General features: G+C 42.5%; 1 protein-coding gene and 2 long non-coding RNA genes across 13 annotated transcripts; 2 read left to right on the top strand and 1 right to left on the bottom strand.

Moving 5' to 3' along the window:
• Nucleotides 1–3,698: 3,698 nt before the first annotated feature.
• LEF1 (lymphoid enhancer binding factor 1) lies at nucleotides 3,699–101,915 on the bottom strand. 11 transcript variants are annotated; one of them, XM_083456812.1, is made up of 13 exons: nucleotides 101,312–101,915; nucleotides 100,296–100,530; nucleotides 96,882–96,945; nucleotides 94,969–95,102; nucleotides 43,258–43,390; nucleotides 36,779–36,869; nucleotides 32,836–32,919; nucleotides 30,487–30,609; nucleotides 28,910–29,072; nucleotides 22,204–22,311; nucleotides 20,233–20,281; nucleotides 19,150–19,190; nucleotides 3,699–4,923 (listed from the first exon to the last, which is right to left on the bottom strand). In XM_083456812.1, exons 2-12 carry the CDS (start codon nucleotides 100,509–100,511, stop codon nucleotides 19,156–19,158), a joined length of 1,200 nt encoding a protein of 399 aa, XP_083312938.1. In that variant the 5' UTR covers nucleotides 100,512–100,530; nucleotides 101,312–101,915; the 3' UTR covers nucleotides 3,699–4,923; nucleotides 19,150–19,155. The 11 variants fall into 11 exon arrangements, with proteins under 11 accessions (XP_083312938.1, XP_083312937.1, XP_083312941.1 ...); XM_083456811.1 differs by having other exon boundaries at nucleotides 101,261–101,910; XM_083456815.1 differs by lacking the exon at nucleotides 32,836–32,919 and having other exon boundaries at nucleotides 101,261–101,910.
• LOC310685194 lies at nucleotides 4,805–5,604 on the top strand. Its single transcript, XR_014515104.1, has 2 exons — nucleotides 4,805–4,940; nucleotides 5,435–5,604. It is a non-coding gene; the product is annotated as an uncharacterized lncRNA (long non-coding RNA).
• LOC310685204 lies at nucleotides 22,325–28,379 on the top strand. The gene is made up of 3 exons (XR_014515117.1): nucleotides 22,325–24,430; nucleotides 24,557–27,566; nucleotides 28,049–28,379. It is a non-coding gene; the product is annotated as an uncharacterized lncRNA (long non-coding RNA).
• Nucleotides 101,916–144,179: the final 42,264 nt, after the last annotated feature.

Consider the following 144,179-nt stretch of genomic DNA (forward strand, 5'->3'; position numbering starts at 1 on the left):
GATTCCACTAAATCCACGGCACAGGTTTCCACCTCTGCTTTAGAGTATCAGGTAGGAAAAATACTAGAGAAATTATGCATGAAGTTTGAGACAACTGCTTTTGGCTATTGGGGGGCGGGGCGGTAGCTAAGAACTGGATACAAAGCCATGACAGCAAGTATAGCTGTTTGGGATTTACTACTTTTCCCATATACCTGGCTAAAATTACATTCAGAGTCTGGGAAGGATGCAAAGCCAACAGGAGTGAAAGTGCTTTGCATGAGTGATAAATGGATATTTTTGTTCAGGTTAAGCTCTATAGAGTTTAAATTCTCCATATAGATGCAATCCCCCGAAAGAGAACCTCATATTGCCTTATACCTTCTCAGTATTATTTTTATTAATTACTACAACTACTATTTTAATAGGTTGTCCTCCGTTCACCCTAAGATCCCAAGGTAGGTTACAACAGTTAAAATACAATGTTAAAAACAGCTTAAATGATCTACGCCTGCAAAAAAAGGGTGGCAGGTGTCTAAGAGTTGGGTCTTCTGCATTTGCTGAAAGCTGTATTTTCACGACTAAGGGGCTGCCACAGTGGATGTCCTCTCCCAGCCCACCACCTCCCTGAGATTCTGAGGGTGGTGGAACTACCAAGAGGGACCTCTCTGCTGAACTTCGACACCCAAGGGGGTCTGTAGGGACCTCCCTTGCCCTTGCCCTTGCCCTTACCCTTCCCTTTTCTTTTGGAGAATACTGGATTGGCAAAGGAAAGGAAGACGATTAGTGTTTGGATCTGCATTATTTTATGGCTATAGATAGGAAGGAACTGGAGCGAACAGAAATGCAGGAAAATAAGTGGGAGTCAGAGGCTTGTTAGAAAGTTGTACTGTGACAAGTGTTTCTGTCAGCAGCATAGCTGTAAACCAGGCATAGGCAAACTCAGCCCCCCAGATGCTTTGGGACTACAACTCCCATCATCCTTAGCTAACAGGACCAGTGGTCAGGGATGATGGGAGTTGTAGTCCTAAAACATCTGGAGGCTGAGCTTGCCTATGCCTGCTGTAAACCAAGATGATAAATGGATACCTGTCAGAGCCCTAAATTGTCAAGATTTAATTGTGAATTAAGCATTCACTGAAGTGAATATGTAGATCACTGTGAAGCTTGCTGTTCATAGTTATCCTCTCCGTACAACATTTAGGAAAAGCCATGGCTTCCTGCCAGCAACAGCCAGTCACGTGGAACAGAGGTAAGGGAGTGGTTTAACAGTTAATCCCTCTTCCCAGGGAACTCTGGGAATTGTAGCTCTGTGAGGGGAATAGGGAAGTTTCCTAACAACTCTCAGCACCCTTAATGAACTACAGCTCCCAGAATACTTTGGCAGAAGACACGGCTGTTTAAAGTCATAGTGCTTTTATACGTATGATGTGAATGTGGCCTCAATATTATCTATATAACTCTTGAGGGTTTCAGGTAGGGGACATTCCCAGAAGATGTTGGGGATTCCACTTCTCTCAAGGGCCTAAAGCACTCTTAAAACAATAGAAAAGTCATGCTAAAACTAGTGAATCATTACATTTTATGTGTAAAGAACTGAACTTTGGGTGGGAAAGTGCAAGTATTCAGCCTGAATTTTGGACACCGTTAAGGGGTGGTCTTGCAGGTTATCCTTGAAGTGCTAATTGAAAAATTGAGTCGGCCTGTGCATCGGAGTGCCATTTTTGTCCTCATAGGTTGTACCAAGTTTCTGTAAAGCATGTGCTCTGCAAGCGTAATTGAATGCACACAGCAGATCCCCAAGGGCCCATATGTGAAGTTGGTGCATAGGAAAAGTGGCTGCTATCTCTCAAAACACTGTTCAAAGTCAACAGCCTTTCTGTTCCAGAACTCAAGACCCTTAACTTGCTCAGCTGTCTGCGATATCAACAACATATCAAACAAGGAGGCCTAAGCTAAGACAGTAGAAACTTCTCAAGTGAGGCAGTCACAGCAGCAGGTTGCAGTACTATGTCAGACTTCAGAAGATGAAGCAGCACAAAACGGTAGGATACACATAAGTACTTAAAGGGGGGAAAGGGGAATGCTTAAGATAAGAGCAGCTGTTTTCAGGCCTTGTGAAGGCATCCTTTTCCAACTGTTCCAATTTGTGGTATAAACTTCAAAATGAACGTGCAGACTCTGCTGCACATTATTCAAATTTCGTGGGCTCACATAGACACATAAAAGCTGCAATGAGGTCAGAGGCTGAGAAGTGGCATTGAAAAGGTCTACAGGCTTACAAGAGTTGCTCTCAGACCTTAAGAACCACCAGTGCCGGATCCTGTGTGGCAGTGAACAAGGTTCAGGTGGCAGAAGGCAAGGCGGCTGATGGCCTTGCATGAGTTGGGGTGCTTGGAAACAGGCCGTGCGTGCCATGGCAGCAGCAATACTAAGCACATCTTCCCCAAGAAACACTGAGACATACCCTGAAAGTCAAATTCCAGCCCACCACTAGAAGGCAGCTTGTAGGGGGATGGGGCTGGGGAAAAAACAGAGGCCACCACAGACTGCTCAAACAAGGCAGTGCCTTGTGTAGCCTGCTTTAGAACCCAGCTTAATTTTTAGAATTATCGCACATTTCGTAATGTATTTGAATCTGTTTAACTGTCTTTATATTGAATTTACTTCCCAGGGGCACACGCACAAAATGAACCATTTCTAATGTATTCTGCTAGGTTAGATGACCTGCAAAGCAGTGTGCCTTTTCCTTCTGTTCTCCTGCATAAGTCTTGGGAGAACAAAAGGCCTATTGATAATGCTCTGTGTTATGCAAAAGCAGCATAGCTGTTGCATCCTAAAACTGAATTTCTAAGCATACTTAATAGGAAGTATCGCTGAACACCATGATATTACTTTCACATATATGTACATAGAATTGGGGAGCTTGAGCCACATAGCACCATCCCATACGGTACAAATGAGTGCTGTTAATAAGCAATGGCAGATGAGCCTCATTCAATGTGTAAAGGTAAAGGGACCCCTGACCGTTAGGTCCAGTCGTGGACAACTCTGTGGTTGTGGCATTCATCTCGCTTTATTGGCCATGGGAGCTGGCATACAGTTTCCAGGTCATGTGGCCAGCATGACTAAGCCGCTTCTGGTGAACCAGAGCAGCGCACGGAAATGCCGTTTACCTTCCCGCCGGAGCGGTACCTATTTATCTACTTGAACTTTGATGCTAGGTTGGCAGGAGCAGGGACAGAGCAACGGGAGCTCACCCTATTGCGGGGATTCGAACTGCCGACCTTCCTATCGGCAAGCCCTAGGCTCAGTGGTTTAGACCTGCGTCCCTCATTCAAGGTGTATAGGACTGCAAACTTGGCCATGACTTAGGCCCCCTGATTTCAGTGAAACCTTGCAGCAAATAAGCACCCAAGCCACACAGAACAGCTGATTATTTTTTCCCAGCGGGTCCTCTTGCACTTGTTTTGGAGAGCATTGTATAAATATTGGAAGTGGCCTTACACTGAGTCTGGGCATATTAGTCCTTTTAGCTCAGGTATTATCTGCACTGACTTTCAGTGGCTCGCCAGGGTTACAAGGCAGGGAATCTCTCCTATCCAGCCCTCTCTGCAGATGTTGCAAATTGAACCGGGGAACTTTTTGCATGCAAAGCAAATGTTCTTCCTGCTGAGTTATGGCCCCTTCCCCTGACTCATTTAAGCAGCCATAAAGTATTTTGTAGTTTTATTACAAAGCTTTTATTTTTTAAAAAAACAAAAACAAAAAAAATGCTCAGCACATTAACTCATACTGGAATGACAAAATATATATTGGTTGACGGGTATTTTTGGCAAAAAGGTTTTTTTTTAAACAATTTTTTTTTAAAAAAATGGGTACATCGATGCTCATTTCAACAACTGGCATAAAATCCCACTAAACAGGCTAACAAAAACAGATACAAATACAGAACAATTGAAGTAATAATAATTCAAGTGCTGGGCTTTTTTTTTTTCTTTACAAGGAAATTCAGGGTAGGTGGAGGAAGAGGAGAGCTCGCTGTAGTCAGACCTGATGAAATATCTTGCCTTTACACATACTGAGTAAATGAAATAGATGAACATGGCTGGTGACCAGCTGATGGGTTATGTTTAGTATTAACTCCATAGTACACATATACAATGAGGATGGTTATGCTACAAAGTGTTAACAGAACAAAAAGCCACAGTCCTCCAAACATTTTGGTTCCTCTCCTGCAGGGTGGGGTAGCGGGGGGGGGGGCGAGAGGCTAGGAATTTCCTTTTCTTAAAAAATAAGGGTGGGTGGGCGTTTGGATGCTTCTTTAAAAGCTCAAAAAAAATGTACACCAAGGAAATAACTAAAACATAAAAAGCATTCAAGTTTTCTTTTTTTAAAAGCTAAAAATCCAAGATCGATCCTTTTGCAGCATTTAAATAAACTGGGTTGTGCCTTCCTTGACGAATTTAAAGTGTGTTCATTTCGGTGTGAAGGGCCAGGATGGGAGCTGCTGCTGGCTTTTTACATCATTCTGCTGGCTGAAGCAAAACAAAAACACAGCCGAACTATATTTGCTGCTGACTCAGCATTGACAACGCATGAGAGATACAAACAGGAGTGTAAGGCGGAGCGAAGACCGAAAAGGAAAGAAGCTACTCTGCTGACTGGGGAAGTTCTGACACGTTCTCCTTGCTCTCTTTTATCGTGTTAAGATTTGGGACTCCATGATAGCAAAGGGGCCTGGCAGTGATTGTCTTTATGGTTCAGTGTCTTTTTAAGCAGTGACATCGGGGCAAGTGTTGTCGGCATCCTAGACATACTCCTTGATGGTGGTCTGTGCAGATGAAGGACATGCCTGGAGATTTTAACAAGCTTCCATTTCGAGAAGGGGCCCTGATGTCGCTGCCTTTGCTTTGCACGTTGAGAAAGCGTTTCTCTTTCCACCTGCAGGGAACAGAAAGGTGAAAAGTTTTAGGGTATATATTTAAGTATCAAGACACTTTGTTATTTGTTTGTTTGATTATACTACTTTTTAGCATTTAGAGTAGGGGCATGGAACCTCAGGGTCCCTACCTGACTTCCACATGCATAGCTGTCAACGTTTCACTTTTTTAAAAGGAAATTCCCTTATTCCGAATAGGATTCCTCGCAAGAAAAGGGAAAAGTTGGTAGCTATGTCGACATGTCCAGCATAAGAACACAGCTATGCCCATGTTGCTCATATATATGTGTGACTGGGATCCCACAGTGATTGGTACTTGTGTGTGCATATAAAATACACAATGGTACAGGTAACACACACATGGATAGTTCCTTTCACAAATGACCAGGGATGGGGGCCAACAGGTGTGATTCTGCTTTTCCTCCACATACTCTGCGAATATAGTTTGAAGGTCGGACTAGGGTTTTATAAGCACACTAACTGAAATTATCCTGTTTTTCCCATTGTTCACAGTGGTTACAAAACAAGGTCATTGCTAACAATAGCCAACGATTAAGACTAAGCACCCACAGAAGGACTGCAGTCAAAAGATAGCTTGAAACAACAGGTCCCGCAGACTTTGTGTAACGACAGAAACACAATAATGTCCTAACTGCTATGGGGAAGAGAGGATTCCTTAGCGTCATAGTAAAAAGCCTACACTCTGCACTGTTGCTCTTTGTACAGTGCTTCTCGCTTACAGAGCCTCAGGCTATTGTTGTTGTTGTTGCTTTAAAAAACAATACAGCCCAAGGGAAAACCTGGAGCACTTAAGGCAAATGTATCAAGCCAGGTTTATGGATGGCTGGCAATTTTTCATATTGACCTCCAATAATGGGTTGATACAGGATATTCCCTTATTACAGGAATCCCCAAACTCGGCCCTCTAGATGTTTTGGGACTACAGTTCCCATCATCCCTGACCACTGGTCCTGTTAGCTAGGGATGATAGAGTTGTGGTTCCAAAACACCTGGAGGGCTGAGTTTGGGGATGCCTGCCTTACTACTTAGGCATGAGGCATGGTGATGTTGCTACATGGTTTATCCAGCTGTTGACTAATGCTACGGTTGCATTTTGAGAGGCTGACTCCATTTTTTTTAAAAAAAATCTAGTGTTTTCAAATCTGTGTGCTTGGCTGATTAAATTTAACATGAAACGTCACAATTCTAGCACCCCTTTATCAGAACTTAAGCATGGACACTCAACAAGCAGTACATAGATTCACTGAACACATTTGTTCTCCAGGTTATTTAAGTGCACAGAAGATTGCACTGACTGTCTTTCCACAGCGCTAATCATATATTTTTTATTTTGCCCATCAACAATTATGGCACCTGCCTGGCGGGGAGGAATGAACCAAAAATGCTTCATGCATAAAACTGCTACAGAAACATAAGGACTGTTGCACAGCGTTTAAGATTACAGTGTATAGTTTCTTTTTTCTGTACTTGCTCATATGACGTGCACCTGCTAGGACCCTGATTTTACGTTACTGTTTGTTGCAGTTAAATCTTCCTGGTGTTTTTAAACAGCATATAGTCAAGTGCTTTCTGGGAAAGTGCTGCTTTCAGTGGAGGTGGTCTGTACCTGACTAACCTACTTCCCATTTCCTCATAAAACTCTTACTCCCCAAATTAAAAACCAAAGCCAAAAAACTGCCTCAGCTTCCTGTCTCAGAAAACTTCTCCAGAAAACGTGGGGATCAAAAGAGCCATGTGACAAGGGCTTTGGTTTTCCAGGGAGCACAAAGGAGAGAGGCAAAGCAAACAGCAGAGGAACCCTGGCAAGAGAGGGAGAGAGCAAGAGAGCGCCACCCTGCTGATTTATTTACTTTGGGCCTTTTCATCCCAGATTTTCAAAGGTTTGGTCCAGGTTGCTCTTCCTGGGAAGGTTTTCCTCTCAGTCTTACATTAAAACATTGTGTTTCCTGTTGAGGAGCGGCCTTGAGGCGCCAGGCCAGCAGTTCACAGAGCCCGATACAAACACTGCAATTCAGAGTTATTCCCCGTTACCAGCCAGGAATGCACTCCTTGCTGAAGGAAATGAAATGCCCTTCTGTTGAGATGGTTCCCGCTTTTCCTCCTCTTACCAGCAGCCCTCCTTTGAAGTGAGGAGGTTAAAATAATGTGCGTGGCCTTGCTCTGGCCGCCTCCTTCGTGATAGCGGACCTTTTTAATTGTCATTATTTTCCTTCAAACTGCCACAGTTGCACTTTCTTAACAACCTTCTACCTCTTTCCTACACCGGACCACCCCCTCCCCCAAAGTGGGTCTGCAAATACAATAGTTAAAATTTCCCTGGAGGCTACCCAGAGTTCAAGATTTTCTGCCTCTGATTTTGGTTCGTGTGTGTCCGTGCTTACACATTTGCCAAGAAATCATACAGTGAATCAATTCAGTAGCTCTGCTAAAGTCCATGAACTAAAAGTCCTTCGCCTGCTCTAAATACCTATAGCAATAAATATTAATAAACATCCAAACTCCTGCAAGCATGAGCTACAAAGGGGAAGCGGCTTCCATTCCCTGCCAATACGTTGATTGGAGCCTTAAAGGAACAGCTATGGTGTTGCCTTACAGATATAAAACAGGTCAAGCCAGGATTCTTTTCAAGAAACCACAGGTATGTGCTACAGAGACTGAAGACTTCCCACATCTAAGGCTTCACTGGAGGGCTGCAGCTGAAGTCTCGCCAAGCCAGGCATGCCCAAGCAAAGTCCAAGCCGCAAGTGAAGTCGGCGCAATCAAAGACGGCAATTACAGCTCCCTGGCTGTGGTTAGGCTTCAAAGCAAAGCGCTGCGAGTCACATTTTAGCATATGTGAAGCCTTGAGCCCGAGCCACGACGAGATCCCAGTATGCTGGGTTATGGTGTAGTGCAGAGACTGCAGAGAAATTAAGGAAGCCGTTCCTCAGAAATAAAAGTTGGGCAGAAAGGGGGAAGAAAACGGTCCACTGTTAAAAGATAACACTGACATTTTGGCAGCCAGAAAGGGTGCATAATTTGAGACCTGCGACATGCAGAGATCAGAGGCTGAAATTTAATTCTCTCCCCCCACAAAAAGTACCCAACAAGGTCTTGCCTTTTTTGCACTGCATTTTTAAAAGGGGTGTGTGAGCGAGCGGAGAGACATTTACATAGGAGTACGTTTTTTCGTTATTTCAGTTGGATTTGCTCATGAATAAATGTGTTTTCAGGCTAACGTTTATGGGTGAGTCGGAGCTTAAAAGGGACAGGAAAGTGAATCAAACCCAAGTTCTGCCATGACAGCAACCTCATGATTAAAACCACAGAGAAATGACAGCCCTTTTACTCCAGAGCTTCTTAGGGGGTGCCCTTCCATTCCCCCAGGCATTTTGTTCCTTTCTACAACACTTTATAGTTAAGCTCTATAGTGTACTTGGTTGCATCCTAAACAAACTTCCCATTGGCATTTCCTTAACTGGTCCAGTGATCAGTGCCCACGCTTTAAAATATATGAGAAAAGCTACATTCCATAATCTCCCCCCCCCCCAATCTAAGCAACATCTGACCATCGCCTTCCAACATTTCCTCATTTGTCATGCATTCCTAAGTCATAATCATTTTTATTGCACCCCTCTGAGTTCAGTGATCAGTTCCATCCCACAGTTCTTAAACCCTGATGATCTAAACCCAAGCTCACTAATTTAATAGGGTGCAATGTCAAGGAATCACTAACTCCCTTGTGTCATTCTGTCAGGGCTGCAAGTTTTATAAATCAGTAGATGAACCAACTAAACTTCTGGCTATTTGATATTAATCAGTCTGGGGTGCAATTTAAGGACACACTGGTCGTATCAAATCAAGGCTTGAGGATGAGGGAAGACTATAAATCTAAGGCAGGCAGATGCCATTTCCTGCTGATTGTAATCTAGGGCACCCAGCCAATTAAATTTGATTATTAATTAATTAAACTGTATATTAATATAACCTCAATACAGGTGCTAATCTTCTAATATTTTCTTTGTAATAGTGTACCAGAATTATTATTTTAATTAGATAAATATATATTCATATGCAGTTTACTTAGTTAATTTAAAAGGCAAAGGATTCATCCATTGTTGGCAATCCTAGGTTATCATCAGCAGGAAATGGCATTTACCTTCCTTGCCCCATCTGATTTCATACAATCCAGTTGGCATTATGATCAGTGATTTGTGCATCAGGATTCTTTTACCAATCATGATCAGTAATTGGTGGAGAGGCAATAGTGACACTTGCAATGTTTTAACTTCTCATGGCAGATTTTAGAGAGAAGCAATATCTCAAGCAGTGGAACCCCGTCGCCCGTGAGAAACATGGGCTTCAATCAATTTCAACAAATGACTGCAAATAAACCGGTTCAAAAATTAATTAGACTTTGAAAAATGAAAAAGTTTCACTTTAAGGTTTTGCCTTATGCATGACTCTCCTTCAAATACCACTTTCCACTATATTTCTAGAGTACCCAGGGCAGCTCACATCTAAAAACTATCATATGAAAAATGTTAAACCAGCTAAACTATAGTCATTGTACCATATAAAGAGCAATCTAATAAGGGAAATAACACAAAATCAGCCTGATTAAGTTAAGGTGATTATAAATGGTGCCTGAACACCATTACCAAGAGGGTAGGCAGTGGATATCTTGGGGCAGGGAGTTCGACATCCTAATCAGCTGCAACTCTGATGGCAGCAGGATGTAATGGCGAGTTTCCATTGATGAGCTTAGAAAGCAAGGCCACATTGGAGGAGGCAGCCTTTCAGGTAACCTGGATCCAAGCAGTTTAGGGTTTAAAGGTAATTGCCAATATTTTGAATTTAGCTGAAAACAGACTAGAATCTGGCACAACAATGGAGTCTTATGCTCTAAAGAAAGGACTCTGGTCACACAACTGGCTGCACCATTTTGCACCAGCTGTAGTTTCCAAATACTTTTTAAAGGCAACCTTACACAGCCCTACAGTAGTCTAAACTGGATGTAATCAAATCATGCACAACTGTGGCCTGGTCTGCCTTATCCAGGAACAGGTGTAGGTAGTACACCAGCCAAAGCTGTACGAAAGCACCCCGGGTCAAAGTAAGCGCCTGAAAAACCAGGAGCAAAATGGGAACTAGAAGCACTCTGAAACTGAACAATTGGTTCTTTTAAGGGTAGTGCAACGTCGTCAAATCGGGTTGAACCTCTGTCGCTACACCATGTATTTCTCGTCTAGGTTGAGTTTCAGTTTCTTAGCCCACATCCAATCCTTCACTGACTTCAAATACCCAATCATGACCTTCGCAGACATGATGGAGAGTATTGGTGTCAGCATACCGATGGCACCATATCCCAAATTGCCAGATGAACATGTCCAGTGGCTTTGTGCATATTTTAAATGGTTTGGAGGGGCAGAGGAGAGAGAGAGAGAGAACCTTGCAGGACACACAAGCTAAAGTCCTGTTTCTCAAAAGCATAATTCCACCAGCACAAGCTTCTAATACCTAGAAGCTGAAAGAGGAGGAGGCCAGGACAGAGAATAAAGAAAGAGCTGTGAGTGGGGGGGGGGGGGCTTTCCCCATCCTTTGGGCCCCTTGGAAAACTAGTAAACCTGCTGCACCTGGCACTGGGTGTGGAGAGGGCAGCTGAATGGGACACAGCCATGGGCAGCCTGAGGAAGTACCAGCCACCTAAAAGCAAGTCTAGAGTGAGACACTAGGGTGATGCCTGCTGTTTCCAGGAATAATTCTTGTTGTGTGACTTTTGTGGGTGAGCTGGGTGTATGTTTGGACCCTGGGTGTGAACATGGAGAGAGAGAGGGAGGGAGGGAGGGTGTGTCAGAATGAAAATGAATTGGGGTGTGTGTGTGTGTGTGTGTGTTAGTAACTTTGTTTTAGTGTAACATTTTTATATGTAACTCAAATATATTAATTGGTAAAGATTTTTTTTTAAAAAAAATCTGATAATCAAATCTACCCTCTAGGAAGGATTAGAACCACACTGTAAAACACTACTTCCCCAAATTCCACCCCCACCTCTATTCATATGAAGCCATTGTAAATGGAGTTTTAGATTTATGCAATTACTTTAAAAGTGTACATATTTGGCCCTAAATCTGCAAGGCAGTCAGAGACCGGGGAGAGGTGGAAAGATACTGCCTAAGATCTGGAAATTTAGGTTAAATGTAATTTCCAACAGACAGTCTTTGAAGGGGCGGTGAAACATGATATTCCCATGGAAGTCAGTTTGAACGGGTCTATTTACATGGGCTCTGACCACAGTTATTTCCGGGTCGGAGATAAAAGTAATGTGATCATGATGACATTATAGGCAGCTGAACCAGAAATAGCCTAGAGTTCATCTGTCCTGTTAAACTGAGGTCTGGACAACTGGAAAGCAACTGGGTTCATACAGCTCTCGTAGTAATAGCAGGTGCTGCAAAAGCCATGTTTTATCTGAGACCCATCAATTCTTCATCAATCTGCACTCTCAAAGAGGAAAATCCAGATTCAGCACTAACCATGGATACTACAATTCCCTTGTCTTTTCTGGACATTTGCGCCACAAGATGGGTTAGACAAAACCACAGTCAACTATAAGCCATAACAGCAAACGTGAGCTTTCATGTCCCTAGTACTGCATTTCCCAATCTGGTGTCCTTCAAATGTTTTCCATTCCAGTTCCCATTCCTAGCCAGCCCCTTTCTTAGCCAGCATGGCCTGTGGTTCAGAGGTATAGTGGGAGGGGAGTTGTAGTCTTAACAATTTCTGCTGGCCCCCCAGACTGGGAAAAGCTAACACAACAGTTTTTGCTACCAGGTACCAGACTCAAGAGTTCAACAACAATGGAGGGTTGTTGCCTTATGCAAGGGATCAGGAAATTGTCTTCCAGATGTTGTTGGATTACAGCTCCCAAAATCCCTCACTGTTAGCTATGCTGTCTGAGGTTGATAAGGGCTGGAGAACAATTGGAGAGCCACAGGTTCTTCATTCACCGCTGCCTTATGGCATCCTTGTGAGTCTCTCAGATGCATTCGATTGGGCACACACGACTGACTAGATTAGCCTTTTACTTGGCCAAGTGACGCTGTTCTAGGATGACAGCATGAAATACACGTGTTTGCAGCAGCAACACTTAACTGGGAAAGAAGCAAGTCCAATTAAGCCTTTCATTCTCCCTCTCTCCCACCAGGTGTCACCCTGTTATACACAAAACAAGAAGACTGAAGTTGTTACCTCTCTGCAGTCTTAACAATTTGATAGTGAAGGCTGGACTGTACGTCTGGTGTGCCTTTGCTCTACCCAATGGGAGTTTCATAGAATGCATTTGCTGCTACATCTTACTGAGTTGGCGATGTCATCATATTATACACTAAACAGTTATCAACAAATAGACTTGCACTCTCATTCATGCCCAACAGTTGAGATAACAGCTGCAGAATTTTAATTTACTAGCTTTAGGTGTCACCAAACCTCAATCAATCAATCTTACCACGATTGGAGATCAGCTACAAGTCTAAACCTGGATTTCATACAATTAACTGAAAATCACAAATATTTTTTTCCTTCCAACAGTTAGAGACGTAATCTTCCCCATCACTTCCCCTGTCACATCATGGCTGATTTTCAAGGCTTGTTCTGTAGATATACAACTAGTCTGGGGCAGCCAATTTCTTAGAAGACTCAGAGCAAGATCCTCTTCTGACTCTTCACATGTTAGCACTTTAAAGAAGTTTGCCATGCAGTGAAATGTTGATGTATTGGTTTTGCACAACTGTTCCCTCATTTAAATGCATCCTCAAATTTATCATAATGGGGCTGATGATTCCAGCTTCTTGCCACTAGAGAGTGCTTTTCAATCAAATGTATTTGCCATAGAAGGACAGCCACAATGTGCTTAAATTTCACTTTGTGTGAGCAAAAGTAATATGCAATCTGGGCCTAAATCAAAGTACAACATGGTGTTATCTTCAAAATGGTATTGATGGGAAGCTTTGCTCAGTACTGTACTCTTAGCTGGCTGGCTGTCTTGTTCTCTCTGGCAGACTAATTTTCCCTAATTAGACAAATGGGCTTGGTCTCCTCTTTGAAACGGCTTAGGAAAAATCACAGCCGCACAGCAGGGGCAGGGAGACACTTTCAGCCAATAAAGACAGCGGTTTCTGCTAAGAGCAGCTAGCAAGTAGGGGGTCAAAGAGGAAGAGGGGTGTGTGGCCACTGGGAAAACATAAAGGAAATAGAGCAGAGTGCTTGCCTTTCTTTGTTAAGAGAGTATTATATGAACCTGCCTTATAGGTCTTTACATAGATAAAGATTACTGCACTATTTTGGCTTGAATTTTTTTCAGTTTGCCTTACTTTACCAGAACAGTAATAATAGCCATTGTCACTGAGGGCATTGTACATGGGGATGAGAACATACTACTACTACTACTACTACTACTACTAATAATAATAATAATAATAATAATAATTTATTATTTGTACCCCACCCATCTGGCTGGGTTTCCCCAGCCACTCTGGGCGGCTTCCATAGAAACAAAAAATACAGTAAAATATCACAGATTAAAAACTTCCCTGAACCGGGCTGCCTTAAGATGTCTTCTAAATGTCAGGTAGTTATTTATCGCTTTGACATCTGCTGGGAGGGCGTTCCACAGGGCGGGCGCCACTACCGAGAAGGCCCTCTGCCTGGTTCCCTGTAGCTTTGCTTCTCGCAATGAGGGAACCGCCAGAAGGCCCTCGGAGCTGGACCTCAGTTGGACAGGGCATTAATAATCATTAATGAAGTTACAGGTAGGTAGCCATGCTGGTCTGCTGTAGTCAAAACAAAATAAAAAAAATCCTTCCAGTAGCACCTTAGAGACCAACTAAGTTTGTTATTGGTATGAGCTTTCAGATGTGTGCACACTTCTTCAAGTGTAGCTGAAGTGTTAATTCTGCTGTGACTTCACATGTGGAAAGAGACAGGAAAGGGAGGAGACATCACAGACAACAGCCAATAGGTGGCCATCAAGGCACCTGCACAAGTACGAAGTGGAATTAGGATATATACTAGCTGGTAAGGAAGAGCCATGTTTTCTAGGTAAGGATACAGCACACCCAGTTCTGAAAAATACAATAGCTTTCTAGAGACCTTGTCAGGACTGATCCCGCCCCCTACACATAGTTGAAATCCATGCTTACAATGAGAGCTACTGCTGATAAGTATTAGGAAATGCAAACAGGACAAAAAAGGCATACTCTAAAAGGGGAATGCAAGATGAATATAATCATCCAATTTTTACCTATTGGGCTACTTAATTCTGTTTATTTCAATACAGGGGTACCTCCGGTTACAGACGCTTCAGTTTACAGACTCCGCTAACCCAGAAATAGTACCTCGGATTAAGAACTTTGCTTCAGGATGAGAACAGAAATTGCGTAGTGGTGGCGTGGCAGCAGCAGGAGGCCCCATTAGCTAAAGTGCACCCCAGGTTAAGAACACTTTCAGGTTAAGAACAGACCTCCAGAATGAATTAAGTTCTTAACCCGAGGTACCATTTTAAAAGCAACACACACACACACACACACACACACACACACACACATTTCAATGTTTAGGGAAGCTGTTTGTTGCGGCAAGACATTATGAGATGCACAACTGAAGGTATGGCTAGCCAGACATGTTTAAATATTCCCACCATTCAGCACATTGGCTTTTTCATTTTCTATTATATATCCTTAGACATTTCAAAGCAATAGTTATTAGCAGGCAAATAAATAAACCACATAATTTCTCTACTACTTCTGGATAACTTAGTATATAGTCTCATATCAGCTAGAGAAATTTTGCTTAGCAGTTAAGTTTTTCCACTAAAGAACTAGGGATATGGAATAAATTTGGTTCATTCCACAGTTTGAAGCAAACCTCCTTGCTTCACAACTCCTGTGCCAGTGTTCAAATCAGAACATGGAAATGCAGATTGGATTCCATTTCTTTAAAAAATAATAATCCATGGCATAGTTCAATCATGGCATACTACTACAACATCTGATGGGAGGGCATATTTTTACAAAGTGGCCAAGGGCTGTCTAAAATGTGCTGTCATTTTCAAGATGCTTAAAGCAGCCAGAGGGCACCATAATTACTGCACTCATTGAAAATATTGTCTAAAAATCCAGGTGTTTTATGATATCAGCCTCTATCATGCCCTCCTCAGCAGGCTGCAATCCTATACATACTTGGTGCAAATAAGCCCTATAGGACATGGTGAGATTTACTTCTGAGTAAAGATGCATAGGATTGTGCTGCTAGTCTCAGTTGAAGTCATCAGTTTAAGAGGTGCCAAATACTTTTGGTTGACTTTTTCTTCACCATTCCCAACTCTACAATAGGGATTTCCTCAGTCACTAAGATCATTAGGTAAGCCCTGCCCCCTCCCCGTGGTGTCACATGTCTACTTAGCAGCCAATCAGAGTAGCGCCTTTACTAGCACCTATCATGTTAAACAGCCTCCAGAAATTAAGGTATGCAGAAACTATTTTGTGTTTTTGGCACATGCTGTAAACCTTTTTGTTTACCCAAGTGTTCCTGGGTGGTTTACACCAACTGACTACTCGTACTAGATTCTCTTGGATTCTGTGGGCACTGCATTTCTCTTGTTTTCACAATGCAAATATTTTAAAATAAATGAAAATAAAATACTGGCAGTTCCTCCTAATAGTTATTTATATTTGTAACTAATAATTTAAAGACATATTAGTAACTAAAGGTCATAAAACAGTAAGCAAGCAAGCAAGCAAACAAACAAACAAACACACACCACAAACAGTTTAATAAAACTCCAATGACTAAACTCCAATGACATTATGCAACAGCTGGACTTGGGGGGCAAGTGTGAAACCACCCTGAGAGATTATTAAGTAATGGCCATGTTAGAGGCTTTCCCCTATAATAGGGGACATTCAGCCGTGTGTGTTGGATGCTTTTATCATCTGCATTTGTTTTGCTGGAAGCCCATTTCCTATGATGGGTACTTCTTGGTCCTGCTCTCTGCTTAGGGCAAGCTATAGTAGCAGATGTGTGTACACAGTGCCAACCCCCCCCCCCCCCAATTCTATCAACAGGATTATGAAAATTAAGCCAATTTGCATATATCTACTTTTTTGCACAAGAGATTTGGGGATTTAGAGGAGTGTGGATTAAGAAGAGGGACAGCACTAGGAAATGAAGGAAAGGGTAAGGAGAGTTGTGTTGGCAGCCCAATGAGGTCAGGAAGACAAGTGAAAAGAGCTCATAGGAGCTATCCAGGATATTTAATGCCTTTCTTCCTGAGCGCTGGATGCTTTCGGCTAGAGTCTCATTTGTTTCCTAAACTCACAAGGCTTCTTAGATGATCAATTTATAGCACACAAAAAATGAGCAGTGGTTCGGTCATCTGTTGTATTGAATCCTCAGAGAAACCTGTCTATTTAAGGATATCTAATTTTCCCAAAAGCAATAGCTTGGTGGGGAAATGTGATGTTCCCAGTATTCAAGATAACTGATCCAGACGACATGCCTTTAACTTGAAAGAGACACAAGATTTTTATTCATTCGTTCATTCCGTCACTCACTCCAACCTCATGTTTTGCGATTTCTATGCATGGAATTGATGTGACTATGTTCTATATCAGGCTTCCTCAAACTCGGTCCTCCAATTCCCATGATCCCTAGCTAGCAGGACCAGTGGTCAGGGATGATGGGAATTGTACTCTCAAAACATCTGGAGGGCTGAGTTTGAGGAAGCCTGTTCTATAGTATCCAAACTTTCAGTGAAAAATGTGAGACGAACTGCTGTAGGATCATTAAGTTCCAAATCCACCACAGAAAAAAAGTAGAGAAAGGATCACTTGGATTAAAAAAAATGGATGGCGGCAAACAGATTGAGATTGAATCCTGACAAGACAGAAGTACTGTTTCTGGGGGACAGGAGGCGGGCAGGTGTGGAGGATTCCCTGGTCCTGAATGGGGTAACTGTGCCCCTGAAGGACCAGGTGCGCAGCCTGGGAGTCATTTTGGACTCACAGCTGTCCATGGAGGCACAGGTTAAATCCGTGTCCAGGGCAGCTGTGTACCAGCTCCATCTGGTACGTAGGCTGAGACCCTATCTGCCCACGGACTGCCTTGCCAGAGTGGTGCATGCTCTGGTTATCTCCCGCTTGGACTACTGCAATGCGCTCTACGTGGGGCTACCTTTGAAGGTGACCCGGAAACTACAACTAATCCAGAATGCAGCGGCCAGACTGGTGACTGGGAGCAGCCGCCGAGACCATATAACACCGGTCTTGAAAGACCTACATTGGCTCCCAGTACGTTTCCGAGCACAATTCAAAGTGTTGGTGCTGACCTTTAAAGCCCTAAACGGCCTCGGTCCAGTATACCTGAAGGAGCGTCTCCACCCCCATCGCTCTACCCGGACACTGAGGTCCAGCACCGAGGGCCTTCTGGCGGTTCCCTCACTGCGAGAAGCCAAGTTACAGGGAACCAGGCAGAGGGCCTTCTCGGTAGTGGCGCCCTCCCTGTGGAACGCCCTCCCACCAGATGTCAAAGAGAACAACAACTACCAGACATTTAGAAGACATCTGAAGGCAGCCCTGTTTAGGGAAGCTTTTAATGTTTGATGTAACACAGTATTTTAATATTCTTTTGGAAGCCGCCCAGAGTGGCTGGGGAAACCCAGCCAGATGGGCGGGGTATAAATAATAAATTATTATTATTATTATTATTATTATTATGAAACAAAACAAAACCTCCAAAACTGCTTAAGGATAGGCTGCAGTTTCTGTCATCATTACATTTCCTTTCATAAAATCAGTCTGAGCAGCAGATATAAAGCATCCATTTGCAAATGAGCCAGCAGAGGGCTTTCTAGAGGTAGGAAAAGAAATGAAATCTGTGTGATGTTATTGAACCCTTAACACCATATCCCAAATTCAATAGCATCAAAGCTAATTTATATCTAGATTTCTGCAAACACACCATGCAACACATTAGCTCATTTGATAGTAAACTAAGCAGTAGAAAAGCCTATCATTCAGGTTTAAAATCATGGCAATGTGAAACTTAACCTTTGCACTTTTAGCAGACATTTAGTTACATAACCATTGCTTGTTTGTTTAGTCGTTTAGTCATGTCCGACTCTTTGTGACCCCATGGACCAGAGCACGCCAGGCACTCCTATCTTCACATAGCCATTACTGGCATTTATTTCAATATCTACCTTAACCTCCACAACTTTAATCCCTTTGTAAGTACTGTGGTCTCCTGCCAATCTAGCAGTTCGAAAGCACGTCAAAGTGCAAGTAGATAAATAGGGACCGCTCCAGCGGGAAGGTGAATGGTGTTTCCGTGTGCTGCTCTGGTTCGCCAGAAGCAGCTTAGTCATGCTGGCCACATGACCCGGAAGCTGTACGCCGGCTCCCTCGGCCAGTAAAGCGAGATGAGCACCGCAACCCCAGAGTCGGTCACAATTGGACCTAATGGTCCAGGGTCCCTTTACCTTTAAGTACTGTGGTATTTGCCACACCCAACATTTAACACATGCATTTATAGGAGATAGGAGTCAAAAGAGATTAAATAAAGATCCACTTCCTTATAGCATTCATAACTATGACATTCAAACAAAACAGAACATCAGAATGTCAAACCAGTGCTCGCTTCTGCTGCCCAGCCTACAATATACTTCTAACAGATTATGGAGAATTAATTTGGGTGCTTAGAAACCATTCTAACTCGCTTCTAATGAGGATTTGTGCAGTACACTACCAGCCAAAATGGTTCAACTACTTAATGCAGGGATAGGGAATCTGTGGGTCCCCAGAAGATGCTAGACTCCAACTCCCATGACCCCACTAGTTGGGGCTGATGGGAGTCAGAGTCCAACAACATCCAGAGGGCCAGAAGCTCCCCATCCCTGACTTTGTGAAATCATTTTTGTGCCCTACAGGCAGACTTGCAGCTAGTCAGTGAGGTATGATCAGTTTGGTTCATGCAAGTTAAATAACAAAAAGAGTTGGGGCTAAAATACACAGCCGGTATAAAAACCATCAATTGTGAGAGCATTCATTTGAGGAGAAAGCACTTTAAAAAGCCATGTGCTATATAGTTCAAGAGTCAAAGTGAGAGAGACAATTTTTTAAATAATAATAATAATAATAAATTTAGCAGAAAGGCTTTAGAAATATTCTTACCATGCTTCAGATGTAGGCAGCTGTCATTCGTGGGGCTGCACCTGTAGAAGATTGTTGCTTTTAACAAATTTCCATTGAAGAATTTATTTATTTTTTGCACACTCCAAATAAAAGGTATTTTACTAGAATATTGATTGCCGATTGATTTCCTCTGCCTTTCATGGTTCTTATACCAGCCATTTTGTTTTATTTAATATACAAAAAAGTGAAAGGACCTCACTGATGCTTTGAGCCAACCTACCAGGCAGCTGTAAAGACCAGCTCCTCCTGTCTTTTTTAAAAAAAATTACATTTGAGAACTATAGGAGAATATATGAAACAGTGCAGCATCCCCATACCAAATCAGTCAACCAGTTATCTTCACAGTGAGGGAATGTGTAGACCCGAGATACCTGTTTACCTGTTCCCTCCCCACCCCCCTACTTCTGGAGGTCAGTAGAGTCAGTAGGGACTATGATTCAACCAGTAGTGGCTCCCAGCTACTACTTGTTGAAGCTAGACCAGGATGCAGAGTGGAATCAAAGGAAACAGCCGTCCACTGCTTCCTTTTTAAAGCATCCATGCCTGTATGCGGAGGTGTAGTGGTGGCAATTCTGCAGCTACTGCAAACAATCTTCAGCTGCCATTGTCATTAGAGCATGAGCTTGTACAAAGAAGCAGCAAAGGTTGGGTGTCCTACAAGTGGTGCTTCTTCTGTCTGTGCAGACCTCTGGCGAAGAGCACTTGGAAAGTATTGTAAACTGCGCTTGCAGGTGTTATCAGTGATCTCCAGGCTTTCTGCCTGTACTGACCTCCAAGAAAAGGGAAGGCCACACTTCCCTTCCAAATGTCGAAACACAGTACAGAGCTGGATTCCATGCATTCCCTCAAAATGAGAGCAAGTCTACAGTTTGACACCCCACTGAGTGTAGAAGGAAAAGGCAATAAAGACAGCAGTAGTATCCATTAGAATATGTACTATTCGATACAGAAGTGTTTGTGCAAAGAATTCTATATATAGAACCAGAAATAAGCATTAAAGGAAGTACTGAATTTTTAAAATAGCACACATATTTAACATGAAGCTCTACTCATAAAGCATACCTGCAGTAGACTCTTGTAGCTTTTCTCTCTTCCTCTTCTTTTTCTTTCCCTGTATTAGGCAAGAAAAGTGGGGAGAGGGCAGACACTTTTTACAATCATATAATCACCTTCCTACTTAACATTTCTGAAAGGGTGATAGCACATCAAAAGCCATTTCTGATTATCTCCATGTTATTTTTAACTATTATATTCATTTGGGGTTTTTCAGCCAAAGCAAATTCAATATCTCCATATTTATGTGATCCCACAAAAGGATTCTTCTTCTGACAATTTTGCCTATATTCAGGTACAAAAAACTTAGGAGTTTCAGTGTAGTGTAAAAAGATGCTCCTCAAAACTGAGCTCTAGGCTCTGCAAAGTGCCTTAAACCTTACTCAGTGTGAAGAGTACTTCTTTTAGTAGAAATCATTTCAAGGAAGAAAATATCCTAGATGACTATACTTGCAGGAAGCAGACACATTGAAACTTGTTTCAGAAAAATGCTACCGGACCCCAGTTACATATATTATAATGAGTAATAGACTAAAACAACATTTGAAGCCATGATTCAAGTTGTAGACCTGTATTTGTAAACCAAAAGCTCTATATAACTGTAACAAGAAGTGGTAACTTGAAATGCTGCGAAAGGATGCATTTCTGCAACAAACAGTAATATATAAATCTGTCCTCTTGCAAATACTCATAACTGCCTCAAAACATTTTGGTCTGGGTGTTTGACAGAAAGCAAAGCATTTTCCAACTGGAAAGCGATCACAATTTTAAACGTTGGACTGGCTATCACATGTTTGCAGCATAAACTCTCAATATAACCAATCTATACTCTGCAGGACATGTTCTTAGCTCCTAGTAGCTGCATGGTTACAGTACTACCCTCCTCTCTCCCATTTTAACACAATTCATTAAGATAGAACAAGTCTTTCAGAAGAGATTTAAATTAAGAACAGACAAAAGGTTTTATTAAGTGAATGTAGGTTCTGGGGGAAAGAGATTCTCTTTGCTCTGAAGCTCAGTGGCTCTTTTATGGAGTTTTACTCAGGGGCAAGTCTATTTACCTATCATTAACTAGGCATACTGGATTATGGCTGTAGCAAACAAAGGATTGAGGGTTTTTTATGAATGTGTGACACACTGCATTTTCAAAGTAAGAACTAGGTCTGGGATTAGGCTTCACTTTGAATTCTTTATTTAGGAGTGATCAAGGCGCAATCTTAGCTAATTCCCAGACAAATAGTTTCTAGGCTATCGTGGGTATGGATTTTTTTTTTAATACAGACAGATAAGTTTTAATGTGTAAATGGCAAAATGTTCAACATTAACAGTATCATCACTGGGTTTTGGTATGAGCGGTCTAGCTTGTTAATTTTTTTCATAATTAAATATGTATAATTTTTTTTAAAGCAGCACTGACTAAACAGTTTTTTTATAATTAATTTATAATACGTCTGCAGCTGAAGATGACTGTTCTTTTCAAATCAAGGTGTGAAATTTAGTTTACATCCATTCTACCTACTTAATAAAATAAAATAAAAGCCATACACAAACAAGCCTTAAACACAAAGCACAAACATACAGCTCAGATTAGTTCCAGGAAAATCCAACAAGCCACCTTCAGAAGAGATTCATTGTCTGTGCTTTTATTAACCATGTGATAAGCATGCGTCAAAAGAGTTATCAGGTGGGGGGCATATGTGAATCAGTGCTCCAGATGTTTGCAAAGCTATCTATCCCTTAATTGCCGTTTTGATGTTATTTGTCACATGGCATAAAGCTGGACCAGGAACACACCCATGGCCAATTCCAGATTAGTTTGGGATATGCAGAAGCAATCTAAAGAAAGGCAAGAGATTAAATGGCACTTAATTCAAAGTGAGCACAAGGCCGACGGTGCATCTCATGGCCCAGCTGCTACCCTCACCTAGACTTTTAACTACTGCAAATGCTAGCTGAAGAAAGTGTAAATAATCGGCTTACGTAGTTGTCCCTTGCAGACCAGCCTGGGTAGAGCTGCATGTGTAGCTGCCTTTCTTTCCGAGCTAATTCATAATATTTAGCTTGTTCTTCACGGGACAATGCGTGCCACTGCAAATAAGGAGAGAAAGAACGAATGTTACGTTTTTGTACAAGAACATGCTAAAAATAAAGGACAGCATTAGTTCTAATTTCTCTGGTTCATGGGAAAACACAGAGTGCTCAATGATAAGGTAAGAGAAGCTCCATATTATACACAGAGGATTATTTAAGTAGTAAGATCCATATGAAATCTAACCCACTTTGTTGGCATACCCACGGTGATAGTGTTTCAAGATAGACTCAACCTCCATGGAAGACTATCAACCACAATTCCTATGCTCTGCCTCCAAAGTCAGAGGCAGTATACCTCTCAATACTAGATGCTGAGAATCACATGGGGGGAGAGAGTGCTGTTGTACGTTTCTCCTGTCTGAGAGCTTCCCATAGAGATCTGGTTGGCCACTAACAGAAGAGGACGCTTTGACTGGATGGCCCTTCAGCCAGCAGGGCTCTTCTAATGTTCTTAGGCAGGGGTCGGCAAACTAAAGCCCGGGGGCCGGATATGGCCCACCGGGCTCGTTAATCCAGCCTGTGGACCTTGCGAACCCTGCCACCCATTCGGTCAATCCCTGCTGTAAACCGGCATGGTGTGGAGGCCTCACCACTCAGGGACTGACTTCCATGATGCTGGCGTGGCAATTCAACTTGGAAAATTCTCTTTTCATCATACTGCTAAAGATGTTGAACTGATACTTGGAAAGAAAAAGAAATCTGGACAACAGGATCTGAAGTCACTATTAGAACAAAAAATGGCCTGAAACCTAGAATATATTTAGTTTTGGTACGTAAGAGACTCAAAAGCCATTGCAAAGTTTTGAGACCATGAAGTGGGTACCATCTGAACAGACAGACAGGTAAAAGCAGTCTATCTTGCTAGTTGCTTTCAAGTGAGATTAATGGTAGCAGTTGACAGGTGGGACACAGAAGCAGGAGATAGGGGCTTGGAGTAAGAAGTCACCCTAGTTATAAAAAATAACAATCTTTTTAAAGTCAGCTACTCTTACTCATTGTGTACATTCATGTCCTTGCATGGTCAGAAGCATCACTGGCTCAAATCTGAGCACCAGTGATGGGGCAATAGAATATCATGTTTTTCCATCTCTCAAAAGGGTAGCAGGTATGTTCATTCTTTAGTGGGAGCTCTGTCACACTTCCAGTCATTCCTTTTCTTTTGGGAGCATTTATATTTCCCAATTGACTGAGACTGGAACAACATTTTTTATTGCTGTGGTTACTACTATAGTCTTCAGCGAACTTTTGAGTTTGATGCTTCAAAACCCATTCTGATTAATTGGCATTTCAGGACTGAACTTCAGCTGTTCCAGCGCAAGGCAATCTTTAGAACAAGTGAACAGCACTCTCTCTCTCTCTCTCTCCACATACACACACACCTTCTCCAAGCCACAGCAGCTTTTGCTCTCAAGAAGCAGCCAGTTCCAGCCCCCGCAGCTGCCTGTCAGCTGTTTCACAGCAGGAAGTGAGGGTAGAAGCTTAGGGCTTCCAAGAGCCAAACAGCAGGGAACAGGGGAGGGAGCCAGCAGGGGACAGAGCAGTAGCACAGAAGGTATGCTGCTTTCCTCCCAAGGGGCTGATAGTTTTCTAATAAAAAGGTTTGGGGTCCTCCAGAGGGAATCACAAAGGTTAGATCATCATCTCTGCATCTATGTTTTATCACCCAAATGTAATATTCTGAATAATTTCCCATCATTATGCAAGGCACGGTTGTTACCCAACATTTTAGGAACTCCTCATTTTTTCTGTCTCCTTTGTTTGTTTATTGTTTGCTGTTGGTGGGCAATTACACATGTGGTCAGTTTTAATTTAATTTAATTAACTGATGGGATTGGTTAGGGTTTAGGAGCAATAGTAACCCGAGAGCTGTGGAAACATGTAGCACAGTTATCCCAGACTTCTATACAAATGTACAAACAGTGCTTAAATCACTGTATTAATTTAGTTGGTAAGTGGGGTTGGGAAAGGTTTAGCGGCAGCAACATTTCAACGCTTTTAAACAGAACTCTCTCTCTCTCTCTTAGTTTGTGTACTGAAGTTGCTTTGGAAAGAAGTCTCAACAGAAGTCTGGAAAGATTCCCACAACACTCTCCTCCCTCCAACCCCCAGCTACAAGGTGATTTCAGTTGTGTGCCATCTGCCACTGTGTTCAAAGTTTGGCTTTTAGCAGGCCATCGCAAATACTACAAAAGTGATATTTGATGTAACACGCCAATAGTCAAATCCTCTTGTGTGTTGGCAGATGCACAGAGCCAGCTGACCTCAGGCTAAAGCGACTTGTGTACAGACACAGGAAAGATTTTTCCTTCACATATGTCCTTCGGAGGCAGCATGAGCAAACAGTCCATTTATTACCCCATAAGTTCTGCCTACGTAGGACGGGCCTCAGTGAGAAGTCAGTGTGCTTCCCTCATCCTTGAACAGCGTGCGTTTAGCAAGCAAATTAAACATTCGGTGGCTGGGAAAACCCAAACACGGTGCATAAAGTGGTGGGCAAACATAATGCCCCCTCTATCGCTAGCTGAAATGTTGGAATAATCATTCTCTGTTCTTCTTTGTCAAATGAGGTTAGCTGTAGAGAATGTAGGATTTACAACTCGGGGCGGGGGGAAGGGCTGGTAACTTTACAATATGTGCAACGCTGCACAGAAATGCAGCCTAAAGTAAGAGCGGAGAAGGAGAAAATACAAAATGAGCAGGTCCCTTGGCTGAGCCCTGCAAAGGGCTTCCTCCAGGCATGGAAGCTACAGACATGCACTTCAACAAAATGAATACTCACTTGGCCGTCAGACACACTCTGCACCCTTACTTAAGGCAAGTTGTCCTCTGAATACTAGTTACTAGGAATTGCAGATGGGCAGAGAGTGCTGTTGCGCTCATGGTCTGCCTACAGGCTTCCATAGGCATCTGGTTGGCCACTGTGAGAACAGGATGCTTAACTAGATGTTCCCTTGGCCTGATCCTGCAGGCTTGTCTTACAGGGAACAAGGCAAAGGCAAAGGGAACACCCTCCCATCAGATGTCAAACAGATAAACAATTTTCTGAAGATATCTGAAGGTAGCCCTGTATTGGGAAGTTTTTAATGTTTGATGTTTGCTGTGTTTTTAATATGTTGGAAGCTGCCCAGAATGGCTGGGGCAACCCAGTCATATGGGTGGGGTTTACATATTATTATTTTCTTATATTTTTATTTCTTAAAGCAGCATACATACATTTTTCTCTCCCCATCCTTCACTCAGTGCTCTTAAGTAAAAATGTTTTATTGCTGTTGTGGTTCAGACTGGTGTGGTCATTCAACTACATAGATCCATCAAAATTGATGGACCTAACTCAGTCATGTTCATTAATATCAACAGGTCTACTCTGAGTAAAACTTAGTTGACTACCACCCTAAATTGTTTATTAGCTAATTATGTATTTTAACTTTGCATACAACCTTGAACCTGCTGAAGCACAAAGAATAATAATCATGATATACATTTGAAAATAAATAATCCATCTTCTTCTCATTAACTTTTAGAAGGAACCCTTTTCCTTAAGGAATGTTCTGGGACTGGGGAACCTTATAGTGGGCAATAGCCAGCCAGTACAGTGAACAACCAGCTTATGTAGCAAATTTTCATCCATCCTCCAGAACTCAAAGCTAGAGCGCGACGAGAAATTTGGACTGAATACACCTACAATGCTTCCAAATTGTCAACACTATTTTAACAATGTTACATCTGCCTTCATCTAGGACAGAGTGGTCCAGAATACTGCTCAAGGGCCACGTGCAGCCTGAAATACCTTTTTTGGTGGCCCTTGACAACATTTGATGCCCACCCCCAGCCCTCGGGATGCCTTCCCAAAGCTTGGTAAGTGAGACACTGGGCTTTAGGAAGGAAGCACGAGGGCTCTGACAGGGTCCTAGTTAGTGCTTTCCCAACTTTGGGAAGGAGGAAGGAGGGCTCCAGGATCCTACCAGAACCTCGTGACTTCTTCCCAAAGCATGGCACCTCACTTAGCTTCCAGAAGACAGTGTGAGGGCTTGGAGAGTGTCAAATTTTAGCCTTTGGGTTCTGTGTCAAAGTACTCTTGCAGTCCACTTTGTATGAAATGTTGGACTGCCCTGATCTAGGAGGACTATCAATTGTTTTGACCCATGCCATGGGTTCTGGAATGTATGCATATTATTGAATGTGGTGTGGAAGTTTCTCTCAACCTGCCCAATAATCTTCAAACTTCTATACCCCAAAAGTGGTTTGTTTCACAACACAAGTGTAGCAGACAGTACATTCAGACTCTTTTGTCCTTTAAATACCAAAATATTTGGCATGAAAAGTTTTTTAAAGGTTCTGAAGAGGTACTTCCATGGAACTAAATTTGAGTGTACTTTCTAGAGTACAGCTACAGCTGTCTACCCAGAAAGGCAGCACTTGGATTCCTGCCTAGGTGCTATCCTTTGTAAGCCATTATCAAACACTGAGACCAATCATGGAATAAAGGACATAGGAGCTACCTTGGGAGACGAGAGGTAATTGGGCTTGTAAGTCTTGCAGAAAGCTGTCAAAATATAGACAAGAGCTTAAGCTAATTCAGTGTTTGTGAAAACCAAAGGAGGTATATTCTGTCCTATGGTATATTTACACAGCATAATAATAAAACACAGAGAACGTGCTTTGATAGAACCCAAGCAATAAACATTATAGTATTCTTTGCAAATAGAGCCCTAATCACTCTGACGCCAAGTCTCATTTTAAAAGCCAAGGGTTTAAGTAACTGGCAAGCATAGTGAAAGCTAAAGAAATATCAGAAGAGAATTAAAATTCAGACTTAAAATGAAAGTCTCAACTTGCAAATTCAACAAAATAGTAGTCATATTGCTAATACCAGTGGTTTTTTCTGTGGGATGCAGGGATATGCATACCCCTAAACATTTTGTGAATCTAAGTTTGGCCTCATTGAGGGGCAGTATTTCAATATGAGTAGGAAAATGAGAGTACCCCTAAACTTTTTTTTAGAAAAAAAGTACTGGCTAATATTTTAAGGAAAGTATCACATGAAAATATTGCAGAAGAAAAGGAAACATGTACTGCAAAATGTACTTCTTTCTTCCAGCACAACTTCTGCATATTTTACCATGGCTATTTGTATACATTTGTTCAAATCAAAGCATGAAAACAAGTGGCTAACAAAGGCCAATCTAGTGTAGCATTCTCTTACTATAGTGGACAGCTAGATGTGTATGGGAAGCTCGCAAACAGGACATACCGTATTTTTCGTCCTATAGGGCGCACCTGCCCATAGGACGCACCTCGGTTTTTTTTGGGGGGGGAATGAATAAAAAAAATTACCCCCCCCGGCCGCGGCTGCTGCCCCAAACCTTGTGCACACCTGCCTGAAGCACGGGGCACCCTCCGGAGGGCTCCGCGTGCTTCGGGCGGCAGGCTGCCGCCCCAAGCCTCACGCGCTTGGCGGGACCTCCCGCCGGGCGCGCAAGGGTTGCGGACACTCGCCGGGGCTTCAGGCTGTTGCCTGCAAGCCTTGTGAGCCCGTGGGAACTCCCACCGGGCTTGCAAGGCTTGCGGATAGCTTCCTGAAGCCTGGAGAGCGAGAGGGGTCGGTGCGCACCGATGCCTCTCGCTCTCCAGGCTTCAGCGAAAGCCTGCATTCGCCCCATAGGATGCACACACATTTCCCCTTCATTTTTGGAGGGGAAAAAGTGCGCCCTATGGGGCGAAAAAATACGGTAAGTGCAACAGGATTTCCCCCACTCATGTTCCACTGCCACTGACAGTCTTATAACACATGGCAAGCACACCTGCGTGAAATATGAAGCTGCCTTTTACTACTGGTGCGTCTAGGGCAGAGGACTGCTTTCATGTGGCAGGCCAGAATCTTATCTCCCCTCCATCTCCACAAACGAACTTTGACAGGTATATAGGACAGCCCACCTGCCAATCATCTGACATCCTAATGATGCCAATGATTGACACTTGTAAAGGTCTTTTGTGCTGCTTGTTGGGCTCTTTGGAAGCACTGTGCAACAGAGCTTTGCGAGCACTGCCAATTGGTAGAGCCTGCAAAGCCCATTTTGGCCAACACCTGCCTTTACATATATGACTGCAGGTGTGGGGCTGGTGGGTGTGGCTGGTGAGTGTGGCCACCAGCCTGGGAAGTCTCATGAATCTATAGCTGTCAACGTTCCCCTTTTTAAAGGGAAATTCCCTTATTCTGAATAGGATTCCTCGCAAGAAAAGGGAAAAGTTGACAGCTATGTGAATCAGAGATTCCCCACTTCTGCTCTAGCCTAGTGTTGACTTCTCTGAATAGCAGGTCACAGTCAGGAGTCTTTTTGGTTCTCCTACCTGAGAGCCTTGTAAATGGAGGTCTGTGGACTTAAATTTGACCCTTTATGCATGCAAAACACGTGCTTTACCTTATGGGCCCCAGCTTTATGACACAACAAGACTACTTGCTTTCATTTTAAACTGCATCACATAGCTCCCAGTAGCCAGTGACTACGTTGTCGAGGTGGGTACCGGGGCAGGGGTTTGTTGGACAGCACATACTGAACACAGAACATGCACATACACAAATACGGTTGTGTCATACCCTTCTGCCAAGAATCTGATTGATAGCTGCACTTTCTTTCAGAGTACACTCTGCTACGACATTCGCTCTCATCTCTTTCATGTATAACATGAAAGCATTCAGAGGCTTCTTAATGTGAGGTCTTTTGGGCTCCTGTTCTTTCCTCTGTTCATGCTGAGGCTTCCTAAAGGTAGCAGGAGGAAAGGAAATACAGAAAGAGCAACGGTTACCATTTTCAGCACGTTATTTCAGATGATCAACTATTATTCTGAGCAGCCATGCTTGATTGGTTATCACATTTTTGGAGAGAAGAGGAAACACCCTATATGTTCTATCACAATGTTCCTCCACCAGTGGATTGGGACCCACTTTCAGGTAGTCCTCAGTGCCACAGCCTATCCAGTGCCTCCTAACTGGCTTGCCCCACCAACCCCAGATATAACCCCAGGCTTCTAGTTAGATGAGTGCTAGCACCAGCAACCCCTTGCATGCTGAGTCAAGATGGTCAGGGGCCAGAGAAGTTCCAGGAGTGGGGCAGGGGTGGGGAAAGGCATGAAGGAAGGGGCTAGAAGAGGGGAAATGTTGTAGGAAGGAGAAGGGAATATAAAAGAACCAGGAGGGAGGGAGGCAGGAAATAAAGTGGCAATGTGTTGTGTTGTGCTTTTGCAGGAGGGTGGTGGTGGGTACAAGTTGAGTACAAAGAAGAGCATGAAAATAGCTTACAGGATATGGGTAAAAAATCTTTTGAGAGACAGGTGGGGATGTGAAGCGGAGAAAGAAAGAAAGAAAGAAAGAAAGAAAGAAAGAAAGAAAGTCTTTTCCACTTAAGAACATTTGGATCAGCAAATTCTGCCTAAAATCATGAGGACATCACATCATCTCCAGAACAAATATCTGTACTTGAGGAAAGCTGAGCTATGGAATTTCAGTTCCCAAAAGACCCATTTCGTCAACTTTATCACTGAAGAATGCCACTGATCCTAGGGATGGAGGCAACTATTCTAGACCCTTGTCACTTTTGCAAAATTCCACGTTTTGCATAATCATTTTGGCTAATTCCATTCTATCTCTGCATTAACTTGCATTTTAAATAATAATATTTAAATACATATTTAATATTTTAATATGTACTTTCATGTGTCTCCTCATAAAACTCTGAAAACATTGGAGAAGCCTTAAGTCCAGTGGACAGCTGCATCCCGATATGCTCATTACTCTGAGAGGTGAGGATTTTGTAAGCATGCAACTAACATGGGAGTTACGTTCCGGGGATTGCACCTAAAGCCAAAATTACGTAAAGTCAAAACCCATTGGGTACAATGGTGGGCAGGATTGCCAAAGTCATTTTCCCCAGAACCCTGCCTCCTTTCCATCCCCATTTTAATTTTTATATATATTTTAAAAATACTAATGCAATCACTATTTCTTTGTTGAAGAATACCAAACATTGACATGATATTTAGACACCGATTCAGTGATTTCCCATGGGAAGTGAAAAAGAGAGAGACTGAGACTACTTATTTGCCATGCTTACTCAACTTTTAAGGCATTGCAGATGAAAGACCAGAGATTGCAATTAAGACCAGAAGAAAACTCACACGTGCATTAAGTCACTGTCTGTGTGTGGATGTTCTTGTTTGACTTGAGGTGTTACAATAGCTGGGTGAGGGATTCCAGTTGTGTGGGGTCCTGGAGGACCAGGGATCATATGATGTGAAAACCTACAAAAAAAGAAAAAAGTACAGTCTTCTTCATAATGGGAACTCAAACACAGTATAGGATACCTACAAATCACTCAAGACAGGCCTAGGAGGCAGTTCATTCATACCACTTAAGAGACCATGATACACCAATGTGGGAAACAATTATTTGGCTAAAACGTGTGTTACAAATAGGGTTTTTAGTCTCCTGTTATCTGTGGCTTTGGGAATCTGGAATTAGACACAAGTGAATTTAACATGGCCAATAATTTCAAAAGAATAAAGCCCTTAACCAAAAAAACTGTTTCCACACAAGTATAAAAGATATTGAGTTATCCACCACCAGCCAACAAAAGGTAGTAATTATCATGCAGAAAATTAAAAAAACCTCTAACAAAGGTAACTTGCGTATTTTTATAAAAGGACATTAAAACCTGTCTTACATTTCATCAACCTTACTTGATCACATATCAAACTTTTAAGTCCCCAAGCGTGTGGGGGAAAGAATATGGGCTAGTGTTTTGCCTTAGGCACAGATCCAAATCAAGTGTGCTTCTATTGGGATGGCTCATACTACAGATAAATTGAAATAAATACTTAAAATAGCATTACTGAACTAGTTTGCTACTTCCCCTCTGAGGCTTCTTTGGTTTTCTCTCTGCCTGAAATGTGTTGGTAAGGTAACCTTCTTGCATATTCCATCAGGAAACTCACAGGGCAGGGAAATTAGCATGCGCTCTTAAAGAGCACACTGAAATGTTTTTAATGGTGCCTTGCTCAACTAGGAATTTGCAAGACATCTTATTCCTAAAGATGCATAAAAACAGTAATTAAAGGGGCAATCCTATGACAAAATCCACCAGGATGAGCAGTTTAGGATGCAGCAGATCTATGGCTCAGCCAGCTGATTCCTGTCTTAGCCAGTGTTAAGTCCCAACCCTGGCTCAACTGAAGATATGCTGGTGTAATTTGCTCAGCCTGCCTTAACCAAGGCCGGCGTAAATCAGCAGAAAGGGATATGTCAGGGGCGTGGTCAGAGGGGAGGACTTAGGCTGGATCCTAAGCCCAACTTGATCACGTGACTTGGCAACCTGGCATAGAACACTAGTTTAAATACCAGGTTTAGGCACAGCAGCAGTCCTACTGCTGAATAGGGTTTGGATCTGGTGTAACTTTATGCAAGTTTAACTTACACCAGTGTGCTTTACGCCGGCTTCTTGTGCATAGGATTGGTCCCTACATGATAAAAGCACATGTAAAGAAATGTGATAGAACCCACACCTAAATAGCAAATGCCTGTGTGTTTTAAATATAGTTGCGTGTTTTAAATATGTGTAAAATATGCAGAGGTTCGCTGAAACCTTTGGATACACCAAGCACAGGATATAGAGGCCACCGTCCCATAGTGCAGAAATGTAAAGTGTGACGCGAAAGTGTTGTCCTTGCCATGTCCCAGTTAGTGCTGCTTGCTTGCACTAACGCTGCCACCCATTCACACGCCACTATTACAGATATAACCATGTGTACACAGCTTCTTTGCCTTTATTTTAAAACAGATTTGGGCTTGGAAATTTCTTTGAGGCGCTGCAGTCTACATGAAAAGAGTAAAGCACAGGAGCAGGGAGTGAAGCCAAAGTGACTCTGATCAAAAGGAGTGGCCATTTTATATTTAGTGGTTATATTCATGTGGTGCAAAACGACAAACACCAGTGCAGTTTGAATGACTATCTGGTCTTTCATTATCATTATTATTATTTTACATTTATATTCCACCATTCTTTGCGTTACCCATAGTATTACTTAGGGTTTCCAAGAAGTCTTCTATTCAGGCACTGATCAAACCCAGACCTGTTTAGCTTCAGAAAGGCTGTTGTAACATGTGCCTTTAGACCAACGTTCCCCAACCTGGTGCTCTCCAAATGTTTGGGACTGTAGCTCCCATCCCTCCTGACTACTGGGCCATGTTGGTTGGGCCTGATGGGAGTTGTTATCCAAAATATCTGGAGGGCACCAGGTTTGGGGTAGGCTGTTTCAGATTCCAGCCCTGACTATATGCTGAAGGTCATTAGCATGTGATTTAGGTAAGCTGTATAAACACAGTATAGTTTATAGGTATAAATGCATTTTAGCTGACTGGGGGAAGGGGGTAGCAAGCAGAGGCATACACCAGGATGCAAGCAGGGGAGCAAACTGCCCCTCTAATTCCAGCAGTTACACCTCAGCCACTCATTCCGCACCTAGACCTACCTTGACATGGAAGTGTCGACTGAAAGTGAGGGTGGGTAGGGCTGCCTGAATCCACTTGAGATGGGATATACAGGCTGACCTTGCCTGAGGTCACAGAAGAAAGGAACCCATCAATAATACTGTAACAGAAGTGAGCTTGCCTTTTTACCAAACACCAATGAGTTGAGATGCGAGGTATCAACGAACGCATACTGCACTGCATTCTGATTTAGGATTCTACAGCGGGCTTCCTCAACCTCGGCCCTCCAGATGTTTTTGGCCTACAACTCCCATGATCCCTAGCTAGCAGGACCAGTGGTCAAGGATGATGGGAATTGTAGTCTCAAAACATCTGGAGGGCCGAGGTTGAGGAAGTCTGTTCTACATATTCCCTGCTGAGAAAGACCACCACCACAGATCTTGGGAACATTAACTTGAACTGGATAACCTTTAACACTATCTTTAACCTTTAACACTTTCTATAAAATGGATTCGAACAAACTAGAATTTGCTTTGTGATAAGGGGTGCAGTATTGCCTTGCCAATGAAACCCTAGAAACTATAGTTCTGTGAAAAGAGGGTGGGTGTCTATTTATCTCTAACAAAGAATCCTCTGTGAACTGCAGTTCCCATGATTCTTTGAGGGGGGGCTCCCTGGCAGTCAAAGTGAGACAAAACTTATACTCATAGTTCCACTACAACCAACAGATGTTTACACATCAGTCTGCCAATACAGCACATTGAAAATGGAAAGGTTTTTACCATGGGACTAATTATATTTCTGAAAAGTGTTAGTAGCATCAGTAACTCCCAAAGAACATTAATTTGTCAATAAAGTCACTTCAGGGTGTTGCAATATATCATTATGACGATTATCTGGGAAGATAAACCTCCACATCTAGCAAAAAGAGCATAAATGAGACCTAGATCCTAAGAACTGCTAGCTTAACCAAGCATATCCTTAAATTAACAGGATTTAGGAGTAAAGGATAAGTTTTTCTCATGCAAAATGAATAAATAAAATGTTACTCAAATAACCATTAAAGTAAATATAAATTTCACTTTCAGTGGTACTTCAAATTTATATATTTTCTTCTATCAGGATGAAGGATATATATTGGAAATGTTAAATTTTGGAAGCTGATTTTACTTCATATGTTTTGGACTTGTCCTTATTTATCTATTTTCTGGCAAAAAGTGCTAGTAATAATATAACTGGCTGCAACATTCCTAAAACACCTAAACTGATTCTCTCTGCATATTTAAATGAGATCTTAAATGACAAGGATTTGGATTAGTGACTACTATTTTACCTATTACTAGATTGCTTATCAGTGGTAACTGAAAATCTTTGAAATTCTTCTTTCAGTGAGTGGATAGTAGCTTTTGATAAGCAGCACTCCTTACTAAAGTTAGCTATTACAAAAAAGGCCAAGAGGGTGAACACACAATAAATTTATGGAAAAAATAAGATTATACATAATATATACAGGTTAAAGATAACATCAAACCTAGTTCTTTAGTCTAATTAATACAATTCCTTTCTGGCAACTATACTGATTATAGGGTACTGAGTTAATTATTTTAACAGTCCTGCCAAATCTTATTGGATCAATATATTTGGGAAAAGATTGTGTATATTTGTAAACTAATTGCATTTTTTAATATTTATGATTTCTATATAAAGGGGGCATAGTGGATTCAGATTCCTGAAATGCAGTAGTTTGAGTGCACCATACAGACAAGCATAAGAAGCACCTCTGCAGCTTCATAAGATTCTGTTTTTGCCTAGTCTTTTCTAGGCAAGGTATTGAGGCAGCTTATTGTCTTGTTGACAGCATCACTTTTCCGTGACCTACTGAAGTTACCTAGTATGGTTTGAAAAGATGCAAACAGTTCTCTTTTCTCGGTAGTGAAAACTAAGCATGTATTTTACCGAAAGATGTGTATGCAAGCAACTTGAGTGCAAAACATGAATCTTAAGAGACGGAGAGAGAAAGCAGGGCACATAGAAAACAAACCAAAAACTATTGGTTTGAAGTTCCAGTCTTCTTCAGAGTGCCATATCTCACTAGCACAAATTGATTGCTTCAAATACTTTGAACTTTTTCTGCTTAGTTTACATTGTCTTTTCCTCCAGCTTGCATTGATGCAACTTCTGAGCAGGATTCAACACACTTAAGTAGCAAAGTTCAGAGAGAATAATTGATCTACTCTTGAAAGACTTCGCTCAATTCTATTTAAGCAGAGCTATCGATTGACAGATTTAATGTTTTAAGAAATTGGCATTTCCAAAGCTATTGGCCCTTTCTTTTGCTCACCATGACGGTCTTCACACTTAAACAGAGCTCTGCGTGTGTGCAGTAGGGAGGGCCAGTGCACCAAAGGGTTGGGGGGAAAGAAAAAGAAATCCAAATATAGCACATTTTCAGCTACAGTAAGCAGAGCGTAAGAGTAATCTGTGCTAGACTTCATCATTTGTGTTATCAGCATTTTCCTCCAGATTCACCCTCTTTGCAAAAACATCTGCATTGAGAAAGCATTTCGAGGAAATGCCAAAACTTAAAAGCTGGAATCAAAATCACGAGAAAGGCTTCCATAGTGTAAAAGCAGCTGTACAAAAGAGAACAGGCACCACGCATCCTGCTCTTTCAAATTCTCTTCTAATTACAAGGTCATTTTGAAAAGTTGCAGCCATTTTTTACTCATGGTGCTGACAGCCATTTTGCTGTTATTTTCCAAAATATCGAGGGAAGATTACTCAAAGATTTGGGCCCAATCTAACAAGGTGTAGAGAGCCTACAGCTGTGGAATTTTCATGTCTGATGTGTGTGGCAAAATGCCAAAATGCACACTCCCGGTATAACAAATCCAAAGAGGTGCAGAAATTGCCAACTATAGACCTCTAAAGAATATATCATTTTAGCTCACTAGACTGCAGATGTCATTCTTTTGTTGTCCACGTCTGAATCACTCTCTTGCTGGATGGCAGTGCAATTTATTAACATGACTAGGGGAAGGTTTACTGAAGGTATACACAGGTATACACAGTCACTCTGCAATGGCTCTTCTTTAGATGTGATTGCACCATGAAGCGCTCGAATAATTGTGTTTTCACTCTGTGCCCAATGGTGGCGCAATGGGTCAGTGTGTCTGTCTGGTAACCAGAAGGATGATGTCTCAAGCCTACTCAGGGATAGCTGTGGACAGGATTCCTGCATTGCAAGGTGGCTGGACTCTTAGGGGTCTCTTCCATCTCTACAATTCTAGGACTCTATGAAGATCACCCATCTGCCACATGGACACTGCAATTATTCAGTGGCAAAAAAGCAGTGCACATGCTCAGTGGCATTCATGTGCGTGCTCCAGTCCTGACCCCTGCAAACATTTAGAGGAAAGGCCTTGTGAGCACTGGGCCAAATGAACCATGTTGAAGGTACAATATATACTAGAGTTCAGGACAGTCATATCTCGGGTTGCGAATGTGATCTGTGCGGGAGGCACATTTGCAACCCGCAGTGCGGCACCATGTCTGCGCACGCTCGTGAAGCGATCCAACACTTCTGCGCATGCGCGTGATGTCATTTTGCGCTTCTGTGCATGTGCGAGCACCGAAACCCAGAAGCAACCTGTTCTGGTACTTCTGGGTTTGGCGCCGTCTGCAACCTGAAAACACGCAACCCGCAGCGTTCGTAACCCAAGGTATGACTGTAAATACAAACCTACAGTTTATGAAACAATTGCTAGTTACAATCAATTGCTACTACAATTAATTGCTACCTCGTTATTTACTCATTGGCATTTCCATGGATTTCTACTTTTTAAAAAATGTAAACAGGTAGGGGATACTTCTCAAGCCCATAAAGGCAGCAATTATTATTATTTTAAAACAAACACAAACACACACATACACAACTATGCAAGCACACACAAACTTAGTTCGGAAGCACCAGGAGGTTCTTACCAGCCAAGAGGTGGGGTAATCTGCCCAACACCACCGGGAGACAAGGGATAGAAAGTGGGCATATCAGGACCTGGAGGATGTCTGGACATGCCTGTTGAAAAGTATAGAGCGCAAGTCGTCATTTTGGTCATCAAATTATGAAATACTGTGTTAAAAAGAAATAGAAGCAACTCGTCCGTAAATTAAAAGAAGAAAATGGAACAAAACCTCTAAGCCCATAGTGCATTTAGCATTTAGATTCACTTTAAAAACAAACACCCGCATGACTCATTTCATCAGCCCAGATTATGAATGCTTAAATTTCAATATATTTTTGGGTCTAAGAGTTTTCCCTACCTACTTGATAGCAACAGGGCAACTAGGACCGAACTGCCAACCAAACCAAAGACACACAGAGGAAAGACTAAAAGCTGGCATGTTCTCTGCCGAAACTAATTCTTAGATGCTACAGCTGGGATATGTTCTGGATCAGAAATGTGCTTGCTACAGCTGCTTTGTGCAACAGAGCTATTGACCCCAAGATATTAAGGGTTGGATCCAGATACATGCTTAGGCCCCATTTAAATTAAGGGACTTAAGTTGTTACTTACTTATCCACATCATTTATGGTAACAAAATTAAAAACCACTATGTCATTCAATGAAACAGTCACAGGGTTTATCATAGGATTCTAGAGTTGGAAGGAACAATCAAATTAATGATTTTACATGCCATATAGCCACTTTGAAAGAATGGCTGGTGTCAGCATCTAGCAAATTTGGATATCTATCCAAGGCCCACAGATGTTTGTAAGAACCTGTTAATCCAAGCCTTGGATCTGGTGTGAATAGCTACAGTAAAATCTAGACACTGGCTCTTAGAATGCATTTCATGTTCCAGGGGGATAGTTATAGCTATCTATCTGTTGCAACAACAACAAAATCTTACAGCATCTTAAGTGCTAATAAATTGATTGTGGCATAAGCTTTCATGCACCAGAGCCCACTTTGTCAGATATATACTCTACTCAGTGGGTAAGTATATACACCCTGAGTACAAAGAGAAGGAAGAGTGATTGATTGTGTTTCTAAAGCAAAGTCAAAAGGTCAAGCAATACAGGACATAGCAGTAAGTGAATCACAGTGCTATGCAGAACACAAATGACTTCAAGATCCAATCGGAACAGATGTAACCCACTGACTAGTGGATGCTGATACTGAACAGGCATTGCAAGATCAATAGCTTAAACATACACCTAACAATTGCTTTCTGCAGTGATCTAGCAATTCCTAGGATTTGCTGAGATGAAACATCAGAGCACCAAATTTGCTAAGAGAGTCATACTCATCACATTTGAAACTTACATAGGAATACCATGATCCTGTGATCTCCTGGGACCACAAAATGCCCTGGGAATTGAAATGCTCCCCTGCTGGTATTCAAATATCACCAATTTGTCCCCATTTATCTTCTTGCATGAGAAATAAACTTATTTAAGGCAATGGTAGAAGGACATCACTGCTGAGTCATACAATGTTAGTGGATGGGTAGATGAACAAGACTTTGATTCTATGGCCATTGTAGTTTGGTCCCATGACAGTGTTGCCAGAATAGCTAGGGTAGCAAAATGGCACCAGTTTATATATTTTTAAACTCCATTAAGTGACCTATTGCTGCTAGTTAGCAGTTGCTTCAGTTAAGAAGTGCTATCTGTTAAGAAGGTGTTGTGAGGTGGAATTATCATCTTCCAGGATGAGCTGTAGACAGTAAATGACATTCAGTTAGCCTTTTGCTGGGTCCAATCCACTGACAGCAACTCCTCTGTACCTGCCTTGACTTAGTTGATCCGGTTTTCCCTCTTCCTAAGTGAGTGCTCCTGTTTTAAGAATGCATTATGTAAAACTTGAAGGTGGTAGTCTCTAACCAAAGGAATGGATAAATGCAGTTACATCATCCAGTAGACAATGTATTCTGTGGTATGACCTGGATAGCAGCTTGAAGCATATACGGTAAGTATGTCAGCAAATTGTAGTTTCCAGGAAGACTGTGATGCCGGGAAGATAAGTATGACTGCAGGTGATTTTGAACCTAAGAATAAACTCTTCTTAGTAAGGCACCTGTCCTGTGAGAATGCCAAAATCTGAAACAGGATTATCTAGTTTCTGCATTCGGGATAGCAGCTAGGATAATATTGGGTGTGTCTGCATAGATTTGTTCCTGAAATTCTGTAGGAAGGTTCCCCCAGCAGCTCTGACCCTGGCAAGCTGCATGAAGATATAAACGTTCCATGTAAAAGTCCAATCTATATTGAAACCACCAGGAGAGGTCCACAGATTAACCCTTTTCCAGTGTCGAGAGGATAGTTGCTGTCTCCAGTGCACTGCTGAGTGATGGGACTGAAGTATTCCTTGAATTGGGGATGGTGGAAATAAACTTCCATCACTGTAAACCTCTGCAACATATATGCAGATGTCACTGAGCCGAAAGAGTTTTGGGAACATACTGCGAAGTGCAAACTTGTGGAGAAGGTTGGTCTATGTAAGGCTCTGTTCTTGCGAGTTCATCATTCTTCATGCTCACCTGTTTGCCCCACTGCACAGCAGCTTTATATCAAGTCACACCATTTGTCCACCTAGGCCAGTACTGTCAACACTGATTGGCAGCAGCTCCCCACAATTTCAAACAGGAATCATTCCCAGCCCGACCTGGAAATGATGGGGATTGAACCTGTGGCCTTCTGCATGCAAGGCAGATGCCTTTCCACTGAGCTACAGAGACCCTTCCCCAGACTGCTTACCAGATTGGATTCAGTATTCATTTGTGCTCTGGTTGGTACTGTGATGCACCAGCTGTCCTGCCTTGCACTGACTGACCTTTTGTCTTCAGTATTTATACGTGATACGTAATTTTTAAAAGATTCCTTCTCTCTATACTAGGATATACATATATATACCTACCCACTTAGGTGACTGCTTCATGTTTCTGATGGAGGAGGATCTGGTTCACAAAAGCTTAGGCCACAAGACCAGTAGTTTTTATATAGCATGGTTAATTTTCACTCTGATTTAAAAAGAAAGAGAGGAAGAAGGTTACAGCCTATAAGTCAAGGGTGGAGTACCTCTGGCCTGCTGGATGTTATTGGACAATAACTCCCTTAATCCTTGACCATCGGGCTATGCTGTCTGAGGGAGATTTTTTGGGGTCCAACAACTTCTAGAAGACCACAGATTCCCCACCCTGCGAAAAGTGATAAAATAAAAGTATATGGCGAAGCTTATCTGATCTCTCTCTCTCTTAAAGGAAAGAAGTCTTGTAAAACAAATCAGAATGAAACATTTTCAGAGGGGCTGAGAGAGCAGAAAAACAGCAGCTCCAAACAGGCAGCAGACCAGACTTATTGGATTAGGTAAATTGCTGCTTGTACATTTTCTGTGGTTCCCTTGTGATTCACAGATTTTGGAAACTTGCTACCACAGAGGATCGGTGGTTAATTAAGAATCATTTTCAGGCGTGTAATGGTCACACTTGATATGATTCATTTGGCTCCTGATTGTCACTCCAGCTTCAGCTAAGCTCCTTGTCTCTGACTCTTGTGGGCACCAAGGTCAATCTTTTGTATTGGTTAGTATTTTTGCAATGGCATAAGGAAGTCCCACTGGAAATGATCCATCAACTCACATTCTCAAGAACGTAGAAACACTACAAACTCTCAAAAAAAAAAAACCACCTCAAGGATTAAAGCTAATCCTAGTCCCAGATGAGCCCTATGGTTTTCATGCTCTACCTAAATCTCATGCCCCAAGGAGGCACACAGAATTATGGTCACAGAGACCATTAAACCATTGATTTATTTAGTGCATTAAAGAACCAACGCAAAAATCACAGGTCTCTTTTCATATGTAAAGTCCTCTATTCTAAGTGAGAGGAGGTATAAGTGACCCTGCCATTTGGGGGGGGGGGGGGGGAGGAGCTGACTACATCAAAATTCAATATAATCAAAACAGGTTTCAACATTGGGGGGGGGGGCATGAAGGAAAGCCATAATGGCAGAAAGGTTTATGTGGCAAATAGATGGTGTGGGGCCCCTGGTTCAGGCTACAATCACCAGGGGGACAAAAACTTAAAGTCCCCGTTCCTACACTCCCATTATTGTCCTTATCTGTTATTGTTTTGTTTTTTGTTTTAACTATTTATTTTGTGGTTTTATCCTGTATTTTTTATCTTGGGAACTGTCCTGAGATCTTTGGATGAAGGGTGGTATATTAATCAATCAATTAATAACAATAAAAGCTTTCAGAGCAGCTTTCAAGAATCAGTTCTAAGATGGTCCCTACTCTCAAGCTCAAAATCTAAAAAGACACGAGACATGAGAAAAACAGTGGCTGTTCTGGCTCTTTTACCCTTGATAAAGGGAAGTGCTCCTCTGTTTCCCCAGATTCAGAAACAGAACTGGTGACAATGTCTAGGCCAAGGAGATGGGATCGGTCTTGCCACACCATTCTTCCCTCAGCATGCTAAACTGCATGCTAGACTATGGAGCATTGCCCAGAGACACAAGACAATGTCAAGCACGTCAAAGTGCAAGTAGATAAATAGGTACCACTCCGGCGGAAAGGTAAACGCCGTTTCCGTGTGCTGCTCTGGTTCACCAGAAGCAGAAGTCATGCTGGCCACATGACCCAGAAGCTGGCTTCCTCAGCTAGTAAAGTGAGATGAGCGCCGTAACCCCAGAGTCGTCCACAACTGGACCTAACGGTCAGGGGTACCTTTACCTTTACCTTTCCTTCTTTTATGTGTGTGAATATTTTATATACAGAATGGGGACAAATACAAATTTCACAAATACAAGGAACATTTATAATTTAAAAAGTTTACAATGTGCAATCATTATGTACCGATGTGAATAGAGGGTAGAGAGAATTAAATTATCATCCCAAACTTGCCCAGCATCCATTGTTTATGCAAGCAAGTCTGTGTAGAGGGTCCATATATCTGAGTATTTCCCATCATTTTCCTGCTTACGGAAGACTCTTTCTGATAAGCGGCCAGTTGGATCATATTTTCTGTCCATCGTATGATGGAGAGGAGGGAGAGAGGAAGTTTCCTTCCAGTTAAACATTTAGCCACTGTGAGTGCATGCAACAGCCAATCTCATTGCCCTTTGGTTAAATTCCAATGGGTTGGTATATAATTCAGCAACATGTCAACATCTGAGAGGATCAGGGATATGTCCAAAACCACATTTACGTGGCTGGTCACTTCTTTCCAAAATGACATGTTTGGACAGGACCACATCATGTGACACAACATTGCTTAGGAGACACAAAAGAGCCAAGAACACCTTATTTCTAAGTCTTTCCTCCCTCTCACCATAGATTTTTCAGTTGTTTTCAGAAATGGCCCTGCCAAACATAGCATGGTCTACCAAGCCTAAACTGTCACAACCACTCTAACCTATGTATATTCTACTAGATTCTAAGCAATTGGAACAGTAGATATCACCAGCAATGATTGCAGAGTGGCCTCAATGCAGTGGCCACTCCCGAAGCCAGCTAAGCTGTCTCTTGCACTCCAAAATTCAAAGGAACAACAACTACGCTCCAGCAGTCTAGGCAATAAAATACAGGAACAACAGAAGCTGCCTTATACCAAGTCAGTCCATCGGTCTGTCCAGCTTAATTCTGTCTACAGTGGCTGGCTGTGACTGCTCAGTGTTTCAGACAGAAGACCTTTCTGGCCGCACCTGGAGATGCTGAGGATTGAAAATGAGACCTTCTGGACACAAAGCAAATGCACTCAACTAGGCACATATAGCCTCTACATTTTTATCCATTAGAAACTTCATATATTACTGTAAGAAAAACTTGGGGAATACTTCTTTAAAGGAAAACACACACACGAAATTTTTATTACAAAGCAAAGTTAAAAATTCAGGTATCCGAAAGCAAACACACACATAATAATGCAAGATCAGTTTCATATTCTGAAAGCACACCATAAACAGCATTTAAGATTCTGTGGTAATATTTTAAATTAAGATTAGTGTCCAAGCTAAACTTTCAGAAAACCAACCAACCAAGTAAGAAATGGCTATTATTTATTCAAACGCAGATGAAAAAGCTGGATGAAAGGGAAAGCTTCAGGTTGAATAGCCTCTAAAGGAAGCCTAATCCAAACTTTAAAACAGAATTTGGTTAGTCATTAAGAAAGGTTCATAGCATCCGCCTTTCACCTATCGGAAGCCAATTTAGGGGAAAGTACCTCCTAATGCACTGGTAATTTAGAACTTATGTACTACACTGGTAAAATGGCAGGGGGCGCCAAGGACTTCAATTGCGGTTATTTCCACAAAAGTGAACCAGGAAAACCTAGGCATTTGGCTCCTTGATTAATATATATTTTAGGACAGAATACTTGTTGCCTTTAGCATCCCTGAGCTAAGGGCAAAAACGTGGTTGGCTATTCTGCCGAACGGCTGCAAATAAATTAAGGCCTCTCACCTTGTTTTGAGTTGACGTCTGAGGGGAGGTGTGACGGATGCGTCCCTGGAGAAAAGTGCTCATCACTGTAGGTGATAAGTGGGGTGAGAGGGTGGACCGCATGGGAAGGCTGCACCACTGGTACTTTGTTGGACTGCAAACAAAAAACAAAAAAGCATTGGTAGCGATTTTTTATTTTATTTTAAATAGGGCTTGTCACGTTTTTGTGAGGTTTTTTTTTTTAAGCATGTTTATCTACCTAGCTTTTAAATAACCAAGCAGTTAAATGTACATAAAGGTGACAGTTTAAACAACACCCCCCCACACACACAGAGCACACCTTCAGGTCACCGGACTAGACAAGTTTCCCACAATCTCCTTACTCCACCCGGATCCGCACAACATTTACTCCACTAGCCTTTTAAGGTTACTTGCCAGGGGTTTGACATACCTTCTGGTTTTGCAATCTACCTGGGACTGAAAACGCAAGGTGTGCTAGCTATAACTAATAGCTGCTGGGGCAGCATTTGTTGTGATTGGTCAGAAGTCATACAGGCCTGCTTCACACACAGCAATATTCTCATCACCGGGTGGGGAGGTGGGAAGCCATCAAACAGCAGGATGGGCACATTATCCACTACAGTTCAAAAGGGCAGGTACGAGGAGCTGCCCACCTCTTTGGGAATATGTATTAATTGATGTATTATGGTAAAAATGTCAGCGATGCAGCCAGGGATCTAGCAGTAAACAACAACTGGTGTAAACAGTGTGACAGTCAGGCTTGAGCACCCATTATTTTCTATCTGGGTTCTGCCATGACATTTTCAGCATTAAACATGGGAATGCTTAAGTCTCAGTGGAGTCATTCATAGAGATCCGGGGTGGGGAGCTTGCAGTCCACTAAATGTTGTCAGGACTACAACTCCCATCATCCCTGGTTAATGGTCATGTTAGCTGGGGCGGATGGGAATTGCGAGTACAGAAACATCTGGACGGTCACATGCACCCCACCCTTGATACAGATGCAGTGCTGGTGTCTGTCATCACCTTATTTTATGTTTCCAGTGTCTAAGGACAATCTGTGCCAAGTCTTACAAGCTTTTTTTAAAAATGGTTAAAGACATGTATATTATTGTTATTTTGATAACATACTATGAAAGGCAGATTTCTATAGCACTGGTAAAGTAATATTCACTACTGCCTCTCTATATTTAATATGCCCACCACCATAGTTCATAGACCTACTCTCCTCCCCTTCTCACTGTAATCTCACTGAGTGCATCTTCTTCCCAAGACATCATATTTTATCAAGTCATACAGTACAATTTCATCAGTGTATTCTGATGGTAGATAAGAAGATTCCCAAAACTGCTTCATTTTCATTTAGACCATCCCACTCCCAAACTGCATGTAACCCCAAAGTTAGGTTACTCTGAAAGTGATACTACAATGCTGCGGGGGCGAGGGGGAGTCTATTTCATATCAAACAAAAGGAATAATAATGGAAGTGTGCTAAAAAACCACCACCAGCAGCTTACTGAATCATAGTCATTTCAATCAGAGTAGTGCTACCATAGATGTTAAGGTAAAACAAAGCTCATATAACAAAACTGTATCCAGTATTTGCTAGAAATTAGCAAAGCATTTTTTTTAATAAAAAAAAATCAAGATATCCCACTACTACATGCAGAAATCCCCTCAAGCTGAAAAAAATGCTGGAGTTACCAGAATAATTCCTAATTTTCTCCCCACAGGCTAAGTCTATGCAAAACACAGAAAATGTTTGAGACTCATTTGCATTATTACACCATGTTCTGTAGTTTAATTTTCTCTTTTTCTGTAGATGGGCGCTATGCTATCAAGAAAGAAACCTTAGCATATTTTTACGAGACTCCTACTGGATCCCCCTAAAGCAGTATTTTTTTGCTCATAAATTTAAGATCACGACGGATGGTTGTACAGGGAAGGGAGGGTTCAGATCAAAATGCAGATACGGCTTAAAAAGAACTTCAAATAATGTAAAATATTGGGAGCTAAGGAAAGAGGAAACTGATCCAGATTTAGTCGAATGCTAATATGATCAGAATTTGTTGGCCCATATTTAAAAATACAGCGCAGGAGAAGTGTCTGTGTATAATAAGCCTTTCGAGTTTAGAACGAACGAACACAAAGCCAGAGTCATTTTTTTTTCTTTGTGTGTTTCCTCCCCCCGCCCCCGCATACTTTCCCTTGTTTTCAGAGCACCACCTTAAGGAGCCTGCTTTAGCAAGTGGTATCATCTTAATGTCTGACCTATCCCTCCAGTCATATAGGCTCAGAATCTTCTGCCATGAATTTTTGCTAAATTATGCTATCCTTGCTCTCCTCTTAATTTTACGGTTTTCAACACAGATTTGCTTTCCTGTGGGAAGGAGATAAGAACCTGAGGATTTTAATTTAAGCTTTGGCCTTGTCTTATATTTTGCAAGAGGGAGACAGTGCACAGGCAGGAGAGAAAAAGCAGTGCTACTCATAGGTGTTTTAAAGCCAACAAGCATTAGGCCCATTATTTGTGGCCAAGTAATAAAAGCTGTATGAATTCTCATTAAGGTATAGGAGCTGGCTTCCAAGGCTGATAGCTCAAACGGCCATCGTCTCTCCTTTTTCAAAAGACGCAAATTGGATACCCAGATTCAGATTATCTATAACTACACGCCTCCGTTTTCTGGGAAGAAAACCATATTAGTTTTACTGTTACTACAAATACTTTAGAAACAAAGGGGGGGGGTAGTCAGAAAACAGTACTGAGCAAGCAACATTTTCAAAGATGAGCATTCATGGGAACTTTTGGTGCTGAACTGCTGTTTGGACTCAGTAACTGGCCAGTATAGAAGTGAGAGCTGGACCATAAAGAAGGCTGATTGCCGAAGAATTGATGCTTTTGAATTATGGTGCTGGAGGAGACTCTTGAGAGTCTCATGGACTGCAAGAAGATCAAACCTCTCCATTCTTAAGGAAATCAGCCCTGAGTGCTCACTGGAAGGACAGATCATGAAGCTGAGGCTCCAATACTTTGGCTACCTCATGAGAAGAGAAGACTCCCTTGAAAAGACCCTGATGTTGGGAAAGATGGAGGGCACAAGGAGAAGGGGACAACAGAGGACGAGATGGTTGGACAGTGTTCTCGAAGCTACTAACATGAGTTTGACCAAACTGCGGGAGGCAGTGGAAGACAGGAGTGCCTGGTGTGCTCTGGTCTATGGGGTCACGAAGAGTCGGACACGACTAAACGACTAAACAACAACAACTGGCCAGTAACTAAAGATGAATCCTGATAAGATGAATGCACTGTGAATTGATCGTTCCTGGGATCAGAAATGGGCTGTGCATGAGCTGAATGAGCTTGTATTCCCTCTTGAAGGAGCAGAAATGCAGCTTAGGGATGCTTATTGATCCAGTATTGTCACTAGAGACCTTAGCCAGCTTATGCTGGTTTGTTAGCTGGGCCTTTCTTCAACTAGGATAGCCTGGCTGCAGCAATCCATGCTTTGTTAACCTCCAAGTAGGATCATGTGGGGCTGCCCTTAAAAATGGTTAAGAAGTACAATTAGTGTGGAATTCTGCTGCCAGAGTTCCTAGCTTTAGGAAGGTGATGGGCGGGTTCTAGGACCCTGCCAGAGCCTCACACCTCCTTCCCAATGCCCAGTGCCTCACTCAGCCAGCTTTGGGAATATAGCGCGAGGACTAGGATGTAGGGCTCGCTCTCCCACCCCACCATTATGCGTGCACACATGACAAGGCAGTATGCAGCCCACAGGTTTTGTGTCAAAGTTAACCATCCAGCTCCCTTGGTATGAAAGGTTGGACCACTTTGGTCTAGATGGGAGCTATGCAGCGTATATACTGAAGGAATTACAGTACATTGGATGTCATTTTATTCTCAAGCCCAGTTCCAAGCACTTTAAGTACCTTTGAAGGTTTAACTCACTTGAACACCTCCCCCCACGCCATATCTATCTGCCCCTCACATGAAGACCTTCAGATTAGGCCCTTTTCCAAGTTCTATCTCTAGGAAAGGTGGTTAGGAAGGACAGGGCCTTTTTAGCGATTGACTTTCGAATACCCTCCTGAAGGCGGTAAGACAAGTAGTCTCAGTGTTTCTTTTTGGTACCCAATTAATTGCCCAAGCTATTTACTGTATTGTTTTAGCTGGTTGAATATATTTGATGTATTACCTCTCAGATATTATATTGATTTTTGATTTTTATTTGTTTTTTCCTTCAAAAATACTACATTGACGTTTTGGGAGAATCCATGTTTGAATGAATGAGTGGTTCTATTATTAATAATAATAATAATAATAATAATAATAATAATAATAAGATTATAATAGAGCATTTAAAAAATGAATAGCTGACTGGGGGTTTGTGGGCTTATTTTAGCCTCCAAATGTCCCCCCTTCCAATTTAACCTCCATACAAAAGGCTCCCAATATAGCACAAAAGCTGCTTTCTTCTGCATAAGACATCCAGAAAGAGCTCTTTCCCCTTCTGCCCCCTTTAAAAACAACGTTTTTTATTTGTGCACTTTGGCTGGCTGCCTTAGTTCAGACATCACTGAGGTGTATAAAAAGTTGAGGGCACTGTGGAAAACCATTGCTGACGTGCATAACAGGGAACAGCAAAGATTTGTGTCATACAGGAGTGTAGCCAACAGTGGTGTGCGGTCAGTGGACTAGGGGGGTTAGGGAAGTTCCTTAAATGGTCCAAGAGCCTTTATGCCATCTTCACAAAGCCCACCCTCTCAGAGGCCTGGCACCACCTTCCCAAAGCCTGGAAAGCTTCTGCCTGGCTCTGGAAGAAAGGAGCAATGCTCACATATTAGACGTTGCGACATCACATGAGAGAGATCTCCCCCCCCCCCCCACATATCACCCTCGCAAGCCAGTGCCTCTTTCCCCCTATGAAAAATGGTGCTGATTCTTCAGTCCTTAGTTCAAAAAATATAGCCTCTTCTAATACTTGCCAAGGTTGACACACATCATAAAGAACCATTATGGCACACTGGGTGTTACAAAGAATTTATTTCTGACACTATGTTTCCTAAATAGTGGTTAGCAATCAAAACTCAACAAAAACAAGTCAAAACTGAGTTGATAAACCACAGAAGAGCTTCTTGCAATAGCCAGCATAAGCGTGCCAAGGTTTGCAAAGTGAATTAAGGCAGTGGCATTTTAGATCTAATATTGGCAATATGAAAACAAAATGAACTTTCAAGCACTTTTAAGAACATCATTTGTATTATTCTAATACTTATATTATCTGACCCAATAATTATACTGCAACAAGAAACAAACACTATTAGGCCTTTTGTATTTCTAAATATTTTTATAAACTGGCTTGCTGTTTGTTAAATATGCAGGGCGGGGTTGCACTCTTAAAACAAATAAAGGTCTAGGAATCTCTAGGACAGGGTAACCTGAAAATCTTCCTGCTAGTATTTTGAAAATTTACAGGCCTGTCTGCACCTTTCTTTATGAGCTGAAGTTTTAAAAACAATTCTTCTTCTGTCCCAGGAGACATGGTGGAAACCTAACTCATGCACAAAACCCTATACCGCTCCTGTAAGAGAGAACCTTGCCCGGGTACAACATGCTGCCATTATTTCAGAGACTCAATGGACAACACTTGACTATTTTTGCTCTAGAAAGCTGTATCTCAAAGTGTCCATGGGAAAAAAATGGTTTGGGAACCACTGATCTCAAGGGTTAAAAAAGAAGCAGTAGAATCTTGTGTTCCACTGCCACACACACACACACACACACCTGCCTCCTACCAGTTCAGACCATTAGTTCACCTAAGACTAGTGGCTCTTCAGGGTCTTAGGCAGAGGTCTCTCTTAGCCCCGGCTGCTAGAGATCCCTTCAACTAGAGAAGCCAGAGACTGAGCCTGGGACCTTCTGATGTCAGAGCTCATCACCTAAAAGGTGAGGTGAAGATGGCGAAGGGAGTGCCTAGCTGTCCAGTCCAAAAGTATTCTCACAGTTTTTCTCTTATGGTACAGGAATACCATATATGGAAGGCAGTTTCGCATATAAAGACTCCCATCTCCATCTCATGCAAAAAATCAATAGCAGATTTCCCCCACTCTCTTTTTACTTGTTTTCTTGATGTTACATCACTCCACTTTCTGGCCCCCCTCCCAATAAAATGTTTATATATTTTGCAGGCAGGATGCAATTTAAGTTAGTTGGAAGGCGGGTGTAGGCAAGAAAAAAAAAGAAAAAAAATCTAAAAATAACATCAAGGCGTCTAACTACAACTCTCGAATAGACAGTGCTTTGGAATTCACTGCAAAAGACCAAGCACAGCTCCCCCTAATTCAGAATTGAATAGGAACAGAATCAATCACGCAGTACTAAATTCAATTGAGCTGACTTATCAAGTGTGGGGAAGCTCAGGCTCTCCAGACCTCTTTATACGGCCCTCAGGACTCTCTGCAGGCCGTGCCACCTTGCCCGGTCATCATACCCCTCACTTGTCCTGCTTCACACCTTTCTTGAGTGAGTTTGACTGACTAGAATGTGTCATTGAACTGTCATAATGCCTCTTGCCCCCCTGTGGAAATTCTGACTTTTGCTTGTATAGATTGTACCCTACTATACAAAGGTAAGAATCACATATGTTGCTCTGCTCATTTTTTCTGCTGGCCTCCAGAAGGTTATCCACAAGGAAATGATAGCCCTCAGGCTTAAAAGGATTCCCTGTCCCTGTGACATACATATCCACCTTGCACCACAGCTGCTGTGGAATGTCAAGATTCTTCAAATTTGTCAGAGTCTGGAGAAAATTCAATTACACAAAACGAAACACCATTATGACTACATGGTAGGCAATGGACCATGGATTAAAATGCAAAGAATGTAGCAACCCAGGGGTGCCAACTTGAATAAAATATGGTGGAGGGCAGGTAAGCCCCACCCTGAATAATCTATCACATGCATACCGTTTGAATGGCGATGCCTGTTAACTTTGCAGGCGGTGCCCTCCTCAAATATTTTAGGGGGTGTGTGAAGCTACCTTGGCCCCTAGGAGTTGACTCCTGTGTTGCAACCTGAGATACAAAGACAACACAGAATTGTCCATAAACTAACCAGGAAAAATAAGTGAACTTGCAGGGATTAATACAAGCGGATATGTATCCAACCTGCAAAGTTGTATTTGCAATCAGTAGGGAGAAGCTGCTCAGAGTAAGCCAGCATGGTGTTGCTAATCTTTAAACAGGAGCCATCTTCTAAACCATTGTTCCAACATAGCTGAAGCAGGAACCTGATTGCAGAGATGTCCCCTTAGGAGCCAATTCAGAAGCCTCCAATGAATTTCATAGTTATGCATAGATCAATTAGAGTTGTCTTTGCCTGGAAGCAGATCCAAATGATGGCAAGCAGAGCTGCTTAGCAATCGTCTCTCCTAAACTAAAGCATAGCTTTGGGACAGCTGATCTAAGGAGAGAGGCTGGACCTGGACTTTGTTTGACCAACAACTCATTGATTCCTTCTCAGCTAAACAACTGCACAAGTTACTTATACTGTATCTTACTTCTAAACAATGTTGCTGCTAACCTGGTTTTGCTTAGGGCTCCTTCCAGGCAACCTGTGTTTATTCAGTATTCATCCTAATTTGCTTGCACATAGTTTATGTGGTGGTTAGACTATGTCCAATCTTTACTGAGCATTCGTTCTGAAATTTTTATGGGGTGGCTGTATGACAATGAATGTTCAACCTACATTCATCCTGATTTGTTTGTGGTGTGATTACACGTCAGTCATTTGTCCATCTCACAATTTTCAGTGCATTTCCTTGTCACTTTCTTAACCAAAAAAAGGTCAATTTTTAAAGTGAATTTATTGCACTAGGGCAACAGAGCATTTTATCCCGCTTCAAACAAGAAAAAACTAAAACTCCAGGTCAGTATGCACTTGAATCACTCCTGCAAAGCACTGACAGTCTGGAAGCTCCCTTAAACAAGTTGCTTTCTGATTATCTCTGACTAATCTCATGCTTGAAAAAGTTATACAAGATTTTGTTTTTCTTCCCAGAAGGGCTACCATTCAAAGCAAACATTCCTCTGAACACAGTATTACACCCAGGGGGAGAAGAAAAACAAAGACGATCCTTTGAGCAGATATCTAAAGAAATATATTCAGCAAACAGATCTGGTGTGATTCATCGCATATTAGACCCATTAGATAATCACAGAATCACATCACAACTTAATCTAATGGGGGGGGGGTGCAAATTGGGGCAAACTTCTTACTTTATAGCCAATTAGATGGGTGTGCGGAACCTCTAGACTTCCAGATATTGTTTGACACCAATTACCATCAGCCCCAGTCAACATGGTGAGTGGTCAGGAATGATGAGAGTTTAGCCCAGCAACATCCCTACCCATACATAGAACATAAGCTACGTATCTTTCCCTTAGACCAGCTAACCATACTCAAAACAGGTGCATACCCTCTCCAAGGTCAACATGAAGTATCTTCCCTTCCATATGCACTTTCAGTCTCAGAAACCAACACCTGTATATACTAAGTAGAGTAAACAAAGTGAGCCACTCCTACTCAGCAGTAATGTTACACAGTGTTCCGTTTCTTTGTCTCTTAAGCAACAGGGCCCTGGCTGACCAGCTCATTGTTGGATGAGATGACTAATGAGTATGGATATGTGAAAGAGAAATAAACAATTTCCATTGTGGAATGGTGATCATAACGGTCACAAAAGGGTGAAAGGTTGAGTACCTACATTGCCTCTAACTAGTTACTCATTGGGGCAAATGACATAGGTCAGTGGTAGATCATCTGCCTGACATTCAGAAGATGTCAGGTTCAACTGCTAGCATCTCTGGGTAGGTCTGGGAATGTTTCCTACCTGAAACCCTAGAGAGCTACTGTCAGTCATTATAGACAATGTTGTGCGATATGGACCAACAGTCTGAATCAGAATTAGGCAGTTTCCTATGTTCTTATAGTTAATAAAGGCCTTACACCTGGAAAAGTCAAAGGTCTGTATCAAAGCATCACTTTCCAGATGCAGATGTAGCTGAACAAAAACTCCTTCACTTAGCATCTAAGTGTCTAGGCTACAGGTTGCACCACACACTGATGACTGGATGAGCAAAGCAAAAGTATCAGAAAAATGCAGAACTTCACAGGTCTGTAAAACTAAATAGCCCAGTGTCATGCTTAAAAGCACCTTGTCACACGGATGCCATAATGTATTATGAACATGAAAGGGTAACGGCAAAGGAACACTCAAGCCTGTTAACCTGAGAGTGTGCCTATAATGCCCCCACTGACCAGTTTGAAAAGGGGGGGGGTATTTTACAAATAGAGCTATAGAGTTTCACAGCACCTTTTAAAGAAGTTACATACAATACCAGGCTCCAGCTCTTTTGCAATATTAGATACTAAAAACAAACAAAAAATAACCCATAGCCAGGTGATTGTGTTCACCCAATAAACAAAGCCAAAATTATTATCTTTTAGAACTTAAAAAAGTATTCAAGCACATTTGCACATGTTTAAACAAATAAAATAACACTTTTCCATCTGACTTTAGTGGCAATTTGAATGTGGTCTTTATGATGCAAGCTTTAAGGGATATTTTGCATTCTGAGTGGAGGGGTGAACTGCTTTACTTTCCAGTTAGCAATTTATTTGCCTGAGGCACAGTCAGTAGAGCATATTCTCAAGGTTGTGGATTTGAGCCCCACATTGGGCCAAAGGATTCCTGCATTCCAGGGGGTTGGACTAGATGACCCTCATGGTTCCTTCCAACTCTACAATTCTATGACGACTCTATGAGGCAGTTCATTATTATTTCCCACAGCACTACAAAGCTTTGGAATGCCGTTGTTTGTGTCACTCTCTCTCATCGTGCAACTTTCCCCCAACTTTTTTTTTTAAAAAAATGAACAGTAGCAGCTGGAGGCCACAATTAGAAACGCAGAAAAGGGGAGGGGGGAGAATTTCCTTCCTGCCATTTGCCAATTCAAAACCATTCCCCTCTTATAGAATATAGACACTAGGTGATGAAGCTGCACAACAAGGATGCTGCCAGAAAAAGCTTATTACCCTGAACGTTTAAAGGGATCCATAACAACACAGTAAGAGCACTGCTGGATCAGACCACAGGTGTCTCTAATCTAGAATCCTGTTCCCCACACAGGCTGACAAAATGCCTATGGGAAGCTTGTGGCCATGAACAGATTGAATGACTTCCCTGTTCAATCAGAAAAGCCTACTGTGGTGATCACACAGGGTCCCCGGACATTTAACGGTCTATTGATCCCTGTGCCACCACTGTGCTCGCTTCCCCGCTGCCACCAACCAGTTACTCTCTGGTAAAACACTGAGTCCAGTCAGTTGTTAAAAGTGAACCAAAAAAAAAAAAAAAAGGTTTATTTTACAAATATTAACAAGTTTATGGTTTCTCAGATAATATTCCTGTCAGTATCTTAACTTTAGTTTTCTTACTGGCCTATACCTTCCTAATACCTTCTGACTGATTATCTCAACTGTTTGACTGATTCCTCTTAACAAACTCTCTCACTCTCTCACACCAGACTAGCCCAACCCACAGACTTATCTTCTCTGTCTCTCCTAACTCCAGACTGTCTTCTCAACAACTCTAACTCCCTAAAAAACCCTCTGTGCTTAAACCTTATACAAAGTTAACTCTGCCCCCTGGGTTCCCATTGGCTAGTCATTTTACAGTTAGTTAACCCTTTCCCCATGAACCCAGTATGATGTCGCACACATAGGAGGGCAAATGCCACACCTACTATTGTCACATACCTATCACATAGTTAAACTACAGAATTCCTTCCCACAGGAGGCAGTGATGGCCATCAACTTGGATGGCTTTAAAAGAGGGTTAGACAAATTCATGGAGGACAAGGCTAGAATCATGTACTCCTTTTCTGGCTTCTAATGGTTGGCCATTGCGACTTCTCAATTCCAAAGTCCACATGCCTTTTTTCAAAGCCGAACATGGTAGCCCAACTAAAGAAATACCTCTAGAACAAACAAGCATGTCACTGTCTTCCCTTATTTGTATATTGTGTTCTACAAAGAGTGGCGTGGCTCTCTAGAAAAAAGTATTAAAATAGCATTCAAGTAAAGGTTGCCCTACAGAAGCAGTGCAATGCAAGTGCTAAGGAAGGAAGTAAAATATGTTGCGTGTGCACCGGCAGTATGAGCCTTGGATTGGTTTCTGAATAATATGTACATGAAAATTACTATGGAAAAGAGGGACGTCAGCAAAAAACCAAACATGAGTACAGTATTTCAATTAAACACAGGAAATATGAAAGCTGCCAAGTGAAATGTATTACACATAAGCAGGTCATAAAAACCTAAGCTGAACTCTGCTGGATTAGACCAAAGGCCTATTTGGTCCAGCATCCTGCTCTCACATTGGCCAACAAGATGCTTATGAGATGCCTGCACACATGACATGAGTGCAACAGCCACACACCCACTTACGTGCCCAGCAACTGCCATATTTGAAGTATTACACACACAGCCATCATGACTAGCTGTTGACAGCCCTATCCTCCATGAATTTGCTAGGTTGGCATCCTACTGCAGCTTCTGGTTAGCCAATGTGGTGCACTCCAGATGTTGGAGTGCAACTTCCATCATCCCTTTCCACTGGTCATGCTAACAGAAGCTGAAGAGTACCTCATGGGCTACTTCAGCTATAGTTTATGCACCGTGTCAAGAATGGATCACAGTACCTTACTGACTTCCTTTCCCAACAAGAAGATATCCAGACTCTACACATGTTAACTGAAGTCATCTTTAGTGTGCTCCCTCTGGAAGAAATGTGTAGGTTTAGGATTAGGGAAAGGGCCTTTTTGGTTGTCCCATCCATCCATGGGCTTTCTCAAGCCTGGCCCACCTGGAGGTAGCATTGAATTCTATTCAGCACCAGCATTTTAAGATTTTCCTCTGCAGCTGGGCATGGTTAGCTTTAGTGGCAGAATCTGTTTTTTTCTTTACCTAGTCCTGTTTATTTTAGGTTGCGAGGAAAAGGGGGAAGATTACCCTGCAAGGGTTGGGGACAGATACACGCATGGACGAGAGAAAATTGCTGTTAGACATGCCAAGATAAAAAGAATGCTCCATCAATGGAAAACTTGTTGCCAATCTGGCAATTGTGATTGACTGATCTCAGAGTGTATCCAGCACCTTGGCCGGTGTGTTGCATGACCTTTTGGAGACTGATATGAAAATGCAGAGGAAGTCAGCATTGGATGACACCCCCACCACCACAGGGGGGAAATTCCAGCATCTGTCAGGAACTAAAAAGATTGTGTGGTTCATCTGCAGCTCTGGATTTTGTAGGATAACTATACATGGGCTGGTGAAATTGATGGCCTCTAAATTTCTGTCCAAAGGACTTTCGATTATAGAATCTATCCATAAAGAATGAATATTGTATAAATGGGGGACAGGGGAAAAGCTAGTAGGTTTGCTGGCCAAGGCCTGAATATTTTCCAATCCTGCAAGAAAAACATTCCCAAATTCACCTCTTGAAGACCCACAGTATCACAGGAGGACAGTTAATCCCACACCTCTAGCAGCAGCAGCAGAGCTTAGTGGAGTGCTGCAGGCAGTGTCACATTCACAGCCCCAGCGCTCATGCCAGCCAGGATGGGAGGTGGAGAAGGGAATGGAAAGGGGGAAAATGCCCCTCTACTGAGCCAAGTTGCAGGCTGGCATGGGAAGGAGGACCAAATTGGACTCTGTGCTGTCACATGACAACAGTAGGGTTCTCATAGATATTGTGCCAGCCCTGCTTCACACCCTGAAACACCCATTTTGGGGTCCTCTGCTGGCTACTGCCAGCAGGGATAGTACTGGTGGCAGCTTTCACTCACTAGCTATTTGGGTGAGTACACTGAGGTGCTCGCCAGCGGGCTTCCCTCCTGCAATTATACAGAGGCTAGCAAAACATCTCTGCTTCATCCAAAGCCCTCCAGCACAACAGATTCTCCGTTTGGACTGTTCTGCCTGACAGCTTTAGCTGTTGCTCATCTGAAATATTTTGCCAGGGACCTCTCATTGGCACTGAGGCCAGAAAGAGAGATGAGATTATTTCTGTCCATATCCCAAGCTGGAGCGTTGCTATTAGCCAAGTTTCGTATGTTTGACTTAGAACCTGCCTGCTTATTCCTGTAGCAGCTGAAGCACACATTTCAAATTTGTCAAAGGAAAACAGGCAGAATCCTTTCTTTTAATGGATTCGAAACCTACAGTACACAAACATTAGATCTCCCAGTTACTCAGATTGCATGTTTTTCATACCGTATTTTGCAAATGTGTACTTTTTTTTGTTATGAAATGTTCTGCTCCCAGAATTCTACAAGATTAGAAATTCTTAAAATTTAATACATATTAGGCAAGTCATAAGATTCAGTTCCCAACTCAGTACATACTGTGGGCTTAATCTGCAACTCAGTTGTGCCATGCCGATGCCTTTTGATCATTCCCAGCTCTGACTGTATTATTCCAGCAGAATCTTAGGTTCACACTACATGTTATGGTTAATGAATAGCATGCAGTTATGCCTCCTCATTTTCTGTAATTAATTACAGCTGTGTGTAAGGGAAGGGGGGGGGATTATTGGGAGCACAGCATGAGATGAATTATAATTTTCTTCCCTTGCCATGATAACCCCCTCCACGCACACACACCCCATTGGTGTGGCTTAAGGGGAAAGTTCCAATTGGCACATTTTTATTTTTTAAAAGCACAACCCATTTATATGCCATTGGAAAACTGATTCAGAGGGAGAAGGGAAGGGGGACTACAGCATCTAGACCAGGGTGGTCCAATACACAGCCCAAGGGCCTCATGTGGCCCTCAATGCCTTTTCTGGTGGCCCTCAGCAATGTTTGAGCCACTCCCTTGCACTGCTTTCCCAAAGCTAAATAAGGGAGGTGCTAGGCTTTGGGAAGGAGGCGTAAGGGCTCTGACAGGGTCCCAGAGTCCTCCTTCCTCCTTCCCAAAGCCTAATTAGTGCTTTCCTAGCTTTGGGAAGGAAATGGGAGGGCTCTAGGACCCTGTCAGAGCCTTGTGCCTCCTTCCCAAGGCACTTGTTTAGCCAACTTTGGGAAGGTAGTACAAGGGTATAAAATTTTGGGCTCATTCCCTCCCCCTGCCCAGGACAACAAGGTTGTATGTGGCACGCAGGCTCCTTGTCAAAATACTCTTGTGGTCCACTTGGTATAAAAATTTGAACCGCCCTGACCTAGACAATCATTGCTGTGCACAACTATCCACTAACCTCTTGGTGCTGTGCATACCACTTTTACAAAACATACAGAGCTTGTTGACCTGCCCCGCACCTCACCCCCATAATCAGTTCTGGAGGGGAACACATTTCTGAAGTATCAAGTATCATTTCCAAAGTGTAGTGGCTTCAATTGCTTATGAATTTCTATGTACAGCCTTAGCTGTCTTGGGGGAGTGGTGTGTGTGTGTGTGTGTGTGTGTGTTTGTGTGTGTGTGTGTGTGTGTGTGTGTGTGTGTGAGAGAGAGAGAGAGAGAGAGAGAGAGAGAGAGAAAACACTGGACCTCTGGGGCAATTTTCAAACTGAAAGGGAATATATCTATACCTATCTAGAAACCTGGCCTTTCTTTGAAATATTCAGACACATAGAATGTGTATGTGCCATATAACAAATACTGTGAGTTGCCTGAACAATTAAGAATGCTGGCAAGCATTTCCAAGACTATGATCTGCCAATCTATATTCCAGCAAAGCAGGACTGTGTGCATTTCATTCGTATGGAAAACTGGCAACACTTGGAACACATCATTTAAAAACAATAGCAGATTGGAATAAAGCTGACCTAATCAGTCAGTCATGCTGCTCTGCTCTTTCTTATCCCACATCAGTGCCAGGGTAGCCTTAGAAGACAATTGTGGTTGACCCCAAACTGATTCTCACTGCAGTGCTAACTGGAGGACTTCTTTGAGGGTTAGGGTAGAAGCCAAAAGTGATACACAGGGTTTTTTTATACCTCCAAACAGAATAGTACATAGAGCTATTTACCACTCAAATGTAGCAGGGATGTATTTGCACACATCAAACCCACTTATCCCCATTTGTTTTAATTCTTCTTACAGCAAAACGAATTCATATCTTGAGTGACTGTTTAGTTAGGCTCAATGTGCAACAAGATAATGAGTGCAATGAGTTCCTTTCCTGATATTACTGAATATATTATATTATATTATATTATCATATCATTTGAACTTCAAACTCATGTTAATTATCTAGGATTTAGTGCATCACATCTTAGAAAACATCTGTATAGTGTAGCCTTGTGCTAAAAAATGGCCTATCTTCCATAAAAGGTTTGATTAGGATTTTTTTCTTTTAAAGAAAGCTACAGAACAGGTGTTCCAAATTCGATAGTATGGAATTCAGATTGTCAAAATCTAACTACACAGCATCAGTTGACTATCTGATCCACACACAGTCACTCAATATATTATGCTCTCTCTTTTTAGATAAAGAACATCTTTGAGACCCATGCCAGGTCATACATTAGGAAAAAGCCATGCATCACCTGAGAACTAACTGTGGACAGCCTCCTCATCCCCCAAATCCTCCAGAGCAAACTGGAGGTGTGGAGGCAGGGAGCCTATGGGGAGAGGAAAGGGTGAGTAAATCCCATTGTGCAGGTTGAGATGGTTTCATTGGATACAACCCCTTCTCTTTCAAGACAAGTGTAACCTCATCCAGAACTGGTTGAATGCAATCCTCCTCGAGTTAGAACCATTCACCCATATTGCCAGGAATGAGCTTCAGTTTATTGGGCACATTAAACTCTGCATTCATTCTACCACTGTGTGAGAAATCTTCCCTAATATAGGTGCATCTCATATTTTTTTACGCTGAACTACTAACACAAACGGCGTGTGAAAGTGTAGAAGAAGACAATTTATCCAAATTAGTACTGCCCTGCTCTTAGGATATACTGGTACACAAAAGGTTTGCCCAGGAGTGCTTGCTAAAGATGAACACAAGTTTAATGCAGGACTACTATGAAAATCAGGACTACTTAAAGAGTTTATTTTAGGACAGAGTCACACAATAATTAAGGCAGCTGGCATGCAAAGAGAAAAGGTTTTTGAAAGCACAGGACGTGCTGGTTTGTTGTCTATGACTACAGAACCGTGCTCACCTGCCAGAAAACCGTATCACTGTCTGCAACCTTCACTTCACTTCTACAGTCCCTGTGAAGGGAGGACGCCTCCATGTAATTAGTGTGCTTCTATTAAGATGAGTTAATTAAAAGATAAATGAAGAATAGGACTGCCACCTGGCCCTTTTTGTTTGTTTGATAAACATCTTGCCATTTTTCAGTGGCTTCTGCCCAAGAAAAGGAACTGTTAGCTTTTAAGTTACTCCAGGTACTGTCCTGTGCCATAGATTACAATCAGTGCTGTATATGACTGTGGAAATAACAGCTACAGTGCTCAGCTTTAGGGAAGGGGGATGGAGTCATAACTGTTTCTCTTAAGGGGGGTGGGCACATGTCAGATATTCAGTTGACAGTGCATATATATTACAGTGGTGGCCAGAACAGGAGCATACTGATGACAATAGGGACGTGGTGCTGTGAGTTAAACCACAGAGCCTAGGACTTGCCAATCAGAAGGTCGGTGGTTCGAATCCCCGCGACAGGGTGAGCTCCCGTTGCTCGGTCCCTGCTCCTGCCAACCTAGCAGTTCGAAAGCACGAAGTGCAAGTAGATAAATAGGTACCAGTCCAGCGGGAAGGTAAACGGCATTTCCGTGCGCTGCTCTGGTTCACCAGAAGCAGCTTAGTCATGCTGGCCACATGACCCGGAAGCTGTACGCCGGCTCCCTCAGCCAATAAAGGGAGATGAGCGCCGCAACCCCAGAGTCGGTCACGACTGGACCTAATGGTGAGGGGTCCCTTTACCTTTATTCCACAATAATAATAATTTTACTATTTATACGCTACCCGTCTGACTGGGATGCCCCAGCCACTCTGGGTGGATTCCAACATATATAAAAACATAATATAACATTAAACTTTTTTTAAAAAAAAAGTCTTCCCTATACGGGGCTGCCTTCAGATGGCTCAGGGGCAGATAGCTCCATACCCTCCAACATTTATGCAGTGAAAATCCTAAGGAAAAGCAGGACATTCCAGGATCAAATCAGAAACCAGGACAGCTTCTTTAAAATCGGGACTGTCACTGGAAAATAGGGACAACATCTGGAGGGCCATATGTTCCCCATTCCTGCTCTAAATCATTGCAACAGGAAGTTCCTATTCATTAATGCAATTTCAAAGAACTAGTTGCAATTTTAGTGGCAACGGGTTGTTTTATTTTTTAAAAAATTATGCATGCCTATTTTAGCAAATGCTGGAGTCCTCTAAGTAGGACTTTCCAAGCAAGGCCTGAAATCTGGGTATATTACATATACTGATGGTGGGGGTGGGGTGGGGGAGGTAACCAGCAACCACAGGAGTCTTCACCAAGGCTCAAGCTAAGAAACTTAACAATTTTTTTTCTCACAAGCCTCAGTGCTGAATATAAATGGGATGTTTTTAAGTATTGGATAGTTCTTTGGTTTTCTATATCCACATAGGGTGGGATTTAATAGAGAAAAGGAAGAGGAGGTAGGAAACAGAGTAACAATTATTGGGTGACTGGGAAAGGATAGAAAAGCCACTAAGCTGTGAAATTTATGTGAAAAAAATAGGTATAAAAGGAGAATTCCTGGGTGTAAAAAACCAAGTTTGGGGCAAGTACTCTTGGGTGAGGAAACCCCAGCAGAGATTTAAAATCACAAAATATGCAGCAAAGTAAAAATATAGGTTTTCAGACCTTTAAAATATGCCCTTGTAAGTTCCTTCCAAAGTTTTCCTCACACAAGTAAAAAGAATGTTTCCCTACAAACTCTCCAGAGGTCAGATTCATGTGCTTTTCCATGCAGTATTCAGAAAAAGTTGCACAGGCGGTGAAACCTGGCTTAGTTACAGTGTTGAAAGTTCCTAAATTATTGAGAGCCATGTGGTTGAGCTTCTCAAGTAGACTAGGGAAGCAAAGTCTTGACTACCTAGTCCCTCCCAAATTGAGCTAAGCCTGCCAGGACAGCTTACTCAATGGTTTTAACTCCTTCATGCATTAATTAGACTTAAGCATGATGGCGTTAAGAGGCTGGTTACTCCACAATTTCCATTAGAGTTTTCAGGGCCAAGAAAACCCCGAGTAGTAAAAGATCAGTGGCTTCCTGATGTGGGTAATTTACAGCATACAGTTTTTTGCTGTTTTGTTTTAAACTGGAACTCTGCTTCTAGACTGCAGGCAGTAAAAATGCTGTATGTATGTATATATGTATGTATGTATGCATGCATGCATGTATGTATGTATGTATATAAAGGTAAAGCTGTTTGCTTGGCTGCCAACAGGAGGTGCTGACAAGTGACAACAGCCTTCTGAGTTGCTGGGCCATCGCAGCAGCATTGGAGGGCAAGGAAAAGGCAATGTGGGGAGGGAGGACCATGGAGGAACAGCTCCAAGAGGAGAGAAGTGGTTTGGCAAGTGCAAAGGAGACAGCTGAGTGGGTATGGCAAGCTTTAAGGCAACTTGGCCTTCCAGATATTTTGGGACTACAACTCCCATCATCCCTAGCTAACAGGACCAGTGGTTAGGGATGATGGGAGTTGTAGTCCAAAAACATCTGGAGGGCTGAGTTTGCCTATGTCTGCTTTAAGGGGAAGTGGGATTAGTGATGTGGAAGAGCAAGTAGGGTAGCAAGTGAAGGTCTGCACACCATACATGACTCAGAAGTGAAACTATACAGCAGGTCTAATTGCCAGTCCTGTTGGACCCTGTTTCTTCTCCTTAATTACCTATTACCCTACATTTTTAATAACTATTCCTCTACCAATTCCACTGCTCCCAAATGTCTACCTCCGTTTTTCACATGTGAAGCCAACAATTAATAATGAAAAAATTACAGTACACAAAGTAATGAGCAAGTTCTTGAAAACAAAATGCCAAATACGCTGCTTATGTCAACTAGTTCTCCAGCTGATTATATATTTTAGCGTGGCCCTCAGTGTAAACCAAGCGGCTCTCCCAGAGTGGTGGTGTCCCACTGGAGTTAAAGCAATATGCAGGGAGTTCACATTAAGAAGCACTCGGAAGGGTATTCATTATTTGTAGCTCCCTGTGTGCTTTAGGATGCTGTGTTTTTATTAGCTGTTATAACCAATGCTGAATTGGTTTTATTGTAGTGTTGCTGCCTTGTAACTTGTCGTTTGTTTTATTTCATAAAATTTATATACTGCTTGATTGTAAAAACAACCACCTCAAAGCAGTTTACAAAAAGAAAAGAATTTAAAGGTAAGCTAGAAATTCTCTTGTTTCATTAAATATATATATAAATATTCCTGACCCCATTAGAAAGAATATTTATAGACATGAAATATCCAAGAGATAAGAGAAATAATTTTTGACATCAAACTTGCCATATAGTGAAAACCATCAGAAATCCTTGTGGTTAACACCAGGGGTAGGACTACAGCTAACATCCCTTTATAGTATTTACATACCCCAATATCTGCCAGATTAAATTCTGTCAAGAATTGAAAAGGCAATTAAAAGATATTGTAAGAAACACAACCAGTGAAGCAAGCAATAACCAGCAGACACCAATAAGACTTTAGTTCAATACTACATTCATATCATGTGGGTGGGTGTGAGCACATGCATGCATACAGACACATTTGCATAAATTGGTCTAATCCAACCATGGTTTGCTGCAAATGCATAGGCTCCCAGATAGGACAGCTTCAGTCCTGCTGCTGCACTGCTGTGACCTAAGTCATGGTTTAGCTAACCATGTCATCTGAATCCAAGCTTCTGGTTTGTCTTGCTCCCGACAAGCTACAAGCTGTAACCAAGGGTTGTCCCTGAGCTTACAGCTTATGGTTTTTCTGGTGCAAGATAAACCATGAGCCCTAGTTCAGACAACATGCTAAGCCAAACCATGATGTCGCTCACTGTAGTGCAGCAGGACCAGAGGAAGCCTGTGTGTCCATGTGAAGTCATGGGTTGGCTTAGCATCATGTGCGAACTCAAAACAATTTCAGAGTGTGTCTCAAATCTAGTTCACAAGGACCTTAATTTTTGAAGTTTCGATGTAATGCTAACCAACAGAGATGTAATGCACCACAACAGAGAAAGCAGGTACCGTAGTTTAAAATATGTATTTGCAATGTTAGACTGATAGCAGCAACTATATGCATAATGAGAAACTTCAGTAACTTAAGGTGGATAAAACTAAAGGATATATATTAGTTTAATGTTTGTCTGTTTACAGAACAGAGCTGTGTACCAAGAGCTAGATCGTGCATCAAACACTTGTAACACAAACACAAAGCACAAAGCCATTTTTCAGTGTTCTCCCCAAAGAATTAGAGAGTTATGAGCAAAATTGTTAAAGCAAGCCTATTTTCAGCATACATAAAAACAGGCTGGGTGCTTATGTGGCTTTAGTTATAGCTTAAAGAAAATGAATCAAGATTTATCTAATTAGCACATTCCTGCCCAAACCTCCAGATGTGAAATGCTTAGCATCCTATTTATATTTAGGCAAGCAGCTGTGGGACTAATTCAGATGGGCTGAAGCAGCAGTATTTTATACAAGGATGCAGACAGTCAGATGCATACAGTCAGTGGAAGGGAAAAAAATTTCATCCTATCTCGAAGTTGTACAATGGAAGCTAATATACATAAGCTACTTGCAAAACCTGAAGCAAAGCACCACCACATTCACTGCAGTGCTAGACATTATAACAATCGTATATAGGTTTTATACCCCCTTTAGCTGCTTTGATCATTTTTAGTTGCATTCAGACTATCTATACTTGGATATGAAGTTTGTTGACATGCCGAGAATTTTGTTGTTGTTGTTGTTGCTTTGGCCCCTTCCCACACCTCCTTGAAGTGAATGACTACTAAGCCAGTTTGAGTCTGTGGTAGGATATGTCCCAGATACCGCAGTCTCAACACAACATTGAATGGAAACCACAGTTTCATGATATCCTGTGATTTTTTCGATTTGGCTGCTTTCGCTGGGCACACAAGAGTTCTCAGTTACTGTGTAAAAGTTCTTTTTTAAAAAAAGTAAAGGTAATCATATTCCGAAATCAGTGCACACACATTTAGGGGACACACACACACACACACACACACAACTGAGAACATGGGCAAGAGACCAGGAACACAGGTAAGAGGTTAAAAAATAAAAAACCCATCAAAGCTGCCTCTAAACCCCCCACCCCACACACCCTTCCAGATTCTGCAAAGGGCTCATTATCTCAAACTGTGAGCCTGCATGATCAAAGCCCTGGGAAAGGTCAGACATTTCCACTAGGAGTGAGACTGATGCCTGCAAGCACTCTTCCAGCCTACATTTCTCACAGCAGAAGCTTCAGCCCAGCACCTAACGGAAGCGCTTTATCTGGTTACCAGGTGAACTTGCAGATTAGACTTTTGAGTAAAGCCAGGCAAGCTGCTGTCTCTTCTCTGAGCTTTTGGGAAGAAGAAAAGCACTTTTCACATATTTCTCTACAATTGGCTCCCCCCCCCCCGAAGAATAGGCCTATATTTAACTGGGGTTGCGCACGCGCCTGAATATCAAATAAATGCTCTTTGGTGTCCTGTCTGTCCTCAGACTGTACAGTGCAAAGTCAAATCGTATAGATCAGTGGCGTAGCGTGGGGGGTGCAGGGGGGGCCGGCCGCACCGGGCGCAACATCTGGGGGTTAGGGTTAGGGGGCGCAAATCCACAGCTTAGGGGGCGCAAATCCACGGGTTAGGAGGCGCAAATTACTTGCCTTGCCCCGGGTGCTGACAACCCACACTACGCCACTGATATAGATACATCATTCTATGGACATTTTTAGAAGCACAGCCACACGATTCGCATAGCACAAATATTCTGTGCAATTGTTTCAGGTTTGGAAAGGCTTTATTGTTACACCACCCTTCATCCAAGGATCACAGGGCAGTTTATAACATAAAAACAAAAATGCGTAACACAGTAACAAACAAGGCGTATCTCTTTGGGGTTTTACTAGACAAAGTAGCTTTCATAATTCTTAAACTTGCCGAGTCATGCACATTTTGTGGTTTAGTAGGACCATGACATGAAGTAGATATTGACAGAGCAACACACTGTGTCCAGGAGGAACAAAACTTAAGAACTACATTTATTATTATTATTATTATTATTATTATTATTATTATTGGGGGGGGGATAGTTGCAATGAACATTTGCCAGTATGGAAAAGTCAATGTGTACACTGCACTGCAGTTCAGTTCAGCATGCAATTTTCCATGTACTGTCCGAATTGATGCTTGAATATTTATTTGGAGCCAGCTGAAACCACAGAAATAAAAATGAGTCTGCCTTTGATACTGCACCACGCTAGGCAAGGCCTCCTCCTCCTCCTGATGACATGTGTGTCAACATCACAGGAACACAAAGCGCTGCTGCCCCCCCCCTCAATATTTGGCCCAAGGTGGTGCTTCTGACAACATAGACCACTGAAGAAAGCTAATAACAGCAGATGGGGGGCGGGTGCAGAGGCATGCAGGAATAGAAGAGGAAAGGGAAGTCCCATGGCACAGGCAGAAAGCCTCATGCAAATGGGACTACTTCATTGGATGCAACCCTAGGAATACCATTTTTAACCTGTTCTAAATGTTACTTCAGGATGTGGGTGACGCTTTAGGTTAAATCACAGAGCCTAGGGCTTGCCAATCAGAATGTCGGTGGTTTAAATTCCCGCGACAGGCTAAGCTCCCGTTGCTCAGTCCCGGCTCCTGCCTAACTAGCAGTTTGAAAGCACATCAAGTGCAAATAGATAAATAGGTACCACTCTGGCGGGAAGGTAAACGGCGTTTCCATGCACTGCTCTGGTTTGCCAGAAGCGGCTTAATCATGCTGGCCACATGACCCAGAAGCTGTCTGCAGACAAACGCCGGCTCCCTCGGCCTATGGAGCAAGATGAGCACCGCTCCCCAGAGTCGTCCACGACTGGACCGAATGAATGGTCAGTGGTCCCTTTACCTTTAAATGTTACTTTAACTAACCCAGTATCAGCGGTGGAGCATATGCCTGCGCTGCCCAGGGCGAGTGCGCTCCTGAGGGGTGTGGGGTGTGCCCTCCCAGGTGTGGGATCACCGTCCGGGTGCACCGAACTGGGGGCAGAGCGAGCCACCCATGGTAGACATTCAGTGCACCACCCACCCATGACTCCCAAGTCTCTCCCAGCTGTCAAAACGAAGGGGGAAGGGGGGAATGTCGCTGGCAAGGCAGCGTAGCTCCCCCCTTCCCCTGATGGCTCAGGGTAGGCTTAGGAGTTGTGGGCGGGCAGCGCTCCAAATGTCACCCCCTCAGCAAAGACACCTGGGGCGGTCCAACCCTTTCCTCCGCCCCTGCCCAATACAGGTTTGCTTAAATGATAGTAATGAGACAAATTACAGCTTCTGAACACACTTTGGGAAGCCGTTCTGGATAGGAATCACAGGATGGGGCTCTTGCATACTGCCCTCAAGCCAAAGTAACTGGTGCATTTCCTCCTCTCAATGTTTCTTGCAGTACAGTATCTCTTCACAGTCTGCCGGTCTGCCTGGGCTTTCTCCTTCTGCAACCAGTTCACAGAATGTTGCCATCAAGCTATTCCCCTTACATAGCTTCTGACTCAGCCTACAGTTTGCTTCCCTAACCTAGTAGAGTGGTACTTTGGGTTAAGAACTTAATTCGTTCCGGAGGTCTGTTCTGAAACTGAAACCGTTCTTAACCTGAAGCACCACTTTAGCTAATGTTCTCATCCTGAAGCAAAGTTCTCAACTTGAGGTACTATTTCTGGGTTAGCGGAGTCTGTAACCTGAAGCGTTTGTAACCTGAAGCGTCTGTAACCCGAGGTACCACTGTACTGTAATTCATCTGACCCAGATCAACAGCCAAGCTGCCCCCAAAAGATAGCTGGACCCATTATTGAGTTAGATTTATTGCAAACAGAAATGGGCAAAACACCACCACAAAAGAAAGCTGGACAAAGGTAATATACAGGCAAAGAAGTAGCAACAACTTTACAGAGTGTGAATGTTGAGGGGTGGGGCGCCATTGGGAGAACTGGAATTAAAGGGTGAAAATGGAAATGAAAATCCAACTGTTGATATTCAAAATAGTTTCCGGTCCTTTTTAAATCAAATGTCCAATGCTGAATAATGATGAACTCACGCTGCAGTGCAATGTTAAGCATGTTTACGAAGAAGTAAGTCCAACAGGGAATATTCCCTAGTAGCTATATTTAGTATTGCAGCCCAAGTTCATGTTAGAGATAAAGGAACCCTATAAAGCTTTGTGGATCGTTATTATATTTTGACCACTGTCCTTTTAAATGGATGAAGTTGGGTTAAGCATTCCAGCTGGAGGAGATCAAGATGTTGATTAAGAATAAAATAAAATAAAATAGCTGATTTCCCAGATTACAGCAAAAGAGAGAGAGAGAGAGAGAGAGAGAGAGAGAGAAAGAAAGAAAGAAAGAAAGAAAGAAAGAAAGAAAGAAACCATGGATAATAGAATTCAAATTTCATGAATACATCTACTTAACTAGCTGTAGCTGTATTTTCCTCTAAGCTTTGGAGTCAGCTAAGTCAAACATGCTGTTTATTAATAACGTATGAGCATGGCTGCTTTTCTGGTGTACGGCTTTGACTGCAGCACTTTTAAGATGCTGTTCCCCATTATAATTTTGTAAAGTAACCAGAAACCATTTCTGAATCCTGCAATCCCTGTTGTAAGACGGGTAAGCTAGAAAGTGCAGCAGCCGTACCAAAAACAACAGGCATTGCATTTGTAGCGTATTATTGCCTTATAGCATCCATTCAATGTACAAAGCCATTCACAAGAGAGCAGCTGGCTTTATCTCCATGTAGAAAAAGAAGTGTATCTCAAGTGGTCCCACCTGGAGTCGGTCTTTATACCTTGGGCTGCAGAATTGCTTTTACACTTGTAGCTGTCCTTCTCACAAAGGAAGCTGTAGGGCTCGGGAAGGTTCTTTGGTTGCTTTGGCTTTAAAATAGTAAGCGTAAGAAGTTGTAAATGAAAGCAATCACCATGTCACTGCATCGAGTAAAAACTCTGGAACCCATTCAGTGTCATTTCCACCTGCTATTATAAATTATAAAAGGTTTCTAAGACCTTTCTTAACTGTAATCTAATTATTTTAAGATGAGAAAGCAGATTCGGTTGTCTGTCAGAATGCTTCCTCTTTGGATAACAAACTGGACTACCGGGTCCTTTTACACAGAACTTAAAAGCAAGAGCAGACATAAACATGCACACACCCACCTAAGTAACCTGGTAGCATAAATATTTGATAGCAAAAGTTCAGAAGGTGTTGCAATCAAAAATAAAAATAAACTGATTTTGTTGTTGTTTAGTCGTTTACTCGTGTCCGACTCTTCATGACCCCATGGACCAGAGCATGCCAGGCACTCCTGTCTTCCACTGCCTCCCGCAGTTTGGTCAGACTCATGTTTGTAGCTTCGAGAACACCGTCCAACCATCTCGTCCTCTGTCGTCCCCTTCTCCTTGTGCCCTCCATCTTTCCCAACATCAGGGTCTTTTCCAGGGAGTCTTCTCTTCTCATGAGGTGGCCAAAGTATTGTAACCGCAGCTTTACGATCTGTTCTTCCAGTGAGCACTCAGGGCTGATCTCCTTAAGAATGGATAAGTTTGATGATCTTGCAGTCCATGGGACTCTCAAGAGTTTCCTCCAGCACCATAATTCAAAAGCATCAATTCTTTGGCTATCAGCCTTCTTGATGGTCTCACTTCCATACATCACTACTGGGAAAACCATGGCTTTAATTATACGGAGCTTTGTTGGTAAGGTGATGTCTCTGCTTTTTAAGATGCTGTCTAGGTTTGCCATTGCCTTTCTCCCAAGAAGCAGGCGTCTCTTAATTTCGTGGCTGCTGTCACCATCTGCAGTGATCATGGAGCCCAAGAAAGTAAAATCTCTCACTGCCTCAGCCTTAAAATCGCTGTATGTGTCATACAGAAACTTATTCCACTTGATCTTGCCACATCTACTGCCACCATCACCACCCCAACCTAATGCACATCTTGATAATTAAGTGGGCTTTACCTTCTTGTGGCTTTAATTGAAACCATAAATTTGAAAATGCTTATGGAGACACAAATAATTTTCCCTTCTCAAAAGTGTTGAAAGTTTTGTGGTGTAGACATTTTGTCTGTGATGTGCACAGCCTGTCATAACCTCTAGTCTGACAACTTCTGTAACAACACAGAGAGTGAAAAAATAAAACAAAAGGACAAATTTAAATGCTCTGCAAGTGACAATGGTACCTATATACTACCTTAACTTCTTATAAACTATTGTGTCTAAGGAGACAGACACAAGGATGTACCACACAACATAAGCCTATGTTAACCTTACAGTTAAGTTGAGTATATGTATCAGAATCAGTATAGTAAATTGTTTTAAATGGTTCTTTCCCCCCAAGTAAGAATCTACACAGTTGAGTTACCCAATATCATAACGTGACATTCTACAATATGCTCTAATAAGATTACTTGGTCAGCCTGGATGGCTCAGCTGGTGATTGTATGATGCTGATTATGCTAAGGTTGCAGGTTTAATCCCTGTATGGGACAGCTGCATATTATTACTGCACTATAGGGGGGTTGGACTAGATGATCCTCAGGCTCCCCTCCAACTTTAAAATTCTATGATCTTGCTAGTGGTCAAGCTCAGTCAATCTTGCTAGAATCACCATTATATCAATTATGTTCCTAGTACTCTGCTGCTTCCGGAACCTCAGGTAGAGTGACAACAGCAGCAGCTAAACATTATGCCAAACATATCCATATCATATTCAGAGTGAATTTCAAATGGAGGAAAATAGCTAGTCTAAACAATTCTACTTAGGAGTTGTGTAATTTCAGCTCAGTCATGTTGTTTGTCTCTGATTTGCTGCATACTATGCAGAGGGAAAAATTAAATCTGCTCTTTGGCAGAAGGACCACTGTAATTAAATTACCTTAGAAAGCTGTAGGGGGGATCAGAAAGGGAAAGAAAGCTTTAAAGTGGACAATTTATGTTTAAAGGGTGTATATACTAAAACACTTGATTAATGCATCCTTGCAGATTGATAAACTCTTCCATGGTGTCCTTTGAAGAGATTGTACTTTTGTACCCATTTCAAAGACTTGAATTATATGACTAATGAGAGACTTGGTAGATTCAAAATTAACTTTGGGGTGGTGTTTTGTTTTTGTTTAGAGGTAGTTCATTACATCCAACTTAAGCTGCAACACTGCATACCGTTACAATCCCATGGAAGTCAATGGTATTTAAAAGCAAAGATAACCTAAAAATGCCCCTCTCTGAGAACTTCCAGGCACCCAATTTTATCTTCACAACAATCCTGTGAGGTAGGTTAAGCTGAGATGCAGTGACTGGCCCAGGGACATCCAGTAAGTTACATGGCTGAGTGGATATTTTGACACTGATCTCCCACATCCTAGTCTGACATTCTAACCAGGCACCCCCGAACTTGGCCTTCCAGCTGTTTTGGAACTACAATTCCCATCATCCCTGACCCACTGGTCCTGTTAGCTAGGGATGATGGGAGTTGTAGTCCCAAAACAGCTGGAGGGCCGAGTTTCGGGGTGCCTGCACTACGCGATGCTTAGGACATCCATAATTACCTTCCCCTCCCTGAAGTAATATGGAATGTGGAGAGAATACAACAGCCTTGTTAAGTAATCAATATTATGGCAAGAAAATATACTGGAAAATACTCCTAGCATTTTAAAGCACTGTTTAGGGAAGTTTTAAATGTTTGAAGTTTTATTCTGTTTTAAGTCCTCTGTTGGGAGCCACCCAGAGTGGCTGGGGAAACCCAGCCTGATGGGCGGGGTATAATAATAATAATAATAATAATAAATAATAATTAATAAGAAGTTTTATTCTTACTTAATATAGAATAACAATTATGCAAGTATTGTGAAAGAGAACAGCCCCCTTCTAAGGCAATGGAATGAGGCAACAAATAACAACATATAATCTGAAATTAGATAGCAGCCCTGTAAGTTTCCAGTAGCAGAAATATAACCTGTAGTTACCATTTACTTTAAATGCAAGGCAAATAAAAAGTATATTTGGTTTAAATTCACTCATACAAAGTATAGGGAGATAGCCCCTGACTGGCTAGCAGCACATGCAAACATGATACCGGCTACTTAGGTTCTAATAAATTTGTACTCTGTCCTTCAAATAAAATTCTGCAGTAAGGGAATCTCTTGTGCTCCAAAAAAGCTGAATTTTGGAACCCATAAAAATTCTGAAAAATTCCCACCTTTCTCCTCCTGGAGGAGCTGTTCAGAAGCTTCTACTTTTGCTGGACAATGGTTTGTCATGTTGTGTGGATCAACAAACTGTGGTTAGCATTAACTATCATACTTAAAACCATAACTAGGGAGGCTGGCTTGTTAAATGAATCACAATAAGGAGACTAATAACCACAGTTCTGGGTCCCAAAGGTGGTTAATCCAAAGTGGAAGCAAAAGCTTCTGAACCCCTCCTCCCAGCCCCAGTGAAAGATATGTCAGGGGAGCACATGGCCCAAAGCTTTGCTGCAATAATTCATGCTTTTGCATACCATGCTAACTTCTGGTTTAGCATGACATACAAGTACAGCCATTACATTGTATAGCCTCTCGTAAGATGCATGCTGCAAAAGTGACAGGCATTATCTAAAACAAGTTAATCCCTCCTCTCCTTCGAAATTGTGTTATTCATATACAAATTTTCGCAGATTTAATCAATTAAAACTGTAAGAAATCTTGGTTTATCCACTTGTATAAGTCGAAATGACAGCACTAGTTTTAATCCAGATTTAATTGACATTAGCGGGAAGGTGTCCACTGATTTTAATTGCCATGCATGGTTATCCTCAAGTAGGAGAGTCTCAAAAATGTGAGGATTTTAAAAGGGAGCATGCTAAAAGCGTACATTGGAAGTCCCATGCCACAAAAAGTATTCTGCATGAATTTGGTGACTCGCAAAAACCAGCTTCAGGACAGCTGCTACTACAGTGTGGTGACTACATTATTGCAAACAGCAGGTTGCAGAAACTTGGCTACCATCTCCATCTTATCCCCGTCCCTGAGTAAACATAAGGAAGGCTACCTTACATTCATCTGGACATTCAAGATTCAATTTTGAATAGGATACAAAACTTATAAATTCCTAAGATTCTGGCATGAAACACACAAAACAGATAATTTTAATTTGTAGCTTATTTGCGATGTTACGTTATGGTAGTTAAAGAAATAGTTTGCATGAAAAGGCATATACTGTATATGAAAAAGTATCTAATTAAACAGGTGGAGGGGCCATCCTTTTGCCTATGTTCAGGTATTAGCCCACACAACACAAAAATGTATTCAACGCACACAATACTGTGGTTTTTCCCATATTGCTTCAGGTTCTAAAGCACCGTATACAGGGCTGGCCCAAGACATTTTTGGCACCTGAGACAAAGCACAAAATGGTGCCTCCCTCCCACCAGGAAAGAAACAGCAAGTGAATATCTACACTAGGAACAATGGGGGAATAAAAATCTACATTGGGATATGCTGCCCTTGTGGTCCTGCCACCTGAGGCAGAAGCCTCACCTTGCCTAATGAGTGGGCTAGCCCTGCCTGAAAACAAGCATATAGATCAGGCTTCCTCAAATTCGGCCCTCCAGATGTTTTGAGACTACAATTCCCATCAACCCTGACCACTGGTCCTGCTAGCTAGGGATCATGGGAGTTTTAAGCCAAAAACGTCTGGAGGGCTGAGTTTGAGGAAGCCTGATATAGATGTTCAGTATTTATTATTCTGCAAACTATTAATCTGCTCCCTTGGGAGAGGTGCAACACCATCCAGAATGTGCACTTAACAAGCTTCCTGGCTCAGGAAGTAACCACTGGCCACAACCATTTTGCTGCCCAAAGTCAAAGGACAAGATAACACTTCCCTCATGCTATGCACCAAAGCTGACTGGACTGGCAGGTGAGTTTATACTAATACTGGCAACAGATTGTCAGCTTCTACTGCACCCTCAGCGCAAAAGGTTAGTTTAGGGGGTGCATGACAGGCTATGCAACACATACCGTATTTTTCGCTCTATAAGATGCACCAGACCACAAGACGCACCTAGTTTTTGGAGGAGGAAAACAAGGAAAAAAATATTCTGAATCTCAGAAGCCAGAACAGCAAGAGGGATTGCTGCACGATCGCTGCACAGTGAAAGCAGCAATCCCTCTTGCTGCTCTGGCTTCTGGGATAGCTGTGCAGCGGCATTCGCTTCATAAGACGCACACACATTTCCCCTTACTTTTTAGGAGGGAAAAAGTGAGTCTTATAGAGCAAAAAATACAGTATATACTGCTCTGATCTCCAATGTAAGTGAATGGTCAAGGTTTCAGACCCCAGGCATCTGACACCTGCCTCGCTCTGCCTAATGACACACAATCATAGAATTGCAGAGTTGAAAGGATTCCCAAGGGTCATCTAAGTCCAAGCCCTGCAATGTAGTTTCCATTTCTTTCCCTTGGTTACAGAAAGTTACACTTTTGCCTCAAATAGACAAAAAACTTTTGCAGTGACTTTGAGAACGGGAAATGAGAAACGGGAAACTCAATATGCATTTGTCACTTTTTCTTGTTAGTAGATGCCTTTCAACATTTTAAAGAGATCTCAATTTATATTCCATTTAGCAAAGGGAGGATTATTCTAGTCTTTAATTTATTATTGAAGCATGTGGCAAAGTTTTACACTTGTGAGTGAAATGTATTATAATTCCTCTGTAGCTATATTTAAGAGTGGAAGAAAGTGACTTTATTGAAGCCAGTGCTTCAGGCTACCCTGGAGCAGGCTGGGTCCAGACTGAAAAGAATTGGCAACCCTAAAACTTTTTGATAAGATAAAAATTCATTGATGTTGGCTCACACTGGGCCCACTTCAACTCTGCACTTGTCCTCTGTGTTTCCTTGGCATATCTGTTCCTTTCCTCTATCTGCTTTAGCATAACTTTATTTTTCTCTTTTATCTCTAGATAACTGCAGCCAGGGACCGGAGGGATTGATTTTTTGTTTTGACTTATTGTTTGAAGATCTGTAACTCAAAGCAGCTCTCACGCCTCTGATGTCTAAAGCCTGAGCAGCATAAAAGGTAAACCTAGTCCTGTGTATCAAACTGAGCAGTGATGCCATTTATAATAAGCCATCTCTCTGCATTTTATTTTGCTTGGGGATGGGGAAGCGAGCATGTATTTTAAGGTGAAGTGACATTTTTTGGGGGGAAACAACAACACCCACCTATGAATGATGCTCTCTATATAAAATTATATTTTTTAAAAATATCTAGTATGTTGTTCGGTCACCCCCACTATTCCAAATGCATCTTGTTCCTTTAAAAAAAGGAGAGAGGGGAGGGGGGAACCCTTTTAAGTAGTCTGCTTGCATATTAAATAGAGTATTACAGCTGAAATGTTTTGATAGGTGCTTTAAGATCTCTGCACATAAGAAAAGGCACAGCTCTACAAAAATATGGTTATGAAGCCACCTGAATGTCCGACTTGGATGGGAAAGCAGTGGGGAGCATTCATTCTTGCAATTCAAACAAACAGCAATTCATCAGACCACCACTAGCGCTAGAAAGCAACCTTAGAGCTTATTTCAGAATTACCCAAGATTCCCCTGCCCCTTCCAAGTCTTCATGATCCATTCTCTCCATCCCCCTAACCTTCACATCTTCAAACATCGCTGGGATACTTGTCGACATAATCATTTGACAACATTCTCCAATATATAATTTATCTCCGTATTTATATCAAGTGCCACGACTACCCCACCACACACCCTTTCCCCCCCTCGCCACAGCCCAGCTAGCCTGTTCCCTGAAGTTGCCCAGCTTGATGAAATATGGTTACATATGCAAACATTATCTCCCAATTGTAACCTCATTTTCTGCTCTGCTGGACAGTGTGCCCGGCATTTGTCATCACGCCTCCCCTGCCTGCTACATCATTCATATGTCTATAATTGTCATCAAGATGTGGCATGTCAGCAGGACTCCTGTGTTCAGAGTTCCCCCATCTCTACGCAGTCACTCAGGTAACAAACCCATAATCTCGTCCTGTTTTCATGATGGTTGAATTACACATAATTGTTTCTGCACAGTGATTGATTTCTGCCTGAATAGAGACCTCTGCCTTTTTTCAATGCAAGCGAGTGGCAGCCAAGTCTCTCCATCTAGGAGGAGGCAGCAGCCTTTGAAGAGATCAAAGCCAAGGCCGCAAGCAGTTGTGCGCCCTGGGAATATGGAAAGCCTTTATGTTCTCAACCCCATTTCCAGCATCATGTTGGACTGCAGCTGCATTGCATTCTGCCAGCATTCTTAATGCTTTTAGTATTGACTCTGACATCACCGATAGCTGTTTTAAAGAAACAAAAAGCTGAAAGATGACTTATTTTCACAACTCTGTAATTGGAACATGCAAAGTTAAAGCAGGGAAGCATTTGTTTTTAATCCAAAATAATAAAGAAAAGCGTGTGAGCACACACAGGGTGGGGGGGAAATTATGCAAAATTTCTCAAAATGAAAACCATGTTTTTCATTCGGAAAGAACACAAGGGGCATTTTTATAGCTTGGACCACACAAAACGAACTGCTTATTATTCACACACATTTTGAAGCTTGAAGAGTAAAATAAAGAGTGACTTCACAGAGAAAGGCAGGCTAGAAAAATTAGTGCTTTAAAATTAGCCACTAAAGCAGCAGCATCTTATCTAAAATAGAACAATATGGACACCTTTCCTTGTAGTAATATATTCCCTGAAATCAATCAACTTTTTAATATTCTCATAGTACAAAATTTTCATTAAGAAATGCAAAACCAAATTCATTTTTAATCCCTTAAATTAGTAATGAATGCTTCAGTGAATTACCACTTTAAAAAAAGAAAGAAAAAAGAAATCCAGTACATGGATTTATCAAGTTGTGAAACAAACCATTTCAAACTTCACTCATAATAATAATAATTAAAAAAGAAAAGAAAGATGCAAGTCCTTGCCCAAGACATGAAAGCCTTCAGTCCTTTACACAAAGAAGTCCTGTTTAAAATCATTTTGGTGCAGGATAGATGGCAACATGCCCCCCGAAAAGTACAAATTCATTTTGAAGCAACTTCTGTTGATTTAATGAAACATACTTCTCCAATGTGTGTGTGCTCAGTTACACATATTAAAGCCAAAAGATGTCAGCTGAATTTAATAGTGCATTTAAAATACAGAGGCCAATAAATGTTCCTGTGCAGCTTATGCAGCCCACACCTAATCCTGGGCTGTACCCAAATTGGGACTCACCTAGACAGACACTATGCAAAAAAAATATTCCACTACAACAAATAAACATCTGGTCTGGGAAGGGTGAGATAAACCAGAATGAGGGTATGGTACTGGAATAGTGGCACATTCAAGGACTAGTCTTTGTAAATGATAAATAACAAAAAGGCAACAGTGAGATCATGTATGAGCCCCAGCAGTATGAGGTTGTCCAGTGATCAGATGGCCTCTTCAACCACCTAAGAGTGCAGAAAAGAGCTTGGCAGATCCTCATCGGGTCCTGCTTGACTTCAATTTATTTTGGCTTCACCCTTTCATAGAATTATGGAGTCAGAGAATTGTAGAGTTGGAAGGGAACACAATGGCCATCTAGTCCAACCTCCTGCGATGCAAGGATCTTAGCTAAAGCCTCCATGACAGATGGCCATCAAACCTCTTGCTTAAAAACCTCCGAGAAAGGAGAGTTCACAACCTCCCGAGGGAGACAGTTCCACTGTGGAACAGCTCTTACTGTCAGAATGTTTTTCCTGAGGTTTAGGAAAGCTCTCATGCACCTCTGATGTCTAAAGCCTAGGCAGCATAAACCTCGTCCTGTGTATCAAAGAGAGCAAGTTACAACTAAATACTCTAACCACTGTACCATGTGCACATACGTAATGATGATCAAGGGTCTGGAAACCGAGCCTTATGAGGAACAGTTGAAGGAGCTGGGTATGTTTAGACAGGAAAAGAGAAGACTTGAGAGAAGATGTGATAGCCATCTTCAACTATCTCAAGGGCCATCACATGGAAGAGCGAACAAGCTTGTTTTCTCCTGCTCTGGATGAAGAGGAATGGGGCAGCTGTGGAGAAGCAATGGAGAAAGTAGATGGCGAGGGGGTAAACAATAATGGGATGGTCTAAAAATTCTGTTATGACTGTAGGCTTATAGTGCTGAAGTTCTTGTTTATATTATGTTGGTCTTCAACCGAAATTCACTAAATTGCCTTCCAGGAAAATAACATTTTCTATCAGGTAAGGGAAACTCTTGGCAAAATTATGAAAAGCTAAAGTTCAGAGCAACAGCAGGAATGTTTTCCTATTTAATCTACTTTTTCTGCAACACTGTATTCCCATTTATTACTTTACCTGCACAACCATTTCTTTTATGTCCCTCCAAGGAAACCAGCTGCACAACTCCCTAGACATCTTTGTTCTTCTACAAGTTTCCCTTACTATTTTGACTCCTATATCTTACCTACCTAGAATTTGAAACCCAATGCTTCTTATTCTCAAATGAGTGGGCAATTACTTATTCTTGCATCCATTATCCTTTCAGTTCAATGAAAGCTGTCCTTATTCCCTAATAGTGGCATTGCCAAATCCACAGTTTCGTCTTTCAGTGAATAGTTTTCAGGTGGTCTATGGGATGGGAAATAGGATGCTTAGCCTTTGGGGGAGCGCAGAAACAGGGAAATGTTACCAACGCATTTGTTTATTAATTAAAAAGGTTTATTTACACTCCACCCTTTCATTATAGAACAATTTCCTAGGGAAGCTCCTATTAGTATTGTATTAAAACTGTGCAAGATAAACATCATTAAGAAAAGCAAATCAGAGACAGGCACAGCAGACAAAAACACTCTTTTGTAGCAAGAAGGCAGCTGGTTCAGGGCAGTTCCATTATCCTGACAGTACAAACGCCTGCCAGAAATGTTTTAACCAGGTAACAGAAAGCCAGCAGAAATGGAATTAAGTGAACCTCCTTATGCAACAGTCTACCCAAAGTTTTTTTTTTCAATATAATTTTTATTCAGTTTACAAATAAAACAAATTAATACAATTCATACAGTTTTTTACATCCATTCTCTCTTTTTTTACTTCCCTCAACTTGGCTGGTACTCCTTCCCTTCTTAATTTCCTACACATTTCTAAGATCTCACCTAATTGTTTATAAATTAAATCTTGTTTCACTCAAATTCTAACCTTTCTTTTTTACAAAGCTTCATTAAAGGTTACATGCGTTATTTGTTTTTCACTTAAATTATGCATATATTCTGAAAACTTTTCCCATTCTTCAGTAAATCTCTGATCTCGTCGATTTCGAATTCTTCCTGTCAATCTATCAAGTTCTGCAAAGTCCATCATCTTCATTCTCCAAACAGTCTACCCAAAGTAAAGCCCACCTGGTGAACACCTATTATGTAGAAGTTGTAAGCACCCAATTGGAAGAAAGGTAGAATATACTGTACTTTTCCATGTATAAGACGAGGATTTTTTATGTTAAAGTAGTGTTGAAGTATTGGGCTAGTCCTATACACGGGTAGTGCAGTGGGGGGACAGGGGATTGGCTGCTGCCGGGAGCTGGAGATTGTTTCGGTGGGGGAGTGATTCTCAGCATATCCCCCCCCCCCCAGAAAGCTCAACAACTCTGGGCAACCCTCCCCCAAAAATCTCCACCCATTTTCTTAACTTTGAGTCCCCCCAAATAGGGGGCATCTTATACACGGGGGCATATTATACACAGAAAAATACGGTAAGTGTAATAAATAACATTTATGAACTATGTTAAAATAAAAGGGCTGGTATTCAACTAAGTTTTACCTAGATTAGACCCACTGAAATAAATGGACCCCAAAATTAAAGTTCAGAGTCCAGGGCACCTACCTGCCTAGAGCACCACTGGAAGTTTTCACAGGCAACATGGTACCTGCAAGGGCTGGACTAGCAACCTCTGGCTTAGAGAAATACCGGTTTGAATAAACTCTTCATCAACAAATCAGTTTGGCAATCTATCTATCATCTATCTATCTATCTATCTATCTATCTATCTATCATCTATCATCTATCTATATTTAATGGTATGTTTGCAATATCTTTTCAATAGTTAGAAATGCCCATCGGACTATCGGAATGCACACTGAAACTTAGCAACGAAAACCCCCACTCTGTAGACATGGACCGACCATTCCTAAGTAACCTTGCCATGATTGATCAAGATCACTCACTATCTCAGCCAAAGTACACATAGCCATCTTTTCATCTTGACAAACACTGCATTCTTGTTCCATGATCCAGCATTCTGATATAGATTTTTAAGCCTTCCCACCCCCTTCTCTCTCTCTCACACACAATCTAAGTTACATATACATACTTACGGTTCTGTCCAGAGAATTTCTGGCTGATTAATCCATTTGGGAAAACACATTAAATTACTAATGCATTTAGCTAGAGTTTCTCAAAATTCAGTAAAACCAGAGTTAATTAGCTATTGACTCCTATGGTGGAGAAAAAGAAACCAGCAGCTAAACACGTGCATAGCATTTGAATGCTAAAGAAGCCATCCCTAGTCAGATCGTCGCTGTGTCTTTCTCCATTCCATCATGCAACCCCTCAACACCTAATAAACGTAACTGAGAAATCAATTATGGTGACCACTGTTCTACTTCCGAACAGGGGCAAGCTTGGTCAGCTTCTACACATACTGCTCCGTAAGCAGTCCTTTAGCAAAACTTCCACCCAAGGGAGAACTAATTCGGCCTCTCTAGTTAGATACCCCTTTGTCTTCTCTGCAGGTGAAGAATGCAGGAAGTCCATTTTCCTAGATAGCAGTGATCACTAGCTTATTTCAGTACCTACCCTCTTACTGTTTAACACAAATCTCTCTGAACTATGCAAAAGCCAATACTAAACACCTTGCTTTTTGAAAAAAGGTTGAAAGACCAAGCCAAGGGTACTCTCATTTTCCTACTGATATTGAAATACTGCCCCTCAGTGAGGCCAAACTTAGATTCACAAAATATTTAGGGGGTATGCGTACCCCCGCGTACCCCCCGGGGGGGGGGAGCACTGGACTATGCCAAACCTATTTCAGTGATGAATGCAAAAACTCCATACTTGCACCAATCTCTAACAGCTATTTCATCTTCTTCTGGGTAGGTTCTTATACAAGCAAATTAACTTTTGTTTAAAAGGCAATAGTGATAGCACCTATAGCAGCTTCTTTTATCAAGCACAAAATACATACATATTACACCAGTTATGTTATATGTTATAATTCATTTATATACCTCATTTTGGTCAAAAGGCCCCCAAAGCAGTGAACAGCATGTTATTACAAAAGAAAGAGACAACAAAAGTACAATAAATATAAAACCATAAATTCCCCATCAATCACGCTGTATGAAGGGCAAATCTTTGCTCGAATCATGGTTTCCCCCTTCAACATAAGGCAACTAGGAAAGGGTTTATGTGCCATTTTGAAGAATAAAAATGATAATCTACACAGATGTGTGCCCCATTCATTATAACCGACATGATAGACATGCATTTTATACTTGGGTATCTGAACAAAGTACAAAATGTCTTGTAAGAAGCAGCCTGCGGAGTCATGTGGAAACCCACTATTTGGTTGAACATTTCCGTACTACTTTCCACAGTATGAGTTGGACCTGCCAACTTGGTTTGAGCCCAAAGCATTTGAAATGTATTCCAGCTTAGGCAGGAAGAGCACATCTTAAGAACTCTTTAAACCAGCTCCAATGCCAATGGCCTCTGCAAGTGCAGCAACAGAATAATGTTCTCCATATGTGCAATGCAGTGATCTATTTGTTCTCAATTTGTGCTACACAGAGATCCTGCTCCCAAGCGGCTTAGGGCCTTTTATTTATGTTGATTTTTCCCTATGCGTACCTTTAAGTTGAGGTTGTTGGGGCAGGTTTTAAAGACATGCAGTCAGGACTCTCGCCAAAGCCAAGTATATGTGGGTCCAGTCAGGGCCCACCTAGGAAACCAATGTATGCTACCTAGAATGTTATGGCAGAAATGTGAGGTATAAATCAAATCTTGAGACATTTGTCAAGTATCTTGGAAGCTTACTAAAAATCATGCATATGACTAGTCACAAACAACAAGAGATGCTCATTTTTGCATGTGAGAATTTTGTATATAAAACAGTATGATGAAGTGGTGTCTTCAGTAGTAAACTACACACAACACACACAAAAAGTAAAGCTACACAGATGCGGGAATTACCACAGTAAGAGATACAAATTCCTCCTCAGGTGGCAAGTCAGAAAGAATAATTTCACCACATATTTTGGAGCTTCATGCTGCAGGCTGCTTAGAATGCTTATGTCTAACTTTGCATTAGAACAGTGGTTATTCTGTGAACCACTCAGACCTCTGGGTATAGGGCGGTATATAAATTCAACAAAGGAGGAGGAGGAGGAGGAGGAGGAGCTGCTTCCTCCCTCCTACACAGACCTTGGTACTATTCTGTACACCAGTTTAAGAACCCCTGTGCTGTAACAACTAACAGCAGTTGTCTTGGTTAGCTTTTGGTTTCAGCTCACCTGCTACCTGGTCTCTACCCTAAGAAAGCCAGGTTAAAGTCTCAGACCACTGAACCTGTAAGCATTCAGCCTCTGCCTTCTCCAAGACTGGATTTGTTTACTTACAAGTCTACCTTTAGCCCACTCAATGCAGGTAGCACAGCATTAAAAAAGAAACAGCATACAAAGAAACTTATAATAGTAACAATCTCATTTAAAAATGCAGGACAGTTAAAACAAGTAGAAACAATATAAAATTCCTGCCAATGTGGCAAGAGAATTTAACTAGGAATACATTATTTAAGAGGAGAAGGTCTGAAATAAATAGGTTTTTAAGAGGTTGGGTCCCTCAAATTTCCACTTGTCTTCATAGAACAACACATTTGCTAGTGCTCTCATCTAAACCTGTTAAACCAGAAGATCTAGGCTTAAGTCCATTTAGTCCAGGCATGTTCCTAAGATTGGGGCACATCTCTCTTGGGTTTCAGACAGAGTGGAAATCTTTTAAGTCAGTATTTGTGCTGCATTTCAGTCTTCTGGCATGAGTGAACTTATCCCTCATCAACCCTAATGCTAACAAAATAATTGAGTCCCCAGATAATCCAACTGTGTTTAAAATATTATGGGTTCTCTTTTATTTGACTTCTGATTTCAGTGCATTTAGCATCCATGTTGCAGATTTTTCTCCAGTAATTTTCCTGAGAGACACGGCGGCCAGGAGCAAAGGAGGACAGGACTGCAGTTCTTGCAAACAATGGGTCTTTTCAATTACTAGCTTTGCAAGTAGATATCTATGTTTTTAATAGTCCTGAAAAGTGAATTCTTTTCTCCTGTGTTTGTGGGCTCAGGTGCAGTGTGCTCACAGCAATCTAGGCCCTCATCAAAACCAGTAAATGAAGCCACAGGACAACAACCTTGGGGCTGAATAGACTAGGCCACAACTTTTATATATTACAGATGTAAGCAGGCATTGGCTGCTCATTGATTATTCCAGCTGGATTGACCATGGTTTTAAGGGCATCGAGGTTGCTCCCCCCAATAGACTACAAACCTTATCCGCCTTATCATGCCTTATCCGCCACCAATGAAAGTTGTGACAATTGCTATGAGGCAAGCAAAACTTCCAGACAGGCCCAATTTGTCTGCAGGAAAATTCCTCCCTGGTCCTAAATATGGCAGCTGAGTAGTACCATAGCAAAGTCTTTAGTAAGGGCTGGCTGCTTATCAGCCACTAAATTTGGGGAAGGAGGGTGGGGAATCCAGCTCAGAATGAGCTGTTCAGAACAGCTGCAGTCCCGTTATATGGGTGGCTAATGGACCTGAGTGAAGCCTAAGCACCCCAGGTCTGCCAGCCAAGCTGCCCCCCCCCCCCGCCCTGCCTACCCACAATTGGCCAGTTTAAATGGGAAGGCTCCCATGGGCACTGAGCTGCAACCACCATCTCAATGGGATAACCCAGTGAGTGTTCTTTCTTAGCAGGCTGCACCTGCTATTATTTCCCCATTTCTATCACCCTTAAGGTTACATCCGCAGTATACATTTAAAGGATTCTCAAACCACTTTAACAGTCACTGTTCCCTGCAGGGAATCCTAGGAAGTGTTATTTGTTAATGGTGCTGGGAATTAAAGCTCTGTGAGGGGCCATCTAAACAACTTTTGGCATCCATAACAAACTACATTTCCCAACCAACAGAAGCCCAATTCTCCTTTTTTATGTGGTGAGACCTCAGAATTCTGCTAAAATCTATCCTTCCCTGAATCCTTTGATTCTCTTCAACACAACTACTAAAGGTGCACAACAAGCACTGTCTTCTTTTTTTGTTGAATAGCTTGAAAAACAACAAGTCATTCCTTTAGAAATCCTAAATTTTATATACTTTTTGAACAGATAAAATGCTGTCAATACCATATACTTGTCTCCAATATAGCCTGGAATACAAATGATTTTGATGGAGGGTTGCCACCCAAAACTCACAAAGCATATTTAAATAAGGAGGGCAGTTTGATCCCTATTTCTCTATCAAGCTACTTGAATACAGTGGTACCTCAAGTTAAGAACTTAATTCGTTCTGGAGGTCAGTTCTTAACCTGAAACTGTTCTTAACCTGAGGTACTAATGGGGCCTCCTGCTGCCACTGTGCTGCCGCCGCATGATTTCTGCTCTCATCCTGAAGCAAAGTTCTTAACCCAAGGTACTATATCCGCAGAAACTGCTGCTTGCCTTCTATCACTGTGCCATTGAGAGCGTGCTTACTTATGGCTTATATGTGTGGTACAGAAGCTGTACTACCCAGGACAGGATGGGGTTGTGCAGGGTTGTTAAGGCAGCAGAGAGCATTGCTGGCTGCCCACTCTCCACCTTAGAGCAGATTTATGCCACAAGGTGCCATAGGAAGGCACTGGACATAGTAAAAGATCCATCGCATCCTGGTCACTGTCTCTTCGAGCTCTTGCCGTCGGGACGGAGATACAGGACGATGAAGACAGGAACGAGCCGTCTTAAGAACAGCTTCTTCTCCAGAGCGATCTCGGCCCTGAATGGGAAGCCTGGACTTTGAAAGTCATCTAATCTCCCTTGCTGTATTATACTGTATTGTTTAATTAGTGTTTTTATGGAGCAGTCAAGTAATTTCGTTGTCCCCGAAGGGGGAATGACAATAAAGATGATATTATTATTATTATTATTATTATTATTATTATTATTATTATTATTATATTTCTGGGTTTGCAGAGTCTGTAACCTGAAGCGTCTGTAACCCGAGGTACCACTGTACTTCTTACCCCTAGCAAGTGGCTGGCTCTGCAACCATATCATCCTTGCTGTTACTGTTTCTTTCTCATGAAAGATTAAAAACAAGAACCAGACGACCTCAAACATACACAAACACTTTGGATAGTCAGAGCTGATTCACACAATCCTTTCAGGAGGCTAGCACTTAATTGGATGTGAAGACAATCTGGAACACTTATTTCATCTTCTGCAAGGAGGAGGAAGATATAAGCAGAGATTACAGTAAGAATTCACTTTCTGGATAACAGAGCCATCAAGCAAATACAGTGGTACCTCGGGTTACATACACCTCAGGTTACATACGCTTCAGGTTACAGACTCCGCTAACCCAGAAATATTACCTTGGGTTAAGAACTTTGCTTCAGGATGAGAAAAAAATTGTGCTCCGGCGGCGCAGCAGCAGCAGGAGGCCCCATTAGCTAAAGTGGTGCTTCAGGTTAAGAACAGTTTCAGGTTAAGAATGGACCTCCAGAACGAATTAAGAACTTAACCTGAGGTACCACTGTAGAACGTTAATTTTAAACCTTAATAAGTTACAAGTGCTATATAAACTGAGAGTTAGCTAGCCTTTTTTATTTCACATTATAGAATAACCAAGTACATACTGCACTTCAAAATACTTTGAGCTAAAATGTTAGGCTACATAAACTCACCCTAATCTTAAACCTGCTTACTTGGAAACAAATCACCAATTTCAACAGGACTTGAAATTCAGGGTATGTTTAGATTTTCAGCCAAGTCCAGTATGTTAACAACCAGATAATCAGCTACATTTGTATCCAAGCAATGCTTTTCTAACCAAGCACAACAAGCCAAGCCAAAACTGCAATACACAGCAAAAGCAGCTAGTTGCACAATGTCTCTTTGCTAATAAAATACACACGGGGGCATTGTGGCTCTCCTTGCTAATTGATTATTTCTGAGGGCAGAACTGCAAGAACTGAGAGCCTCTGCCTTGTTTATTCAAAGCCCAGCTGCAACTAGTACTTTGTGAGAAGAGGCTGAGAAGGTCATGATTTCCACTGAAGAGTTGGTGGGTGCTTAACCTTTCAATGTCCCACCATCTTACTCTTCCAACTTCTCCTTTTTATTAGCTACTTTCCCCATGCCCATGTTCTAGACCTGCGATTGTGATGGAAATGCAGAATCGGGGCCCTACTGGGCAGACGCTGAAAAAGAACAGCAGGTTCTCTTCCAGCCCCCTCCTCCCATCCACTGCTTCTCTACTGGGAATCATGCTTTCCATGCCAGGTTGCAAAAGCAACACCAGAGCTTTGATTTCACACAGTGGAGGTAGACATGGGGTTCCAATCCTAAGCCTATGAAAGCTAACAAAGTGCAATCATTTTAAAATACCATGTGACCTTTCACTGTCTGTGGCATTTAACTACAGAGGAGTGCACATCTGTGGTACCAGTAAGATTCTTCCTTTGGCTGTTGTGGGGGTGGGGGATACACACACACACACACACACACACACAAACACGGAATAAAATGTGAGAAAACTCAACAAGTGTGGAAAAGAAAAGCTCTTCATCAACTCAATAGCAAGTGCTGAAAAGGGATGTTGTGTGCAGTGGATTCATCAACAGCTAGACAGTGTTTTGTATGTTCATTTAGTCCCCCCCCCCAAAAAAATGCTATGTATTCCTTAACAAATCAATACCCCACGAACGAGTTCTTTTTTTACCACAGCAATCAGAGAAGTTCTGCTTCTGGCACAACTTTAACTGCATAGCTAATTTTAAATAAATATATATGATATATAATACATCACCCCTTCTCTCTCTCTGAGTTTGCACATTGTATTGTCATGCTTAAAAAAATCATGATTTGGATATCCTTGAATGACACCTCCCCAAAAAAGGATGACTAAATAAATATTGAAAATTATTCTACCTACAGGAGGTTTTGCATTTTACTTTGATGGTACTGAAGATGCGCCTTTTATTCAATGGTCTTTCAGCACATCAACAATTACTATTTCACTATAATTCTTTTAAAAACAATTATACTGATAAAGTTGCAGTACATTAGGACCTATTACTTCCACATAGTGTTCAAACTTTTGCATTTAGGCTACAAACTAAAGAATATAAAGTTGAGGCAAGACACACTTCAATGGGGAAATCATTCACAAATGTGGAGCTACCACCATAAAGTCGTTTCCATTACACACCTCATTTAATGCAGGGACCACTAGGAAGGCAGAGGGGGGACAGGCGATTGGTGGCAGTAGCCAGCAGGAGATTGGCAGCGGCGACTGGGTGTGTGATTGGTTGCTGCGGCAAGGCCTGCTGATGATTGGCTGCAGCTGCGGCAATTGGACATTGATCTATGGCAGCAGCGAGGCATGTGTGCAATCTGTTACTGTTGCGTCAAGTGGGCAGGTGTGTTTTTGGCGGTGAGTGTGCAGATGATTGCAGTGGTGGGCAGACTGTAGAGCGATTGGTGGTGGTACCCCCCTCCCAAAAAGCTCAATAACTCTGGGCAATTCCACCCCCCAAAAAAACCTCAACTTTGGACAATCCCCCCCTCCCTATTTTTTGTTGCGGTCCCAAAAAATAGGGGTCATCTTATACATGGGGGCATGTTATACATGGAAAAATACAGTAAGCACCTAGAACCAGTCTAGAACCTAGACCTTGAACCAGTTCAGCTGTTTGAGAATAGAAGTCATATACAACTAGCCTGGTGCTGCTATCAACACTCATAGCTGTCAACTTTCATATTTGAAAATAAGGGATCAGCAGCCTCACCTGTCCTGGGGACAGTCTATGGGATACCTAACAATCCAGGATAGCAGTGGGAAGCAGCGGGAAACGGTGCTGGAATAAGGGAATTTCCCACAAAAAAAGGGAAGGTTGACAGCTATGTGCATCTTTAAGGGTAGTCCCGTGTAAAGTGCATGCATAGTCCATTTTAGATATTGCCAGAGAACGGATAACCATATTCAGACCAAAATGGCCAGAATTGAAGTACCAACTGAAGCCAGGTATATGCACTCCTAGCCTTGGACATCACCAGGGCCTCAACTGTCCATTTCTATGAGTATCAAATCTACAAACCTGTACCTTCCAAGAGAGTAATCCCACCCAGAACCACTGCCAAATTCCAGACTTGGGAACCACCCAACCACAAAACCTCCATCTCACCAAGATTCTTCTTCAATTTATTGGTCCAGCCCCTTCCAACCTCCAGGCTCCAATTCAGGAGCTTCATTACCTTTCCCAATGCAGACACAACAGAGAAAACAAGCAGGGTACCATCAGCATACTGATGGCACTTTACTCCAAATTTCCAGATGACTGCTCCCAGCAGTTTCTTATAGATATGGGCAACAAGACAGATTCCTAAGGAACCCCACAGGATCACTCATACAGGGCCAAGTGTAAGTCACCTAATGCTGCTTTCTTAAACCCTGCTCAGAGAATGGAATGAAACCACCACAAAACATTATTCCCAACTTCTAAATCCTGAAGGCAGTCCAGGAGGATACCATGGTATCAAATATGCTTGAGAGTTCTAGAATAATATTGCCCCTGACAAAGTCCATTTACCAGGGTGAGCAAGGCAGTTTTAGTCCCCAAAAGATTGAAACAGGTCTTGATAACTGGTTTTATTCAAGCATGCCTGAAGTTGCTCTGGTACCACCTTCTTCAGCACCTTGCCTAGGAAGGAGATATTAGACCCATTGTTATCATGGAGGCAATGTGGAGTGAGGGGCAAAGTAAGGAGAACCGGCACGGGGGTGGGGAGCAAACCGCCTGGTGGCGCATGCGCCGTACATATGGTGCATGCGTGGCACCACTATGTAGGGCACATGCGCTCACGCTGCTACGTACAACGCATGTGCCATACGAAGGGCGCATGTGCGGCACCGTATGTAGTGCCGTCACTCATGCGCCGCCTGGCGGTTTGCCAATGGAGCCACTCAAGCAGCGTACGGACAGCAGTGGAGGGTGCAGCTGCGAATGGAGGATCCTCCGCATGCAGCTGTGAAGGGGCAATGGAGGCGGCTTGTGCTACCCCCACCCCGGGACAGCCCCCCACATGGTGCCTTCTTGTCATCCCCCTCAAATATGGCACCTGGGGTGAACTGCTCCCTTTCTCTGCCACTGTGTGGAGTTGGCTTCAGCATGGATGTTGAAGTCCCAACTACCACCACTATGAAGAGGTTATCTAAAGCCACCCGCACATCCATGGAGGCTGTTGGGCAGTGGGGTGGGTGGTACACCAACAGCATCCCTATTCTGCCTATTCAGGCCCAACACAAATAACAGACCACTGAAATCAATGACAGGATGGATTGGCTTCCTGGTGAGGACAATGGAAATCTAATGGATGAATCTGGGCTGGTGCTGTACTGGGTACCATGGGAGGCAAGCTTGCCCACCAAGATCTTCTCCATGACACATACCAGGTCAGCCTTCATCTCATAATTGAATCACGGAGCACAGATGTTTTATTCAGGCCAACCTGGCATTCATCAACAGCACAACCAGACTAGGGAATGGACTGATGTGATCACCCGAATTCAGAGAGCTGGGAAGTGACTGAAAAGGGCTTACAGTGGCTAGCAGCCCTTTTACAAGATCTTGTCTACCACTCCCCCAGCACCATCTCTCCCTTTGCCAGTAATCACTCTGTGCTTCAGACCCCACCCCCTAAAAAGTATAAACATTTCCTGCCCCCAAAAGAGCAAAATGCAGGGTGAATATGTCTACACATCATTCAGCAAGTTCTGTGTACGTGAATAAGATATTCCAATTACACCCATATTTCTAAGCATACAAGCTGACTGTGTTATCTCAAGCTTATTAGTAATCAGTGAGATCTCTGGTGTAAAAAAGAGTTGCTGACTTCTATATGAGATCCATACCTTGGATACAGTAATAATGTGTATGTAACTTCAATGGAGGAATCGTGTCATTTATAGTTGTGCTGCCTTCCCTGACTGCACATGTTTCATGAGCTACACATGAGAACTTCAAAATAAAATAAATGCATTATGAAGCTAAATTGGGTCTCTCTGGCCATATCATCAAGCGTTTAGTAGCAGCCTGGTTTTCAAACGTGGTCTCAGCTGACTGTGAGGCTTCTTTCAGCAGAACAGGGAGGGAAGCAATTTTCAGTGATTCTGCCTCCCCACTAAATTCGGGGGGTGGATGGGTGGGAGAGGAGAGAGAGATGGGAGTTTGCTGCAGGAATAAGGAGGTATCACTGAAAATTGTTTCCTTCCCTGTTCCACTGATGGAAGCCTTACCATCAGTTGAGTGACCCCCACTGTACACAACCCTCGGCATGTAATTCCTGCAATCTAAAACCATAAGCCACAATCTTTGGATATCGCCAAGACTGAGGTCTGTGAAAACTACAAGATGAAGTCCAGCTTCAAATACTAACAATAGCATTGTGAGAGTTTAAGTTAAAATTGTGGCATTTAGTTCACTGCCTATACGAGAACATATGGGGGCTCTTTCATTGCTGCCAAGAGGCCTATTGTTCACTCTAATTATTCCAGCTGGGAATGAAAACCAGGATGCTTAGATGCAAAGGGTGGCAGAGAGGGGGAGCCTTCTTTTTCTTGCCAAGAACACAGGCCACATAATATAGAATGACTTAAACTTGCCACCCTACATCTTACTCAAGCCTTAATCTAATTGCTTTGGAAAGAGATACATATAAATAGCCTAATAATGCGAGATAATTAGAGGAACTCTCAAGAAATGCGGGATAGATCCCACTCCAGGACAGATACCTAAAACCAATCTCACTTGAAGTGCCATAATATAAAGGGAACCAATCTTTATTCTCTCTCTCTCTCTCTCTCTCTCTCTCTCTCTCTCTCTCTCTCTCTCAAACACACACACTCTTCACACTTATGCTAGGATAGAAGCCACCAAAAGGCACACAGGGCTATGTTCACAAGTATTGTAGTCTCCCTCTTGACATATGTGCTGCATTAGCACTTGCTTTATGAAGAACAACATTGCTGCCATTTGCTGCTCCAGCTGTTCATACCATTTTCTTCTATGGTTATAGCAGTTTTTCTCCCAGTAAGTCGGAAGCCTGAAAGCCGAGATGTTCAGAATAAAAAACAAGCTAGGTAAAATTTAACAGAGCTGGTGACTTTTTGAACAACAGGTCTGGTGGCAAGATTTTCACAAAAAGTTGTATTACAATCCTTTCTTTTTAGGCCACTGTTGCAGGACGTGCTTTTTGCAAGCATCTCATGAGTTGATCCCCAAAGCCTTGGGTCTTATGCCGCCTTATAGTGACCCATATTGTTTCATCTTTCCCAGTATTATCTGCTAAGTGAAGCTTTTCTTCATTTCTGCATGAACAGTCTTAAGAAAAGGGTTCAGAACATGAGATGGGAAGGGAGCCACACTGCCACAAGAAATGATACATTTCAAAGCCTAATATTATGAGTTAAATTCACTGAAATCCAAGACACAGAAATATGTCCAAACTGATACCCAAACTGGATTTGCTCATATATTCAGAAGGCTGCCACCTCCATGAATCTTCATGAGAGATAACTGTACATATCATATACATAGATGTGCAACTCAAAAGCCATTTACATAAAACCATAGGGGAAACAGTTTTTACAAACTGGCTGGCTCTCGTTATTTCAGCAGTATACTTTCCTTCACACATTGAAAACCATGCAAATACTGTTATTCAACCCATGCAAACACTGTTATTCAATGAAAAATTGGTAAAAACTCACATAGTATACAGGTCGATATTGTAGACTTATATAAGCTTAATATAAAGATGTTAGAATTTCTGTGAAACATTACATGCATATTTCTGTCTGTGGAATTCCCCATCACCACCAGCAGTAGTCAGAAGTGCAAAATTAGGTCATCATCTTAAGGAGAAATAATCACTATGAATTTTAGCATCTGATAAAAAAAATCTTATTTACATACTGCAAAAAACTTTTGCAGCAGAATATTCATCAGCAATAGGCCATTCGACTAATCATGATTCCCAAGCCACTCAATTTAAATAAGCAGTGGTATTCATCAGTTTCCCTGCACATTAAGAAAATCAGGCTGTCCAGAGCAGTGTGAAAAAATTCACTGCCCCCAAGGTGGTTCAAATCCTACCTAACACCTCTGGGGCAACAGATGTAGCCCGGCAGATGCTTTGTTATGCTAATGAAAAATTCCACAGGAATCAAATCCACAAACAAATGGTCAGTCCAATACACCTTTTTTTAAAAAAGAAATGTCTTTTAAATCTATCTGAACCATCTTCACCTTGCAGAGAAAGAGTTCAACTAAGTTTGATTCAGAGTATGCCTATTGAAATTAATGGACCTTACTTTGTCAGGTTAATTTATTCTAGTGGGCCACCCTAAATAAAACTTGGTTGAATAATAGACAAGGAAACCAGAAGGTGAAGCCATGATAAAATGTAGGATAGCTAATGGCAAAACTGCATTACCCTGGAAAACATATTTGACAAGGGTCACCAACATGAAGGTGAAGGGAGGATTTCTAGCGGAAAAATAGCAAGTAAGACGAGGAATGTCAAATTCCTCCCATGGTCATCAGTTTCCCCTGCAAATATTCCTCTAGGCAATTTTTCCTCTGTCAAGCTTAGTCCCAATCAGATTGGGATTTTCCTCAAGGGAACTCTAGTTGCCTCAGATCAGACAAGTTTTGGAAGTTGTGCAAGAATATTCTGTTTTAAAATGTCATGTTTTCTATCACCGAATACTATTATAACCATACCCACAAAGGCACAGACCTTTATATAACTTAAAGCACAAGACAAAACCAACCTGATGTCAACAGGGCAGAAAATGTAAGACATTGTGCTAAAATGCAAGAACAGTCCTTAGTTTTCACTTCTGATAAGTTCTCCTCTTACTTCTTATGCACAATACCCTTCAAAAAAATGTAATGCCCAAACACACAATTTTGTCAATCTCCTGCCTTTTTATTCAAGACACGGTAATGATGAAGCAGAATACACAGCAGTTTCAAGTAACTGTTTCGCTCTGTAGCAAGATTTTGTTTCAGAAAGCCAAAAAATATATTCCCATCATAGTATCTCTATTTTGACAATAGTGCTTTATGTAAGCTCCCAGAGTTTGCTGTTAAAACTATCTCTGTGTTTATAAACACATTGTTATTTTGCATCTTGTTAACACACACACTCTCTTCCCTTTTCTAGCATTAAACACAGCTCTATGTGCTTAGAACATCCAGGAAGCATTGGTTCCTCCAACAGGATTCTGCCAGTGTTCGGTGATTTATATACATCTAGTGTTAGGTTATTTGTATACATTATCTCCTTCCATAACCATCTTGAAAGTTTACGAGGCAATAAACACAAACGCAATGACAACTTACTAGTACACTATTTGTATTCTCAGGTGCATGTGCCAAATACAGATAGCCAAAGCAATTATTAACCTCTAGAGTAAGTCAGTCACAAACATGAACGAGATGCACTCAACCAGGAAATAACTTTAATAAAATTTTGGATCTTAGCTGTTTCACATACTGAATCTTTAACTATTTGGCTTGTTTCCAGAACTTGCAAAGATTAACATACTTCCTTCATGTTCAGAAGCATAAGTAATGCATACTTATAAAAAGAAGAAGAAAAAGCACTATATATAACCAGTTTTATCTGTCCATTTCACTCAAGGTCAGTGGCACAGAATATATGTCCCTATAGATCCTATCCTCTATAGTCGTCATCATCATCCTTTCAATTAACAAGAGAGGGATATTTACATCAAGAGTCCTCAGACAGACAGTGCAATCGTTACGCTTGCTCTTAAGTTCCACTTACTTCAGTGGGACCATATCTAAAATAAGTAAGCACAGAATTGGAACTTTAGGGTCACTTCAATAATCACAAAGTGATAAATCATGTTCACGACCAAACATATTTGTCACAGAGATGCAGCCAATCCCAGTGTTCTGTCTGTGTAAATACATGCACTGAAAACACTCATCACATGCCAAAATTAACAGTTTCATGTTTATATGAGAAATGAACTGAATTTCAGCACCAGAGGTAAAAAGGAATGCAAATTGGGGTCTCTTCCAGTGCACCAAGGACTCAGAGGTAGCTGGTTCACTTAACCCACTCACAACTTACAATAAGAAATACAGTCTAATGCAACAGCCCTTAAAATCAGATTGCTTATTTGTTCTTACACAATTATTGTTAATAAATAATAATAATTAAGTAAACCCAAACTAGCATGTTCAGGTATACTAGAAAATGTCCAACAAAGAGGAAAAAAAGGTAGAATTTAGGACTTTTGAGAAGTTAGCATATTTTAAATAGCTTTCAATGAAGAAGAAAAACCTAACTTACTTTAGAAAACTATAGCTATCATTGATAGGTTACTGAGACCATCATGGAGGTATAACATCCCTTATACAGATGTTTATACAGGTATAACATCCCTTATACAGATTATTATTATTATTATTATTATTATTATTATTATGTTAGAAGGAGGCATTAGGAGGGCTACAAGGGCACTGAGAATGAATTATCTCAGAAAAAGGGTGTTAAAGCAGGAAAAAGTTTGCAAGACCCTGTATATTTTATTAGATTGATCACCAATTCTGATACAAATAGATTACTGCCATATTGCATGGTTCAACATAAACTGGCTTGAGATTGTAACTCAGCCTCTTCAGCCCAACCGAGACAAACACTAAGAGGAGCATCCACCTCCTCTAGCAACCGCCTGCAACTTCCTAGGGAAGCCAAGTTCACAATGGGTACCACAAACATACACCACCTGCCAATGGGTTCACACCACGATGCCATTCTGTATGATTCACCTCTTATGCTCTACCGTAAACTGTTCAAGATTCCTAGAAAGCATATGCAGAGCTAGAAATGAGCCTAAGGATCAGGTATGCACTGTCAGCACCTTAATTAGCAGTAAGATGCATTCCTCTCAAATGCTGCCAAAAAACCAAGGCTTGCTAATCAGTAAACAAAGCTTGTACTTCCAAAGAATGATTTGTGAGTGTACATATGCATGCATACATATATTTTTTTTAAAAAAGTAAACTTACTGTTCTGGGGATTGGTGGAGAAAGAGATCCATTAGACATATATGGATCATTATTCATATTTGGCATCATGATATACCCAGAATAACCAGAGTAAGAAGGTCCTTTACTATATAAGCCACCATCATTGTGTTTCCCTGTAAAAAGCAAGAGTTACTGATTTAGCCTCGCCACTTAATTTTCCAATGTATCTCTCTATAAGATGACACTCATTCGTCCAGCAGTCCTACATTTTTTGGGGGAAGGTGGGCAGGGGGGTTGCATTCTGCTCAAAGTTTGCATCTTTAAGTTCTTAGACCTAGTAAAAGGACTGCACTAAAGTATACCTTAGACCACCACATTTTAATGGGTTCTGAAGATATGACATTTCCAGGCAAGAGGAAGCTCAGCCCACTAAGCATCACAGATATTAAAACTTTGAATACGTCCATTTACAACCACATCTTAGAACAGGTTAATCTTTAGAGGAAAGTGCCCTGCATGTTCTGTTCTCCAGTTAAGAACTAGGACATTATAACTAGTTTTTTGGTGGGGGTTTTTTCGTTTTTCTTTTTAAGGCTTCCTTCTGGTAGTCTATACCAGCAGCAGGAAAAAGTTTGTTCTGACCGTGCCAATTAGAAGCAATTAATAAGGGAGAGAGTTCGGCCTTCTGTACAACAACACCTGCCGCTAATGGTGAGCCTATTCGACACAGGGGGTTCCATTTCTAATCTGCTTAATATGTAATTTAAATAATAATGGCTATTTTGCAATCAAATGAAATGCTGAATTTTACAGACTCCATGTTACAAGTCTTACTGACAGAGTTGCCCCCAACCCTTCACTACCATTCCCTGGTGACAAAACCATCAAACAAACAAAACACATTTCTATATTGAGAATTTAACTGAAACTGATACGTATTTGCAGTAAGAATCATGCTGATCTAATCAGCTTCACTGGAAAAAAACAAAACCCTCATCTAACCTAGTGGCTTGGAGGGCATCCAAAATATTTGGTTAATTAGCAGATAACCACTGTGCTGCTTGAATTATGCTTCCTACATTGTGTTATAGAACAAGTGAGTACTTGCCAGAATAACTCCTTCTAAACTTTTTTTAAAAGACTGAAAGAGAAGTCAGCAAATACAATTACCTATAGCTGCTGCCGGTGGGAGAGAAGCACATACATGCTTCAGTAAATAAATATTCGTACCATAGGAATTGATCAAAATGTTTTGTACACAGGACTGATTTGTGGAAAATGGCACAACACAAAAAGTGACTCACATGGAAAAACCATAAGATTAACATTAGTTGGGGCCAGGCTTTATGTGACTTTACTTAGTCGCTTGCCTTTTGAGTATAAGCTTTTTTTATTTATATTTGAATGGCAATGTGGGTGCTTCTGGTTCAGACCCCCACAGTTGGGTTGGGGGCATGCAGCCCACTATTATCCGGGTTAGGCTGCCTGCAATTGCAACTTGCATCTAAAAAATCTGCTAGTGAAGCCAAAGGGTGCTTCCAGCCCCTATGCAAATTGCAGGCACCAGGGACCCCAAACTCATAGTGGGTGGCAAAAACTTAAGCCCACTACCCCCAAACACACACACATGTCCCAGACTCACAGACCAGACTCACTCACACACATGCAGGCAATTTTTGAAACAGAATGCTTGCATGCAGATTGGCCTCAATAACCAACATCCAGATGTACTGTTACTTGATGTGAGGGTGCAAGGCATTTATTTAAGGACTGCGGAGAAAGATTGCACTTTTTGCAATGGCAGCAATTGCAGGAAGGAGTCGTGAAGTTGTGGGTGGGGCTAAAAGTACAACCCACAGACAATACAAAAATGCCCTGCATGCAAGCAAAGCGTGAATAGGGGCAAAAGAGCAGCAACATCTATAACTTGTGTAAAGAAAGATCTGTCTTACCTTCTTCAGGGTGTTCTCTGCCTTTCTCGTGGTAAGACTCCTGAGACTGGCCTTGCCTGGACACCTGGACAAAAAACATATATCACATGCCATTATTACATTTCCATCCATTTTTACCTTATTTTGTTCCTTATATCTTCTCTTAATAAAAATGTATGATAATGTCCAAATCCCACATAAACACTTCTATGTCTCCCCCTCTCCCTATCCACAGGATAGTGTGCTTTAAAACAAAATGTTTTATGTTTTTGTTTAATTTGCACCACTTTGCTAGTATTTAGTTTTATAGTGATGCAATAATAGCTTCCACTATCCTTAATTTGCACAAACCTCATTTTAGTGAAAAATATATTGTGGGCGTCTCTGAACTATCCTTGGTTTATATATATATATATATATATATATATATATATATATATATGAATAAATCCCTATTTTGTTTCAGTGTTGGTAAGTTGCCCAACAGTTTATGCAAATCCTTTAAAGAGTTTATGACTAATGCTCTGACCTTGCTGATTTTAACCCGAGAAATTTCATGGCTACTCTTAAGGCCTAATGCTATTATATGATCCTGTGATTCATACAAACCTGCCTTTTCCTGTGCCATGAAAACTGATTTAGGGAAGAAAGCACTCACACTGCATTCCATACTCATGGAAAATAATGAATTACAATTTTTTTGGGGGGGGGGTGTATGCACTCACAATCATTATCATTAAATTCATCACCTGCCCTTCACCAGCAGGTCCCAAGGCAGATTACAACAATTTCAAATCCAGTATTAAAAGCAGTTGAAATTTGAGTCATAGGAACAGAGTGGGACCTGAAAACACATGTCTCAGGTGCTGAGGCCAGGGCAGAGGTGCATTCACTGAAAGCTATATAGTGAAGGTGCCAGACACACCTCTGTGCTGAGCGAACTCCAGAACTTAGGGGGTGCCACAGATAATGCCCTCTTCTAGACCACCACTTCCCTGAACTTTTTAGGGCAGCAGAACTACCAGGAGGAGGCCCCCCCCCCATATATTACCAACCAAGAGCATCTTAAATTGAACCTGAAAGCAAATGGGTAAACCAGTGCAGCTGTTTTAGAACAGAGGTTATAGGAGTTCTAGCAGCAACCCAGCATTTTGAACCAGTTGGAAGTTTTTGATAAGTCTTCCAGAGCAGCCCTACATAGAGCACATTGCAACAGCCCAATGTGGAAAGTTAATGTGGGAATACCATGGCCAAGTCACCTCTGCCCAATAAGGAATATATAGTTAATGATTGAAAATAACACACACCAGTACGCATTAAGTAACTAAATACATTTCAAAGACCTCAACTCCATTTGAATCAATGCAAGCTCCTACAAATTTAAAAGGCAATCCAGAAACATTGAAATTCAAACTAAACCTTTAATGCACAACCCAACATTGAAGGTTTGCAGGTCATTTCTCAGTGTGCCGGAAGAAAGTTGTTCCTTGGAAACAAGTTCCGTTGACTTCCATGCACCTTACTCTGAAGGATTCAGAAAACAAAACCCTTCACTGTAAGTGGTATTGATCATTAGTGAAATTAAGTTGACTTAAGTGTACTTGGGACCATTTCCCCAACTGTTAGTAGTAGGGTGCAGCACCTTGGCTAGGTTCCTAAGGTACCACTATAGCAAAATAACACCAGAAGCAATGATGGAAAGGGGGCTCTTTCAATTTGCAAGCCACAGTTAAGCCACAGATGCTACAAAAATAAAGTTTCTTTAAAAAAAAATGATGGACCAGCCATTAACCATGCCATCTGGGCAGATCACAAAAACAATAACTATCTGATAAAATACTAAGAGCAATAAAAATTTCCACAAGCATCCTAACATCATTCTTAAACAGAAGACCCAGTAAGAAATAAGTTAGAATTGCCGTGAAGAAGGAAAAATAGTATTTGCCTGGTGCTGAAAATACTTTAATGCAGGCACCAAGAAAGCCTGAGAAGACATTCCATAGCTAGGGTACCAGCACAGAAAAGGCCCTCTCCATCCTCTGATGAATAACTTAAAATTATATGCAGGTATGATAGGGTGGAGTCAATCTTTTAGGTAACCTGCCCCCCCCCAAACCATTTACCTAAATTGCTCAAAATCTCTGATTCTTCTGTCTTTTCACAGCAAGCAAACTTCTGATCTAGGCATGAGTCAGTTCAGCCTGCAGATATTTCTTTTGGCAACAAATATACATAGGTCTGTCTACTTAAGGCTCCTCGCTGGTTTTCTGCAGCACAGCCCTAAAACCTGTGGTTTGCCTTTAGAAAAAAGTCTGAACTTTGTTGTGACGTACTGCTCCCAAAAATCTCTCACTGAAAGATGTACAGGAAGTTAACTTTCTAGTGTTTTTCTTGCTCTGCACATACTACATTCATTTATCTCTGCAGAGTTAGGAAGCTGCCACCTAACCACCCACGTGTCTCTATGTACTCCTATTTGCTACTGTAGTGCACCACAACGAGGCAGGCCACCAAGAGTAACCATGGTAATGTAAGGAATACGGCACCCAACTCAAGTTTTAATCTCAGACCAGGTTTACGTTTGAGCCACGATAGTCATCAGCAAACGCACAAGGAACAAAACCAAAGGAGGCCAGTTTAGCCATACTTGCACCCCAATACACACTCAAAAAAATGGGTTTAAACTAGGGGAAAAGTAACAGGAAAATTAAAGAGTAGCTTCACAACAATACAACAGCTCCTCTTCAACTGCTCTGCCTGCCCCCAACCCCCAATTCCAAGGCGGGGGGAACTGCAGCAAGCGGAGCTTTCAACTCCACTCCCTCCTCCGCCGCGCCAAGCGCTACTCATTCATGGGGAACTGTGGAGTATCGGTTTTCAAAGCGCCGTGGTCAAAACAGTATCCCACTTGGCGGCTTACAGTTTCCCGTTTTCCACGCTGCGCGCACACACGCCCTTTCCTTAGCTAGCCTAAAAGAAAGAAAAACCCTTCTACACTTGAAAAAACAACAGCCCCCCCAAATCCTTGAAAAAGAGCGGTAGTCTTGAGTTTGCCAGAAACCTACTCTTCCAACCCCCCAACCCAACCCCCCCCCCATCCTTTCCTCTAGCCCCAGAATAGCAAAGCCACCCACTCGAACGCATTCCAGCGACTTTATCAAGCTCAGGCTGATTTACTGCTTGATTTACTGCTTGAGATAAGAGGGCAAAAGGATCAAGACGGAGCCTCCCCCCCACAACCCACCCCGAAGCCCACCCAAAGAGTGAAACCGGATTGTTCCCTGTGCAGAACTTTTATCATGCTGCTGCTACTTGACCGTCGCCCTTCCCGGAAAGTTTGCGCTATTCCGCCAGCTGTTGTGCGCGTCCCCCTTGCCCTTCGCACAGACCCCCAACCGTTTGTGCCCATCTCTCCCTCTCTCTCGCCATACATACCTCATGCCCATTGCTGTTTGGGATCGTCTCCGACTCGTTCACCAGCGACGACTTGATGTCGGCCAAGTCGCCCTCTTCCTCCGGGTGGCTGATCTCGGCGAAGATCTTCTCCTTCTGGGGGTCGCCTTCGTCTTTGAACGGGATCATCTCGTCGGTAGCACAAAGCTCCGGGTCCCCGCCGCCGCCGCCTCCTCCGGCTCCCGAGAGCTGAGGCATAGTGGCTGCTCCTGAGAGGCTGCTCCACCCCGGGAATCAAGGGAGAGGAAGGAAAGGGAAGAAGGGAGGGCAGGGAGAGAGGGAAAGGAGGAGGAGGAGAACAGAAGGAACGAGGGAAGTTAAAAGTCTTCGGCGATCACTTTCCCCGGCTCTCGAGCCGCGCAGCCCACGCGCCTCGCCGCCTAAGCCCAGCTCCCTCCTCCTCCTCCTCGCCCGCCCCTCTCCATGCCATCCAGACCCAAACACCTGGGGGAGGGGAGAAGAGGAAAGGGATCGAGCGCGGCCGGGCCCGGCTGCCTTTAAAAGAGGCGTCACCCCTCCGCTCCCGGTTTCTGTTGTGTCTGCGGCGAAGAGGACAGGAAGGTCTGGGCAAGAGCGCGTCCCTTCCCGTAGAGGCGTTGATCTCCTCTGGCCTCCCCCTCCCCTCTTCTGATAAACAAGAAGAGAGAAGACCTCTGGGGGCTTCTCGTTGACCCCGGGGTTATTCCTGCGCCACGTTGTTGGATATAAATAAAGACAACTGTCCGGGTTTTGTCTTCTCCAAAAAGTAACAGCACTATTTGGGTGTTTGGGAGCTGTGAGAGAGAGGTGGGTGGGGGCTTGGCGGGCTTAAAAGAGGCTCTCCCACCCCCACCCCCCTTTTCTGTGGTAACTTGGAGATGGGGAGAAAATGCCAGAGAGACACCTCCGCTTGGGGTGGGAGAGGTGGAAGGAGGGAAAGACGCGCGCGCGCACACACAAACACACACCAGGACGACTCTGCCTTTGTCCCTTGGCTACGGAAGAGGGTTCCCCCCCACCTTCTCGCCCCTCTTTCTCTTCTTTTGCTGCTCGCTGTCCTCGCCCCTCTCACTCTTGAAGAAGAAGAAGTGGTGCCGGAAAAATCCCTCGAGTGAAGAAGTTCTTGCGTGACAGGAAAGGGGTGGGAGTGTCTCCTCGAATGAAACTTTTAAAGTCAGCTCCCTCAGGAAGATGGAAACGCCGAGAGCTCCTCCAGGGTTCTCCCCCGCTTCTCAAACGGAGTGTGCGGGACGGGCTGCCGAAGTCTGAGGGGGGGAGAAGGGCGATTCCTCTCCGTCGACTTCTCCGTCCAGGTGTCGCCGCTTCCCCGCCGCGGCCCAATTAGCGCGGCAAAGAAATCCAGCCAGGTGCGCGCGCGCGCACGCAAACGCGCTCTCTCTCCCTCTCCCGCGCGGGAGAGGTGAGCGGCTTCTCTCTCGCCTGAGGCGCTTGCTGGGCTCCTCTCGCGGCTCGGACACGTGTTCCCGCGGTCGTGCGAGCGCGTGGGGGCGACGCGCCGGCGGCCAGCTCTGGAGCCGCTCAGCTAGGATGAGCTGGCTGACGCGGGGCCGTGTGAAGTGGGAAGCCAGTTGTGTCTCTCTCCCTCTCTCTGGCTCCCTCTGTAATGTAACTTTAACATCCCCTCCACCCACTTCTTCTCCACCTCCTCTCTCTGTCTCTCCCCCTCTCGCCCGCCCTGTTGAAAGGGTGGGGGCGGGAGGAAAGAAGATGAAAGAGAAGCCGCCGCTTTGATTGACAGCGCATTGATAGACGCTCTTGAGAGAGGGAGAGGAAAAAGGAAATGTATCCATACAGAGAAGGAGGGGAGAATAAACAACCTAAACCCAGCTTAGAAAGCACGGGAGTGGGATGGGAGCTCTCTCCTTATTAGATGCACCCGAAGCCATCCCAGCAATCCAAGTTTAAAACAATTTCAGCCATCCACTTCCACGCAAGGGAAAGGTGCCTGCGTGAGAATAAAGCAAAGGTGTAGCTGAAAAAGGAAGGGAAGAGGTAGCAATGCGCGCGTGTGGCTCCCCCTCCCCTCGACCAAGAAAGGCTCCCTTATCTCTTTCCTAATTGTTTGCTCTTTAATCACTTTAACTCTGATAACTGCCCTCTTCCCCAATTCTCCTGGCGTCGCTTATTATTCTTATTTATTATTATCTGAGATGGGCTGAGTTTAAAAAGACAGAAAAAAGAGATGAGGGCGGAAAGGGAATTGCTATTCCAAGGGGTGGAGGTTTCTAATTCACTCTCCCCCTCCCCAAGGAAGCCTCTCCAGAGAGGGCAAATAATAGTTATCTGAACATCTTCAGACAAATCTGGAACAAGGATGTTTTTCTAGGGCTGCTTTGTTAAGACTTCCCCCTTTTTGGAGAGGAGGGGGAAGCTTATACATACACAATTGTTTTGTGGCTGAAAAGGGGGAGCTTGTTTGTGTGGGTGTGTGTTTTTGCTTGTTTATTTGCAGTTTTAGACACAGACACACACAGTCGCTAAAATCGGTAATGCGGGAAGAGAGAGAGAAAGGGATCCAAAATGAACAAAGCTACATAGTTTCCCGGTTCTCAGGACGGAATAGTAATGAGTTCTAGCATCTTGAATTAGGAAGAAAAAATGGAAAGGAGGACGCTTGCAACCACCCATTCACCTTCCATTTTAAGGTTGCTGTCTTGGGTGCATTAAATTTATTGAAAAGTAAGTTCAATTGAACTGAATGGTACATACTTTCAAGTATGGCTGCATTAAAAAAACACACGTTATGGGCACAGTACATATAACTAAAACCATCCTTACCAGTAACAATGTGTAGTTGCTAGTATGATAAAGTGAAATAAAGAGCATGCTATTATGTTTTTAAATCAGTGATGTGCAAAAGGAAAATCCAAACTCTTAGCGTGATGCTTTGCATGTTTTACTTGGAAGCAACTGCCGTTAAGTTAGACAGGTCTTCCCAATAACTGTGCTCTTCGCATCCTTTCTATCTTGTGCGAGAATTACTGTTGTTTTAAGTCCCCCCAAAACCACACGAGAAAGGTGCATTAGGAATATCATAGCCCATGAGTGCAGTCCTATCCTTCATCCGTTCCCCAAGAACGTTTTCAACTGCTCCTAAGACAGCGGGGTATGTGTGCAAGGATAAACGGCTTCTGGTGACGAGACTGCTTCAAAAATTGAGGTGGAATAAGCAAATGTGGCATATTTTCGTGACCCTACTTCCTTCCTGCAACCTGTAATCAAAACCCCCCTGAAGTACAAAATCCACTAGAAAAGTACGAGGGGAAGGAGGGAGAGAAACGAGACCCTACGTTGCTAGCTAGAAGCAAATGTATTACATAGAAAAAGGAGGCAGCTCCTCTTTCTCATAAAAAACATGGGGTGTTGCTTGGATTCTAAGATCCCAGGTCTGCAATCCTATTCTTATCCACTGAACACAATGGGTCTTGCTCCCGAGTAAACATGTAGGGATTCCGAGACATGACCCTACGCCTGTTTACTCAGAAGTAAGTCCCATCGGGGCACAATGGGGCACATGGTGTTGCATGGGACATGCGGAAGAGATCCCCACTCTGTTCAAATGGGGCTTTATTCTCAAAATCCTAAAGGACTATAGTTGGAATCGGTTCTATTCAGATCAGTGGGATAGGGCAAGTTTCCATTGAGATGTGTGAGGTTTACCTTTACGTAAAGGTGTGCTTGTCAGAGTTGTGTTACAAAACTGCGCGCCCCCTCTCTGCTGAGGCGGCTGCTTGGGACCTGGAGAAAGTTGAAGGGGCGATTGGTGAAGTTTTGATCTTGTTCCTCCTAATTCGAATCCTATTTCTTCCTTCATGTTAATTGTTGTGACTGCCACACTCATTTGCAGAATCCCTCCCTTTGCCCTCGAGATCATTGTAGTCTGAACTACCTAATGGGGACTGCTTAAGTAGATTTGGGGGTGGGGGGGGGAGAGAAGATGGAGAGGAGGAGGGCTGAGAATCAGTGCGTAAAGGGAAGGATCCATTTGATGTATTTTAGCACAGAGATCTTCTGCTTCGGAAAACCAACCAAGCCCCTTTCGATAAGCTTAAGGATTTTCCTTAACAGGCATGTGTGATTTTAATGTTTTGCTGTTTATATCTCCATTTACGTGGGATCCCCTTTAAAAAGGCAGAGAGGGTTTGCCTTTTTTAAAAAAAAACAACAACTCATATATATTTGTAGGGAACCTTGAAATAAATTATATTTTTAACAGCCTTTTTTAATAAAAAAAAGAAGAGAAACCTTTCTCATAACTAACAGCAAATATAATACCCTCGGAAAGGCATTGTTTTGAAAAGAACTCTATTAGCTGTCATAACGATTAGGCATTTGGGTCTCCAATTAGCATGTGTCTAATCGATTGTTATTGCCATTAAAAAAAAATCGAGGAAGGGTGCTGAAATCCTTTCCACTTCCAACGAGATTTGTGTCAATTTCGGTGCTGTTTACCGTTCCTGGACCCTGGAGGAGGGTGGCGGGGGAGGAGAGGAGCTTTCTCCAGGGAGTACTGTTCACACGGAGGTTTAGTATTAATCTGATCCCTCTAATAAAACAATTAGGGAAGGATTTGTGCCTCTTTCTGAAATTTGCCCTAAATCTATTATTCTCCCTCCTCCCTTCTCTATCAGCCTGCATCCCCACCGGCTGGTAAACACGCTTTCCCTCCTAGCACCGCCACACTCTTTGCAAAAGACATGCTCTTGATGCTAATTTTTTTAAAAAAATAAAAAATAAAATTGAGTTACTGGAGCGGGGGGGGGGGGGAGTAGAGGCATGTTGTGCGCAGTTCCGCCGGGTTGCAGCGATGCCCTTCTTCTGCGTAGCCAGAGGGGCTAAAATCGGAACAGCAGCAGCGCTGCCTTGCGCCAAATTGGTCTCCTGCAAAATAAACTGTGTGTTTAATTAAAGGGAAAGGCGCGGTTGTTTTGTTTTGTTTTAATTGAAGCAAAAAAGGATCCCCTCTTGCCTTTCATGTGGGCTGGAGGTTTTCCCAATCCCAGTTTTTTGGGGGTTTTTTTGTTCGGAGGGAGCCTTTTAAAGAGGAAGAGGGGGAAGCTGGGATGGCGGGGGCTAGAAACTTAATGATTTATGACAAGGGGATAAACTCAGGAAAACCTCAACTCCAACGCCAGATTTGACTGGAGACAACGCAAGGCTGTCAAGGAGAATCTTCTCGAGTTCATAGGTTGGTTGGAGGGCTAGAGATTCCTCGTGGTACAGAAGTGGGTGGAGGTGAAAAGAAAAAAGAAAAGACTGCGAGGTTAGGAAAGTGGGAGAGTTACGAGAAAGGGAAAGGGGGCGTTCAAGCACCCCTGCGCTGAACTGCATACAGGCTTGCTTAGAAGTAAGTCTTACTTAGGCGGTTAATCTGGCGTAAGGAGGAGCTACCTCCGATTAAGCCCGTATAGGGCCTATCCGTAAGACTGCCACCCTAATGCCCACATGTTGAACTGCGTAGGACTTTCTTCTGATTAAGTGTCTATAGGATCGGGCTGCGCATAGCGCCCAGGAGGCTCGACGTTCCTGGGCATCTCCAGAGACAAAGCTCAAAGGAAGCATATTTCCTTGGAACAGGGTCCTGTTACACTGAGATTTCTCCCCTTCCAGGTTCAGCACCCCTAGGATCGCTACTTTAGGTGATAATCCAATACAGCACTACATCCAAATAAAAACGCATAGGGTCGGGCTGAGCCAGATTCACAATGCAGTTCTCTGCTGTAAGCTGTACTGGGTTCAATAGGAACGACTCCCTGGTTGAGACTGCGATCCTACACACCGCGCCTTAACTCAATAAGCAAGTCCAATTGCATTGAGGTGTGCATAGGATGAACTCAGTGGGCCTCACCTCCGAGTAAGCGCACATAGGATTGCACCGGATGCTTGATTGGACGCATTAAAGCGAGAGGCAGAGGTAGAGAGTTCTTGACTTATGGTCTGTCTGAGATGTTAAAAACTGGGTGAGGGAAAAGAAACCATGTTAGGAGACCTAACTGGAATGGGGAAAGCACGTTCTGGTAGCAAGCTAGTACTGTCCAAACCAGAGACAGCATTGGTAGTGCATTGCCAGGGCCAGATTTAGGTTTGATGAGGCCCTAAACTACTGAAGTTAATGGGGCCCATTATATCGTAGGCAGGGCCCATTACTTACATCATAGGAGCCTACACAACACAAAACACTGTTGCTGTATGCAGGTTTTATTTTATTTGTTTTTTATCTTATATTTTGGAAATGTATATCCATCTATTTTTTTTCTTTATTTTTTTGGGGGGCCCCCAAGAGAGTGGGGCCCTAAGCTATAGCTTGTTTAGCTTATACGTAAATCCGGCATTGTGCATTGCAGGTGTTTTGAACTCCCATCCCCATTGGCCATACTTACTGCCTGGGGCAGGTGGAAGTCGTCGGGAGGAGCGCACCACCACGTTGGCTACGTCTGATGCTTGGGGCATCAAAGCAGGAACACAATGGGTTTTTCAGCAGCTTCGCTCTCTCTCTCGAAGGAACAAGGGAAACTCGCGGCATTGTTGCTAATTCCACTCCCTTCGCTTCCCGCTAAACATACCCTTCATCATGACGCGAATCCAAAGCGCTCAGGCCACGTCTGCCTAAGTAATTATTAACCACTTAATAGGTTTAGGACTCTCATGGGCGCGAGAGGGTTAAATAAGGGACAAAACCAGGGGAGGTCTAGTTGAAAGGTGTCGATTTGAAACCCTTGTCAGAGAGTGAAACTTCGGAGGGGGGGGGACTCTGCAAGGCCAATAATGGTGGGTGGGGGGCAGATTCTCTAATCGATAAACGAGCCGAATAAACAGCGTCGGATTGCATAGGTGGGAAGATGCGTGATGGATCGACGGGGATGAATTGAACTTGGGAGTTGAATGTCATTGAGTGGAAGGGATGTGATTTCCAAGCGTCACAGACAGACAATCAGGATATGACTACGGCGGCTGTAAAGCAATAATCATCTGCAAACTCGCATCATCAAAGAGAAAAATTGCATGCAGACAGCACGGCTGCCAACCGTAAAGGAGGAGAGGCAAAGCGAGAAAGGACGCAGGCTCAGGAGCGAAGTTTCTGAACTGGGAGATGCAGGGGGGGCTCAAAGTTGTCTGGGAGCCCCGGCTTTTCAGATCTGTGGCGAAGGGCGAGCGCGAAGCCACTGAGCGCACATCCTGATAAGAACGCCCCTTCTCTTCTCCCTGAACCTAGGAATCATTGCAAACAGGTTTTCGGGGGCTGACCCCGCTTGAAGCGCTGTTGTGTGGACTGCACACAGAAAAGTACTGCGCTGCTGTTGTTTTGAAACCCCTTTCTATCTAAATACCCTCGGCAGTAAGTCCCATTTACTCTCTAGTAAGCAAACGTATACTCCCACTCCCTCTCTCGTCTTCCAGTGGAGCTTACTCGTGCGAGGAGCGTGCAGAAGGTTGCACCAACCACGATCGGATACTGCCTTAACAAAAAGGAATAAACCGGGATGAAAAGTGGAAGGAATAATGTGTGTGTATGTGTAGGATGGAAAGGGACATTTGCTTCCTGGCAAGAGAGCTACGACGGCTGCCTTAAAAAGCGAGAATTTTTATAAATTAATTTTTTTGTTGAGTTGCGGGGGAAGAGGAAAGTGTAGCAATTCAGTGGGAAAAGCGAAGCAGGGAATCGCGAGGGAATGCGTAAGGCGCAGCGCAGTAGTTGCGTGAGAAAAGACCACCTCGGCGAGGCTGCCCTTATATAGGCAAAGGGCGGGGTTAGCGGGGCCCGCGGGGGCGGGGCGGCGGCTCCCTTTGATGTCCCGCCGGCTGCCTCTTTCATCCTCTTGTTCTTCCCCTTTCTGGCCTCTTTGTGTGACTAAATTTGGCAAGAACATGGAGCCGCGCCAGGTTTTCCACGTGTGCTTAGAGCTCCCAGCTGAGCAGGCGAGGGTTCTCTTCCGGGTAAGGAGACAGAAAGAAAGATCAAAGAGTTTCGGGAGTTGGATCTGAAATGTGAATTGAAAATAATAAAAAGGAAAGGGGGAAAAAAGAAAAAGAAGATCAGCTAAGCCTGGACGCATTCCAGCCCCCTCAACAGACTGACTGGAGGGAACACATGGTGTAAAAATAAAAGCAATCAGCGGAAACTAGTTAGATTTCCCCTCCCCGCGCCTCCTTTTCCAGATTTCTGTTTGGCAATTTGGCAATTATTTTGGGAGAAGAAAAATGGCTTGTTCTCAATTTGCACTCCGTGCAGCTCGATGTCTTCCACTGTCAATATTATTTCAGCAACAAATATATGCCTCGCACGTCTCTCCTCCAGCTGAAACAATCAGAACAAAGGTGCTGATGAAAGGTTTTATTATTATTATCCCTCCCCCCCCCTTATGACTCACTGCAAAAACCTTAATCATAACAGTGCTACACTGAGGAGAGAGAGGGAGAGAGGCTGCCTCCCAGATTAATCCCTAATTAGGGAGCCTCCTTTCAGACACAGTAAGCTCTGGCAGATCTGCAGCGATTGGGGGTGGGGGAGTCAGAGAATACCACCGAGTGACAGCCCCTTTAAAAACAGAGCAATTTTGCCAGGGCAAATATATTTAGAACCAAATGCGTGTAATGTTGCTGATTATAATAGGCTCTTCAAATGGAGCCGTTTCCTATGGAATTAGCCTTAGCTATGGTATCGCTAACATAGCAACTGCATCGTATTAGAGCCATTGCAAGAATTTGTAGATGGTGCTATTTCTGAACCGTAAACTAAAATGGTTTTCAAAAATTGTAACTATATCCCCCCCCTCCCCCTGTCAGTGATCTGAGTGATTCCATTGGATAAACTGAACATCCTTGCAGAGGCTGATGTAAACCAGAGATTTTGACCCATTGTCAGCTGCGGAACATCTGGAGTAATAGTGAGGTGGCAGTCCTACATTTACTTGGGAGTAAGCATATTTGCAATCAGTGGGACTTAATTACGGAATAAATCTGCATAGGATCAAACTTCTCAGAAGTCAGTGCCTCTAATTATGTGCAGAGTGATGTTTCCCTATTCCCTGTGAGGATGTAATCCAAAGCAGTCTGCACAAATTAGTTGTATCAAAGACACTGCATTGTTGTAAATGAATTCAATATACTCCCAGACTCAGGCAAGGTGTGCTAAGAGTTTTGCCCAAATAACAAATTATTTGTAAGTGTTATAGGAGGGAGGGAGCTCCTTTTACTAAACGAAACATCCTCAAAATGGCTTTCAGCTAAATATAGTAGCTTAATAGCTACTATAAGCTGTTATAACTCACCAGTAGAAATACTGGGGTATAAAGACTATGCTGTAATTTTTTGTAAACCACAATGCAAATTTGTTTGAAGGGTAGAATTCCCGGTAATAATTAAAATAATTCATGAAGGCGGGTAATTAAAATTATGAAAGGCAAATGGGATAGAACAGCGACTTATCTGCACAAACCTATGCATGTCTACCTGGAAATGAGACACATTGAGTCCAGCTGAACTGAATCTTGCTTCCAGGGAAGCATGGATAGGCTACATTCATTTGTCTACTTACCAGGTAGATAGCCAAGACCTATTGAATACAGTGGTACTTACATCCAAGTAAATATGGGTAAGATTGCATTACATGACCGCAGGCCTCTGCAATGGAGTAAGCACAGCACATGATTCTCCTGTAAACTTGTCTCTTAAGGAACCTGTTGAGTAGAACATCAGCCTACTGATATTGCACACGTTTCATTGGAACTAATTGTCACCAGGTTGAATGGGAATTACTCCCAAGTAAGTATGCAGAGGATTGTAACCTAAATTGCCCTTGCCATTGTTTTGAATCCTATGTACAATGGGAAAGTCCATTTTACAGGTGATTATTTACTTCTGAGTAAACATTAATAAGGGTTTAGGATCCCAATTTGTCTTGAGTCCTGTTCACATAATTGTTCACTTTATTTTTAGCCTAGGCTGCATTGTGTAATAGTAGCCTGATAATCTGAATGGCACACTGTAAACACAAACCACAAATCTGCCTGCAACTATCTGAGTGGTCTTTACAGGTTTTGGGAATAAGAGATTTCAGGTGCAGCAAAAGAGGGGAAGATTAATTACTGGCCTGTGTTCAGTGTATTCAAAGCAGTGTATTTCAAGAGCATTTATGGTGGGTTAATTTTTTTAAAAAATCAATAAATATCAGAATAACCAGAAATATAGATATTATGGAGGAATAATCAGAGGTATAAAAGAGGTGTGTAGCTCCTTCCCCTCCAGTCCCCAAACATCATTTCAGTACATTTGCAGATGTATGCAAAATCTTCCATGATGCTATTGGCAAACTATTCACGTGAGTCATTTACTAGGTGCAGTGTGTATTCTGGGCTATGTGGTGGCTCAGTTGCCCCACCCCCCAGCAAATCTCAAGGGAGATTAGTGATAAGATATGAATAGACTTCTTGGTTGGATGTCTTTCCTGTCAAGTGTATATTTTTCTTGCTTTTTGGGATGTGTTGTGCTTCATGCTTGAAAGAGTGACTAGCGTCAGATAGATGAGAAGGAAAAGAAAGCCACTACAAGGGCCGGCCCAGTATGTTTTGGCACCTGAAGCAAACCACAAAATGGCGGGCACACATACCTGCCTGGGAAGAAGTGGGGAGTGAAGAGTTACATCAGGAACAAGGGAGTGAAAATGTGCATTGGGAACAATAGGCAGAATAAAATCAACCTTATCTGATGGTTGAAGTGGGAAACAAAGGCCGTCAAGGGGGCGGGGAAGGGGAAGGGGAAGGGGCCCATTCTGAATTAGGCTAGTCAGGTGCAGAGTCCAGGAGACCCCAGAGGGCTCTCACCATTTCCTCTCTGGGTGCGGAAGGAGAGAAACAGTGCCTCCTCTTTGTTGAGAGGCCACGGTGGAGGTGGCATGGGGAACAGACTGCTAAGGAAGTGGCAGATCTGTCCTCCAAAGGAATACACGGCCGCTGCCACTGCCACTGCTGCAGCAGGCAATACATTCCAGATCTCCCACCCCACTCCTGTGGATCCTGCCACCTGAGGCAGTTAGCTCACCTTGCCTCATGGGTGGGCAGCTACTCTGCATAAGGCAGAGTCACGATTCTTAATGATGTAGCATTTGGCCCCTCTGGGATGATAACTGCCCCAATCTGCAAGCAGCCTAAAACAAGGTATAAGCACAGTTAATGTTTTTGTCCTCTGCTGTCATCTCAAAATCTGAGACAAGAGGATCAAATCTGGTGGTCTTTAGTAGGTGAAGGAAGAAGCCGATTCACATGATTTGCAAGCACAGAAAAGGTGTTACAGCCATTGTATTCATGTAAGAATAAGCATGCTGTGTAGGCCATGTTTGAGCTCAAAGAGCTAGTATATGCTATGGCAGCTGAAATCCACTTTCATCACTGCTTCAGAATTCTGTCTGCCAAAAGCGGCCAACCGATATACTTAAAGCAAAGCTGAATAGCACTATCCAGCCCTTGTTAATTTCTAGCACCTGGAAAGCAGCAGTATACATTTCCACAGGTATTTCTGCAACCATCAGGGCTAGAAACTCACTTAAAAAGTTGGCTGAGATTCTCTGCATTCTACCAAGAGCACATAGCTACAAAGAATTGTCTCGTGACGTGTGAGAAGACTGCATGCTGTTCAGTTTAAGTCAAGATTGGACATCATATAAATCCTCACAGGAACTACACTTACCTTAATATCATGGGGACCAGTGAAGCTATTGGAGGGGGGTGGGAATCACAAGATTAAATCAATAAGAGTGCTTAATGCATGGTTTAAACAGCTGTTCACCTTCCGTTGAGGCTGCTGCAACCAGACAAAGCACTCCTAACAGCTTCCAGCCAGATGTTTTGTGTGCAGGATGCCTGGTCCAGGAGAAACCAGGAATACTGGGCCTGCAACATTTGAACAAGATGTTGTTGTGACTGCTCTGGTCAGTTACAAATAGCAACAATGGTGTCGTCTCGTATACCCCCACCCAGATATGTCTGGAACTTGTCAGGGCTTGGCTGCCTGCAATGGTACTGCTGGAAAGGGGTAAGTGTCACCAAAGGGCAGCTGTTAGTGCATTGCACCCAAAGGGGTGGAAAGGGCTAAAAGTTTAACTACTTTCCCAGAACAGGAATGTTTCTCCAGTACCAGCATTCTCCAGCAAAATATAATTGAGAGAGAAATAGCTTCAAGCATAAAAAGGTCATGCCTTTTACCCAGTGCCTTTAGATATTAAAGCTGCAATCCTGTACTTACTAGAGAAAGTTTGCTTGCCATAAACATGCATAGGATTGTACTGTGCAAGAAGCAAGGGCTTAGAGATCAGTAATGCTTGTGGCAAGAACTTGGATTCTCTAGGCCCTAATTAATATGGGCAACTTAAGCACTGTACAAATTTGGTTGTAGGTCATCTAGCATTGTGCCATAGGAACAGCTAAAATATTCAGATATGTTGCTCAGCCTTATCATAGGAGCACTGAAAAAATGTCTTGCAGCCCAAGCCTATGTGTCCCCTGAGTTTTCTAGGGCTTAGTCTTCAGTACATAGGCAAGGATTGCAAACTTGGGGCTAGTTCCTTGAGGGTTTGCTCACTGTGGACGCTTTCACACAATACTGTTTTCTCATAGGTGCATTCCAATTATTTCAGGAGTGCACTTATGTAGAAGACTGTATGATGTGAATCAGTGACCACGATGCAAGCTGCTTCCAGGCTATCAGTGCTTTGTGAGTGAGATTCAGCTGCATACCAGCAAATTCAGGTTGCTCAGTTAGTGGATTTGACATTCTTGCACAGTGCACACCAAACCTGTTTCCAAAAAAAGAAAAAAATAACTTTCTGCAGTAAGGAAAGTAATGAGATAACTGGAAAGCATGGTATAACAATTGCTTTATGTAACATCATATAAGCCCACTGCAATAATCTCTTTTTATAAGTTTGGGTTTGGTTTTTAAATCTGATCGAATGCTTGTGTTAATTGCTTCCTGTTTCACAATGGCCAAGACCTAGGGACTGCTGCATCATGAGATTGTATCAGTGGCAAGGAGCAATATCTCCTCTCTTTTTCTGCTGTTTCTCCCTATTTAAATACTACATATGTCGGCAGAGAGTTTGCAGTGACAATACAAATGCCTTGCATTCATAGGTAATTTTCAATATTATCTTGCAAAGGTCAGATCCAGAGGTTAAGATTGGCCCCTTTAGGTGAGCCTAGCATCAAAAAGTACCAGCTGGTGTTTCTGGGTGTGATTGTAACACCTCTTTCACAGAAACAACCCCCCAACCCTCCAGCTCATTTCACACAGGGCACTGAGCTGTCAGCAGATGGTAAGAGCTTTCTGTCACCACTGACATGGGCCAGATTCAAACCTGTGACCTAGAGGTGACAGGCAGTATCTCAAACAAGAAGCAGACGAACATGAAGCTCTTTGATTTTCCCAGAAACTGGTCTGAACTCAGATAATGAGGAAGATGGTTCAACACATAGGCTCATCAGTGGGTCACTTAGCACAAAGAAAGGCATTGCCCCATTTGGGTGATTGATAATCTGAAAATACATGATGCAGCGATGGCAAGTCATTGCAATAGGGCATGTCTTTAGAAGTTTCATTAATACTGTTCCAGAAAAAAAACACATACACTGTCCTTGGTGGCACAAGTCACCTTATTTTTTCCTGCCTTGCTCCCAGGCATAAGTATCAAGCAAAGCCCTAATTGTGAAATCAGTGTGGTTCAGTGGATTAGGATTTTTTTTAATCAGCCCACCAGCCTCTTATAGTCCAATGTTATGCAAATTAACTCAGAAATAAGTCCCATTAAGTTCAATGGTATTGACTCTCGGGTTAACCATGTGTATAGGATTGTAGCCTCAGTTCTCAGTCTCTAAAACGGAGAATAGAAATCTGCTTTTGGGGAAGCATTGAAGAAAGCACAGTAAAGATGTCAAGTACAGTGCAAATGTATATATGTGCTTGTGTACTGATGTGTGCATAAGAAACGAGTAGTGACATTATGCTCTAATTCTATTACTTTTGTGTGTGTGCTGTAAATCTTTTTAAGAGAAGGAAGCAGGCCGACTGAGTTGCACAGATGTGGGACAGCTGTGAAATACTGCCTGCCTGTTCTCTTCTCCTGAATGGCTTTGTACCATAAGTAACACGGCAATTCCCAGCAAGAGGAAGAGACAAATGAATAACTTTCCATAGGCATGAAAAAGTGCAAGACTTGCAGTTATCAAGCAAGTCACTAATGCAATGCAACAGGACAGAATCTGCATGTTTGTTCTAGGTTTATGGTCTTTGCCCATTCTCTTGTGGTGTTCTGACCTTTTTTTCTGATCCACTGCACATTGGCAAAGGGCAGAGCCAGTTTGTGAGTGGTTTGCAATAATAAAATTGTGCATTGAGTATGGAGTAAACTTTTCTTGGTCATCATGAAACATTGGTGAAAATACTGTTTTATTTTGGAGAGGAATAATCCTTTCAACCTCTCACTGGAAGTAACTGAAACTAATGTCTCAAGACAGGTACAAAAGGTTTGTAAATGATAGGAACTTATAAATGTGGGTAGAAACCAGAACTGGAGAAATGTGTTGTCTTGAATAGAGGTTTGTAGTATTGTTTAGAAGATGTCTTATCTCTGTGTCATGATGTCTTCTTTGTAGAGTCTGGCAGTACTCAAGAAGCAGACAGCTAAATGATGACTAAAACAGAGATTGTAAAGAGCAAACAACAAGAGCAAGGAAATCTAAATTGAGGTCTGTGTTGAATTCAGCCTTCTTTTGGGTTTAGGCACATAATATTAGGTGAAATGTGGTAGCTGCCTCAAGTAGCAAATTTGGGCAGGGCTGGCACTAGGTTCAAGGGGCCCTAGGCAAGCTGCCACCCTGGTGGCCATTCCAAAAATGAAGATAATGGCGGTGGCTGCAGCTACTTAACCTGCCACCTCTCTGCTGGGTGCTGCCACCTGTACTGTGTGCCACTGCCTGCCTTGCTGTAAGCTTAGCAGGCCAGGGAGGGGTGGGCAGTGGTGTTCAGCAGAGAAGCCCTGAGTAAAGCAGCCACCACAACCTTCATTACCACAGAAAAAAGGCATATAGTTGAGGCACTTGGCCCAGAGCATCAGGCCCCAATAAAATGTTTCCTCTTGCAAGCCCTTGTTTTTGCCCAGCTAGAGATGTCACCATTTCTTTAGATACAGTAGCTTTGCATCAGAAGAGTTCTATCATTAGAGAGAAGAGCAAATAAAACAAAGGAACTGCAGGCTAAAGTGCTACAGCTTTTAACTGTTGCATTATTGTGGTTTAAGCTACACAGCAATTGCTAGACTCTCAACTGGGAACTATGAATGGTGAATTCTTTAATTCAGGTTGCATTGCAATGTAGTTTAGATTCACTAAAACCTACAATGGTTCTATTGGTATTTTCTCGCCAGGCATTCCTATGCCACTTTTAGCATGATTTCTGTTTTTGCTGTTGCTGTTGTTGCTTATTTAGGTTATATCCCACCTTTTCCCCTAACAGGGCTCAAGGCAACTTACAGATAGAAACAATAATAGCTAAAAACAGAAACCCCCCCCAAAAATCAAAATACAATTAGACATTGATAAAATCAAAATGAGATACACACACACACACACACACACACACACAGCACTTAAAAAGCATGCAAAAGAACAGCATGGCGCCTGCCCTTTCATTAAAAGTAGTCAATTCCCAAAGGCCAGTTGGAACAAGAAAGTATTCACCTGATGGCAGAAAAACAACAAGGAGGGAGCCTGCCTGGCTTCTCTAGGGAGGGAATTCCAAAATCTGGGAGCAGTCACCAAGAAGATCCTCTCCCATGTCCCCACCAAGTGTGCCTGCGAGGGGGTGGGACTGAGAGCAAGGTCCTCCCTTGAAGATCTGAAAACCTGGGCAGGTTTGTGTGAGGGTATAGAGTCTTTCAGCTAGCTTGGATCTAAGTTGTGTAGGGCATTACAGGTGATAACCAGCACTGAATTGTGCCCAGAACCAGACAGGTAGCCAGTGGAGTTCTTCTAGCAAGGGACTCATATGTTCCCTATAACCAGCCCCAATCAATGACCTGACTGTGATCTTGGAGCCAGTTGACATTTCTGAGCACTTTCCAAAGGCAGTTCCATGTAGAGACCACAATCCAAAAGGGATGTGACTAAGGCATGTGTCACTGTAGCTAAATCAGACATCTTGAGGAATGCATGAAGCTGACACAGTAGCTCTAACTGTTCAAATGCACTCCTGGCCACCCCAGAGACCTGGACATCTATTACTCTGGGCTGAGTTCAGGTGTATGCCCAAACTGTGAACCTGGGCAGTGTTACCCCATCCAGCGCAGGCCAAGCCCCTATTCCCTATTCTCCCTTGTGACTGACCAAGAACACCTCTGTCTTGTCTGGATTAAGTTTCAGTTTGCTCATCATTATCCAGTCCATTACTGATGACAGACACTGGTTTAGAACCAAGACAGCTTCCTTGGATTTAGGTGGAAAAGAGAAGTAGAGATGGGTGTCCTCAGAATGCTGGTGACACCAAACCCCCAAACTCCAGGCAATGTCTCCTAGCAGATCCATGTAAATGGTAAATAGCATGGGGGACAGAAAAGAAGTTGAGGGACCACACAGGCCAATGATCAAGACATCAAACAGGAGTCTTCCTGCACCACCTTCTGGGTTTGCCTCTCCAGGACGGAACAGTGCCTCCAAGTCCCATCCCAACAAGGTGACCCAGAAGGATACCATGATCAATGGTATTGAAAGCCACCAAGAGGTCTAGCAGAACCGACAAGCACACAGTCCCGCTGTCCAGTTCCCAGAGTATGTCATCCACCAAGGTGACCAGCTTTGTCTGATGGCCCAGCTATATCCCTATCTGGATAGGGACAGTCCAACTTCTGTTGTCTATGTTCTGGTAACCTCTAGGTTATATTACTTTAATGGGTTCAAGTGTTAACTGCCTCTGAAGACAGTTTGGAAACTTCAGCTACTGCAGAATTCTGTCACCAAGTTGCTCAGCGGGGAAAGATGGTTAGAGCATGTTACACCGATCCTGGCCAGACTGCACTGACTGCCAATTAGTTTCCAGGTCCAATTCAAAGTGCTAGTTTTGACCTATAAAGCCTTAAACAGATTAGGACTGCAATACCTCAAGGACCATCTCTCTGCGTATGAACCTACCCAGACCCTGTGATCATCCTCTGAGGCCCTTTTCATACATACTGTGGCAAGTATGTTGAATGATATTCCTGTGCGTAGCTTTAGTGAAGTCGGCAACAGAGATAGCCAATGAAATAATGAATAATGGGCTACTTGAAGTTCAGATAATGGGATCCTAGGATCTAGGATGACTCTTTAGCTCTTGAAGGATATTGGAAAATTGTTGCACACTAAAGTAAGATGTTGCCCACTTGGATTTCCATTGTAATGGTAAAGAATGTGGCATTGGGAAGGTTTAGTTCACCTGCAGCAAAGTTTTCTTCTCCCCTCCTAGCCTAATCTTTATAGTATACAAATGTGAGATTGTTAATTCAGTTTATAGTTTGTACAAACCCTGGAGCCTGAGTCAGTGCTGTTATCTATTATAGAAATGCAAACACGCTCTTTGATGTGTAACTCTTGGTGACTTGGGAGGATAAATACGGAATACTCTATGGACATGTATAAAAAGAAATCCACAAATTGCAAGTCTACTAGGATTTCTTTTCATAAATGTTACACATTGAAACTGACGTACATGGTGGACACACAGTGCACTTGGATAACCAAATGCTTTGGAGAGTGACAGAATTTATGCGGGGTATATTTTAGATCTTTTGTATTTTTTTTGGGGGGGGATGTTACATTGACTTCTTTTTAATGTTAAACATGGTGTGAGCTGAAGATCTGGCAATAATCAGTGTCATATCTGCTGTGTTAGTGTCAGGTTATGCACAGAGGGTGAGTTCCAGTATCAAACCCAACTCCCTCTGGCATATCTGTAGAGTGAGCAAGAGGAATGTCCACTGAAATGTGGCTAATGAGGAGTATTGTATTCAGAAGCAGTTTTACTATGAGACAAGATGAGCTGGTTGCCTGAAGTGGTAGATTTGGCAGCAGATAAAATCTTTCAGAAGCTGCCCTCAGGGCACTTGGGATTGCTATTTAGATTTCACTCTTGACTCAAGACGCTTGAGTATCAAAATGGATTGACCTGGCTGGGCCTGACCCACCCCAACCCTGCTTAACAACCTTCCTTAAACTGAGGAACCATAGCTTGGGTCTCTCTCCACAAGAGCAAAAAGCATCTTCACTAACGCAAAGACACCACTTGCTAAATTCTGCTGGTTTCCTCTGCCCTGAGCTGAAGCCCCAAATACAGCAATTCACAGGAACGTAGGAAGCTGCCTTATACAGAGTCAGACCATTGTTCATCTCACTCATCTCGCCTACATCAGTGGTTTTCAACCAGTGTTCTGTGGCACCCTTGGTGCATTGAATGTTGGTCAGGGCTGCCATGGGCAACATTGGCCTCTGTCCCTCTTTCCTTCCCTCCCTTCTCGCCTCTCTGCCTCCCAAAGGCTTGCACAGCTGTTCGTTGCAGCAGCCAAGGCTACAAGCTCCACAGGCAAATGGTGCCTCTGGGGTTGGCCAGGGGGTGCTGGTTGCCAGGAGCTGAAGTGGCCTTGGAGTAAGCAAGCAAGTGGGCAAGGGAGTTCAGCCAGCCAGTCCACCAACACTTGCTGTTGGGAATGGATAGACAAGTGGGAGGCCGGGCAGGCAGGCAGTCAGGCAGGCAAGCAGGCAGTGTGCTGGCCTTTCTTGTACTTGCTGTGTGTAAGGCCTGCTTGGGAGCTGAGTGCCCGGTGCTGAAGGGGAACCTTTCTGACATGCAGGCCCAGCAGTGCCCGCTGCTGCAACTGCTGCTTCCCCAAATAAGATGCTGGCCTCATGTTCACCTTTGACCAGTCTCTGTTGGGCCACTAAGGCTGGGGGCATCCTCTTCCTAGGGTCCTGCGGGGCTGTGTGAGGAGACGCCTCTCTTTGGGGCAGGGGTGGGCAGCTTAGAGACCAGGGGCAGCAGCAGCAGTTGCCTGGAGGACTCTCAGGGGGAGGAGGCTGAGGGAATACTCCCCAAGGGTGGGTGTTCAAGAAAGGGTGAGAAGCTGCCAGCTCTGCAGGCAAGGGGTGACATATCTGGGCTTCTGAGGGGGGCTGCAGAAAGAGTGTAGTTGATCAAGAGAGTTGTGGACTCAAATAGATTGAAAACCTCTGGTCTACATTGATTGGAAGCAACTCTCCAGGGTTTCAGACAGGAGCCACTCCCAGCCCTACTTGGAAAGACTCGATCTGATGGCACGTTCATGTCTAATGAAACTTGCTCTCTGTTAAGTGTGTTGAGGATTGCAGTCTTTATCTGGTTGTTGTTGTTGTTTGTACAAGTTTGCTTTTTTCATATTATTTGTTTAAAATATTTCTTAATGACCCTTCATCAGAAGGTTTCAGGGCAGGGTAGAAAAGTGTGAATAAAATTATTCACAGACGATATAAATACAATTAAAACATAAAGTGTTTCTTTATGATAAGATGTGAGACAAACTAAAAACATAGCACTTGAGACCAGAGTATAGCAATTCCAACAAACCATGCTATCTAAAATGCCTGAGCAAATAGAGAAAGCCTTAACTCAGTGCTAAAAGAATTGTAACATTGGCGCCAGTTGCAATTCTTTGTGTGAACAGTGAAGGTAAAGGTGAGCAATTGAAAACTGATGGGAGAGAAGGGCCTGATTGCTGCATAACATTCCTATATATTGATCGCCATAGTCATCTGTGTGACCAATGGTTTCCAGCACAATTCTGCTTTTTTCTGCATGTGGAAGTTCCATGTATGGGTGAGTAAAAGGGGTGGGAAAGAGGAAGGTCTAATCCTATTTCTGCTTTTCTTTTTGTTTTTCTTCCCTTGCCTTCTTTTTATTAATGCCAACTGGGTGGTGAGAACAATCCTTCAGAGGCTTTCATCATGTCAATGGCAAGTAGGAATGGGGGATAAATTTGATTCAGTTCACCTTTAAAGCCAAATCTATTATATTTGCACTTTCAAAATTCATTGTTTTGTAAACAATGCACCGATTGCGGGGGGGGGATGCATAAAAATGAAAGTAGCATGCAAAAATGCATCATAAAAAGGTAAAGGTATCCCTGCCCGTACGGGCCAGTCTTGACAGACTCTAGGGTTGTGCGCCCATCTCACTCAAAGAGGCCAAGGGCCAGCGCTGTCCGAAGACACTTCCGGGTCACGTGGCCAGCGTGACATCGCTGCTCTGGTGAGCCAGAGCCGCACACGAAAACGCCGTTTACCTTCCCGCTAGTAAGCGGTCCCTATTTATCTACTTGCACCCGGGAGTGCTTTCGAACTGCTAGGTTGGCAGGCGCTGGGACCGAACAGCGGGAGCGCACCCCGCCGCGGGGATTCGAACCGCCGACCTTTTGATCGGCAAGCCCTAGGCACTGAGGCTTTAACCCACAGCGCCACCCGCGTCCCAAAAATGCATCATATATTAGGACAAATTGCTTCCAAATATGTGTACATTAGTAAAAAATATGAACACAGAATTGTTCATTAGGAGAAATTTGCTCTAAAATATTGAAGAATTTATGAGGATTTAAAAAAACAAAATGCACCGATATGTTATATGGACACCCTCACACTGCCCCAGATGCTACTAGGAAAGTGTCAGGGAACTGCCATCGGAGCTGGAGGCGGAGAGAAGGCTCCAGAGGGATGCCGGAGAGGGTCCCAGTAGGGAGAGAGGCAGCCCATCCGCTGGGGAAGGAAATCAGCGTAACACCAGTGGAGAAGGGGGGCAGATGGGGGAATTGGAGAGGTGGCTCCAGGACTCCTCGCCGGAGATCAGCGGAGAGAGTACGGGTACTCCGCTGCCCACACCCTCCCTGCGCAGAAGACTTCCGCGCAGGGAGAGTAGGAGAAGACTGGGCGTCAAACAGCTTTTATGCTGGAAAAGGTTCAAGAAACGCCCACTGACGGATTCTGCCAGCGACTGAGGCAGCCACGAAACTTGAGGCTGTCCAGACAGAAAGGGTTCAACCAGGTAACCTAGCTAGGAGTGGCGGCAACTTACGCACAAGCAACCCCTAGAACCATTACAGAAAGTTATTGCAGAAATGTGGTGAACTGAATTTCAGGCTGAAAAAATGAGAAACCAAGAGAACCAAAATTAACAAATTCTTCCATCCTTAGTGGCAAGCCAAAAAGGAGACAGGGAGAAGAAAAGAGAGAATGCCAACCCATTTCTTACCCCCATCCATCTTGGAGGAAGCTTGATGTTGTGCTTACTTCTGTTCCTGACAGACATTACACTGCTACAGGTTACAGTGAGTAATGCTGGCTGTGACATTGCTCTACCATGACCTGATGCATTGCTGCATGCCCAGCAGCTTCTGCCTCCTGCACGTGAGCTCCTTGGACTGTGTAACACACAACAAAAAAGCTGTATTTTTTTACAAGACTTAATTCCATTGGCATTCACCTCCCCCCAACCCAAGTTCACAGGGACCAAAGCTATGCAACTATGTGGCAAGCCTAGAAGTACTAGGTCCAGAAAATTGTTGGTGTTGGAATTTTTGGTCAAAGGATAAATACGTATATAAAAGAATTCCTGGATGTCTAGATCCAGGTTTTTTGGGGCAAGTATTATTTGGTGGGAAAATCCCAGCAGAGATTTAAAATCTCTCTCTCTCTCTCTCTCTCTCTCTCTCACACACACACACACACGGCGCTTTATTGCAGTCCATAGACTCAAAATTCACAGTACAACAATGGTATACAGTCGTATCTTGGAAGTCGAACATAATCTGTTCTGGAAGTCCTTTCGACTTCCAAAATGTTTGGGTTTCGAAGGCTTCTTTGGTTTCCAGTCAGCTGTCAAATCAGAACACTCTGGGTTTGCGGTATTCAGGAGCCAAAACGTTCGAGAACTAAGCTGTATGAAAACCAAGGTACGACTGTATATCAACAGTTATTAATGCATAAGAGCAGCCTTGCTAGCCAACAGAGGAGATTTGGCCCGCATATACTGATTTATGAATCTGAATCACAAAATATAGGAAATATAGGCTGTTAGAGCTTTAAAATACCCGCTTCTAAGTTGCTTCCAAAGTCAGGCAGTGAAACTTAGGTTCCAAAGCTGTTTCTAAATTACCGTGTTTGTATAGAAGCACAAAGATGGCTTGCGTAAGCCACTTCATAGGAGTTAACATGGTAGCCTGGGAGAATGAAGAGCATGACAACCGTTCCTTCCAAGGTGAGGGGCAGTAACCTAGCTAAGCCTGGCAGGACATCTTACTCTATGGTCTTAACCCCTTCATGCATTTATTAGAGTTAAGCATGCTGGTTATATGAGGCTGGTTATCCCACAGAAACTAGATACCAAAATGGCTTGGATTTTATGTTTTGTTTTAATAATTGATGATCAACCAATGCTTTTATTAAAAGATGTGTCAGAATCCTTCTCTCTTCAATGGGAGGAAGATTGATTATTTTACTGAAAAGCTGACTTAATACTTGAACTCAAACAAAAAAGAGCAATTACAAATTGAAACTACAGAATAGTGCCTGAGGGTGTAATGCAAAATAAATGATACTTTGGTGTGCTAAGAAGTTTTTATTGGCAAGAGGTTAAGCTGGCTGAATTATTCAGGTGTGGTGAAGCCATGATTGAATTATGGAGCATTGCCGAATGAGTGCCAGTACAATCCCCAGTGTCACAGAGTCTGTACATGCCACATATTTTACAAGGAAAAACATGATTTTAAGGCACTATTCAAAAATATCATTGGGATGAACTTTGATATTTTTGCTTGATCGGGCAGGCTCTCAGAACAGTCAGTCAGCCCAATCTTACAGATCAAAGCAGCAGAAAGTAATTAACACATTTTCGTAACATTATAAGCACTCATTGCTCCTTTTAATCATATTGTTCTTAGGATTTTTGAACCATTTAAAGCAGATTTTAGCTCGAGTCCAGTTAAAGTAAAAATGGAGCATAAGGAGTTTATACATATACACATCTAAATCCCTGTGAACATATGTATTTTATTTCCTTATCTTCTTTAGAAAATTTCTAGACCACTTAACTTAAAAAAAACCAAAGCACCTAACAAACATTTTAAGAGGTATACAGTGTATGTGTTACTGGAAGCAAAGACTTGGATTCAGCAGAGTTCTTTCATGAACAGAAGTGGAAGGACAATTTTTGCCAATTTCCCCTTTCGCTTGTAACCCCCTGCCCCCAGCAAAAATCATACGACTGTACAGAAAATACAGAATCATTTGCCCTAATTTTTCCAACCTAATGTCACAAGCGAAGAAACTGGAAAATAATTCAGCATACAGCAAAAGCTTTGTAATAGGTTTTTTAAAAATAAATAGGTCAAATTATCAGCATTCTAAATTAAAGAAGATAAAGAATTTAGAATAGCATAAAGTTATAATATGAGATAGTACATGTGCAGACTTGAGAACTATAGAAATTTGTTAGACCTGCAAAATGTTTACAAAGCAGAATGTTGAGTTTTACTCAACATAAAATAATGAGTAAATATTTTACTCAATATAAATATTTTGAAAAAGAAAAGAAAGCTGATAAGCCGTTAGCATGTAAACTAGCAAGGGGCGAGATAAAAAATGGATTCCATATGTTATTTTAGAACAAAATAGACTAACTGAGAGAGAGTATCCCCCTCCCTCAATAAACTATACCAATCAATACAACCAGAGGGGTATATATATAAAACTGGTGGAATAAAACTTCATTTCCAACATTGACTGAAGATATCAGCACTCAATAAACTTATGACATTATAAGATCTCTTACAAATAAGAATACAGCTTGTCTGGATGGATTACCTGCAGAATTTTATACAACTTTCTCAGATATCTTCATGAGATTATTAAATAACTTATTTAGAGAATATAGAATAACTAAGTATATGCCAGAACCTGGAAAAGTGCAAAGATAGTATTAATTTATAAGAAAGGAAAAGATGCAATGTTACCTGCATGTTATGGACCAGTATCTTTATTAAATTAAAATTATAAAATCATTGACACAATAGATACATGGAGGCTAAATAGAATTATAACTATAAATATCCACCCAGGCCAGACAGGTTTTATTATGAGTCATTTACTATCTACTAGTACAAAAAAGAGTGTTGAATTTGGTCAACAAAAGATGCCAAAATAAAATTGAAACAGCTTTGTTTTTCAAAAAAGCATTTGATTGTATAGAATGAAAGTACTTACATTCTCTGTCAGAGAAATGACATATTGGCAAGCTATTTCAAGATTATGTTAAAGCTCTCTACAATGATCCATGTGTTATATTATGTTTCAATGTTTCAAAGCCTACCACATTGTAAAGAAGAGCAGTGTAAAAATCCTTCCATAGTACAGTAGAGAGAGAAGGACAACAAATATTTGGTAAGATTAATCTTTGTACAGAAGCAGCCTTAGGTGTTTGGAATAGCTTGAAAATAAGTTAACATCTAATATATCCTTGTTTTTATGTTTAACAAATATTTTAAGATTTGAGGCCAAACATCTAATTGGATAAATAATTATGTAATTGCATATAAAAAGAAATTGTTAACAATGGTTACTGCAAAACAATGGTGGAAATAACCCAAATGTGTCTAACTCCACAATGGTTTCAGTGCAGACAACTAAGAAGGAACAAGATGATGGGAATACTGTTAAATTTTAAAGAAATAATTTATAAAAAAAGAAATTATGAAGGAGGTTCTGGCTAAAATGTATTGTCATGTGTTTGAGTGGAGGGCTTCCTGTATCTAGCAAAAGTTAAAATCTAAGGAAGGATTCCATTGTTGGAATAGCCAGGCCAGCTTTTCAGTGGACCTAAATATGGGTTGTTTAGTATATAAAAAAGAAGCTGCTCTGTGCCAGACAACTAAGTTGTTTGTAGTTAGGAGGACAAAAGCCAGAGTTGATGTGTGTGAGAGACCTGGGCTAGAAGCAGGCAGCAACTACTAGAGAGTGAGAGCCTTCCTTGATTTCTGCATGAATCCAATGCTATGGCTACGGGAGAAGCAAGACTTTCTGGTATGCTGTGAGCCCCTCCATCGTAGGCTCAGGTTGTGCATATGTGTTAATAAACCATATATTGTAAAGACACCGCAGTCTCCACTGTCCCTCATTCCAAGGAAACCGAACCTGGGGTAAGCACCTAGAACACTGCTTGGAGATTGGGGTGGTGTGCAACCATACATCCTTTCTGAGTACTTTGGAATCATATTTGTGTACCAGTGCTAAGAGAAAAGGGATAAAAATAATAGGGAGACCAATTTCTCAACAAGAATAAGGAATGTTTTTTTTTACTCGGGAACCAGCACAGTCTCATTGTGAGGAAATCATTACGAACCGCTCAATGGTGTATGACTGCCCACAGATTGAATAAAATTCACACTGCCTGTGATGGAAAGTGTTGGTGAAAGGCATATATGGAACACATTTAGTGGACCTGTCGAGCAACTGTGTAGTGTGGGCACCCAGGGCAGGGCAAGTGTTGTTCCTCCCCTGGTGGACTGGGCAGCTGAGGTGGTATCGCACGCCGGGGGGGGGGGGTGTGTGTGCATGTATGGAGCCCACCCACAACAGGCTTCTTGCCTGCTGCCTCCACCCACCTGACCACTAGACCAACCCGCCTGTTGCTGTGCCTCAGCTGCCAGGCTCTGTGCCTGTTGTGGGGGACTCCTGATTGCGCCCCCTCAAAAATAGGCACCCAGGGCCATGGCTCCCCCTATTTCTATGCCTCTGCTGTCGAGTAATTTAAATCTTTTGGGGACAGTAGTAATGATATTGTTAATAACATCTTACACTTTCGGCTATATAGACCCACACAAACACCATAAAACATTTATATGGCATTTAATAGTAGCTGCTCACACGCCTGTTGCACAAAAATGGAAAAATAGGCCACCATCAACAGTGAAAGAATGGTTAACGAAAATTTGGAAGGTAGCAACAATATAGAAGCCTATGGAATTGATTAGAGCAATGGAAGGCAAAAAAGGAAATGGAAGATTTTAAAAACAAATCGTGGTATCTTTTTGTAAATTGCTTTGAGAGTTTTGGGGTGGTTTGTTTTTTAACACTCAAGCAGTGTATAGATTTTATGAAATAAATAAAACAAACCCACTTACTGAATTTACGCATAAACATAGGAGAATACAATAATTTTTCTATGTAGTTAAATGATAAATATGATAATGTATTGATTATAAGTATGTATTTTGCTGTTTTATGTAATTATTTTGTGTGTGTGTAGTTTGTTAAAGAGAAAAGAACGTGGCTAGGATAAGTTTGTTCAATAAGTTCGTAACTGAGATTTGAATAGGGGTATCCGAACAAAATGTTCACTTTTCAGCAACTAACGATATATCTTCATGCTAAAATCTCTGTGTGTGCTATCCAGATTTTTTCGAACAAAGATGCATAAATAAATCAGCAGTGAATAAATTAGGATTACAAGTATCTGTAATTTTCCCATAAGGCGCCCACATTCCATCGTTGGGAGTCCAACAAAGCTACAGCAAACAGATGTTGTATTTATCTTTGGGATTTCCAGTGTGCCACATCTGTTGCTTGCGCCATCGGCAGAAAGAGATGCAGGAATAATGTTTCACACCACTTGTTATGTGGGACAACTACTGGAATATACTTTATAAACAGAGAACTAACATGCTACCACTTCATTTCTCTGTGGCCTCCAAAGGCAGAAAGGAAGTGAGTCTTCTCTTTGAAGAGTTAAAACCTGCACTTTGTCAAAAATGCTTCCAACTGCCTATTAGTTCTGACTGCATGCCGGTTGCAGCTGTCAGGACTGCATCCCTCTCTGCTTGTTACATTGGTTACCTATAAAGGTTTGATTTAAAGTCGCACTGTTAAGAGCTTCTAAACGTATAGGCCATCCAAATGGAATCTCCAGAGTCCTCCTTCTATGGCTTCCATTCACTGGGTGTTATGTCTCAAGCATACTTTACTTCTGCAGTCATACCTTGGAAGCCAAACGCCTTGGCACTGGTACGTTTTGGCTCCCAAATGCCGCAAACCCGGAAGTGAGTGTTCCAGTTTGGAAGCGAACGTTCTTTGGAAGCTGAACGTCCAGCGCGGCTTCTGCAGCTTCTGATTGGCTTCAGGAGCTTCCATGGAATGGAAGCCACGCTTTGGTTTCCGAATGTTTTGGAAGTCGAATGGACTTCCGGAATGGCTTTCAAGGTATGACTGTAGTTTCTAAACCTTTCCCTTTTCAAGTGTGTACCGAAAATCCCTATCAAAATCCTATATGGCAATATCAGAATAAATTACATAACCCCTATTTCCCTCACAGAGCTTCAATTTCCAGAGTGGTTTAACAACCAATCCCACTTTCCAGGGTTCTCTAGGAAATGCGGACCCTTAACAAACCAGACTTTCCAGGATTCTTAGCGGGAATGCATGACTGCTTAAAGTAGTATAAAGGTAAAGGTACCCCTGCCCGTACGGGCCAGTCTAAACAGACTCTAGGGTTGTGCGCCCATCTCACTCAAAGAGGCCAAGGGCCAGCACTTCCGGGTCACGTGGCCAGCGTGACATCGCTGCTCTGGTGAGCCAGAGCCGCACATGGAAACACCGTTTACCTTCCCGCTAGTAAGCGGTCCCTATTTATCTACTTGCACCCAGGGGTGCTTTCTAATTGCTAGGTTGGCAGGCGCTGGGACCGAACAGCGGGAGCGCACCCCGCCGCGGGGATTCGAACCGCCGACCTTTTGATCGGCAAGCCCTAGGCACTGAGGCTTTAGCCCACAGCGCCACCCACGTCCCTTGTTTAAAGTAGTATAATACTGCTTTAAATGTATAGTGCACTTAGTGTCTCAGTTGTAGTCATTGATGCTTTGCATTTGAAAGGTGCTATAGACCAATTGTCTGAATCAGTTCAGCTCAGTGACACAGAATGAGAGTGTTTGCTAGCTAATATCTGAATTGGATGCCACTTACAGTTTGAAGAATTTATTGCCATTTTTTAAAATAGGCTACTGAGAGTGCCTTTGCTAGACCCCACCTCAGTTAAGCTATCTTCTCTGTTTATGTAAAATAAATATAAAAGGTACAAAATCCTGCAGTTTCTGGAATCTGAAGACCTTAATTGGAAATAGCTCAGAAATTGGGAGGGGGAAGAAATCATGCAAATCAAATTAGAAGAAGGAAATGTGAGATTAAAACCCTAATACGTGAGTTAATTGGGGAAGATCATTATAAAACAACTCACCACAATATAACTTTGAGGGATATATGCTCATGTAAAATAAGTTTTGAGTATGCTTCTACAAAACATGTAATTTCAAGAGAAAATAACCAGCTTAAAATTAATATAATTGATTAACAATTAAAAATTATAACACAAGTAGAATGAGGTTGGAGGTGAAATATTGAGTTTCCTTTGATAGGTAGAGTAATTATGAAGTGTGCTTTTGAAGTTCAAGAAGACAGCCTTAGGACACAACATTTTTTAAAGTAAAAATTGGCTTGCACTCTGTTAGAATGATTTATTTTGCACTAAGAAATGGGTGTGAGACATGATGTGATTTAAAATTTCATCCCTTGATGGAACTGCTTGAGGGTGACATGTTTCTCTCTCTCATTCGAGAATGGGGGTGGTGGAAGGTTTTCTGTCTCTAAAACCTACTGTATAAAAAGCCAAGCTGCTAGTTTCTTTTTAAAGGGAATTTTGAAAAACAGGATGTAAACTTCCTCCTGCTACCAGGAAGCTAGAACCTTGATTCTTCAGAGAGCCACGGGCCATGAATAAAATTTGTATAGAATTATCAAGGTTGGTCGTTTTCTCTGGCCACCTGATAATTCCTGCCTGAGTAGAATAACACTTCATACCAGGTAATAGACATCTTTTGAAGATTTTTTCTTTTTTTTACTGAATAAAAGCCAATCTTTCAGCAGCTACTGTATATGTTCAGCCTGGAATGGTCATCGTACATTTTAACAATCCCACCAAAACATGCTTGTCCCTACTGTCAGAAAACTTGAACCAATGCTCTCTTGTTTGGATTAAGCTCACACCCAGCCCATTACTGATTTTAGGCACTGGTTCAGAACTTCTATGGTTTTTTTGGCTTTGTTATTTATATATTAAAGATTTTATTGGTTTACAAAAGTATATGCCTTGTCTCTTTTTTCAGGTTGTACAGTCCTTTTTTACAAATCAGTTACATTTGTTGTGAGACATTAGTGTTGAGTACAGTATAAGGTTGAGGAAGAAGAGGTGGGGAGAGGTGGTGTGGTGTGGTGTGGTGTGGTGAGGCTTATATTTTGAATATTGTATGTGTGGGGTTTTGTGTCACTGTCAACTGGGTAGGTTCTCTTTCTATTCATTTATTACATTCCCTTGGTAGTAAGAGGTATTGGGGGGCAGGGTGTGATTGGTTGTCTGTGGTTGTCTGCAGTGGGGTTTGTTTGAATTTGCGCGGAGGGCTTCTTGGGTCAGGTAAACCAGACTGATTTGTTTGCTGTTGGTGGATTCCTGTTGTTGTCTTGTTGGGCTGTGTGTGATAAAGGGGAGCCATACTGGGGTGAAGGCTTCCTCTTCTATTGTCTCCATGTCAGTTTCAGTTTGTTGGTTAGCTTTTCTAGTAAGTCCATTTCCCATACAATTTGATACCATTGGTCTATGTCATGGGTAGGCAAACTAATGCCCGGGGGCCAGATCCGGACCAATCGCCTTCTAAATCTGGTCCTCGGACAATCCGGGAATCAGCATGTTTTTACATGAGTAGAATGTGTCCTTTTATTTAAAATGCATCTCTGGGTTATTTGCGGGGTCTGCCTGGTGTTTTTACATGAGTAGAATGTGTGCTTTTATTTAAACTGCATCTCTGGGTCATTTGTGGGGCATAGGAATTTGTTCATTTAATTTTTTTTCAAAATATAGTCCGGCCCCCCACAAGGTCTGAGGGACAGTGGACCGGCCCCCTGCTGACAAAGTTTGCTGACCCCTGGTCTATGTTTACTCCTGACAGGTCTTCTCAGTGTGTGGCTATGAGGCTTCTAGTTGCTGAGAGTAGGTGGATTATAAGCTCTGTGTAACGTGAGTGGTCATTATGATCTTGGAAGATGTTCAGCAGGGCCAGTTCTGGGGTGAATGCTAATACCTGTTTAGTTATTTTGCATATCTCTTGTAGGACTGCAGTCCAGAATGGTTCGATTTTAGGGCATTCTCACCACATGTGTAGGTATGCACCTGTGGAGGTGCAGCCTCTCCAACATCTTGGTGAAGTTCCTGGGCATATCGGCACCAGTTTCCATGGTGTTAAGTACCACCCGAAGGTGAGTTTTAGAGTGAGTTCCCTTCTTTTGGATGATATGGACTTAAAGAGAAGTTCAAACCACATTCTAGCCCATTGGGTGGGATTAGTTTCATAGCTTATGTTGTGCTCCCATTGTTCTTTGATTGCATCAAAGGGTTTTTGGGGGGATTATGGGGCAGTATTTTGAATATTGTGGATACCATCCCTTTGCCATGTCCCTCTGCTGTCAGGAGAAGGTCTCTCACAGAGCCCCTTCCTTTGTTCTCCTTAATGGTTCATCACCTTACCAGGAAGCTAGCTTGGCTATTCCAAGAATTACAATGGGGCCCAGGCCTAACCCCCACAAAAATACTCGTAACAGCTGTTACTGCTGATAAATCAGAAGTACAGTAGTACCTTGGTTCTCAAACTCAATCCGTTCAAAATGTTCGAAAACAACGGCATGGCTTCTGATTGGCTGATTGGCCCTCGAAGCAATGCCAACAGCCGAAACGGATGTTTGGCTTCCAAGAAACCTTTGCAAACCAGAACACTTACTTCCAGGTGTTTGCGGCATTCAGGAGCCGATTTGTTCATCAACTAAGCCGTTAGGGAACCAAGGTACCACTGTAACTTTTAAAAACTGCAGAAGAACGTGGCAATGAATGAGGGCAAGCACCTGACATCCGATACATATTTTGGAGTAACTGATTTCAATGGTTGTGGCACAAAGGTGAGATTACCACAGAAGCTTTGTCCCAGTCAGTGGTGTGCATAGGTGAGCTTTAAGTATACAGTAGCATTTTGGGGTCATTTTCCTCTCCTGTTCTGCAGATCCTTCTATTCAACTTCTAACTGAGATTCAAGCTCTCTCAAGTTGTTGTTATTGTTTTAAAATAGAAACTGGTACTTCTACAAGAAGATGACATGTCATTGAATCACATCTACAATGGTACCTCAGGTTACATACACTTCAGGTTACATACGCTTCAGGTTACAGACTCTGCTAACCCAGAAATAGTGCTTCAGGTTAAGAACTTTGCTTCAGGTTGAGAACAGAAATCGTGCTCTGGCAGCGCGGCGGCAGCGGGAGGCCCCATTAGCTAAAGTGGTGCTTCAGGTTAAGAACAGTTTCAGGTTAAGTACAGACCTCCGGAACAAATTAAGTACTTAAACCAAGGTACCACTGTATTGGTTGGTACTCTGGCCAGAACTTTTCATGTTCATGATACAGACTCAGAATATGCGTGCTATCAGCAGCTCCACATTTTTAGACCTAAATTTATCCCAGTCTTGTATGAATCGGGGGGGGGGGGGGTCAGTGGCATATTAAGAGCAAAATGGACACACACAGGGATACTAAACCTGCCCCCACCTGTGCCTTATTTCCCTGCAGACTGACTCCCTGACATCACTTCCCCATTAGCTGGGCTTTGATACTGGAACTTAGCCTGGCTGGGAGTCTTTAACACATGGATCTGCCGCAGGCCTATGCAGCCTGAACAGACTATGCAATATAAATGTTGCTTAATGTTAAAAACATATTTTACCTTTCGCATGAGGGGAAACGTCTGGAATTGTGCCTAGCATATCTACTGATTTATGGAACTTGAAATATTTTTCAAAAGAGTGTCACAAATGCACGTAATGTCTCCAGATGCTAAATTTTGTATTTGCATCTCTGAATAAAAATGTAGCCAGCAAGATAGAGCTCCCTATTGGCAATACATCAGAGGAGAGAACAGAGCGTGACTTATTCCAGCAAGGGTCTGGTATACATTACACCCCATTAAATTGGCTCCAGAGAGGCCTATTTTGGATGATAAAACATAGAGAGTTTGTGTGATTTGCTAAAGCCTCTTGCTTTTGCCTAGGCCCTGTCCTTTCTGAGGGGTAATGGAACTTATCATCATACTGTAAATGTGGAAGACTCATCAATCTGGAGTTGGATCCATCGTGGACGGCATAATCATCACAGCCATCATATGTTGGGCAAAGTCTGCAGGAGTCTGTATACTGCTCTGTGTGTTTTTAAAATAAAGACACCAAATAATCTCCAACTGGTATTAATGACTGGGTAGTGGAAGCTCCTAGCACTGGCATTTGGGGCATGTAACATTAATAAAAGGAATACCTTTTATAAATTGAATGCCATAGGCAACAGCTTTCCGGAGTGCCTTGATGACCAACGGTATTGTCCGCTGCCACTTCTGTGATTATGACAACTGCTGTGGCATGCACCTTGGAGGGTGGATCTGCCACCTCATTGGCAGCCCCACCCCAGTGCTGCCCCTACAGTGGCCTCTTGGCAAATAGGAGGCTCTACTGGTCTCCAGCCACCCTTGTTCCCAATGTGGATCTTTATTCCCCCTCCCCTTGTTCCGGACGTGAATCTTCACTCACCTTCTCTACCTTGGTGGTGGTGGGGATTTTGTGGTTCACCTCAGGTGCCAAAATGACTTGGGCCAGCCCTGCATGAGACCTTCATGGGCAGCATGAATACCAGTTTCTGGGCAGTCACTGAATACCAGTTTGTAGAAGTGAAGTGAAAAAGGAATGGGAGTGCCTAAATGAATACCTTAAAAGCCAAGGCTCGAGGACAGAAATCTGGCTGAGTCTGGAATAACCTTGTGAAGTGAAAGGATAAGAAAGAGGGATTTTTATCTAGATGCTAGGATAGCGATGATAAGGAAAACAGGACGACACAATGAGAAGTAAAGGAGGTGCTGTGGGATTGGTGGAAGTCAATGTTTTTCTTTTTAGTGTTTATATTATTAACTTGTAATATATGGATTTGTGTATTTTTGTATGCTGGTTTTTGTGTTTTGTGTATTGTTATTTTTCAATATTTTTCATGTTGTTGTGTGACTAATTATACACACACACACACACACACACACACACACGAGTTTCTGGGGAGCAACAGTGGGAGATGGGCATTGTTTTCAGATTCTGTTTGTGGGCTTCCCAAAGGGAGCTGGTTGGACACTCTGGAAGACATGCATTTATTTTTTTTAAGAAAGCAACCCTGAACAAAACACACACCCAAATCCAATATAGTTCTACCTCTACCTCACAACTAGGGAAGAATTTTACCTTTTATTTCTTGTGTTTTATCTGTCACCCACACCTTAGGCTCAATAGAGCACGTTAAGTTTGGGATGGATGATAATTTGTGTTTGTGAATATTCTAATGCAGTACAGAATTCTAGAAATGTGATCTTCTAGTTTTTTATTTTTTGTAAGTATTTTTTTATTGGCTTTCAAAGATGTATAGCAAAATATACATAGAAAACAAAACATTATCATAATATCCCTCCCCCCGCATCTTGCCAGCTACTAAGTAAATATTCATGTTGTTGTAATATTTATTCCTCTTTTAGTTTTTCTATAGGATTCTCTTGTGTTATTCCATCACAGTTGCATGGAAGCATCCATGCACATTGATCTTCCATTTATGAGGTATGGGTTGTTGACACTGTCAAATTCCTCCTTCTGAACCTGACCACATATATGGATAGTTAAAGCACACATACATAAATCTTGGCAGCAAGTGTGACGTGATCCATATTGTGAAATTCCTCCATAAGTTCATATGCTAACCAAGATAACCCATTTTTATTGGCTCTGTTCCTGTGGCTTTAAAAGCCTTTCTTATTGGGAAATGTGCTTTATGTGTGTACTCCAAAGTAAATTATCCTCCCACCCTGGGATTCCTTGAGCAGTGAAAGGGAAGTCTCCTAACCACTGAAACAATAATTTGGGCAGTTACACTTAGCATTTCTCTGTCAATCCTGGAGTCAATTTTGCCCCACTCCCCTTGCTCACAAATGTCATCACATAAATTTAGAGCCTGATGAATTGAGGGGAAAGTCTGCAAGCCACATGAGAGGCAGCCCAAATAATATCACCCTAACAAAAGGTGTTCAGGTATGTGTGTGACTGGTGTCATAAAGTATCTAGTCACTGGCATGGCTTATAGTATTTTGCATTTGGGTACACATTTCAGTAAAAAATTCACAGGGCATTAACTCATGTGTTTTAAATGCAGTGTTCCTCTTTAAAATGCATGAAAATAATTGTGTCCTTGTTTCCATGTGTTTTGAACAGCATGTTGTCATTTGAAATAGGCACCATTCTGAACTGATGCAATAAAGCGTGTATTATCAAATTTCTTTTCCAAATTAATATTCTCCCTATACTGTCTATGATAAGGAACCTTCAATGAGACTTGCAGTAAAAGCTATCATTGGAAAAACAAACACATTAAAAACTGCACCTATCAAGCAATAACATTTTTTAAATGGTAAAAGTGAATAAAATTTGGTAACGTATAAAACAAAGTAGATTGGCCTAGAACTCCAAACTCTGAATTTAAATAGCATTTGCCTAGCTGTGATCTTGACTAGGAAATGAGAGTCACAACTAAAGAAAAGCCCTGGCTGTTCTGCTTACCCTGGCAGTATATGTGAGGGTCAGAGAGCTTGGAACCAGGGGTGTACTAGGGGTTGGCAAAACTGGCCCTCATCAGAGGCACAGCACCACCACAAAAAAATTACCCCAGATTATACCTACTGAGGAAAGGGAGTTAATTGTGTGAGGCAAGAGGTGCAAGAAATTGAGATTGGGGGTGGGTGGGTGATGGGACAAGTGGTGATTCCACTGCCATCTTCTTTACACTGGCTACCAATGGGGGTTTTAACTCTTCCCAACTATTGTGTGTGTGCACGGCCTTTGAAGTCCCCCCTTCCTTGGGGATCGGATTAGGCCCTGCCTTCCTCCCCACTTGCCTCTTGTGTGGGACTCGCTTAGCTGCTGACTATTGTGTTAAAGTGATTTTTTTCTGGGAGGAACGGTTGCTGATACAGTAGTACCTTGGTTCTCAAATGCCTTGGTACTCGTATGTTTTGGCTCCCGAACACTGCAAACCCAGAAATAAATGTTCCAGTTTGTGAACTTTTTTGGAAGCCGAACAGCACACACGGCTTCTGTTCGACTGCTGGAGGCTCCTGCAGCCAATCGGAAGCCGCGCCTTGGTTTTTGAATGGTTTTAGGAGTCGAATGGACTGCCGGAATAGATTAAGTTCAAGAACCAAGGTACGACTGTACAGCTCCTTGCCAAGGGCGCAAGGAAGGGACCCTAAGTATGCCTCTGCTTGGAACAGGGATTCTCCTGGTGACCCAAGCTCCTGGCCAGAATATATGTAGGAGAAGGAGATCCTAGAGTATCCTTAACGTGAAACATTTATGGCTTAAAGCAAGGGGAGCTGTGGCTCTCCAGTTATAGGATTACATCTCCCAACATCACTGAACATTTGACAAGCTGGCTGGTGGTGATGGAAGTCTAACAACAGCTTGGGTTCTCCATTCCTGGCATAAAGGTTAGAACCTTGATGTTTCCACAAGAGATGTATCCTTCTTCCCTGGGTTGGATTATCCTTAACAATGTAATCTTCTTCACCACATTCCACGTACCTTGAGGCCTGTATATATTGCCGGAGAGGCTTTAACAGGTTAAGGTGCAAGCAATGAACAAGGCACGGGTGTTTATTTTAAAAGCTTTGAAAGCTTCTGCTGAGTCAGAGAGTTGCCCTACAGTCAAAGGAATGGCTTGTTTTAATTAGGTTACATCTGTACCATGCTCATTCGGTAAACCACTCCCTGCTGCCCTCCACAGAAAAAAAAGTGAAGATAATAACAGGAGGTTGTGGAGATTTTCGAAGGCTGCAGTTTCATTGTGGCACCAGTGAAAATACTTCAAGTACTAAAATAAACAGTACTCCTTTGGCTTGCCATATCTATAGGAGCTGGGTTGAGTCACTTGGTGTTTATTTACCAAAAGCAGGGATTTCCAGGTTGGAAATAATGCTCTCAGATTCAGAAGCAGGCAGTGAAGAGGAATTTGAACTTTACATATGCTTAAAAGTTACCCTTCTCTGACACTAAAAAGGCTGTGAAGCTGCCAAGGTCTGACCTTCAGATGTTTCAGGCACAGACAAACTAAATTCCCAGCTCCTTCCCAGAAGGATAGACTACCTCTGTTATGAGAGAAACGTAAGAAGAAAAACCTTTGCTCTAATGAATAAGGGTGTTGTGTTGGGTAGTATATTGCATTATTAGTATATAATGATCCAGCAGAGACATCACCTTGCCAACAAAGGTCCGTATAGTTAAAGCTATGGTTTTCCCAGTAGTGATGTATGGAAGTGAGAGCTGGACCATAAAAAAGGCTGATCGCTGAAGAATTTATGCTTTTGAATTATGGTGCTGGAGGAAACTCTTGAGAATCCCATGGACTGCAAGAAGATCAAACCTATCCATTCTCAAGGAAATCAGCTCTGAGTGCTCATTGGAAGGACAGATCCTGAAGCTGAGGCTCCAATACTTTGGCCACCTCATGAGAAGACTCCCTGGAAAAGACCCTGATGTTGGGAAAGATGGAGGGCACAAGGAGAAGGGGATGACAGAGGACGAGATGGTTGGACAGTGTTCTCGAATCTACCAGCATGAGTTTGACCAAACTGCAGGAGGCAGTGGAAGACAGGAGTGCCTGGCGTGCTCTGGTCCATGGGGTCACAAAGAGTCGGACACAACTAAACGACTAAACAACAACAACATCCTTGTGGAGCAAGCAGCTGCTCTGGCCATAGAGAAGTTTTTGAAATGTGTGTGTGTGTGTGGTGGAGGAAGAAGCACAAGATCCACTTATTTGCTGCTCTATTTGTTTCTTTTTTGCTGCTTTCCACCTCCGTGGGGCAGCAGGCAGGAAGCTAGTATAAAAAGGGTATGTTAGGGTGAAGGGGAAGAGTCAGTCATGACTAAACAACGAAGAGTCAGTCATGACTAAACAACTAAACAACAACAATGATCCAGAAGTTCATCTCAGGGTTTGCAAGAAGAGGCAAGACCTGCCCAAATTAATTTAGATTTGGGCTTTGGGCAAACATTTGGGTCAGACTCTAAAGTAAATTAGTGTCAGGATGCGTAGATATTGAAACTTGAATTAAAATGTTGAAAAGATCAGTTTTCTATTCATATGGACATTTATTCCCAACCTTACTATCGTTTAAATTTATGTCTCCTCATTTATTCCCCAAGTTCCCGTGCCTTAGTTCCAAAGTTTCCTGTCTTATCCATATTGCTTGCTTCTTTGATCTTTCCTGGTCAAGAACTATACTGGTAGCCTTCATGATACTGTAGGAGCTCCACATCTGGGGCTGGGAGCCTTTATCAGTGGGAGACAACAGCTGATGCTCAGTTTGAATTTAAATAAATGAAAACATCTATAGCAATTATGAAGACACAAAGTAAGCCAGGCTCGTTGGTGAATGCAGCATAATAACCTACAGTTGGAAATTTTTTTTAAAAGAAATAAAAATAAATAAATCACTTGTGGTTATGTGGTCTTCCTCTGACAGGATAAGACTTTTAAGTGTGATCCAACAACCTTCTTCAGAAGAGCTGAGTATTAGACTGAGCCAAAAATCTCTTTGAAAAGGCATTAAACTTAAAGATGCCAGTATTACAGAGCGTAAGAAGAATTATATTATTTTCCCTCAACTTTCTGCAGTATATCTTTATTTATCCATAAATAGCAAATTAATATCTTTGGCTTTCAACCTGTAGTTCAAGGAGTGATGTTCTTAGATGCTCCTTTCTGCATCCTCTCTTTCTTAGTATTTGTGTGCATCGCACAGAAAAGCAGTGTTTGCAGGAGCTCAGGGGTGGGGAACATTTTTCAAGGGCCAGCTTCCTTCCTGGGCAACTTTCTGGGGGCCAAATGCTAATGGCAGGCAGGGCCAGAGACAAAGGTGGGTGGAGCAATGAATGTAAATGTTACTTTTGTGCAGAAGGCTAGTTTCTACACAACATGCACAAACAAACACACACACCGCTCTCTCTATCCTCCATCCAGGCAAGCGATAATCAGGATCAGAGCTCAAATATGCATTCCAGCCAGGCAAACACACTCAATGAGGATACTGTGGTACCTCGGGTTACATATGCTTCAGGTTACATACGCTTCAGGTTACACACTCTGCTACCCCAGAAATAGTGCTTCAGGTTAATAACTTTGCTTCAAGATAAGAACAGAAATTGGGCTCCGGGGGTGTGGCAGCGGCAGGAGGTCCCATTAGCTAAAGTGGTGCTTCAGGTTAAGAACAGTTTAAGGTTAAGAACGGACCTCCAGAACGAATTACTTAAGTACTTAACCCGAGGTACCACTGTATGTCTGGAGAAAGGGTGTGGCTTTGGGATATTCCAAAAGTAAAGACCTGACATTTCCCACCCCTGCACAGACACATTATTATTTTCTGAAAGTGCCCTGACTGTTGAAGTTTAGTGGAAAATGTTGTTAAAAGAGATTTACTGCTGAATGCTATTAGGTACAGTGCCACAGGCAGTGCTCTTTAGTTCTGTAGCTAAAATTGATCCTCGTTTTGGGATTAAGATAGGATCAGTATAAGTTTGGGATGGTCATGCTAGCTCTTATGGGCCACCAACATCTCACAGGATATCATACAAAATGGCAGACAGCAGACATGAGACCGGTTTGTTAGACGACTTGTAACATGGGATTTAGAACTTTTAAGATCAGTGGTGGGGTGTCTTTATATATTCAGGACAGACAAAAGAAGGTACTCATTCATACAGAACCTAGCAGAAGTTATGTATTCAATTCCCCAGGAAGCAATGATGGTCACCAACTTGGATGGTTTAAAATGCGGATTCAACAAATTCATGGAGCAACATGGTGGGATACTTGAGTGAGCCTAATTCACACCACTCAAGGAAAAGCTTAACACAAAGCATGGGGGGGGGGCAGAATTCATGGAGGATAAGGCTGCTAGCCACAATGGCTATGTTCTACCACCACTGTCAGAGGCCACATGTCTGTGGATACCTGGTCCAGGTGCTGGGAAAGCATGTTCTCCTTCATGGAGAGCACGTGTTGCGGTGGGGTCTGACAGGCCACCCCTCTGTTGCTGGGTGGGATCGTTTAGATGGCCATTGGCAGTGATTGGGCTGTTCGGGTTACTGGGGAAATTTTGATGTTGCCTATTTGTGGGATGGACCAAAGGTTTTATATACAGGGCACACAGCACTGAGCGTTCTCTTTCACTGCAGCCACCGGATCACCCTCCCACCCTCCCTAATTTAGGGCTCTTGTGTTTGACCTTGCTATGCCTGTCATGGGGTTGTCTGCTTTTGGGGCAGGGGCCTGGTAGGAATTTTGTCCATTTGGCTGATTGGCTGGTGCCATTTGGTTTTTGCCTACTGCGTAGCAAATTGTCACAACTTGTATGTTGTGGTTAGGCATTGGTTAAAAATTGGTTGCTGGAGGGGTAAGGATTGGCTGTGCCTGCCTCTCCAATGCTGCTGCTGCAAGGGAATTCCGTTAAAGGAATCCAGGGGCTCGTCTGAATCCCTGGTGTGCGGCTTGGGCCGCGCAAGCCCCTGGGAGCATGGGGGAGAGGTGATGGCCTGGTGCCCAGCTCCATTTTCTCCCCAATATTGTTTTCCTTTACTGGCTTTCGCTGGAATCTGGAAGTCAGTTCTGTCCCTGGGCAGGGACAGATAGTCGTAACCGATGTCTAACTCACATTTATGTATTTTAATAAAGTTGTGGCCAAAATTATGCCAAAAACCTTAAACAAAAATTCTGTGTGAATTGTGATTTATTTGGGGGTGGCTTGGGGACCTCGACACACAATTTTAAGTGGGCAGAGTGCTGTTCTGCTTCCAGTCTTCCCTTAGGCACCTGGCTGGCCACTGTGATAATGGGACTAGATGGGCCATTGGCCTGATCCAGCTTCTTCTTCTTTTGTTGTTATAGAAGTCTATAATGTTTTGTCAGTATTTGGAATGGTGCCATGCCTAAATCTGTCTTCTGGTTTCTCAAAAGCTTTCTTTCTCTGCAAAAGAGGCTTCCATTTTCCCCCTTTATGCTCAGGACATTTGAGTTCTAGTTCATGCGGAGTGTTGAGCTTACCTTGTTATTTTAAGGTGGCTAACCTGTGGGATAAGAAAGCTGGTATCTGTTTTATGTGGTTTAGGAGGTGGGAAGACCCTAAATCCTATAAAAGGACTTAGTCTTGTAGAAGAAAGGGTTTTGGCAGATGTTTTGTGGTCAGCAATGTAAAGTTTTTTTGTTTTTGCCTTGGTTGTCAAATTTCTTGCGTAAATAGGTCTATACTTACACACACACACACACACACACCACTGAGGAAGTACAGTAGACTAGATCATTCGACTTTATAATTTCTAGTCAATTATGAGTCCAACATAACTGCAGGCCATCCATCATATAAACATACTTCTCTTATTTATGAGATTTTCAGAATATTTATCCTTCATGAGTAATCAGTATGTACTATGCAGTTGCTTTAGAGAGCTTCATGCTCTCCTGACCTCCTGGGTCAGAACTTGTGTGTGTGTGTGGTATTTTCATGACAAATGCAGGGCACAACACTTAAGCATTCGTCAACCACCAAACAGGAACTGCTTCAGCTTGTCATCAGTACTGATCATCTGGTCTTTTTTCCTTTTATAACTCTGCTTCCTGAAGTTAAGTCTTTGATGGCAAATTTGGGACAGAATGAATAGAATCCATTGTTTCTGTACACATGCCTCAAAGAGCTAGTATTCATAATCATTTCTTTCAGTTGGTTTTCTCATAGTCCAATATACTATTTAAGTTCGTCTTCCATCAGAATGTGTGTGTGTATTTTTGAAGGGTTCAGATACCACCAGACTTGTAATAAGGAAAGAAAAGATGGCGTAAGTTGGCTATTGTTTTTTGAAACTCTCTCACTTTTCAATGCAGAAATTTCTTCAGCTCTTACTCTTTCTGCTTCTTTCTATTTAATAATTAGTGCTGCTACATATGGGTAACCATGTTGTCTTTTAATTTTTAGCAGTTTAATGCAACCTCATTTCTTTTCAAATGTGAGGCTTCCCATCATCTAGGAAGGGGGAACAGTATGGAGTAATGGTTAGAGCATTAGACTAGGACCTGGGAGAGCAGGGTTCGAATCCCTACTCACCCATGAAGCTCACAGGGTGATCTTGGGCCAGTCACAGCCTCTTACCTCACCTACCTCTCAGGGCTGTTGTGAGGCCGAATTGGGGAAGAAGAGAACCATGTACACCAGCTTCAGAGCCTTGGAAGATAAGATTTTATGTCATAAAGCAAGCAAGCAAGCAAGCAAACAAACAAACAGTTTCAGTGTTATATAGACAACACATATCTACCTTGCGATTTCATTATACAGTGGTACCTCAGGTTAAGAACTTAATTCGTTCTGGAGGTCCGTTCTTAACCTGAAACAGTTCTTCACCTGAGGTACCACTTTAGCTAATGGGGCCTCCCGCCGCCACCGTGCGATTTCTGTTCTCATCCTGATGCAAAGTTCTTAACTATTTCTGGGTTAGTGGAGTCTATAACTTGAAGCGTCTGTAACCTTGAAGCGTCTGTAACCCGAGGTACCACTGTACTAATATTCACTTTAATATTAAGATATCTGTAGAATGAGCAATGAACAGTAATAACAATTCAATAATAATTGGGATCAGATATGATTAGCTGGCAATTATATCAAAGGACCACTTGCAGTGAGATGCAACTCTTTTTACTGAGGTTCTTGATTGCCCCTACGCCTCAGGTGTGAGTCTGCTCACGTGAAGCGAGTTGTTTTGACTACAAACAGAGGCGTAGGAAGGGGGGTGCGGTGGGTGCGTTCCACCCCGGGTGTCATGACTGAGGGGGGTGACAAAATGGCAGTCAAGTGGGCTGCACACCTTGAGCCACATGCCTGACCCGGCTGTGGAGAGCAAGAAGAGAGTGAGCAGCAGCTTCCCTACCCTGAACTGTGGTGTGTGGGAGGGCACCCTCTGCACCCCCCCCCCCAGAGCACGCGCCCTGGGCAGCATGGGCATATGCTCCACCGCTGACTACAAAGGACCCACCTCCAGTGTCCGTACATTGAGCATGGATACACCTACAGCAGGGAGGTCTGCATGTGGGCGCTCCCAGAAGAGTTGAATCCTGCACAGTTGAGGTACCAAGGCATTTAACCACTGCCTATGTTTGCTATCAGGGGTAGAGCCAGGGAAGCCACATAGCATCAAGGGTAGGGCCAGTGCCATAGTGACTTGTAGAAAATGATAGTAATTTCCAGCCCGATGTACTGAGGACAAAATGGCGGACTGTAGTTCTGGATCGCTGGTGTGCCAGAGCTTTCTTCTCTTCAGTCCTGCAGCTCTGAAACAAAAAAATGTGGGGCTTTACTGAAAAGGCCTCATATCACTCTTTTGTGCTGCTCTCTGAGGAGAAATCCATCCATCTGATTAGCATAGTCCCTATTAAAGCACGGGGGGGGGGGGTCTGTTCTTTAGAATTGTGCCTTTTCTTCTTTATATGGCAACTCCATCAAGTGTGCATTTTTAAAGTACTGTACATGAGTTAGAAATCACCTAATGCCCTGAATTCTGGCATGGAAATTACATTTAAAATCTAAACCCAATATACCCTTTTCATTCTTATCCTTTGTTTAATAAAATATGTTTGTGGCATTATATAAATGTGATTTACATATATAATATAAATACATGAAATATATTATGTTTAATATATGTCAACAACAAGTATTTAATGACAGAAAAGGAAGTACATAATTTCTGAGATCCTTTGGTAAAACTCAAAAATCCAAAGTGCTATCAACAAAGTTTGTCCCCATTTCCAGAATTTACTTGTGATTGTCAATATTTACTAGTGTCTGACATCTACCATGACAGAGAGGCAATTTTTTTATTATAGACTTAAGAAGCTGGTAACATTCTGTGTAGGCACTTGTTCCACTATAATCACTCATTTGTTTTTATGAAATAAAGCACTTGTTCCACTATAATCCCTCATTTGTTCTTTTTCAAACTCAGTAGCTGCTATGAAATCAAGGCGGGAAGAGAGAGATGAATGAAAGATTTGTAGACCTGGAAAAGTTTTTGCTCTGAATGCTTTGGTTTGTTGGTGTTGATAATAAAGTTTGAAGTTCTGGTCACAGGTGATGGGAAAGGCCTCTGCCTGGGACCTTAAAGAGTCTTTGCCAGTCAAAGCAAACAATATTGGCTTAGATGGTCAAATAGTCTGACCCAGGGAGGCTGTGAGCAGAGAGGTCTGGAAATTCCTATTGACACCCCTGCCAGGTATAAGGCAACCTTTCATGGTCATCATTATGGTGTTGGTAATGGTGGCTTGTGTGGGAGATGGAGGCAGTGCTGTCCTTTGGGTTGTGGAGGTGAAACTGCACTCACTGGGATGGCAAGGAGACAAGGATGTGGCAAGAAGAGGAGCTCTACACACCTGCAGGGCTGCCGCCATCCAAAAGCTACCCAGACCTGGCTACCTAACTCTAACCCCATCCCTGTCCCAACACGTTCAGCATCACTGGCTGGAGAATAGCTTCACCACAGTTGTGGCTGGAAGACTCTACCTTTCTAAGACCCCAGACTTTAAATCA

The sequence above is a fragment of the Podarcis tiliguerta genome (genome assembly GCF_965153285.1).
Source record: "Podarcis tiliguerta genome assembly, chromosome: 9".
Classification (NCBI taxonomy): Eukaryota; Metazoa; Chordata; class Lepidosauria; order Squamata; family Lacertidae; genus Podarcis; species Podarcis tiliguerta.

Bases quoted from the DNA above. Each gene is read 5' to 3' on its own strand.
- LEF1 (XM_083456805.1), bottom strand. From the start codon at position 100,511: ATGCCTCAGCTCTCGGGAGCCGGAGGAGGCGGCGGCGGCGGGGACCCG. The intron at 43,391-94,968 runs GTAAGTTTACTT...TTTTGTTTGCAG, and splicing joins CTCCACCAATCCCCAGAACA to TCCAACAAAGTACCAGTGGT. The intron at 4,924-20,232 runs GTATGCTTTATG...TGTTCCCTGCAG, and splicing joins GCTACAAGAGTCTACTGCAG to GTGGAAAGAGAAACGCTTTC.